This window comes from Peromyscus eremicus, chromosome 6 (assembly GCF_949786415.1).
Source record: "Peromyscus eremicus chromosome 6, PerEre_H2_v1, whole genome shotgun sequence".
NCBI lineage: Eukaryota > Metazoa > Chordata > Mammalia > Rodentia > Cricetidae > Peromyscus > Peromyscus eremicus.
The window spans coordinates 35,174,678-35,296,779 of NC_081421.1; the positions used below are offsets into that span (position 1 = coordinate 35,174,678).

The 122,102-nt window shown below is 38.7% G+C and overlaps 1 protein-coding gene across 3 annotated transcripts; it reads left to right on the forward strand.

The window, feature by feature from the left end:
- Nucleotides 1-18,989: 18,989 nt before the first annotated feature.
- Nucleotides 18,990-66,058, forward strand: Tsc22d2 (TSC22 domain family member 2). Of its 3 annotated transcripts, none has more exons than XR_009379797.1 (4): nt 18,990-21,570; nt 42,554-42,712; nt 63,647-63,698; nt 64,328-64,389. XR_009379797.1 is itself a non-coding variant. In XM_059265380.1 (4 exons), exons 1-4 carry the CDS (start codon nt 19,625-19,627, stop codon nt 64,586-64,588), a joined length of 2,331 nt encoding a protein of 776 aa, XP_059121363.1. In that variant the 5' UTR covers nt 19,258-19,624; the 3' UTR covers nt 64,589-66,058. The 3 variants fall into 3 exon arrangements, 2 of the variants coding, with proteins under 2 accessions (XP_059121363.1, XP_059121362.1); XM_059265380.1 differs by lacking the exon at nt 42,554-42,712 and adding an exon at nt 33,508-33,579 and having other exon boundaries at nt 19,258-21,570; nt 64,328-66,058; XM_059265379.1 differs by lacking the exon at nt 42,554-42,712 and having other exon boundaries at nt 19,260-21,570; nt 64,328-66,058.
- The last annotated feature ends 56,044 nt before the right edge of the window (nt 66,059-122,102 follow it).

Consider the following 122,102-nt stretch of genomic DNA (forward strand, 5'->3'; position numbering starts at 1 on the left):
ATTTTTTGAAACAGTTTCTCTATGCAGCCACAGCTGTCCTGGAACTCACTATGTAGCTCAGGCTGGCCTTGAACTCACAGAGATCCTCCTGCCTCTGCCTCCCAAGCGCTGGGATTAAAGGCGTGTGCCGCCACTGCCCTGCCATAATTTTGCTCTGTTTGTTTGTTTGATGTATGGGCTGGTTCTTTGGACATTTGCTCCCGTGGCACCACTATGCTATCATTTGCTTATGATGCTGATGGTGATTTTTCTGGTGTAGTTAATTTGTGTAACTTCTCACTGCAGAATAAAAGGGACAGTTCACTTTCACTATGCTCTTCTGTTACATATGTCACCCCTGCCCATCTCATTTCTTCATCTCTGAATCTTATTGTACCATAATTTGGGTTACTACTTAGTGCTTATGTTGTTGTGGGGATGTAAATGTTTCATAGCTAAGCTCTGTAACATGTATATTATGACTCCTTTTGCTTGTGGCTCTAATTTGTGTTTCCCTGGACTCATTTTTTTGCTGAGCATTCTATGTACTACCACCAATTTAACTGCCAGTTCTACATCAGCTGTTTCAATTTTTTTCTTAAATATTCCAACACATCAGGAAATCCTTTTTCATCTTTAAAAAAATTTTTTTCGGGCGGTGGTGGCGCACGCCTTTAATCCCAGCGCTCGGGAGGCAGAGGCAGGCGGATCTCTGTGAGTTCAAGGCCAGCCTGGTCTACAGAGTGAGTTCCAGAAAAGGCACAAAGCTACACAGAGAAACCCTGTCTCGAAAAAAAAAAAAAATCTCTGAATTCATTTTGGGGTTGGGGATTTAGCTCAGTGGTAGCAGCGCTTGCCTAGCAAGCACAAGGCCCTGGGTTCGGTCCTCAGCTCCAACAATAAATAAATAAATAAATAAATAAATAAATAAATAAATAAATAAATAAATAAATTTTTCTGTGTGCCTAGACAGATGTCGAGTGGCCAGGTGGCCACGGCCATCCTCATCTGCAGAGCACCGTGTCCTTCACATGCCCTTGTCTGCACATCTGTGCCCTCTTCCTCTTTGCTGCTGCACTCCCTCATTTTGGGGGAGCATCCCTCAAGTAGCTTCCAGGATGAAAGGTAAAATGTTTCGACACCTCACACTTAGAAATCCAGCTTATTCTCTAGGTTCTCACATCCTTAAATTTTCTTTTCTTTTTCTTTTTCTGTGTATAACCTGAGTCATTTAGTTTCTTACAAATATCTAAAACTGGTAGGCTCGAGACTGGCCAGAGTATTTTAGTATAGTCTGAGGAGGGTAAGGCAAGAATTAGCTTGCCATTCCTGAACTGGTCATGTGTACTAAACATTCTTTGTACCATGGTTGCATACTACAGTCACCACATTTGTCTCTTATGCCTACATGTGTTTCTATTTAGAACTCACAACTTAAGTTTTCCAAGACCATTTTAGATTCCATTCTTACATTCTTAAGTGCTAATAGTCTTTCTAACAGCATTAGCCATATGATGTGTGCGTCACAAATACAACCCACAATTCTGACAAACCATAAAATACACTTCTAGACTTTCAGACTTGCTGCCATCACTTCTGGTGGCCAACCCAAAACCATGCCAAACATTAAAATCAAAGCTTGGTATATGTGACATGACTGTTTGTTCATGAAGAAAACAATGCTTTTTAGGATACGTTTCAGGGTATCTGAGTTCTGTGAGATGTTCTGATGTTTTAGCAAAGGTTTAAGCTTTTCTTTTCAAAGGCACTCCTTTATCTTGTTCTAAATATTGGGCAGTGCATAATTTTTTTCCATATCTCAAGTATCCTTCCAATTAACACCAAACAGATATAACAAAAGAGGCAGAAGAGCCTAATATAAGAGAACCAATGCTACAAATGTATATATGCAATCCAATATTTCTTGGATTACTAAGAACCCAATATCAGGAAGCTATAACATATGTACTGAGTGCCTGTCATGTTGCAGGTACTACAGTGTGAAAAAGGCAAGGTCCCAGTCTCACTTAATGACACCACTTTATAGTTTAGTAAATCATGCAATAGTCTTTACAAGCTCTCTTTTGTTTTCAGATGGGATGTAATAAGCATCTTCTATTAGTTTTGAGTTTCCAGGACCACAGAGTATACATTACTCATCTTGGCAACCTTACCAAGTGCAGGATTTGTCATATTAGCAGGAACTCAGTATGTACCAGATGAGAAGGCTATAACACCAAAAGGAGATAAATCTGTATATTTATATAAATGAAAACACTTGACCTTTCTTATCATGATTACGCAACCATTTACAAATTTACTTTACTCTTAGAAAAGCTTAAATACAGTACAGTAGTAAAATAGTTCCAGTTGGCATGCATTTACCACTATAAGTATTACATAGTTGAGTAATTAAACTATTATAACTTTAACTCTTTATCTGGGGGCAGTGTGGTGGAGCGTTTGCTTCCCGAACACTGGGTTTCATCCCAGCATCCCAAAACAAACCACAAAATTTTATCTGTTCCATTTCATATAGCATTTGACTCTAAATAACTTTCAAGAGTGGAGTTTAACTTTTTTGAGTGTTAGACAAAGTTATTTGTGATTTAGAAAGCACCTAGACAGAATGGCTAAAATTTCAAAATGAAGTGAAAACAACAACGACAAAACTTCTAGTAAAGTCTCACCCTAAATAAAAATCTTAACAATTCTAAACCAGTCACACGAGTGAATGGAAATATTAACAGGTCACTTCTGGAAAAGTCTACAGGACTTAGGAACTTTCAAATCTTTGGAACTCTTAATATTTGGACCACTGAAGGTAATTTTCTCCCCACCACACACATTTTCTTTTCTCAAGTACCTGTGATCTCCACCTCCTCCTCTCAGAACTATAAAGAGGAAAGTGGCCTAGGGCTTTTCTGGTCCAACATTTTTACTTTCAGAGGAAGAAAAACAGGAGCCCAGAGAGATGAGGTATCCAACCATTTCACAACTGAGGCTAGAAGCAAAGTGTCCTGTTCTTCCAGACAGGAAGCAGCAGCAGTCCACAGAAACACTGCCTGGTATCCCGGGAATTTGCTTGTCTGCTGTGTGGAAATAATCTGACCCTGGAGAATCTAATTCCAAGACAGTTACACACGCATTCCAGATAAAGATGCGTCTTCATCTGAATTGAAATAGAATGACAGACCTACATCATGTCCGCTGTTCTTAAGAACAGAAAAATAAAATTCCTTATCTAGTATTATAAAGTCTCCAGTCCTTTGTATAAGGGAACAGAAAGCTCTTTGAGGAACCTTATCTAACCCCAGCACCCATTCCCAACACAATTGCCTAGTTTAGGTGGTGTTCCCCAAAGCCTGCATTGGTCCATTGCTTTTTCTCATGCGAGTAACTGCCTCCTGCCCATTTCATTTCTGATCAAGGTCAGAAGCCAGCAACCCTTTTTACATCCATCCATACTGGGTTGAGTCCCTTCAGGGTACCCCAGCAGGAGGTTTCAAAGAATCAAAACCAGGAAAGAAATATGTTCCTCTTCACAGGACATGTGGTTTAGACTTTGCCCACCGTGAACTGGAGTCATGGAGAGGACATAGACCTGGGTATTGTTCAGATCCATTTCAAAAGGGCTGTGATTGTAAATACTGTGGAAGACTTCAACTGCTAACTTTGCTCAATTTCTTTATCTCTAAACCAGTGCCTCTCAACCTTCCTAATGCTGCAACCCTTTGCCCGTGTTGTGGTGACCCCCAACTACAAAATTGTTTTCATTGCCACTTCATAACTGTAATTTTGCTAGTATTATGAATCGTACATTCTTTAGGAGATAGACATTGTCAAAGGGTCCGGAACCTGTAAGTTGAGAACCACAGCTCTAAACTGTATGTAGGTAATAACATTTCTCCATATTGACATAGCAAACGTCAAATAAAAACATGCTTATACCTCATGCTGCACACTAATTTCATTTCCATCATACTCCTTTTGTTTCTATCTCCCCCACTGCTAAAAGCAAACAAACAAACAAACAAATACCACAGTTATGGGGTTGGTCAGATGGCTTAGTGGATGAAGGTGCTTCCTGCCAAAGCTCATCATATGAGTTAAATTCCTGAGACCCACGTGGAGAAAGGGGTGAGCTGACTCCAGCAAGTTCTCATCTGACCCTCACACACGTACCATGGCATGTCTGTGTATACACACACATCCCTGCACATAAATAAATAAATGCAATAGACTATGCTGAGTGTGAGGACTCCTCAGAAGCTGAGGTAGGAGGATTGTGAATTCAAAGCCAACCTTCAAAAACCCAAAAGCTTGACTAAGCACACAAGTATTATAATTCACTATGCAACAGTCTCTAGTTTTATATATATTTAAAGCATTTTGTTAAGAATGTAAAATGAGCAGTTTTTCTTTTTTTTTTTTTCCGTTCTTTCGAGACAGGGTTTCTCTGTGTAGCTTTGTGCCTTTCCTGGATCTCGCTCTGTAGACCAGGCTGGCCTCGAACTCACAAAGATCCGCCTGCCTCTGCCTCCCGAGTGCTGGGACTAAAGGCGTGTGCCACCACCGCCCGGCTAAATGAGCAGTTTTTCAAACCATGTTTAGATATAGCTTGGTAGTGCAGGCCTATAAGCTTAATTACTTAGGAAACTGGGGCAGAAGAACGCTGAGTTCAAGGCCATCCTGCTATAGAGTGAGTTCAAAACCTGCCTGGGCAACTGAGTGAGACTCCGTCTCAAAATGAATAAAAACTTAAAAGGTGCTTGAGACCCAGGTTGGTGGTAGAGTACATGCACAGCAGTGGTGAGACCTGGGTCCAGTATCAGTACAGTCAAACAAACAAACAAACAAACAAACCAGCCAAGGTTTAATAAATACAAATAAACTTATAAATAAAATCATGTCCATTCAGATAAAAATTTCAAGTCACAGCAATTCCAAAGCTAGGGAATATTATTTTATTCAAATTGAGGTATTTTATGAAATATCCAACATCTTCAGGAAGTTTTCTCCTAATATGGAAGCTACCTGAAATAATATTAATACCTTAACTTTTACTTATGCCACATTCTGAATGCAGGATACTTAGAAAAGATAATTTTTACCAAACTATTACCTACTTTCTTTTTCCGGTTTATGTAACTAATAATAACTCTGGATTTAGTCACATCCAAAGTGGATTTTAAACAAACTTCTTGTCATCAATTGTCATATGTATCCTGATATGTTCAACAACTGGTAAATGTAGTTTGTTTCATGAAATAAAATTTAGTGAGTCCATGGTTCAAAATAAATATTTGCTCATATTCTTTAGAAAGTATTATATTGGGGTGGAGAGGCAGGAATAATATAGATGCAGTGGTCATATATGAAGTTCTCAAAAAAAAAATAAAATTTAAAATAAGAAACTACTATCTTGCACTAATGAGGCAACATTTTGCCCTTTGTATAGATTCTCACATATCTTAGTAAAACTATATGTTAACCTTGTAATACAGTTGTGTGTTTCTTGAGATCAATGTTATTACTTACAAAACTTTGTAATTATAATATCTCTTTTAAAGAATTCATCATTCATGGAACTCCTCTTTTATTAATTTTTACTATTAATTACTATCAAAGCAGCCTACATAAGATACTTCTTCACTGCCATTTCAAAGAATAAATAAGTTAGTTCATAAATCAATAGTTTATAGTTCTGATCAAACCCTAACTTGATGGTTGAGTCAATGCTTCTGAACCTCTCCTGCTGCATCTACTCAGTTTTCTATTTGGCTGGAGAACAACAGAGGAATTCTGTGGTGCATTTTAAATAGTGCTACATGCTGCTCTGTAGAGCTACAGATCAGTGGAACTCATGGATCATCCTCCCTAACTCTCACGACAACTCCAAAACATAATGAGCAGCTTCAAAGGGGTCTGTATCTAATGAAAAGTGTTTAGGCCATGCCAAATTTCATGGTTGCTATGAAAATTATCAACCAACTAGAAACATTAGGTATTTTATGCCAAAAAAATGTGTTTTAACAATGATTCATCTTTGGTCATTAGCTGATGATTCTGAGTCCTCATTATACTGAAACTGCACTAGCACCAAGGAAAAATGTTTCAAATTTGGCTTCATTTATGTGATGATCCTACTTCTCATGTAGCAACCATAAATTCTTCGCCTTTGGGACTGCACATGTTTCAGGATATAATGTAAAGTTAGTATCACATGGCAAGACATTTGCTCCTGCTGCAGATCAAGGCCAGCACTAAATTCAAACCCTAATGAGAACAAGCATGTAAATGGGAACAGCCAAACCAAACAGATGAAGAAAAGAAAGCCTTAGGAGTCTACAAAAAGATTATAAAACCTAGATTCTCAATAATCTGTGAATTCAAAATAAAACCTTTTACCAATGTTATTCTAGCATGATAACTAAGAACTTTTTACCCTTACAGTAATTCCATTTGTTTGATTTTCTTATGTAAAGGAAATATTATTTAAACTTGCTATTATAACAAATATTTTAAATAGTTCAGTGTTCTTTGAACCAAATACAATTAAAAATGACTATCAAAATAATGTTAGCTCTTAGGTCTTCAATAAGTAGGCTACAATCTGTATAACCACGGAGGTTAGGTACAGAGTAAGGGATAGGTGGGAGGGGAGAATCTCCCTAGGAAGGGGAAATTGAATAGATAGTCATGGACGGATGGGGGCAGGGGTTGGGGTGGAACAGGAAGATCAGATGGGGAGGAAGAAGAAAGAGGGCAGCAAGGGAAGGAATTTAGGGAGGGACAGCTACAGCTAAAGACCATTGGAGGGGTCATATGGAAACTAATACAGTAAAAGCTTCTTAAAATATAGACATATATGAAAGAAATCTAAAAATAGCAGGGTAGACAAAGCCCCAACTAAACATCTCTTTCTACCAAATGAAACCTCCAGTGTTGGGGATGGGTTATACCTAGTTGAGTTGTTGGCCAAAGGGGCCCATAGAAACTCCCAAACAATCCAGGCTATTGTCAAGACTATTGATTGCTCCCTGCAAATTGATATTAAGGCCCTATTACTGAAGACAATGCCTACATTAACTCACTGAACACGGAGGAGTTGAGCTGGTCCCTACCTAGAGCCTTCACTCCCTACTGACTAGTGTTCATGGTACTGGAAGGTACTCCTTACACTACCAGAGGAGAAAGGTAAACATCAACCCAGGGTGATCTGCCTGCAAGATACACGAGTACAATAATGGCACAATAGTGGTAGGAGTAACCAAGCACTATCTGATTGGAAGTAAGGCTCACTCCATGGGATGGAACCCATGCTCAGCAATGCCCAGGTGGCCAAGAACCTAAGACTAAATAGGCCATGGACCTCAGGGAAAACCGAATACTACTGTTCTGTAAAAGGAATCTAGCAATAAAATAACTCCTAATGACATTCTGCTATACTTATAGATCAGTGTCTTGCTTAGCCATTGTCACAGAAGCTTCCTCCTGCAGCAGATGGGAACAAATGCTGAGACTCATAGCCAAACATTATGCAGAAAGTGAGAGACCTTAGAACACTCAGTCCTAAATGAGATATCTCCATCTCCATTAAATCCTTCCCCTCAGGGTTCAGGAAACTCTGCAGAAGAGGAGGCAGAAAGATTGTAAGAGCCAGAGGGGAAGGAAGACACAAGGAGATGATGCTTTCTAGACATAATAGAACCACATATGAACTCACAAAGACTGTGGCAGCATGCAGAGCTTGCACTGTGCTAAGCCAAAGGGAGTCCAGAGGGGAAGTAGACACAGACCCAATCCCTAAGCCAGAAGCTATCTCCAACCGATAACCACTCACAAAGAAAAATTTAGTTTTCTCCAACAAATTCTTACTGGGCATACAGACCATATTTAAGGGCAGGTCCCCTGCCCAACTGCAGATGGCCAACACAAAACAAGCTAAAGGGTATTTTGGAAGGGTTTTTGTTTCACAATGCTTTGTCTGGGCTTTCTTCTTATTTCTCCTCCTCCTCCTCCTCCTCCTCCACCACCATCTCTTTCCAATCTTCTGCTTATGTATTTTATATATTATAGTTCCTGATTTTTGTTTTTATGGGTTTTCTGTGTGTTTGTTTTGTCCTATTCTGTTTTTTAAAAAAACTTATTTCTATTATTATTAGTAGTAGTAGCCGTAGTAGTAGTATTTTGTGTCTGTGTTCCAATGAGAGAAAGAAAGCATGTGATTTTGGGTGGGTGAGGAAGTGGAGAGGATGTGGGAGGAGCTGGGGGAAGGAAAATCATAATCAGAATATATTGTATGAAAAAACATCTACTCAGTAAAAAATAAAATAAATGGCTGTCAAAGTATTTTCCTTATCAAAATTTCTTCTTGTGTTTTCTGTAAAATACTAAAGATGCTATTATAGTCTCAGCTTTTCACATACACTCCAAAATATAACTGAATATTTTCTAAAAATTTTCAAAGGAATGAAATGCCTCAATAAAAAGATAAAGAAACTACTCTTATCTAATAAATAAAATGGCTTCTTTTTTTTCCCAAAACCATGTTTAAACAAATGCCCATCTTTGCAGACCATTTCCCAGGGTATCAATGTTCCATGATTTTGGCTATCCTTATTTCTTTACTTTCGTAATGTTGAAATATTAGGGTGTTGTAAAAATGGCAGGCCAGTTTATTTATAAAAATACTTAGAGTCTAATGTGTCAGATGTAATGATGGACACTAGTGACACTGGATAAATAAGACAAATGATAAGCCTTGTCCTCCTGGAGTAATCCATTTTAGTGTGGGAATACAGACAACAAACAAATGTGTAAATAAAGTAGTATATTAGGAGTGGAAACAGAATGGTGGATAGGCAGTAAGTGGGAGTGAGGAACTTACTATTTGTAACAGAGAAGTTAGAGTAGTTTGCACTGGAAAGTGGTTTAATAGAGGGGAGGGAATCTGCCATACAAGTATCTCAGGGATTAGTGGAAAGTACAGTAATTCAATGATCCTGAGGCAGATGGTTATCTTGGTAAGGTACAGGGTTAGGAACAAGACCAATGTGGCCAGAGCAGAATGAACAGGGCACAAGTCATAGTTTCAGGACTTTGGCTCTTACTCTAAGTGGAATAGGGAAACATTGGCTTTGAACAAAATTGTGGGAATTCAAAAAATGTTAATCACTCAGATGCATTATTCGTTCAATGCTAATAGGATGTTGAACACACTGTTCAGAGAGGATTTTGATTGTAAACTAAGGAAATTAATATTTATAGAAACATGGACAGAGTTAGGGGCTGGAAGAGAGACTACCAGTTCACTTAGGAGCCAGGACATAGCTGTGACACCTGGAGATGATAGTGTTCAGTGAGAGCTGGAACTATGGAAGGAATCTGATAGAAGCTGTATTTGTAGAAGGATGCCCTCTGTACTACTAGAATTTCAGCTTATCTGAAAGGGAGGAGTGAAAAAATACCCATAAGCTCTCTCTGCTGCTAACCTCTGACCTGCCAGCACCTTTCATTGCCTAAACCCACCTAGAAGCCAGAGAACAAGAGCTCCTTAATAATGAAGACCATAGTGTCTCATTCCTAGAATGCAGAGAAGTGCATTGAGGAGCATGAAAAAGATGAGGAGGGAACACTGTGTTAGCTATGAGGCTTGCATCAGTCATTTTGTGGATCCATTTTAGATGGTGGCTGCTGTATGTAAAACCAGGAATCCACACTTGTCTTTGAGAGTCTAGGTTTAAAACAAAACAAAAACTTCTTAGTACTAAAAATAGTCATCTTTAGTGAACCTCCTTACTTTACAGTTTGGGAAACTGAGACTAGAGAGGTTATGAATTGTTCAGAGACAGCTCATGAGGATTCTGCAGAGCCCACACAGGACAAATTTTTAAACATTTAATTTTCTTCTAATTCTACTTCCCTTATTTTAGTTATTTTTTTTCCTCCTAATCCCTTTCTAACCTATTTTATTTAATGTATCAACTCCTAAAGTTCCCTTTGCATTAGCTAGATTTGACTGAAAATGCACTAATCATTCCTAGTATTTGGTAATATTCACATTTATAAAGCGTCTTCTATCATATTTCGATAGCTAAGATAGTACTGTCATCTATTGTTCTACCTTTACAAAGTTATTTTGATTTAGGCTTCTATAGTTTGTGCTTCTAAAATATGTAAAAATAATAAACAGATAAAACAGTAGAAAATTGGAAATTTTAAAAAATGAAGTAAAACACCTTATAATCCCACCTCAGAGATAGCCATCACTAAAATTCTGACATATTTCTCCCCAAATTCTTTTCCTATGCATACACATAACTTTCTTTCAAAGATGATGATGTGGTTTGAATAAGATTGCCCCCATAGCCTCGTATGTTTGAATGCTTAGTCATCAGAAAGTGGCTATTTCACTATTTGAAAGGATTAGAAGGATTAGGAGGTGTGGCCTTGTTGAAGATAGTGTATCACTGGAGGCGGGCTTTAAAGTTTCTAGAGCCAATGCCAAGCTCAGTGTCTTCCTCTCTGTCTATAAATAAGGAAGTAACTCCCAACTATTTCTCCAGCACTATGCCTGCCATGCCTGCAGCTGTAATTCCCTCCAGGGTGACAATAGACTAAGCCTCTGAACTTACTCTGTAGACCAGGAACTCACTCTGTAGACCAGGCTGGCCACAAACTCAGAGATCTGCCTGCATCTGCTTCCTGAGTGCTGGGATAAAAGGTGTGCGCCACCACCTCCCGGCCAAATGTTTTCTTTTTTTTATGAGTTGCTGTGGTCATGGTTTCTCTTCATAGCATTAGAACACTTACTAAGACAGATAAGATACAATTTTGTTTAATTTTTTGCTTGGTAGTCATTTAACTTTAAATTTCACTCATCAAATTAAAAAAGTATTCTTATAATGGTTTTGATTTTGATCTTTAAAAACAGAGTTCAACTACCAGCAAAGTTCATTAGTAAGGTGGATTATAAAGTTTGGGCAATGACTCTCTACACCACCCCCCAAAAAACGTCCTATTATACTATAATGTGATCAGTCTTTGTAAGTTTCACAATTAGGCTGTAAAATAAAATAAGAGTTTAAAATGGTATTTAATAAAAATGCAATGCTAGAGTATGCATATCCCTTAAGACTTGTGTGATAATCTTGGCATGCTACTGATTTTCTTTCTTTCATTTTTCTTTCTTTCTTTTTTTTTTTTTTCAGTTTTTCAAGACAGTGTTTCTCAGTGTATCCCTGGCTATCCTGGAACTCATTCTGTAGACCAAGCCGGTCTTGAACTCAGAGATATGCCTCCTTAGTGCTAGTAGAATTAAAGGTGTTCCCCACCACATCTGGCTTGCCTTTTCCACTTTTCAATCTCAATACTTTATAATAGTATCTTAACTATGTGTTCCAGAGAAAGTATCCATGGTCTCTGCATCATCTCTACTGAAACACTCGAATATGGCTGCTCTCCTTTGACTTTTTACCTCAGTAAGAACAATTATAAAGAGCCTAAAGTAGGAATTTTACAAGTTCAGGGCCAGACTAGACACACATGGTGTGTGTGTCGGGGTGGGGGGTGGGGTTGAGGACAGAGGGAAGGAAGGAAGGAAGGAAGGAGAGAAATTTAACCTTCATTCACACAGGACTGAAATTGAGAGAAGATAAAAGGTGAAGGAAACACCCAGGCCAGTTGTCTCCATCAAAGCTTGAATGTAACATTAGTGTTTGAATTATTACATTTCTTTATATCTTTGGTGGCACAAGACTTTAATCTCAGCATTCAGGTAGCAGAGGCAGACAGACATCTGTGAGTTCAAAGCCAGCCAGGGCTACAAAACAAGACAAGAAGATAAATACTAATACTTAAAATTATCTTGGACATAGTAGTTATCTAAGATTTTAAAATGCGGTGGTAAATACTTTAATAATATAAATAAATAATTACCACATAATTTATCTTCTTTGAAAATATACATTTTCTGGGAGGGGTTGATATATTTTTTTCTTATAGAGGGTGTATCGTTTGATTTTTCTTAATGCTGTGAGAAAAATGTCTGACAAAAAAGGGACTTGAGGGAAGGCTTCATTTGGCTCAGAGTTTGAAGGTCTAGTCCATAAGCATGGGGATGGATATTGCATCTGCGGTCAGGAACCAGAGTGAGGTTAACGATGATGCTCAGCTTCCATCTCTTTGCATTCAGTCTGGAACCCTAGCCCATGGAACAGGTGCCGCTCACGTTCTGTGCAGGACTTCCTGCCTCAACCAGCCCAATCTAGACATGTGCAGGAGTTTGTCTTCTAGGGCATTCTGAATCTTAACAATCATAGAGGGTAGAACCATTGTATTGATGAAGTTCCAATGAAAAACATTTATAAGTTAAAATCTAGAATTAGATCTGTTGTTGAGTAATGCAAGATCCAAAAGAGAAAGATTAGTAGTGAAATCTAGAGGAAAATAAGGTGACAGGTAAAAAAATTCTAATCATGTGAAGAAGAAAATATATATTAAAATTTTTTTATATTCAGGTTTTTAATGGCCCAAATTGGACTGATCTTCTAGTTAACGTTCACCTTGATTTTGTATTTGCCTTTAATATCTTCTATTTTGTAACTACCTTCTCTTCTAAAGATCCCAAGTTAGAAGCAGGTAAGGGAGGGAATATTAATTTACCAACAAGAAGCTTATTGTATGGCCATTTTAGTAACAATAAAATTTTTATGTGATCATGGATCATGAGTTTTAATAAATAGGAATATTTTCAAAATGGGATTTTAAGCACTGTAATGTCAAATGCTAAAAATGCTTTGTTTCCAGTGGCTAAAGATCTAATTCTTTTTTTTTCCAGAGCTGAGGACTGAACCCAGGGCCTTGCACTTGCTAGGCAAGTGCTCAACCACTGAGCTAAATCCCCAACCCCAAGATCTAATTCTTTTGTAATTAAAATATAACTGGGAATACAAGGAACTCACAGTCTGATTTATGCTTCTCAGCCTCTGGCTCCTAGCTACTAAAAGTGGTACAATCGGTCAAGTTAAAATGACCTTCAGAATATCACTCAAGAATAGCATCTGGGACTAGAGGCTTGTCTCGGGGTAGAGTGCTTGTGTAGCATGTGCAAGGCTTGGGCTCCATCTCAGCACTGCATGAAACACTTTTTTAAAATATAAGAGCAACAGCTGGACCATCTTTTATATTAAAATCCAGTTTATACAAGATTCTACACTCAAACATATTTTTAAAAAACATTGTAAGATGACAATAGTAACACAGGAGATAAGTGAAAAGCCTAGAAACCAGAAATATCTTCCAATGTTTTATTAGTGTTGAAATTACAACTTAAAATGATTATTTTAAGCAATAATCATACATATACCTAATTCATGTATATACAAAATACAATAAATGATGATACAATTACAAAAGAATAGCTATTAAATGTCAACAAATAAGCTAGCTCATCTATGACAGAATGTAACTTCTTCAAAAAATATCTAGTAACCACTTTCTTCTTTCTTTTATTAGTGTGTATGAATATATGTAAGTCTGTGCATCCTGTGCATGCAGTGCTCATAGCAGCCAGAAGGGGGTGTCCAATGCCCTGGGACTGGAGTTACAAAAGGTTGTGGGTCACCATGTGGGTGCTGGGAATGGAACCTGGGTCATCTGGAAGAGCAGAAAGTGCTCTTAACCACTGAGCTACCTCCCTAGCCCCACTGCTTTCTTCTTCTTAATTACTATTATTATTATTATTATTAATTATTATTGTTGTTGTTGATATTGAAAATGCTACTGCCAATAGCAGCCCCCTGAGGTGGTGCTGTCATTTCTTCCAATGTGTCCAAGCATTGCCTTGTCGTCTTATTCTATACATTCTTTTATTGTTTTCTGTAGTGTATGTAACTCTTTGCTCCCAGGCTATTTCTCCTCAGAATAGGGAAACTAAGTAATTAAGAGGTTTATCAGCAATTATAAAGTAATTTCATTGCAAAACTGAACTTATTCCTGGTCTCTCCAATCAGGTAATGTGGCTGTTACTCATGTTATTGCCAGTGGCCACATGTATCATAAAAGAATAAAGTAATCTAGTCATTAATAACTATTTCTCCTAATGCTGCGTCTCTGGAGTATTTAAGGCAAATGGTAGAACCATAGAACTAACATTTTAATTCACTAAGATCACACATAAAATTCAGTAATGAACTAAAGCATGCTAGGACTAGAACATTAAATTTATTACTTCAAAATACAAACTGCTACATTTTACCTTAACTTCGAAGATATTTGGAGTTTTTCAAGGAGCTTTTTAACCATTACAAAATGAATAGAGATCATTATTTCACAGTGTATCACATCTCAGGCAAGTCTAAGAGTAACTTTAAGTAAGAATTTGTATACTTCAAAAAGACTGAGTTTTCCTTTACAATAGGAGCCAGGGATTTCCATTAGCCTTAGCCCTCTCTCGCTGTATTTTTTCCTCCTTTTGGGATATTTTCACACAATGGACTCACTCTGCGGATATATTAATGTGATACTGCTTCAGAAATGCAGCACCAGGAAAACCAAAGTAATGAACCAATGACTGCTTGTTTAGACAACTGTTTATTTTTTGATGGATTGCTTTTAAAAAGCCGAAAAACACTCCTTTGTTTTGTATTTTTTAATAATTTGGTGATTAAAAGCATAGAAGACAAATATGAGCATCTTCTTTTCTTTTTTCTTTTTTTTTTTTTTTTTTTTTTTTGGTTTTTCGAGACAGGGTTTCTCTGTGTAGCTTTGCGCCTTTCCTGGAACTCACTTGGTAGCCCAGGCTGGCCTCGAACTCACAGAGATCCGCCTGGCTCTGCCTCCTGAGTGCTGGGATTAAAGGCGTGCGCCACCACCGCCCGGCTATGAGCATCTTCTTAATCCCAGAATAACTTTGATGGCTGGAATATAGGCTATCCAATGTACAATAGATGTCACTAGTTTAGGCATCATTACTAATCAGTTATTTTCCTTAGCTACAGTTGCTTAATCTCTACTGACAGTATTATATTTTTTTCTGAATCTCTAATGTGTCATTATTCACTGGGGGATGGAGATGTCAAGTTTTCTTGAGAACCTGTTCCTCATATTCTATTGCCTGATGATTATGAAATTATTCATCATTGCACTGATATATAAGACAATGGCCTAACAGAAGTGTGCTGTTTGCAAATAAGCTCATGTTGAAAAGCTCATGTTGAAGCAGTTTTTTTCATCAGTGAAAGGGGGCCTTAGTTTTTAGGGTTGCTATTCCCTTACATTGTTCTTTCTAAATGTACTTCCCATACACAGCTGAAAATTGAAGTCTTTGGGGGAAGTACCAGATGTAAGGCAAATGGTCAAGTTGGGGGCTAAGAAAGCAGTAATCAAGGACTCCTACAACCTCCACTACATGGTTTGTGGGTACGGGCATGAAGCCAGGATAACTGCATTAAAGCCTTTAAGTCTGGCTCTCCAGGGACCTCTCCAATTCCAAAGAACTAGGGCTGCCATGTTATTTATTAACAACTTTCTACACACTAGCGAAGGTACTGGCATGCATACACTGCATTCTGTCTTTTGTTTGTTTGTTACTTGTAGACTTTTTTGTTTGTTTTGTTTTTTGAGACAGGGTTTCTCTGTGTAGCTTTGGAGGCTATCATGGATCTTGCTCTGTAGACCAGGCTGGCCTTGAACTCACAGAGATCCGCCTGGCTCTGCCTCCCGAACGCTGGGATTAAAGGCGTGCACCACCACCACCACCACCACCACCACCACCACCACCACCACCACCACCACCACCGGGCATACTTATAGATTTGTAATTCTTTGTGGATCAACTATGAATTACATACTTTTTTGTAGTTTGGGGATAGTTTATTTTTTCCTGTATTGAGTGGTTTAAAAATTCCTTAAAACAACTAGAATTCTTTTCATTTGTTTCTAATATCTCTCTCTCTCTCTCTCTCTCTCTCTCTTCTCTCTCTCTCTCTCTCTCTCTTTCTCTCTCAACCTAGGGATTGCTTGTTTGTTAAAAGACAGGATCTTGATGAGGTAGTGAGGAGACTGGCCTGAAACTCCCGAGCTCAAGTGATCCACCTGTCTCAGTTTCATGAGTTCTACATTTTTTTTCTTTCTTTCTTTTTTTTTTGGGGGGGGGGGGGTTTTCGAGACAGGGTTTCTCTGTGTAGCTTTGCGCCTTTTCCTGGAACTCACTTGGTAGCCCAGGCTGGCCTTGAACTCACAGAGATCCGCCTGGCTCTGCCTCCCGAGTGCTGGGATTAAAGGCGTGCGCCACCACCGCCCGGCTTTTTTCTTTTTTTTTTTTTTTTTCTTTTTTCGAGACAGGGTTTCTCTGTGTAGCTTTGCGCCTTTCCTGGATCTCGCTCTGTAGACCAGGCTGGCCTTGAATTCACAAAGATCCTCCTGCCTCTGCCTCCCAGTGCTGGGATTAAAGGCGTGTGCCACCACCGCCCAGCTGAATTCTACATTTTTTAAAGAAAAATACACCAAAAAAAAAAAAATGAGGTCTTTAAATTTTTGAAAAATGCTATTCTCACAAAACTATTAAACATACACGCACTTTGTGAAACATATAAATAAAATATTTTAACTTTATAATCCTGAAATGCAGCCGGGTGTGATGGCACATGCTTTTAATCCCAGCACTCCAGAGGCAGAGGCAGGAGGATCTCTGTGAGTTCGAGGCCAGCCTGGTCTACAGAGTGAGTTCCAGACAGCCAGGACTACACAAAGTAACTCTGTCTCAGAAAAAAGAAAAGAAAGAATCCTAATTTTTTTTTAACATCTTCTACTCTCTTTGTACCAGAAATATGATCATTTCTTCAAATTAATTTTATCTTTACTTTCATTTTATAGTAAATAGGAAGGAATGCTTACAGATGACTTTTTCCTCTTTAAATATGTGCCTGAAGAATATCATAACTAATAATTAAGAAGTTTATACAATAAGATAATGTAATTGCATGATCAGGCATATGCTTTTATTTTTCCAAAAGTCATATGGTTAACAATACCCACTGATAACTAATTTTAATATCAAAATTAAAATAAGCTATTATAAATTCACATTGGATTTAATAATTCAATTCTTTCTACCTTATCGATAGAAACTGTCTTGAGAAATTACTGAAATTAGATTTAGAAATGAAGCATTCCATCAGCTATGTTTGCCACAATACCAACATAACATAACACTTTCTTTACTCTCCTGCCCCGTCAAGTAACAGGGATATTATGAGATATTGGGTTCATATACTGAACCTCCGTCAATTGGGTTTGAAGGACAGTTTCTACTGAGTTTAAAAGAGCTATCTCCATGAACTACAGCTAAGTACCCTAAAAAGTTCTGTAGCAAATTTTAATTCTCAACCCATTTTTGGATAAAAGAGTACTTATGTTCTTTGAAGTTTTAGAGAACTGAGTAAACTAATTTAAATATGCCACCCTGATATGATCTCTAAAAGCTGCAATAAATCTGGTCTCTTCATTTCCAGCAAAACTTCTCAGATTTTAGCTAACTGAGGGTTGTTTTCGTTATGTCAGAGCTCAAGAGTGGCCAGTGTTTAAAAATAACATCCTTGTCCTCCCAAAGAGGCAGCACATGCCCAGCACTTGGGAGGCAGAGGCAGGAAGCTCTGCCTCAAGGCCTCTTTGGTTCAAGAGAACAAGTTCAAGGCCACTTTGGTTTAAGCAGGGAGCTGGGGCTACAACGGTCTTAAAGAAAAAAAAAAAAAAAAAAAAAAGAATGGTCTTATGATTTTTGGTTGTAAAGTAGCTACAAGATGGTAAATTCAATGGCACTGACCTACTACAGGAAGAGGTATTTACTCACTCATTGTACATGGTCCAAAGCAAACCAAGTAACAGCACGGCTCTAATAAGAGCCTTAGAACACTCAAAAGAACTACACGTATTTAACACAGTAGGCTCTACATCTTCGGAACCCATAAGCTGATTTCACGTTCCATGTCTCAAAAGTTTAAATGAACTCTTCCAGCCTTGAACCACAGCAAATTCAGGACAACTTGGAGTATGTTATTAATTCCCAACCGCTTCTAAAAACCGACTTTACTCTGGACAAGTAACCATCCCTGATGCTGCTGTTGAAGACAGAATTTCCGTCTAAAAGATCATCTTTCTAATTCAATCTGGCTTGCCGTCCTGTGTTAGTCGTCACTCTCGTTTCTCTTAAATTTCACTTTTGTGACTATAGTGGCCAACATGTATTTTCAAGGCTTTTAACGTGATTCGTTTTCTCCAGTCATACACCTCTTCTGACGCTGGATCGCCCTACTTTTTCTCCCCTATCGCCCTGGTTCCATTAAGACTCTGCTAAACGTTAGACACGGCACATGACCTCCAGTCATCCAGGATTGCCACACACCGGTCCTGAACCGTGCGAATTCTCCAGGCTTGCGACTTAAAACCGTCCTTTGGCTTCTCAACTCCTAATGAACCTGCAGCGTGAAATTTAAATTTGAAAAAATTTTTGAAATCCAGAACCCGCTCCCCTTTCTCTCACCCGTAGCCCCGCCCACGAACCTCAAGCCTCCACGCGAAACTGCAGGAAACCGGAGGGGGCGGGGCGGGGCGGGGCGGGCGGTGACGTCACGACGCCGGCGCGTCACGGAACGGCGGCGGCTGCGGCGCTGGCGGTGGCTGCGGCAGCGGCGGCATTTTAGTCTGCGGCGGCGGCGGCTGCGGGGCTGCTGCTCCTCCCAGCATCCCTGGCGCGGCCATTTCAGCCCCATCTTGGCCGAGGGGAGGGAGCTGCAGCCGCTGCTTCAGCAGTTTGAATTTCAGTTTCTCCGGGCTTGACGAGCCGGCCGCGCCGAGGAGGAGAAGCGGAAGGCGCCGCCACCGGTCCCCGAGCGCCGCCGAGCGCCTCCGCCCGCCCGCCCGCCGTTCCTTCACGCCGCCGCCGCCGCCGCCCCTCACACGCCTGAGCTGCGAGGAGGCCGGGCCCGCCGCCGCCGCCGCGGGTGGCTCCCTGAGGGAGGCCAGACTGCCGGCCCTCCCCGCCCCCGAGCGGGCTTCCGCTGCCACCGCCGGCATGGCCCCCGGGCTGCGCTCTGGCTAGAGCCGGGGACGGAGGGTTGCCTCCCACCGCGGACCTCCTCCAGCCCCCGTCGGGGAGCGCCGCTCCCGGCCTCGCCGCTCCGCCTTCTTCCTCCGCGTCGCCGCGCGGGAGCAGCCGCGGGCCCCGGCCGGAGGAGCCCGAGCGGGGCCGGCAGAACCGCCCCTCACGCCGCCGCCGCCGCCGCCGCCGCCTCCTGCGCCCTGCGCTCCACCCCCAGCCGGGCCTGCTGACCGCGCCGAGCGCCGGGCTGGACTGACCGCGGCGGCTGAGCCTGGCGAGCAGCCGGCCCGCCCCTGAACCACGCTCGAGCAGCCCCCTGACGGCTTGAACTGAGGCGCCGCGGCCGCGGGAGGGGAGAGGAAGGAGGAGGAGGAGGATGTCGCGCCGAGAGGCCGGCGCCCAGAGCAGCCCGTGACTTGCGGCGCGGGCCGGAGTAGACCCAGGCGCGAACTCGGACTTTGTCTTTGGGGGCCCGTGCTCGGCCCTTCTCGGTTTCCGGTGGGAGCCCAGGGGAGCCTCTGCCCTGCAGCCGCCTCCACCATGTCCAAGATGCCGGCCAAGAAGAAGAGCTGCTTCCAGATCACCAGTGTCACCACGGCTCAGGTGGCCACGAGCATCACCGAGGACACAGAGAGCTTGGACGACCCGGACGAGTCGCGCACGGAGGACGTGTCCTCCGAGATCTTCGACGTCTCCCGGGCCACGGATTACGGCCCCGAGGAGGTGTGCGAGCGCAGCTCCTCGGAAGAGACGCTCAACAATGTCGGGGATGCGGAAACTCCCGGGACCGTGTCCCCGAACCTCATCCTAGATGGGCAGCTGGCAGCCGCCTCAGCTGCGCCCGCCAACGGAGGCGGCGGCGGCGGCGTGTCGGCCCGGAGCGTGGCGGGGGCACTCGCCCAGACCTTGGCGGCGGCGGCGGCGGCGGCCGCCACTTCGGTGCCCACTCCGGGGCCGAGTAGTGCAACTCCGCCTCAGCCCCCCGCCACTTGCAGTTCCCGTTTCCGCGTGATCAAGCTCGACCACGGGAGCGGAGAGCCGTACCGGCGCGGCCGATGGACGTGTATGGAGTACTACGAGAGGGATTCAGATAGTAGCGTCCTCACCAGGTCCGGGGACTGCATTCGACACAGCAATACTTTGGAGCAGACTGCGGAGCGGGACAGCGGCCTGGGCGCCACCGGAGGGTCTGTGGTGGTGGTGGTGGCCTCCATGCAGGGGGCGCACGGGCTGGACTCGGGAACTGACAGCTCCTTGACTGCTGTGTCACAGCTACCCCCGTCGGAGAAAATGAGCCAGCCCACTCTCGCCCAGCCGCAGAGTTTCAGCGTTGGGCAGCCGCAGCCTCCGCCGCCCGTAGGTGGGGCTGTGGCTCCGAGTTCGGCGTCGCTACCGCCGTTCCCGGGAGCCGCGACCGGGCCGCAGCCAATGACGGCAGCCGCTCAGCCAACCCAGCTCCAGGGAGCCGTGGCCGGCGGCGCCCTCCCGGGGCCTGTTGGCCAGGGTCTGCCACCGACGAATGTCAGCCTGGCGCAGCCTGTGGCCCTGGGGACTCAGCCGGGCCCGGCGGTCGGCTCTTCGCTGCCGCAGCATCCCCAGCAGTTCGCGTATCCCCAGCCTCAGATACCACCCGGGCATCTGTTGCCCGTTCAGCCCTCCGGCCAGAGTGAGTACCTGCAGCCGCACGTGGCCCTGCAGCCGCCGAGCCCTGCGCAGCCCTTGGCCACAAGCGCTGGCGCGACCTCTGCTTCTGCGGCCAGCTTTCCTTTGGGCTCTGGCCAGAGCGTCTCCTCCTTGGGTGCGCAGATGATGGGCCCCTCTTCCCAGCCCAGTGAAGCTGTGGCTCCGGGTCCCGTTCCTGGCGTCCAGGCCGCTCCTTGTCAGCCGGCGGGAGTGGCCCCAGCTGCTATAGGAGGCGTGGTGCAGCCAGGCTCGGGGCTTACCGGAGCTGGGCAGCCCCAGACCGTGCAGCCTCCGCCGCAGATGGGTGGCAGTGGTCAGCTGTCAGCCGTGCCTGGTGGTCCTCACACCGTGGTGCCCGGAGTTCCAAACGTGCCTGCAGCGGTACCCGCTCCAAGCGTGCCTAGTGTGCCCACCACTTCTGTTACTATGCCAAATGTACCCGCGTCTCTGGGCCAGTCTCAGCAGCTGAGCAGCCATACGCCAGTCAGCAGGAGCAGCAGCGTCATCCAACAAGTTGGGCCGCCCTTAGCGCAAGGCACACACAGTGCACCAACAAGTCTACCACAGTCTGACCTAAGCCAGTTTCAGACTCAGACCCAGCCTTTAGTCGGGCAAGTTGACGATACTAGAAGAAAATCAGAACCCCTACCTCAGCCACCACTTTCTCTCATTGCTGAAAATAAGCCTGTTGTGAAGCCTCCAGTTGCAGATGCCCTGGCAAACCCCCTTCAGTTAACACCTATGAACAGTTTGGCCACCTCTGTATTCAGCATAGCTATTCCTGTTGATGGTGATGAAGACAGGTATGGAAATTTTTATTTTAAATATCTGCTAGGATTGCTTGGCCCAAATAGCTTAGGATACAGTTTTGGAAAGTTTTTTTCACTTGAGGCCTTTATTTTTCTTTTCAGTCTAGTAAAGTCAATACAGAGTTTTGAAGTAGAGGTGTAAGGAGACATGGTCAAGGCTTTTTTTGGGGGGAGGGGGGTTGTTTGTTTTTAAGCATTTAAATGAATAGTGATTCGTTGATGTATTTCAGCTTAACAGTTTAAAGATGAGAGCTTTTATGCCCCCCATCAGTACTGTTGTCTCTTTCTAAGGTACTAATTACTTTTGAGTGCTTATGGCAGAGTTTGCCAGAGTTAGTTTTGAAACTGAGACTGAAAAACCAGAGTTCTAGGTGGGGCAGGGGAATAGGGAATAGAAGCAGTCTCCATCAGTAGATTTGGGAAGACTGAAGAGAGAATGGTAAAATAAAATGAAATCTAGCTTTGACTATCGTAAGTCAGACTTTTAACAAAAGGGAGTCTTGAGAGTTCCCAATAATACTGGAAAGATAGTTATCTTCACTATAGGGAAGGGAAGTGTGAAGTGCTTACCCAGTAGTAAAAACTATGGTTTTTGCAATGTGTAAATGTCAGTAACCAATGCCCTCTACCTAGAGTGTAAGGAGTGCTTCTTTAATAGTTTAGATAAAAGTCAGTGTATTGCTATACTGTTCTATAGCCATTTATGTTTGGCTATGGCCTAATTAGGAATTTTAGTCTTTTTTAGGCGCTGTCATGTAGACCTTTGACATTATATAATTCCAACCTTATTAAAAACCTTAATTGCAACATTTTAACACTACATTAAAAATTACAGAAAAAGAGTGGGGTATCGTCTTACACTTGAAGATATTTGAGAGAGGTTAATTTTAGTTGCTAAAAGGATCAAAACGTGGTATGAGTTTGTAGAATCATTGGTATATAAAAGACTACCATGAAATATTAATGCTTTTCTATACATTAATCCCTCACAGTCTTAGCTTTTTACTTCTAATTATCCCTGTTTTATTTTATATATTATTCTACTAGTTTAAAACTGTTTATTGGAATTCATTCATCTGTTTTTCTAATTCAAAGTTCATGATTTTTATAGCCAGGGTGTGGGAAGTCTTTGTTGCATTTGAGAACTCAGTGTCCATAAGTGAGGTAGTCAGCTAGCTAGTCATTGACAAATTTAATTTGGGTTGGATTAATAAGTTTAAAAACAAAATTAAAAAAAAAAAAGATTTCTGAAGATTTCTGTAAAAGCAAAAATCCTCTGTTTTTTTAGTTGCTCCTGTTTTCACTGGTAAGGCTACATTTGAGAAGCAGATGGAGTTTCCCTAAGTTGGATGTTGACTAGTGCCTTATCTTTTCTAGCAACCAGGAACCTCTATTTTCTAAGTTGGTAAATTACCTTTTACTTACCCTCTCTGATCTATGCATTGCCCTATATCTCCTCGATAAATGACTTTTTCCCAACCTATTTCACACATAAAACCTATGAATGAAGAGTACATCTTCTTTCCTCTTCACACACTTTGCAGTTTATAACATATGCCTCAGAAGTTAAAAGGATAATAATATAGTATTGAAGCAGAAATCTTTTGACAGATGGAAACTCTGAAACATACTCCTTTTGAATCATGCTACAGATGCATATATTTTACCTTACTGTAGTAAAAGTAATCTCAGAAATCGTGTTTCCTAATATAATGAGTGTTTTAACTATGGATGGTGCTATATCATTGTTCTTAGCTGCATCAGTCATTCCTTTTCAGGGTTTGATTGTGTGTAGCCCCACTTTAAAGGTGCCACTTCTTTCCTTTACAAACCCAGTCTTCAATTCTGCATTGCAGACAATCAGTTTTACCATTGATTTTTAACATGCTGGTTTCCAAGATGTAATCTTACACATTTGATATTTTGTCACTGGACCAACACACCTGGTGAAGGAATGAATCCATTAATTAGAAATAGGGTTTTGTTTTATTTTTTATTTTTTGTTTTTTTAAAAGGAAAGTCTTTATAAAAGAGGGCATTCTAAAGTTTTGCACTTGAGAATAACTGTTGTCCAGGCACACATTTAAATTAACCAGATGAATATCTTTTAAGGAATAGTACTTACTAGAAATATTACTTTCAGTATGATTTGAGGTTACTTTCTCAAAATCTGCAGTATTATTTATGATCCATTAAATATGATATAAATTGGAGAGGTCTTGAGGAATTATGTCTTAAACTTCGTGAATAGGTTAATACATTTATATCTTAAGGAAATACTTGTAAATATTCTTTTGTTTAAATTCCAAATTTAGTAAACAGTTTTTGTTCTTTTGTTTTTAAACAAAAGAAGGGAAATGGGAGGTTAACAAAATGTGGGTTTTAGGTTCATATATTTGAAGCCCTGTCACGGTTTTGGTTCCATACAAGGTCCTATACTGAATCAATTTTGAGATCATTTATATTACACAACTACTATGACACCTTTAAAAGGGCTGATGCAAAGTGTTCTCAGTTACCTGCCTGCTGACCTTACATTATTAAGTATCAAGTTGTGAGATTCTTCCAGCCATTTTGAGTAGAAAAAATTATGATTACACATTGACTTGTCAGATTGAATTAATATAAAGTGGTGGTTATAATGATGATAAAGAATTGTATAGCCACTTTTACAGGGAACATTACAAAATTTGCTTAAACTGCCTGTACATTTAACAGACTCCTTTACTGTAAATGGGAGGAGATATAAACTATTACTGGCCCTAAATGGAGCACAGTACAGATTGTTTTCCCTAAATAACTGACCAGTGTGAACTCTGAAGGTAGCATTTCAGGAACTCATGAATGGCTATAATTGTGAACTGTCAACTATCTGACAGTTGAAAACCTGATTATTTTTAAGGATCCCTTAGTGGTGTATACCTCTGTGTCTTGTTTAATTTGAATAGTTTGCTAATGACTAGTAATGCTAACTGGCATGTTTTGGTATGTGCTATAAATACAAATTTGTTCATATATATATTTAATGGATTTTACATATATTTAATGTATATATATATATGTGTATGTATTTTTTTAAATGGACTTCTCCCTTTTTTAACTTGAAGTTTAAGTGAGAGGATTTATTTAAATACATACCAGGAATAACATTATCCTCCTCTCTTGGTGTAAAACCTACAGACCCCTTTTTAAGAGTTATGTTACAGAAAGGCCTCATTCGGCTCCCTGCACATGATTTTAAAAATATGAAAGCTCCTTACTTGAATCTTTTTCTTTGTACTTTTCTTTTCAATCTATTGCATCATGGAGGAAATTTTGATCTTCCAACTTTACAATTAATGAGTAAATCACGAGCAAGATACTGTCTTATTCCTAAGACTTGGGGAATGCATTCCTACCAAGGAGTAGGTAGTCAAAGTGTAAAATCAGTGAGGGTGGCGCACACCTTTAATCCCAGCAGTTGGGAGGCAGAGGCAGGCCGATCTCTGAGTTATGAGGACAGACAGGGCTATACAGAGAAACCTTGTCTCAAAAACAAACAAACAAACAAAAAAAGTATAAAATCAGATGTATACATGACATTATTTAGTATAAAACCTGATGATGATATATTCATTAGAAATATCTAACTACTAAAATATACATTAGTTGTAAACATGGGTCTAAATAAAAGAAATTCTGAATTAACAGAAAGGCTGATTTTCCAAAGAAGCTGAAATTCCGACAGCTCTATCAATAAGAGTTTGACCTTTTATATTCACAGGGACACCTTTTTTTTTTTTTTTTTAAATCGAGAACTAATTAATTTGGGCCAAATGTTTATTATTTTAAAGAAAATAAACGTGTATAGGGATGAAACATATTCCAAGTAACTATTTTATTACAGATTTTTTTCATGTAGGTGAAAGAAGCCTATGGGATCATAAATCTATGAAATCATCTTTGTGATAAGTCATTTTACATAATTATTTAATAAGTACCCCTGAGAATAAATGCAGTATCAATACATTTGTTCTTTAAGGCTCTGACAGAATTTACTTGGAAATGGTATGATACTAGGATTATGCATCTGATACTTGAGACACTGGAGTAGGGTATCGTTTTTTTGCACTAGGAGAGAAGTTAGATGCAGTGCCCTTCGATGACAAGTAGCAATCAGATGCTCCCACCTCCCAGTATTCTTCTTAATAGAGAGAATGAATGTTAGCAGAGTAGAAAAGAGATTTTGATTTTTTTTATTTTTCATGATGGCCTGAGTTAAGGGGTAGGGAAGTGTTGTATTGAGTGATGGCAGATAACAAAGATGAAAGAAAATATAGTAGAATAACATCTGTTTTGTCTTAGAAGAAATAAACTTGACAATAATGAGGACTAGTTGTCTGTTTTTTTGTAACTTTTTACTTTTGGATAATTGTTTTAGACCATTTTGTATTTACTTTTCAGAAGAGATACTGTTTACTAATTTAATTGTATTACTCTTTAATAAATATAAAGAGAAGGGGCTTTATAAAAGCCAGTCTGTCTAGTTAAGTGTACCCTAAATGTTGACCCCTTACTAGATCCTTATGAAAAAAGGGCCAGATTTTTTTAAAAATAAATCTTAATTGTCAGTATTGTTTGTGGTGTATTATGCAGCAAAGATCATATATTGGAATAAACTTTTAAGCTTATGGGTTTTTTTCTTTATACTCAACTAGTGGTTTAAGCTATTATTTTAGATAGCACAATACTGATGGGTAAATCTACAAAGAATGTGCATACATGAATCATTGATCTTTCCCATAGCAAATTAAGAACATACTAATTATTCGATATTTGTTATGTTCTTAGCCTGGCATTGTTTAAAGCGAAAGTTAGTTGCCTTTTTGGAAGGCAGGGGCAGATTGGTCTCTGTGAGTTCAAGGCCAACATGATTTGCATAATGAATTCCAGGCTAGCCAGGGCTACATAATGAGACACTGTCTCAAAAAACAAAATTATATGCCTCCCATAAAGATTTACCAGCTTGCCTTATCATTCCTTGGCACTAATATATACACTTCAGTGTGTATACGTCAAACTTGAATGGTAATATTGAAGATATATAAATTGAAGGTACATATAAAAATATTTATCCCTATAAATATTTGCATAATGAGTCAGTTGGATGAAATTTCATGTATGTTGCTCTGAATTTTTCAAATTAAACAAATTTAGATTATCTTTATATGTATGAATGTCTTGCCTACATGTATGTATGTATGTATGTGCACCATGTATGTGCTTGCTGGGTGCCATTGGAGACCAGAAGAGGGCATTGAATCCCTTGGAACTGGAGTAACAGATAGTATGAACTGCTAAGTGGGTTCTAGGAGTCAAACCCACTCTTCTGCTAAATTAATACTAAACCACTGGGTCATCTCTCCAGCCCCCTTCTCTTTCAAATTAAAACTCCAAATCAGACTTAAATAACCTTATTTCTGTAAGTTGTGCTAATTGTTTTTAAAGAGATATAGCTATATTCTTATACTCTAAGAAAACGTTTTACATATATATATATATAGTTTATATGTGTATGTGTGTATGAAGTGAAATTTCTGCAGATAATTAAGTTACTAATTTTATTGCTATCTACCTAGGATAGTTACTATTTGTCAGACTAGGCAGAGTAAACAAGTGAAATCTAAATGTTGGTTTAAATTACCTCAATCTCTTTTTCTGTAAGTATTCACTAAAATTTGGCTGGAGTTTCACACTATAGAAGATAAATTTTCTGGCGAATATGTCAGTTATTATAAAGAACATTGGAATATTTTATTTTAAGGTTTTTTTTTTTTTTTTTTTTTTTTTTTTTTGGAGCTAAGGATCGAACCCAGGGCCTTGCGCTTGCTGGGCAAGCGCTCTACCACTGAGCTAAATCCCCAACCCGAACATTGGAATATTTTAAATCTATTTTGAATCTTTTAGGCTGTTGCTTTTTATTAACGGCCTATATAACAGGTAAATTGCATAATATGTGAATAAAGGATTTCAAAAGCAAAGTTTAAAGCCCATTAGTTTCTAAAATAGAACTGTAGGTTTACCAGTTGGGAACTTATGTGTGTTAAACCAAACAAAATCTTTATATACTTTATATAACTTTGCCATGGAAACAAACAAAAATGAAAAAGGGTGTTCTTTTGATTAAATAAAATCAACAGTATATTTGTGTATTAACATATAAATGACCACTACAGATAGTTAAGTCAGATATACCTGAATTAAAAATCTACTGTTTGCTGTGTATTTGGTGTAATGGACCTATTTATTTATTTATTTATTTATTTATTTATTTTGGAGCTGAGGATCGAACCCAGGGCCTTGCACTTGTTAGGCAAGCGCTCTACCACTGAGCTAAATCCCCAACCCTGTAATGGACTTTAAACCAGTCACTTAGCTCTGTAAATTTTTTGTTTCTTTATGTGAAAAATGAGGATACCTACCTTTGATACTTTTCAACCTTTCCAGTGTTGCAACCTTTTAGTACAGTTCCTCCTGTTGTGGCAACCCCCAGCCATAAAAATTATTTTCTTTGCTGCTTCATAGCTATAATTTTGCTACTGTTATGAATCATCTGATATATCTGTAATATATCAGACATACAACCCCCAAAGGGGTCTTGACCCACATGTTGAGAAGTACTGGTTAAAAGTATTAAATTTTATGTGAGTGATTTATAACATAAGATAGTATAGTGGCAAGTATACATTACAGAAATTAGAGCAAATATTTCCAGCTCCAAACTCTGCAGATAATCCCTTGAAATGGTACAAATTTTCCTAGTCCGACTCTCCTCAGTTTTGATGTGCAAGCATACGACTGATACGGATGGGTGTTTTGCCTGTGTTTGTGTGCCTGCTGGTGCCCATGGAAAAGGAGAATAATACTACTTTAGTCCTGATATAGTAAAGATTATAGCAAATTGTGTTCTAATCTTGATTCTTCCAACTACGCTGCTGATTTAATTGATCAAGTCATTTAATTCCTCTTAGTTCCCCCCACCTCCACCCCCATTGGTAAAGTTAGCATTTTGGACTTGGTCTTATTTTAAGGTTGTGTCTGGTCCTATTGAACCCATACTTTTAGATGAGGTTGGGACGAACCTTTCTTTGATCACAATCCCCCTTTTTTTGCCACTACCATTGTATGACTGGTTGATTGATTGGAAGGAAGAAAATGAAGCTTGCTTCTTTACTTAAATACTCGAGAAGTAAATTGAATGCAAAGTAAACAGCTAAAGGAACAACACACCAGACATTCAATTGTTGTAGTGTTCTCCAAGTAGTTTAGGGTAGAGAAATGAGATTCTCTTTCTTCCAAGGTGGTAGTCTACATGATTAGGTTATATTTGTTATATGTGTTAAGTCTTTGGAGTAGATAGTAAGTGCTCGTGGGAAATAGTCTTTAAGAAATTTGGTTTCATAATGTAGACTGACTTCTTCTGTTCAGACACTGTCTTTGCATATGCATGGATGTATATAGTTCAGAACTCAGAATGTCCAACCTGGACAAATTGAAGACTTCTTACCTCTGTTTTCCAGCCACCCAGTTCCTGTCTTCAGATTAATCCATTATTTGTGCATTCCTCTGAGGCTGACTTTTGAACTGGGTTTTAATTAAAAGGGCCATTCACATTAGATCACTGATAGGAGAAATACCTTGCTAAGTTCAGAGAAGTGGCAGCTTGTATAATGAAACTGAAGAGGGAGACTCTGTCATTCTTGGGAAATTATTTGATTAACTTGACAGGAAGCAGAGTGAAGGGCTTAATACCACAGTAAATTTAAATTCTTACATTAACTTTATAGTTGCTACTTAAAAGCTTTTCTTGAAGCTTTTATTGCTAAAGTAGTGTGTGTCTCACAACTTACTTCAGTACTCATTTCGGTGATTATTGTATTATACATTAAAATGTGATAAAGTGTGTTTTGAGTTGGGGTTGCACTGAGGCCCAAAAGTCAGAATTGTTACTTGGTAGAATGTACTAAAAGATTTGGTACACCTAGCTCTAAATTTAAGTATTCCCTTTGCTTCAACAGTACCGTGGTGGCGATGAGATATTTGATACATGTTAAGATTCTCTACCAAAAGTTGGATTTTGTACAACATAAAATTAAGCTTAATTATGTCAAACCCTATGTAAACATAATCCCATTTGTGTACTGTACACAAGTATTTTATTCTCTTTTATGGATTGAGGAATCATGACAAAACATAGACACTTAGGTCTGCCACTCCAAAGTACTCCTTTGCTTTATTACTTAGCAAACATTGAATGATGTGGAAAGAAAGGAAAATTACTGTAAGCACTGATAGGTTATGTTGTGACCTTTTGCCTGAAGGATACTCACAAATACTTAAAATCCACACATAAATTTGGAATGGCCCTTGTTGAGTTTTTGTCTGATTTCTATTTAAATCTTAAAAGTTGATTTTTGACAATATAGGAAAGAGAAGGTTTTTGTTGAGTTAAGAGTCACATACCTTTCCCTTTAAACTTCACCAGCATTTTAGCTTTATTTTGAGATGTAGAATATGCATATGTGTTTTGTCTTCCTACTATAGTTACCCTACAAATAGAATGTCTTGCTAAAGCAAGTGGATATGTGTTACATGTGTTGGTCACTTTCTGGTATACTGTTTTCATGTACTGGGAAATTAATGTGACAGACTAGTATATGAAGCCAGGGAGTAGAGAAGGAAAAAGCCATTTGTAAATACCAATGCACACAGTTAACAATTACTTTAGAATGACATAAAAATTGAGAGTACTAAGGTCTCAGGGAAACCTCTGTTAATAAGATCATTTCAATGCTAAATGAAACTTGATAGCACAAAATTGTAACTGACATAATATTAAACTTTTGTACATTTTGACCATATATTCTCTTCTGCAAGAAAGTACATTTGAAACCAGTTTTCATACAACTTATTTGAAGTGAATATAAACTACTACTCTAAGTAAAGCAATTCTTAGAAGAATAAAATGTAGTTTATTTTGAATTTATCGCAATCATCTAAATTAAAATGCTCTTTTCTTGTTTGTAGACATTTTTCAAAACCACTAAATAAAATATATCCTTTTCTCCCCTTATTGTACTTTATTTCATAGATCCTTTTCTTTTTTTCTTTTTTTTTTAAGATTTATTTATTTACTATGTATACAGTGTTCTGTCTGCACATATCCCTGCAGGCCAGAAGAGGGCACCAGATCTCATTACAGATGGTTGTAAGCCACCATGTGGTTGCTGGGAATTGAACTCAGGACCTTTGGAAGAGCAAGCAGTGCTCTTAACCTCTGAGCCATCATAGATCCTTTTCATACCCTGAGGTTTACTACTAACTGTAGATAATTTTTATTTTATATTTGATTTATAAGGAACATTATATCATTACATTGAAAAAAATGGTGGCATTTCATAACATAAGATTTTATTTGAAGCCAATTTGCTTAGCAGATGAATTTGCTTCAAATTAAATATAGATATTTCCAAATTCAAAATATCTGAAGTTCTTTTTATAATGTCATCCCTCTGAATATATTTAATTTTAAATGCTCTTTATAAAGAATTTGTAATTCCAAACTGGGGACTAACTTCAAAGTTTACTCTACTAGTCTCCTCCTCCTGTCTTCTTTGAGTCATTCCATTAAAGTTGAAGTTTCTAAACAATATAAGGAATAGCAATCCAGTTCTCATATGGTCCTGGGAAATCCTAGATTGGTGGGAGGAGCCAAATTAGGTTTTCAGTTCATTTGCCTTTTATCTTACTTGGCTGGCTTGATTTTGAAGTACAATGGAAAAAAGTTAGCCTAACAAAAGTTAGATGTTAGTATCCTCTTAAACTTTGTTGTTGGCAGATGCACTCTGTGCTTTTGATTGCCTTAGACCTAGTTAAGAAAAGGGCTCAGAGAATAGAAAGGAAATAGAATAAGGAAAGCAATAAAAACTACACATTGTTAAAAAGTCCCAATTAATCCAACAGCTACTTTGGTGATTCTCTGTTACGCAGTCTCTGTGCTTTTTCTGCTTTATCAAAAGTGAAATCTACTGGTTAAAATCTAAAGTGCTGTATAAAAAATGGTTGTGCATACAACATAGCTTGATTCAATTGAGGTTTTTGAAGTCAGGATTCTATTGTTTTTATTTGATGATTGTTGATATTTGGTTGCTGTTACAGTCAACTTTGTAAATAGTGTTAAGGTTTTGTTTTTTGCTTTTTCATTTACTTGTATACACATGTGTTTTATGTGAATCTTTGCTATGTGTCTGCCAGTGCTGATGGAGGCCCCAAGAGGGTGTTGGATCTCCTGGAGCTGGAGTTGCAGTGAGTTGTGAGCCTGACATCTGTGCTAGGAATTGAATTTGAGTGTTCTTCAGGAACAAGAAGTGTTCTTAACTGCTGAGCCAATCATCTCTCCAGCCCCAGGAACAGTTTTCTTACTTCACTGTAATTCAGAAACCTTTCTTAAAGCACTTACCTACTAAGGTTTCAGAAAGATTATTGTTTAATAACATAATAGCAATTGAGCATTGGCTGTACCCGGAAGATTTATTTAGATATGGTCACAGGTCTTCAACTATTGGACAAGGTTCAATAAAACAATTGTATTATTTAATCATAATGTTTAATTGTTTAATAACAATGTTATTTAAAAGAAGATAGAGCTAGAGAAGTCAGGTTTTAACTCTGATATGCTTAATATAGTGGTTAAAAGCATAAAATTAGGCCACCTACTCTGACATTTGGGAAGTTACCTTTTATCCCTTTTAGGTAGGGCTGTTGTAGAAATTGAGTCAATAAATGTAAAGTAGTTTGAATAGCACTGGGTATAAGTATGTTCTTTGCTGCTGTTCTTTTACTATAGCATGAATCAAAAGATTTTTTTTTCTTGTGGCCTCAGAGAAGAAAGATCGAGTATGATGATTGATTTGGCATCAGATTCCATGGAGTTGGAGTCCTAGGCAGTTATGAGTGAGTACTAGGAACTAAACTTGGGTCCTCAGCAAGAGTAGATGTGCTCTCAACTACTGAGCCGCCATCTTTAGTCCTGAGTCAAGGATTTTTAAAGTGATAAGACAGATACATGTTAGCTCCCCTAAAGTACAGGTGGATGGTGAGGAAGAAAGACATTAGAATTATGCTTAATGAGTGAAAACTGTTAGGAACCCAGGTTAGTCAAAAACTTTGTCCCTTAAGTAATTATTTCCTGACATACAGGGTCAGTTGTACATACTGGAGTTGGTCTACATGAGCTTATCAGCCGTTCTGTGGTGTTGGCCCTAGGGAATGTGTTCCTAGGGATAGTAGGAATGAGGGATACAATTGATAGGTTTTTTTCCCCTTTAAAGGGGGCATTATACTCATACAAGAAATTAGAATGCTTCCATACAATTGCATTGCTTTCCCCTTCACTAGCCCAGAGAAACTACACACAGATAAAGTGGAAATGTATCATGTCCAACCAAGGAAGGACTCTTCATTATTCATCATTAACCCTTCTCACTTTAAACAAATCCTAGAAAGCTATAGCTTAGTGTTGTATGTGGATATGCTACTGGAAAACAACAGCTAGAACCATAGATGGCCTCGTTAAGGTATCTGATACAACGTGGTCTTGATAGGCTCTGTACTGGTTACATTTATGTATATATGCACACAATTGAATGCTAGTATTTATCTGTTATTTATTCTTCTTTAGAACTTTGATCCTGAATTACTGTGGGTTCTGAATTTTGTGTGCTTTATAATTTCTTCCAAAGTACTGTTTTAATCAATCTCAACATTTTCTTTTTCCTTTTTCAAATTTAAGTGGTTACACTGTATGAGAATCTAAAATCTTCCATTTTTTATAAGTACTGAATATACTGTACATTCTCAACTTCATTTCCATTTGATTCTTGGATCTCACAGGAATCCTTCAACAGCTTTCTACCAAGCGTTCCATTTGAACACGTTTCAGGAATCAAAGAGCCTCTGGGATAGGTATGATTACTTGATATGGAATGCATACATGCAAAAGTGTATGCATGAATTGCTTTGCATAAAACTGATTTTTTTGTTAAAGGGGATTTTTGTTAAAGGTGGGGGAATCACATGATATATCTAGCATGGGACAAAGCAGCAAAATAAACCAAAAAGACTATTTTCTTATAATATAAATGTGCTTTTTATTTTACTACATTCTGTACCGTGTTATATCTATTTTTTTTAAGGATTTACATATTCCATTGTCTTGAGAGAGTCACTTCATATATTTTATTGCAAAACATTTTTTCTATTAAATCAGTCTTGATTTTTGTGCTGTTTTATAGGATTTATAATAAAACAAAATATTTCAAAAATTAAAAACTGGAAGAGGGACAAGACCTGGATAACAAAATTATCATTAATTTTGACACAAAATTATCACCCACGTTTGCTTGCTAGAATTTCATATATCTATATAACAATTTATAAGCCCCCAAAACATTGCTTTCACTGTTTAGGTCTTATTTTTCACTTTAAAAAAAAAAAAACCTCTTTGACTTCACTTTTGGCAAAAGATACTTTGGTTTATCTTTCTGCTTAACATACATTTTTAAATAGTATATGCTTTGTTCAGTTGTTTGGCTGAATATTTATTAGCAATCCATCATTCTGTGTTTAATTAATAGGAGTTGAGCACAGTGTTTTTTAAATTCCCACAAAGCTTGTTAGATTCTTTTAACTCTGCCTGGCAACGCATTTGTGTCTTCTGGCATATTTTTTGGATAACACTCATGGACTCAACTCCCTCTTTCATTAGCAAAGAGAGTTGCTAAGTGCATGTACATGTCATATTAAGACATGGTCTGCATTGCCATTAATAGTAAATAAGTAAAACTTTCTTTTAATTTTTAGGCTTGATTTGTTTGTGTGTATAACTATAAAGGTATTTTCTAATACTTTATACTTTATATCTTTTAGATGGCTTGTTCCTTACTTAACCAAAAATTATTTTAAAAGTTTTTGAACAGGAAGTTTTAAAATTTAAAATTAAAATATAATACACTGTATATAATCAAGTTTTAATTAGTTTTGCTCTAACAGTATAAAGTATTATAAGGAAATACATAAGTAGATTATAGTATGAAACAGATGAAGTTTTAATCTTTCAAATAGTACTTGAGGTATACCTTATACTTTTCTTGAATACAAAGGAAATGTACTCTATTTGAATACGATAAGTATTCAAATGCAGTTTAATTATTTGTAATATCTAGCTTTCACAAGCTGTCATGTCAGTATGAATGATGTATTTTCATTAATACATTGTGGAAAGGTTTGATCTTTATTTTCTATAATTTTGATCTAATATTAAAATGGTCCTTTAATTTTATTGTAAGACAACCACAGAAATTGCTTGCTTATAATTTGTTGTTACAGCTAAATACTTGTTCTTTTTAGTAGATACCAGATACTTTTAGCATTTAGAAATGAGGCAAGTTCTGTATCTTTATAGTTTTTTATAGGTTAAAATGTATTTCTGGGTAGGAAAAAGACAGTAGACCTGAACTTGGATCCTTATCACCCATGTACAAAAAGATCCAGATGTGGCAGTTCAGACACTAGAAGGTGGCAATAGGCCAATCCCAGGATCTCACTGGCCTGCTAGTCTTCCCAGTCTAGCCAATCAGCAGGGTCCAGCATCAGTGAGAGGCCTTGCCTTGATAAATGAGATGGGGAAAGTGATAGAGCAAGACACCTGACATTGACCTCTGGACTGTATACATGCTTGCACACACACACACACACACCACACATACACACATACTAAAGTGAGAAGTGACTGGCTTTATTAGTTCTAACAGAACAGTCTTTTTCTAACTTTATTTGGCAAATACCTACAATTTGTTAATTGACACTGAGAAAAGCATTGTGGTTCTATTATTCATAGCAGATGGGAGGAAGATTTTTGTAATACTAGGTTTAAAACATATAATTAACATTTTTGTAATGTAACTTTTGTAATGTGTTTTTGTTCATTTGTTTGATTGATTGTTTTTAATTAATTTGCCAAATAAGTATTTTACAAAGGTAATTCTGTTGTTAAATAGAACCATTCAAGAATTTAGGACAGTGGTTCTCAACTTTCCTAATGCTGTGACCCTTTAATACAGTTCCTCATGTTGTAGTGCCTCCCAACCATAAAATTATTTTGTTGCTACTTCATAACTTCATAACATAATTTTGCCACTGTTATTAATCTGACATGCAACCCCAACGAGGTTGTGACCCACAGGTTGAGAATTACTGGTTTTAGGGGGCCATAAGTCCTATATATGATCTATCTGTGTTATCTACATATTTTTTGAAGCATAAATTTGTGTTATCTACATATTTTTGAAGCATAAATTTGCCCATCAGTGGGGGTAGCCTTTTTAGGGGGGCAGGGCAGGTAATGCTGTTTAGTGTGTAGATACCTACGGAAGCCAGAAAAGGGCATCCAGTTACCTGGATGTTAGGAGCCAAACTTGGGTCCTCTAGAATAGCTGGAAGCACTCTTAACCATTGGGTCCTCTCTCCATGCTCAGTGATAGCTTTTAAGCCAGCTTTCATTAATCATGCCTGAGTATCTGAAGGTCCATGCTTGTACCCAACTTTAAGGACTGAAACCTTTTTCTCCTGCCACAATATTTTAAATTTATCAAGTGTCCTTACACTCAAACTATGAATAACTACTAATATGCTGTTCCTCTTTAGCTTACCAGTTCTCCTTTGTTTCTTCCTATATTTAAATTAAAATTAATAATTTGAGAGGTTTTTCAATAGCCAGATTGCCTCTGTCTATATTCAAATAACCTTGTGTTTTCCTCACTTATGTACTGAAATTGAAGCTACTCTCAAGCTTTTTAGGTACCATCATAGTTTTTGTGTTCCTCATTTGTCAGTTGCAGAGTCCTTGGGAAAACAATCAGTGGAAGTACTTAGAAATATGAGGAGAGTGAAACTGATAGCTCAGAGAAAACCCAGCCCATTCTTAAGTTCTTTTCATTAAAATAAATAGTATGAACTTTCTGAGAGGTTATATTATTGTGAAATCAATTTTTTGTGGTATCCTGACATACTAGCATTTTAGTGATGCTAAATTTTGACTATCTTTGAAAAATTGTGTTCATTCTTGATTTTCTTAAATCTAAAGAATTAGTTTAGAAACCTGTCTCAGTAATCACTGGGAATCAAACATCATTAAGAGTTTTTGTCTAGGAAAACTTAATATAAGAATTACAGCAGTTAGTTTTACCATGTCTTAAATGTCATGTCCGTAAGATAAGGAAGCATTAGAGAGAAGATCAAAGGGAGGAAACCAGACTGCTTATAAGTATTTGCTTTATGGATAAACACTTGGAGTGTTTTGTCTTCATGAAGATCGGTTAAATTTAGTCAATAAGTGGTAAGCAGTTACAAGGGATACATGATTTCCTTGAATTAGCTTGTCCTTATGGTAGCAGCAATATTTAAATGTAAATTAGTAGGGAAAGTGGTTAAATGCCATTGTTTGACACAAATTTATTGATTCCTATAATATCAGGAAAAGCAAGATTATAAAATTCAATACCTACTTATTTTTTTAAGATTTATTTATTTTATGTATATGGTGTTCTGTCTGCATGTACACCTGCATGCCAGAAGAGGGCATCAGATCCCATTATAGATGGCTGTAAGCTACCATGTGGTTGCTGGGAATTGAACTCAGGACTTCTGGAAGAGCTGCCAGTGTCTTAACTGCTGAGCCATCTCTTCAGCCGCTCAACACCTGTTTCTAATGAGCTTGGTCTTTGGGAAAAGATAGAATCGTTATTACATAATTGAAAATAATGGCCCTTTATAATATCCAAGCACTTTCTACTTCACAAGGAAAGTTGGAGTGATTGGTCAAAGCTGTTTCAGGAGATAGCTTTCTTAGTTGAAAGTGGGTAGAGTTTGGTATTTCAGAGCTAGAAAACTGAGGAAAAGAAGAAATCCAGTGAGAGGAATGGTACTGTGGCTCACTCCTGAAAGTATAGGACTTACATATATGTATGGGAAAAATAGTTGGATTTGATTTATGTATAATATAAAGTCAACAGAGAAGAAAAATGTGAATGAACAAAGAAAAAGTATCATTGTCAAAAAGTAGGAATTAGTAAGATTTTACAACTCATGGACCATAAGGAAGCACTCAAATGACTCCAGAGTGTTGAAAACCCAGTTGACTGAGAGATCACTCATTAGTAAAAGAATTCGTTTGAATAGATATATAAATGAGGTTTATGGTTTTAGCTGTTCTGTGAATTAGTTAACAGACTGGTAGAAATATCCAGGTATGCAACTGGGTAGAGAAGTAAGATACTGAAGAAATTTTTTTCTCTGTATTTAGAGTTCAAACTTTAGAACAGGCTAAGATTCTAAGGAAGATAGTAGGGTAAGAGAGGGTCAAGCCAAAACCATAAGCAATACCACCTAACACTGAGATCAGAAGAGGAGATAATACAAAAATTATGTTTTAGAAATGGGAACATTCTGGGAATATTGCTTCCTAACCAAAAGAAGAGAAAATGTTTGCATCTGCTCTTAGACGATTGTCTGCTGCCACAGTTTTAACCATAAATCTTAACCTTATTCTTTGCAGTACTGTTTCATTAATTCCTACACATTTCTTCTCTTAGTTTTTCTGTAGTTCAACTAGAACACCTGACATTGGTATCTGTATTCTGCACACTGATAGACTTTAGAATTGGCAATGAGAAATTGTTTAGCTGTTTACCAGTCTACATGATTTTGTTCCATTGTATACCGCCTTTCTTCATTGCTTGAATTGCTCAACCTAAGTCACCCATCCTACTTTCAGGGTCATGGTAATTATTTGCAGGGTGAAATTTATTATTTATTTATATCTCTCACCATATTTTAAGAAAACCAAATCTTTAAATAGTACAAAATTGTGTAAATCAATTCACTAAGCTATTTTACAAAATTTTGGACTTTATAGCAAAGATTTGTTAGGAAAAGCTTGTCATTGGACTTGCTCAGACTAAAAGAAAATTTAAATACACCCTAAAATTACTGAACTAGAAAAATACATCTTTCTTTTGTTATTGTTTCGTTTTTCCATTGTATTCCTAGACAGTTTAAAAACTTAGGTTCATACTTCTTCAGTGTATTTAAACTCATGTGTACATAAGTTTATAAGCCTTTTGGGAAGAAATATTACATGACATTTTATTTTATTTTTTTAAGATTTGGAGTAGTGGGAGAGAGATACATGGCTAATTTAAACTGTAGATGGCATTCTTTAGGTGCCTGCACACACATTCTCAAACTAATACTGCAAATAAGTCTTTGAATATTTTCGTTTTGGTAACTGATAAGAGAACTTTTAAATGCTGTGGATGGATTATCAAAAATTAGCTTCTGTGTTTGGACTGTAGTTGGCTGTTTCCAAAATATTTGTTATATTTGGAAGAAACAAATTTTAATAGATGAAAATAATTACAGTTTATTATCCTTTGCTAAATATCCTTTAAAAATAGCATTTTCCTGTTAAGACAGTTTACCTCTTCAGAATTTGAAGATTCATTATTATAAATAGAAGATTTAGAAGATGCTGCTATTTCTTTCAGCTTTTTAATTCTATAGTATTTGGACCAGAAATGGTGGTATCCTCCATTTCTGTACATTAAAGTATGTGTGCAGGCAGTATGGCTGTCACTGCCCGCTGTTACTTAATGTATACTGTATCAAGCATAGTAGTAGCACAGGCTTTTTTTAAATAACAGAACTCAGAAGGCAGAGACAGAGGCAGATGGTTCTGAATTTGAGGTCAACCTGGTCTACATAGCAACTTCCAGGGCAGGCAAAGCTACACAGAGGAACCCTGTCTCAAAGAAAGTCAACTCAGAGTAAAACATATAGTTTCCTGTTAAAGTATATAGATTTTTTTATTATATATACTTGAGAAGTATTTAACTGGCCTCCATTTACTTTGTTACTCCATTATATCTTCTCCTACCTCCATTTCATTTTTTTTTTATTTTTCTGTTATATCCTTTAGAAATTTATAAATTTACATAGGGCTGAGGGATGTGGCTTAGTGGTAATGCTAAGTTTTTGTCTAGTGTATGTGAGACCCTGGCCCCAAGCCTCAGCACTTAAAAAGAAGAAAAAAAGGAGGGTGAGCAAGGGAAATGACTCAGTGGGTAAAGTGCTTGCCGTACAAGCATGAGGCCTTAGATTGATTCCCAATGCACACATTTGGGGGAGTGGGGAGAGCTGGGAATAGCAGCACCTGTCTGTTAGTCCAGCACTGGAGAGGATCCCTGGGATTTAATGGTCAGCCAATGAGAAGGCCCTGTTTCAAAATCTAAGGTCGAGAAGTGAGTGAGGAAGACATTTGATTGTAGACTTCTGGTCTCCATATCCACTCCCACGTACATGAACACATACATACATGTGCACACAAAAATAAAAATTACATATCAGCATGTAGGAGCTTTTTGGTTATTGTCATAATATATTAGACCAATAATAGCATATTTATTGTAGTTTCTGTGTTAATTTCTGAGAACATGTGGTCTTCCCATGTTTTTATTCCATCAGGAATATTTGGACTAAATGCTTATCTTAGATATTTCTAAGTTCATTTTCCTAATACATAATATATGGAACAACTATGTGTAGTGAACTTTTTTGAATAGCAGTGAAATTATGTCTACCATATTCATGGGTAGTCTTACAGAATTTTTAGAATATTTTAAAAGAAATATGGTTTATACTTGAAAATGGAGTTGTATGACTCCAAAGATATGCATTCAAATAGCAAACAGCAGGCTGGGAATATAGCTCTTAGTGGTAGTGCATTCACCAACTTGAAATCCTGGGTTTAACCCCTAGTATTGCAAGGAATTTCCCCAAAAAGTTATTTGGGGAAATCCTATAGGCTTGTTATTCAGTGTCTATCACTTTTCAAATTAATACTTGGAAATTTTAAGTCATTCGTCCTTGCTCTCCTGCTCTTGTTTTGTTCTGGTTTTTTGTTTTGTTTTGTTTCTTTTTCTATAAAGGAAGGTGAAATAAGTGATGGTAAGCATAAACCTAGTTCTTAACTAAAAACCTTCAACAGCACATTGTCAGCTAGTGGTATTTTTCTTCCTAACAATAGAGATATTGTTAGATTATGATTAACAAACCTTTCTAGGTACTCATAAAAGGAATTTCTAATGTTAACATTTCAAAGGCTGATTAATCTTTATCTATAAGTACTTCAGCTACCTAGATTCATTTTAGAATTAGACTTTTCAAATATGACCCTGTCCTATGTAATAACTAATTTCTTAAAATGTGTGCTCAATTTTTAAAATTGAAATAGAAGTTTTGTATTTCTTAAACATAGTTTTTAAACTCTGAAATTATGTTTGCATAATATGCATATATTTTTTTCTATAAGCTTATCAGTAAAATAACAGAATTTGCTTTATATATGACTAGTTTAATTCTGTTTTCCAAAGGCTTCCTAGGCATTTACTGTAATGCTATGTGTAAGCAAGCCCTTTAACAAAGAGTCAAGCAGACTACTCTTCAAATGGCCAGTTCATTCAAGCCTTCCAGACAAGGAAATTACCAGTGTTATCAATACACATTTCAGGAAGCATTTAGTTCATTAAATAGGACTATATATGTTAGCTTTTTGTGGGATTTTTCCCATAACAGAGTAAATCATCAAAATTAGATATTTTGAAAATATTAAGTGAGTATTTTGACATAAAATTTTTCATGGACATTTGGTGATAATTAATGCAGTGATCACAGCTTTGGATAAATATGGATTTTTGCCTTCACCAGGTGATTTCATTCTAAGCTTACACTTTGGGGGAAAAAAAATCCAGTTCATATAATTTTAATGACATCAAATGTGTTGTGAGATTACATTTGGAAAGATTGTATTTGTAAATAACCATGTATGATAGAAAAGTTCCATTCAAAGGTAAAGTCTGTGGCAGCATAATGCACCGCATACATTTAAGTCAGATATCCTAAGATAGCTGCAGAGTTTCCTTTCCAAAACTGTCTGGAGTTTTAAACATACTGTTCTTCCTCAATAATATGGGTCTCTTTCTTTTTCCCTCCTCTTTGCCCTTCTACCTGTTAAGTCATTTTATTTAGAGTGTTAATTTAGGTAAAACTATATCCACAGTTGTTGCCTTTGCTGTGGATCACTGGCAACTAAAAATAAAAATAGGATTATCAGACAGGAGATGTTTTTAATGATGTCATTCTTTAGGGATTGAAATAGATGCCCAGTAGGAAACTTTCTGGCAAAAAATTAATAATTTAAGAAGATAACTTGTAACAAAATAGTTTGGGCCATTTTAAAATCTTTCCCCAGTTTTTTTCAACACCCTTACCAAGATGGTTTCCAGGACCACTGCTGAATAATTCAGGATATACTATTTCTGTACATAAAGCATGGGATAAAGTTTGTTCTTACCAACATGTCTACTTTAATAATTTGGGAGGAGTATAGACAGAGAGAGATGTCGGAATAATAATGGAATGCTTTCTTAAGCGTTGATGTGATCCATGCAGATTTTTATGATCCTGCCAGCTGCACTAGAGTTTAGAAACATACATGGATATGAACCAGAGAGTAGTGCTCCAGTGTCATTCTTTAGGGTTAAAACTGTCTATATCAGGTTGATGATGTTAAATCAGAATTTCTGGATCATGATCTTGAACTTTTAATTGGTTCCATTTCTGTTTGACTCTTCACTGATAAGTATCCTGGTGGCCTGAAAGTCCGTGTTGGAATTTTAAGTTTTAAGAATCCAAATCAAATATTTCAAATTATTTTACATCTAAAAATATCAGTTGTGTAATCATGGTAAAACATAAACCTTTGCTATAAACGATTTTAAAGGCTATTTGATTAAAGCACTTATTTACTTAAACTCTTTGCTAGAATTTTTTTTAGAATTCAGCATCGGAGGAGGAATGTGACATAATAATGATCGAAAGCCGAAAGTTTAAAAGTTGTGATGCCCTCACATGGTTGGAGGGTTATTCTAGCTTCTAAGGACTGAATGTTGTCCACAAGAGTGTCTCATCAGGTCATAAATTGGTAAGACTTAATGGATTAGATTTTATGTACTATACCTGATGTTATTGTATTGAGATGACTATATGAACAAAATGAGCACGTTGTATAATTAATAGTATAAAATATAAGTTGAAACTTGGAATTTTAAATACTTGGATTATGTAATCATTTCAGAGTCTCACAAAGCTCAAGACCCTATCTCTGTAGTAGTATTTAATAAATTAGTTTAAAAAAGAAAGTGAAATCCTGTATGATAGTAACATTAAATATTTCTGTTGCATCTGTTATAGATGTTTACAGTGTAGTGAAAAGCCCAAAATATTTTGCAGCTGTTTTTCCAGGAAATACTTGAGAAGTAATTGTTTTTTTTAAAAAAGGAATATATCCATTTTTTCATAAAATAATGTATAAATTAATTTTATTTCTTTGGAGGATTTTACTTTCTTCATAAAGGCCATCTTTAATTGTTTCTAAACACAGCCAAATTTTTTCCCAGTTTTTATGTTGAGAATACTTAAAATGCCAGTGTCATATAAAAACAGTATATTAGATGTCAGTATATATTTTTGAATATCCTGAAAATTAAATTCTTTCAGAATTCTCTGCCTAGAAAAACAACTTGTTTTATTTACTTTCTTTGGTTTGTTTTCTAGAGCTGTATTTTGATGAAGTGGGCTCTTAGTAAGATTTAACTCAGGATAAGTTCTTAAGATTTTTAATCTGAAATTCGTACTTTTAAAATGAAGAAAAAAAGTATGGACTAAGTTATATGTCCATAATTATATCATTATAGAATTAATACTCTTATTAAGGTATATTACACATACACTACAAAGCTATCAAGAACTATTTGGAGTTCTTTTAAGAAAGCTAAAAGCTAAAAGGTGTGGATTGATAGCAACTGAGCCAGCCACTGTAGCGTTTCAGCTTTGTCCTCAGGCAGACAGACATAGGTCTTTGTCCACTATCTCCTTATCCATACTCATGCCTACTCTGTCTTTTGAGTAATATCCTGTTGCTTCCAGTGCGGTTTTCTGTAACTTCTCTATAAACTTAAATTCCTTCAAATAATAATTGTGAGTCTGGAAAGAAAACAAACCAGTAAGTTCTTTTTTATTATTCTATATACTTCCTGTTCATTTTCTATAACAAATTTTCACAACTCAATCAAAAATGATTTCTAATTTCTCTAATGTATATTTAATAGTTAAAGACTTCAGAAAATTGCAAGTTTTAGGAATTTGAAGTACAAGTATGTGTGCAGTCTTATGTAAAAAGTTAAGAGCATTTATCAGATCTCAAGAATAGTTAATATCAATAGTGAAAGTCTTGGCTGGGCTTAGTGGCACATGCCTTTAATCCTAGCATTCTGGAGGCCCAGTTTGAGGCCATCCTGGTCTAACATAGCAAGTTCCAGGACAGCTGGGACTACATAGTGAGACCCTCTTTGAAAATAATAAGCAAACAAAGTGAATGTTTTGTGTTTTAAAAGGCAAGCCTGGTTTGTCACCCAAGTGTATGATTTACAAGAGGAGTTTTTAACAAATGCATTGATCCTATTGATTCACTAATAATAGACCCTGATAGATAGAACAAATCAGAGCATAGCTGCTTTAATTTAAAAAATCTCATACAGCTGGGTTTGGTGGCATGTGCCTTTAATCCCAGCACTTGGGAGGCAGAGGGAGGGGGAATCTCGAGTTTGAGGCAGCCTTGTCTACAAAGCCAGAATGACACAGAGAAACCTTGTCTCGGGGTGAGGAGTCGGGAATCCCATACTGTAAATCCTTGTTCAAGTGTTGATTGGATTTCTCTATAAATTAGTTGCGCTTTTGCTGCTACTGTACTCGGTGTTCTTGGTACATTACTCATTTAATTTTTCTAACTCATAATTATATAGATGCCATCTATTGATATCCCTGATGGGGACTTTTGCTGTTTTGTTTGGGCGTTTGGTTTGAGGAAGGGTCTCACTATGTAGCCCTGACTGGCCTGAAACTTGATATGTAGACAGGGTAGTCTTGAACTCACAAAGACTTTCCTTCTTTCTACCTCCAGGATGCTCTTATTAAAGGTATGCACGACCATGCCTATCAAATTTTGTTGTTTTGCAGAGAAGGAATTGAGGCATAGAGAGATGGAATACTCTGTCATATAACCATTAAATGATGGCACTAGGAGTCAAGTTTATCTCTCATTGGAATATGTATAGATTCTCATTCAATATCAGTATGCTTACATGGAGAGTAACCCTAGATAACTTGGTAGATAAGTTTATATTATACAAAGACATGAATACATAAATTTAATTCATTGAACTTGTGTGCAATGTGTCATTCTCTATTACAAAATCATCTTTTAAACCATAAAGTATTCCCAAAATACATGTTGTGAGTTGTATAGTGTTTAAAATTGTTTTTGCATTAGAAAACATTCTGTCCAAGTTTATGATTATAAGCAAATAAATGTGTATTGCTGGGCAGTGGTGGCGCACGCCTTTAATCCCAGCACTGGGAGACAGAGCCAGGCGGATCTCTGTGAGTTCAAGGCCAGCCTCATCTACTAAGCGAGATCCAGGAAAGGTGCAAAGCTACACAGAGAAACCCTGTCTTGAAAAACCAAAAAAAAAAAAAAAAAAAAATGTATTATAATTAAAAAAAAAAAAAAAATCTTGAGCCTGCAAGACAGTTTAGAGGCAAAGGTGCTTGACACCAAGCCCAGTGACCTGAGTTTGATCCCTATGATCGTAAAAGTGGAAGGAAAGAACCAACACTTAACAAATTGTCCTCTGACCTCCATGTTCACACCATGGTACCTTCATGTGTGTGCACATACACAAACACACCCTAAATTAAATAATGTGAAACATTAAAGTCTTAGTACCTATTAGAATAGTATTAAATGAAATTATTAAGAAATTCACCCTTGCCAGGCAGTAGTCACACACACCTTTAATCCCAGAACTTGGGAGATAGAGGCAAGCTGTGAGTTCAAGGCCAGCCTGGTCTACAGAGTAAGTCCTAGGACAGCCAGAGCTGTTAGACAGAAAAACCCTATCTCAAAAAAACAGAAGAAGAAACTCACCCTTTAATAATGAAGTCTTATAAATAGCAAACATTAAGGAGACTCTTCTAAAAGCTCTAATTGCAATTATTTCCTCAGATAGTAGGAAATATATGTAAAACTCTGCTACATGCTCCATAAGAATTTCTCACTTGGTGAATTTTTTCATTTTGTTGTAAATAATTCTATTGAAAAAACTTTTATTTATGCTTTTTAAACATTTATAAAGCAAAAATTTTTTTTAGGTACATAAACCTTTAATCCTTGTGTGTGCTTTAAACATACCTGTTTGGTTTTGATTTTATATCTCATTGAGCTCTAAACCTTATAACCTTTTCTCTATCTTTTAAATACAGAAAACTATTAAATATTTTAAAGTTCTGTGTGTCTGAATATTTTTTAAAGCCAGGCATGGTGGTACACACCACTAATCCTAGCACTTAGAGTGGAGGCAGGAGAATTGAAGAGTTTGAGGATAATCAAATTTGATAACGAGACCTTGTCTGAAAACATAAGAGCTGTTGCTACAGGTTCATGGTATATTGATTGCATAAAATGTGCAAAGCTTTGAGTTCAGTCTGTAGCACCACAATAAAAAATGGAAAGAGAGAGGGAAGGTCAAATTAATCCAAAATGATGGCTGCTTAAAACAAGTTCAAGTTAAAATCATAAGAATTTGCTTCCTCTTCAGATAAATTGACATTGTTTGCAGCTCAAAGACAAACTTTGTTCAAATGCCATGATTAAAAGTATACAGACAACTTGATATCTAATCAGAATTTGCAAATCTTATCTTTAAACTATTATTTTTTAGAATACATTTATGCCTCACCTTTTTTAGTAATAATACATTTGTGTTTTCAAAACATGACCTCTCTACTGAGCTGGCTCAGTTCATTGCCTGTGGCTTTCCTTGGCAAATACTTCATGTTTTTGTCATCTCTGACTTTCCAGAGTCTCCATGTCAGATTAAAGATGACTCTTATAGCTTCACATAATTGTCCTTTCAAGGACTTCCCACAGGGATTCTAATTTTGCCACACATTACCTGACTTTCAAGCCTTCCTTTGAATATCAGTGGAAGTTCCCATAGCCACTCAATGCTTAAATTTTACATGGTTGCAAAGCCAGCATCAGGTAATACCAAAAAGATGATTACTACCACATAATATATATAAGAGAATATTAGCTGCACTTCAAATTCTATGAAAATACTGAAGAAGATGCATTGTCTAGTTGCTGTTTTATAAATAGAGGCTTCAGTTCATGATCATTTAAGTTATAGTACTAATATAATCATAGTTCTGAAATGGTGAGGAGGTATGGCTTAATAGAAATCACAAGATGTCTTCTCTTTAATTATTGATTGTATTGTGGTGGTTCAGGGACTTCTTAGGGCTATTTGTGCCCAAATCCAATGTAAAAGGAATGAAGTGTTGGAATTTCACCAGGCGGTGGTGGCACACACCTTTAATCCCAGCACTCAGGAGGCAGAGGCAGGTGAATCTCTACGAATTGGAGGCCAGCCTTATCTATAGAGTGAGCTCCAGGACAGCCAAGGCAACACACGGAAACTCTGTCTTGAAAAAAAATGTTGAAATTTCTTCATGCTCCCAAATCTCATTTCCTAAGAAGTCCTACTTGTTTACAAGGCATCTTTGAAGGGCATTATGAACTATCTTTATCTTATCTAACTAAATCTTCAGATCTTTGTCCTGCTCTGCTCACTTGGTTTCTTTTACTTCCTCTTAGACTCATTTCTGATTGAATTGTCCAAGAGATTGAGTTGGAGGCCAGCCTTGTCTGTAGTTGAGAGAACTCATGGATAGTAGGCATTTATAAAATTATTATGCAACTCAGAATCTATGGTTGTAATGTGTAAAGTCTTTGTCAAAATTTTTATCTGAAAGATTAGGAGTTTTGAAAGTCAACCTTGTTTTCTGAGAAATGATGAATTTCACTGGCATGTACACCATTCAGTTGCCTGTAGCATATAGAAACTGCTGTCCATTCCTTTTCTCAATGAGTAAAACCAAATGCAAAGAACATTTTAAAAAGGGTATGCCATTAAAGGCCAGGCTCACAACCGAACAGAGTATGGAGAGCTGTAATTATTGACTTGACTTCCACTAACTTTAGTAGGGAGAGAAGCTTCTTGAGGGCTGCCTGTTTTTAACTGTGCCTAGGAGACTCTTCTAGTCCTTTCTAGTAGTTTAAATACCTGATTAGTTTCTTACATCTTTGTCCGACCAACCTCAGCGTGCCGCCAATTCAAACTGAACTTTACAATTGTAATTAGATAATATATTAAATATTACAAGTTGTGTTTCATAGTTTTCTTTGAGAAATATGTTGAATATTAGTCATAGGCAGCATATGTAATAACACCCCTGAGATGGATAGTTCCTGCTGTTGAGGTTTAATTTAAGAGGGAAAATTTGATAGAGACAACAAACAAAATTGTCTGTTGAAGAATCAGAAGTAAAGACTATTGACAAGACCAATGAAGGCCTGAAGGAAAGGCTCCATCTCAGATACTTATCTCTTTTATCTAAATTAATATAACAAATTTCAGATCATGATAGAAGTTTAGAATTCATCTTAAAGACTTTACAGGAAACTGGGGCCAGCAGGATGATTTCAGTGGATAAAGGCACCTGCCACATTTGATATCCTGAGTTCAGTTCTTGGGATCCACATGGTTAGAGACAACCAACCAAATCTAAATCTCACAGGTTGTCATCTGACTTCCGTACAGACATACCCCACACAAAAATAAATAATGTATAATAAAAAGTTTTTAAACATTTTACATAAGCTGATATGAACAGCTATTATGAAATTCTGCTATGTGATACATCTAAATTTTACTGTTATCTCCTTATCATTTCAGAAACTTGGATCCAGTTTTAACTGAGAAAAAGTTGTTTGTAATTAAAAGCTGACCATGTACTACTTTGAGTACAATTCTCCTTGAATGAAAAAAAAAAAAAAAAAAAAACTTGAAACCCTTTGTATTTTCCTAGTGCTGAGCCAGACTCTTAATATGCAAGTCTAAAGCAATAAATGACTAGGATCATAAATGGTTTAAGCAAAGCAGCACTGTATCCCAATGTTGCTGGGTATTTTTTGTCTTTTAGTAATTTATTGTTGAAATTTCACATAACACTAAAGGAAGATCATGACAATTTTTTAATTACACTTTTCGCACATTTTATGTTGAATTAAATGAATCTGATATATTTCAGTGGCCATTGGTGATTTCTTTCCCACAGAAATTATATTTTATACAGTGAAATTCTGACAGTCTAAGGATTAGAATTTTATTAATGTTTAGTCTACACAAATGCTGTTTCATAAGCCTTAATATAAATTTCAATCTCAAGTTAATCTTATTAGAATATATTTTGGAATTACATGAAGTCTTAACATTTGGCTACAAGAAATCAAAGTAAATCTAGTAGGCTATAATTAGTATTGTTTAAAATTCTTTCGGATAACAGTAAAACATGCTTTTTAATAACTTATCATAATTAATTTTATAATACTTTGTGGCCTCAGGAGCTTAGTTCTTACTTTGTAGTTTAAGACAAATTAAGAAAATTGACCTTACAGTGTCAGAAGAATAAAGTAACTGTTTCAAACAGTGGAAGAAACTAATTGAAGTTTGTGGAGTTTTTGTGTTGTTGTTGTTGTTTTTTAATCATAAGTCCCCTTGATAGGCTTCCTTTAAGATAGTGCAGCTGTGACCCCACTTTACAAATGTGGCTGGTCATAGTATGTTAAGTCCCTAGGATCCACACCCCCTCCCCCCAGTAAATGGGTAGAATTGAGATTTAAAAACACCTGGAGGCTGAGACAGGAGAATCCTGAATTTGAAGTTAACCTGGGTTATATAGCAAGATTCTGTCTTAAACAAAACAAAACAAAAGCAATTTTTTTCTAATTCAAAAGTCTGTGCTCTTGAAAATGAATATTCTTTTTGAATTCAATTTTTTACTTACACAACAGATGAGAGATAAGCTGTTTTACTTCCATTCCCATAATGGCTACCCCACCACGAACTAGAGAACAAAGAGGACTTTAGTAGTAGTGAAATGATGACTTGGATAGCATTATGCTTAATCTGTGCTGTCTTTTTATTAAGTCTATGTAATTTTTAAACATCTCAACTGTAAAACATTGGTTGGTTTATTAAAAGACAAATAAAGAGCACAGTGTGTTGATATATACCAAAATGACCACACTCTAGAGGCGCAAGGAGTAGGATTGCAAATTTGAGACCAGCCTGGGCTACATGAAGAAATCCTAAGCAAATAGAGATCAGATACTTTCCCCCAGTAAAGAATACTGTTCATTTCCTTAGGAAATAATGGCTTTGTTCGGTGGTGTCTTTTTAATCCAAAAGAAACAAGCAATTACATATTCAGAAATTTCAAGATATTCTCTTATTCTTCTGGGTTTAACTCAGTTGAAACAATCCCTTGACAGCCTTCATTTTATGTATTACTGCCCTGGACTTTGGGGATAGATTATCAATGAAGGGACATAATAGCAAGGAAAAATGAGTGATCTAAAAACAAATGTTTTAGTTGTGCAATCTTAATCTTAAAACTTTTATTTTTGTCATATGTATTGTCCATAGAATTAGAATTTTTCTAGAAGGTGGGTTTAAATATGTCTTTTGTGTCAAGAAGTTGGCATAAATGAAAATAACTATAAAATAGATAAAAATTATGTACTCTTCACTATTATTTGAATTTTACTTTAGTTTACAAAGGAATAGTCTCATTTTCATTTTGATCAAGCCTTGATCGAGAGGATCTATTCAAAAATGGCTGTTCAGCTGGAAGAAACAGTATGTTAGGTTCTTGACAAAGAGGAGATAGTTTGAGGCTATTGAATAAATAATATTCCTAAGAACTATATATGCTTTCCCACACCCATCTTATTCCATAACTTTTTCTGTCTTCTATAGTGTATTTGCTATTTTATCTTAACTTTAAGCATGCTCATTTTCTACCACAGTTGAGCTAGCTACCACATTCTTACAAGTCTCTCTAGAGCTCTCAGCCTGAGTCTCCTCTGGAGTTTATATACCTAATCCCTATAGTCTTCTTTCTGTATCTCTCTTCCAGGCTCTACATTTCAAACCTAAATTACCCCCTTCCCTGCCTTACCTACAAATCTAGTTGCCTTCATTATGATACTACCATTACCCTATTCCTGACAATTCTCCTGGGCTTTGTCCCCGTCATCCTTTGCATTTCTTCACAGTTGAGTCCCTTTCCCTCTTCATCTGTTTGATCTCTCATAGTCTCTATGCTTCAATTGTGAAAACTCTTCAGTACACAGCACTGTTTCATACCTGTGAATATCCTGCTATCTACATCTACTTCTCTCTTCTTTAACTTTTTCTACCATTCCATTACCAATTCCTACACAGAGAGAGAAAGAAAGAATATTTGTGTGGATATGCAATTTCATAAAACTATGAAACCAATTGATGAAGGACTATATATCTGATAAGAGTAATTTGCCAAAGGATTAATGACTTGATGGGAAGTCAAGCTACACTGTATTTACTAATACCATATTTAGTGATCCTGCCACTCTTGAATGCTGCCAAAATTTTCTTCTAGCCATTGTTCATTGGCTGGCATCCTTGATATAGAAAAGGCAGAGTATGTAAATGTTATCTAGAAAGATAAAAATGCTGATGCGAGGCTTTATAGAAAATAGGAAGTGAAGTTTGTTTAGGATTTATAACTTGTTATTCCAATGGATTTGGATTATCTAGATTTATGTATTAGATACTTGACTGTAAGAACATAAAATAGGGCTGCCTGATGGCTCAGTGGTTTGTAAAAGTACTTATTTGCCAAGCCTGACAAACCTGAGCTAGATCCCTGGACCTTTGTTATGGAAAGAGAAAACTGACTCCCAGAAGTTGTCTTTTCACCTTGACCATGAACCATTGTGCTCTCCACACAGGCACAAAATAAGCAAATCAAATGTAATTAAAGTGTGTGTGTGTGTGTGTGTGTGTGTGTGTGTGTGTGTGTGTTTATTATATGTATGGATGTTTTGATTTCATGTCTGTCTGTGCACCACATGCGTGCTTGATGACCATGGAGATCAGAAGACATCAAATCCCCTGGGACTAGAGTTACAGACAGTTGTGAGCTGCCATGTGGGTGCTGGGAATCAAACCTAGGTCCTCTACAAGAGCAGCAAATGCTTTTAACCACTGAAGCCATCTCTCCAGTCCCTGCCCCTAAGATTTACTTATTTTTATATTGTGTATATGAGTGTTTGTATGTGTGTTTATATGAAATCAATGCAACTTAAAAAAATGGCAATTATTTATCTTCAAACTAAAAATGAGGAATGAGATTAAGGACTATTTCTGCATTCATTTGTTTTGAGTGTAAAATGGTAGCATTGTCAATGTCCACTGTCTAGGAAGAATTACTATAAAGAAAGTTATACAGGAAACAGTTTGGGAAGTGATGTAAAATTTTGTAGAGAAAGAGGCCTTAGAAAATCAGTGCAGCAAGTGACACAGAATTCAAGTATACTAATTGTTAAGGTTAGAGACACCTTTACAGAAGAGAAAACTTGAGCTGAGAGCAATAAAAGAATGATAGAATTACCACAGAAGACAGCGTTAGCTCTAAACAGACAGACAGACAGATAGATAGATCGATAATGAGTAAAGAAACCTTGGAGGGTTTAATGAAGTTAGAGATTTCCAATGTAAAATTTGGGCAGGTATTTCAAATAGGGTAAGGAAAGAACATAAGGACTACATGTGGTAAAAATTCTAGCACTCTAGAAGTGGGAGCAGGGGAATCAAGAGAATTGAAGGCCTGGGGGCTGAAGAGAGAGCATACTGGTAAAGAACAGTGGTTGCTCTTCCAGAGGACTAGACTTCCAATACCAGCACCCACGTGGTGGCTTAAACCATCTCTAACTGGTTCCAAGGGATCTAGCACCCTCCCCTAACCTCCTTGGGCACTGCATGCATGTGATACACAGACATACATGTAGACAAAACACCCATACACATAAAATTAAAAATTTTAATTTGAAAGTTCAAGGCTGGGATAGTGAGAAGACTCTCTAGGTAAAGGCTAAGCGAAATGACCTGAGTCTATATCCCAGAATTACATAGTAGGAAAGAGTCAGTGCCCACAAGTTGTCCTTTTGACCTCAGCATGAACATAAAAGAGGTCAAAGCTAGCCTGTACTAGTGAGCCACTACCCCCAAAACAAAAGAAAACAAAACAAGAATATAAAAAATTACCAGTTGAAATAAATATAAAGGGCTTCCATCAGTAGGCTAATTCCTTTTGCAGGGAAAGGAGGCATCTTTTGTTATTGCTTTAAATTTCTAAGTTAATGTTAGGTGAATGTAGCTATTTCCAGAAGATTATTTTTATGCCCCACTACTGATTAAAAATGTATTCTGCCCATGGTTTCCAAAATGGAACACAAATCTTAATGAAGTTTTACATTTGTGTTTTTATTTCTACAGATACTCTTTTCTGCCATGGTTTTTCTTAGGTTGTAATCATTTTCACAGATTTATGCCATGAATACTGCCCATGAACCTTAAATAATGAAAAAACAATGCTACCATTTCCTCTTAGTTAAGGAAAAAAATGTTAACCTATTAAAGGAGGATTGATCTCTACTCTAAAATGCCTGGCTCTGAATGTTTTTTCCTTTCGTAACCCAGCTGAAATCTTTTTAACTCTTTAAATGTTTAAGTATTGAACTTTGTAGGTTTTGTTTGGTTTTTTTTATTTTAAGGTTTACTGACATTCTTAGAAGCCAGCTGATCACCAACTTCTATCCCAGTAAACTAAAGGATGGTTTTTTTAGAATGTGAATATATAGAACTGCTCTCCAATTGATTCCTTTTCAGCATAATTCAATTATTTCAAGTTTTATCTGATGTTATGGGCTGTTGGGAGATTTAAAACCCTTTTTAATCCTCTTTTTTCATTACTAGGAACCAGTAAGTGTAGACAACTGTCAGTCATTCGCTCTTTTCTCCTTCTCCAGGAAATAATTTTAAGTACTCAGTGCTATGGTATCAGTTTTTTATTTGGATCTAAGCCTCGTGGTGTGTATCATTCACTCCTCAGTAATATATCGTCAAATGACCTAATTGCTGCTGTGCAAACACTAAAATGAAATCTCTTTCAAGAAAGCCTTTTTAAATGTAAGAACTTCAGCATTAGTGAAAATGCCACTCTTCTCTACCTCCTTCTCACACCCTTCCCTGTTCTAATCTGACTCAGAAGGAAGAAATAAGTTTTAAGTCTTGTCAGATCTTAGCCTAATGTTAGTGGGATAAGAAGCAAGTAGAGGGCTGGGGAAGTGGTTCAGGAGGCAGGGTGCTTGCTGGAGGTCTGAGCTCAGTACCTGGCATGATAGAATCAGCTGACATGATGGTGCGTGCTGTGTAATCCCCGCACTTAGAAGGTGGGGGTAGGAGGATTGGGAATTCAAAGCCATCCTCAGCTATACATAAAAAGAAAGGAAATGGGGTTGGAGAGTAAGTTAGTGAATAACATCATTCCTCTTGAGTAGATATCCTAAGTTCTTATAACATTAAATTATTTAACTTCGAGTAATAGGATATTAATCCTTTTTCACTGATTTGGATACAGTACTACTCAAGTTTTACTTTGTATCCATCTTCAGTTTTTCCAGGCAAAATTTATATATACTCTATTTTCAACATTTTAATAGAAAAAAATGTAGTTCCACTAGCTTGTTTGTTTACATTTATTTAGTTTGTGTGTGGATGCACGTGTGCCATGGTACACTTGTGGAGGCCAGAGAACAATTTGTAGGAGTTGATTCTGCCTTTCACTCACTAGGCTAGAGCAGCTCCACAGAACTATTTCAGAACCTTACTGACAGATACTAGGATGACCCCCTCACACACACTCTCCAGTATCATATTTAGAAATGGAGAGGGATACAGAAAAAGAAGATACTGTTAATCCTGGTTTTATTGTCTTCACAATTCAGCTGTTGTCATGTTTTCATTAAGTTGGTAGACTGAACAGATAGTGCTAACAGTGATAAGCAGTGTTCTTAAATAGGATCAATTCTCCCTAAATTAAGGTCCTAAGTTTTGCAAATCACAGATGTCACAGTAAGTTCTGTTTCATATATTTAATAAAATGCCTTATTCTGGACCAGCGAGATGGCTGAGTGGGTACAAATGTTTGTCATGTAAGCCTGACAACTTCAGTTTCATCCCTATAATCCACCCAGTGGAAGGAGAGTCTCAGAAGTTGTCTTCTGCCTCCATGTGCATGCTGTAGCACACGTATGTCTGCACTCACGCAGAATAATAATAAAGACAATTTTAAATGCCTGATTTTCAGTCAGCAAGATAGCAGTGGCTCAGCAAATAAGGGTGCTGCTGCCAAACCTAAGAACCTAAGTTCAGTCCCTGGGAACCACATGGCAAAAAGAAGGAACCTACTTTCTCAAGTTGTCCTCTGACTGGCTTTCAGGCGTCATGGCATGTGTATGCGTGCGCACACACACATACACACACTTTTTTTTTTTAATTAAGTGGAAAAGTAGAAAAGAAGAGCCCTATTTTGCAGGATGAAATAATCCCTAGAGACAGTGGTGTCAGTACCTCCTCCTTTCCTTCCCCTTTTCCCGTTCCCTGTTAGTTTTCCTATAGCCATGGGCTCATGTCTTGAGTTTATGCTGCCCAAGGAAATAACTTCTTAAGTCACATTGGAATGTGTTTCTCCTATATTCTCCAACATATAGTGAAATTAGCCTTCTATCTCTGGTTTCCATTTGCCTACCTTTCCAAACAGCTACCGTGTGTGAGTATGTGAGAGAGAGAGTGAGTGTGTGTTTGGTTTCTTTGTACACATACACAAGCAGATACAATATATAGTACTCCTTTGTGTAAGTGATAATATATTGTGTACACAATGTGTCTTAGTTTTAAAGATGTACATTGTCCCCTCCTCAGTAAATAGAAAGGCCACCCCCACCCCAGAGATGTGTACTGTTCAGTTAAATGCATGGCTATGCCATGAAAAAAACTCTTCATGTTGGGATTTTTAGAGATGCATGTCATTCAGTTAAATAGATAGCCATGATTTAACCAGTTTTCCATTGATAGAAGCCTTGCTGTTAAAACAGTACTGTAGTGGCTGGAGAGGCGGCTCAGTGGTTAAGAGCATTTGCTGCTCTTCCAGAGAACGCTGATTTGATTCCCAGAACCCACATGGCAGCTCACACATGCAACATCTGTAACTCCAGTGCCTGGGGTCTGTCACCCTACTTGGGCCTGCATGGGCACTGTACTCAAATGGAGCACAAACATACATTCAGGAAAAATACCCATATAGATAAAATAGAAGTAAGTAAAATCTCAGAAAAATGTAAATAAAACAGTGCTATAATGAGTAGCCTTGTTAAAGTGGATTTCTGTGAGTGTGTGCATGAGAGATAAATTTTCAGATACAGGATTGCTAGTTCAAAGAATGAATAAATAAGGGAGAGGGAAAATTGGGTGGAGAGTCTGAATGAAAGATGTTATTATGTTATAGTTTTAATTTGTGATTTTATTATGATTAAAATAATATTTTTCATATCTTCTGTTTTGGGGGTATTGTTCTTTGTTTGGTTTTGTTTGGAGGACAAAGTCTCACTGTGTAGACCAGACTGGCCTTTTAAAATATTTTGTGAGCGGTCAGCATGAATTTTTCTGTTTTTCTATTGGACTCAGAGTCTTTCAGATTTCTAAAAGTACTTTATATAGAGAAAAATTAAAGAAGACATTTTTTGCTTTTCTTTATTTTTCAGACATAATTAGGCCTTTCTCATTCTTAAAGGTATTCTGAATGAGTGTTTTTGAACCCACTAATACAAATTACATGGTTGACTTTAGACAAAGGGAAGTTTAAGTTAGGACAGGAACATTGAATGATTGCATATTTTTATGTATATGCCTTGAATTTATTTTCTTATGTGAATATGTCTTTTAATTTTTTTTAAATATAAGAAATTTCACAAATATATATATATACATATAAAAAGAGAGGGGACACATGAACTCATCAACAGTGCCTCCCATGGATAATCTTCTGTGACTGTACCTAACAGTATCTAAATTATGTACCCTGACATGGGTACATAAAATCCACATGTATCCTTGCCTCCTTTTAAACATTTGTTGTCCTGGCCAGGAATTTGACCTAAAATTGGCTGACGAATTTTCCAAAAAAATTTGAGGGGTTGGTGAACAAGATTTTCTTAGAAAATGCTAACTATGAACATCAAGCTTTGATAAATATTTACCTCAGTTTTTAATAGTTCCTTGTGCACAGTTTTTACACCCTTGTTAACTCTAGTTACTTGAGAAAATAATAACACCTAAATCTTGTAATAGCTTTATGCCTGATTGCTCGAGATAAATAATAACTATAAAAATCACTTGTGATCCAGGCACAGGAGCACATGCTTGTACCCCCAGTATTTAATAGGACTGAGGGAAGAGGATCGTAAGTTCAAAGTCAGTCTGGGATGCATAGTGAGGTGGTTTCAGATCCCCTTACCCCTTTACTTATTTTAGGTTACTACTAATGAAAATCCTCCATTGATCATTTTTCTGGCAGTTCTTTTAATCATTAAATTGAGCACATTATTTGTTTTATATTAGTAGAATTTATGGTCAGTTTTCAAAGTATATAAAATTTTGAATGCTCAGTTTAATTTTACCTCTCCATATATGTATGTGTTTTCCTAGGAATAGAACCGAGGACTTCACATAGGCTGAGCAAGAATTATAATTATAATCACTTAGCCATATTTTCTTCTTAACCCAGAAATTTGGATTTGCATTTGTCTGGAGATTAGTTCTACATGAATTTTACTTTTTTGGACTCCTTTCAGGGGGGAATTAACTGTTAAACTGTGTATTTTAGGCCGCTGTGAGCTGGAGAAATAGTCTTCCCCAGGAAGAGCCCACCAGTTGATTATCCATCACCAAATAGCCTTGAAAACATAGATCCAAGTAAAAACATATAGACTGAGCAAGTTGTACTTAGAGTATCATGTGTATGTGTGTATGTGTGCATGTATGTAACACCCAGCACTTAGGCAGAGGCAGGCAGATCTCGAGGTAAGGCCATCCTGATCTACAGAGTGAATGTCAGGATAGCCAGAACTACACACAGAAACCCTGTCTTGAAAAACAACAACAGCCGGGCAGTGGTGGCACACGCCTTTAATCCCAGCACTCGGGAGGCAGAGCCAGGTGGATCTCTGTGAGTTCGAGGCCAGCCTGGGCTACCAAGTGAGTTCCAGGAGAGGCGCAAAGCTACACAGAGAAACCCTGTCTTGAAAAACCAAAAAAAAGAAAAACAACAACAAAAATAAAAAGAGGCCATGAATTTGAAAGAGAACAAGGAGGAGTGGGAATACAGGAGGCTTTGGAGGGATGAAACAGAAGGAGGAAATGGTATAAAATTATATTTAACCTTCAGTCTTGCTGAACTGTAGGTTAATTAGACTTACTCTTTTGCAATCAGCACCTTACAGTTGTGTTTTCTGTCTTAAAAAATAACTGTGCATTTCTTAAAAAACAGGCAAAATGCTTCCTGGGTTTGAATTAATGTTTTAGTGATACTATTGTATCTCTTCAATTAAGAAATGGTAGGAATAAAGTCGATATAAATAAAGTAGATGATTTACTTTCATCATATGACTTCTGAGTGGTATAGGACTTAGCTCCTAACAGGTAGCTTCCTTCTGTCATGATTGGTGAAGAGTCACTTTTACCTGATTTGCAGAAGAAAGCTTGGGCACAAAGAATCAGGATGGCTAACTCAAAGTAATTAATTCTAATTACAGAAGATTTGATTCTGTAATTTCAAGAATTCCTTTACTGTATTTGTCACTGTGAATGTGGCTCCACAGAAAATTAGAAGGATCTTTGAGTAAAAGCAAGGTAACTTTTCTACAATTTCCTTTTTACAGATACATAGAATTTTAACACATTAACTCCAACAGACCAGAACATTTTAGTTCTTATCAAGTAGGCAGGCTGTACTGCCTGTCCAAAGATCACTGAGCAAATGCCCTTTCTAAGAAGTTACCTCCCTTATTCTGAGAGCGGAACTACTTCTGGGAATGTGCTAGATAAGATAAATAACATGTTACAAACACCGTTTAATCTTTGGATCCATGCTCACAGTTTCACAGCTAACATTTGGTGTTTATTTAAAGCACTCTTTAACATACACAGCTCAGGATTTATGTAGGTCACTATAGATAGGTGCTTTCTTTCACATAGAAAAGTCATGTATTTTGACATTAGGTCTAGGTTTGAAATCTACCATTGTAAGTTACCTGGCCTTAGTTGCCTCATTTATAGAATGAGGGTGTTACCCAGGCTTATTGATAATTATAGGCCTGCTATAAAATAAATTGTCATAAACTATTCTTTCCTCTGCTTTATCATTTTCTTCACTGCACTTAAATAGAAAAAAGACCGGAGACTGAATAGTAAAACTACGTTCACTTGAAGAAATACTTTTGCACTGCTCTTTTATTGTTTCTGTTCTTAGTTTAGACAGGTAACTATACCGTGCCAGTCTTCTTTATTATAGATAAAGCAAAAGGTACTTCTCATGATGTTTGAAAAAGTGAAATCAAGTTAGATGACCTTGTCTTCACTGATTGCACTTGTAAAGTCCAGGTTCTTTCTGCCCTCTTATCTTCTCAATGAAGCTACACATTCTTAATCATGACCACTTGCTAAAGAGTAAGGACATCTGGGAAGAAAAGTAGCTCGTAGGAGTCAGCTGGCATGAATTAGAATGACATGAAAAGCCACACTACCTATTGTAGCATGGTTACATTCAAGTGACTCCTGCCTTTTCTGTTTCTAAAACTATAATTAGCTTTATTTGAACACTGAATTCAGGGCTAAGTATGTAGCTGGTAATTCTTATCTTTCCACAGCCCTATATTTTTGTTCATTGCCTCTGTGTCTAGAACTTTCAACTTGTTGATAAATGCTGATCAAGATTTTTTTTCCCTAAAAGACTTTGCCCATAATTGAAAATTATGGCTTTATTTTGGCTTTATTTTGCACTTCTAGTTTATAATAATAACTTAAGCAAGAAGATTCTGAGCGCTTCATTTCTTCAATATTTCTGGCAATGATTATGGCACTTGGTTTAAACAGACTTACTTCAGTTTGTGTGTGTGTGTGTGTGTGTGTGTGTGTGTGTGTGTGTGTATACATGTGCACCACCCCCAATCTAAAACACATGGTTTATTCTTACTTTCATTTATTCAGACACTACATTTAAGGGTACCTAATTGTGTAATGGGTAGACAAACTATATGAACAGATTGCAAAAAAGAAAGACAGAAGAGATTTCTTTGAGGAGCTTAAAATTTGAAACTGATTATGAAAATATATGGTGAATGTAATAATAAAAAAAAATCAAAGTACAAATCAACATTAAATGAAGAAAAGTTAAAGGGAGATATATCCTGCTTCATTGATCAGTCATAATTTTAAGGAAGGTGAATCTCTGGGCTGAACACCACAGAAAACATTACCTTCTTTGGAACTGTACTTAAGGCAACAGTATTAGTATCTTCATTAAAAATCTGACTACTTAAATGGTGGTTCCCAAAACCTAAGTTTCTATCAGAATCACCCAGAGGGGTTATTAAGATATATTAATTGTCCTCATTCCAAGAGTATCTAATTCAGTAGTTCTTAGGCAGATCCAGATATATCCATTTCTAACAAGTTCCCAAGTAGTGTTGCTGCATCTGGTTAAAAAGAACTTCACTTGGAAAACTAGTTTATCTAAATTCAAAGAATTTTAATGACTTCCTAATACAAGCCATTAGTTGTTTGAAATCAGATTACTGCCATTTCTAATTACTGTCAGAATGTATTTGAGCTCTTATATATCAGGCACTGTTTACTTCTCTAAAGATAATGGAACGTCCCTCAATAAGCTTAATCTAATAGAATCTAATAGTAGTATTAGGATAGTAAAAATAATCACTACCTTGCATTGATCATTCAGTGTGCCAGGAACTATGCCAAATAGTATGTAAACTCATTTAATCTTCAAAGGATTAGGACATAAAATGCTTATTTGAGGTGGGAAAAAACAAAAAGTCAAGAAACTAATTTCCCAGGATTCACAATGAGTAAGTATGTATATTGAGGAGCTAGAATTTGCTCTAGTGCTATAGTACCTTCTATACCATCTAAAATTAAAAGTGCATATATTGTAGGACCAGAGGGGGATAGAATAGAACTTTACTCTAGGAGGGCAAAGATACCACAAAATACATGGCCCTGAGTGCCATAAAGGACAAGGGAAAGCCACATGAATTGGAACTACAGATATCTCCATCTGGGGGAGCAGTGTCTGCAAAACTAAGGAAACCTGAAAAAACATGTAACAGATTACAAATATTACATAAGACTAAAATACATTTTTTTAAAAAAGGGTAAGAAACCATCTACAGCAAAACTCAAAAGTCATGAAGAATAACAACATTGGGGAGCCAGAGGCCAGCCCTGGTCCACGTAGTTTCAGGCCAGCTGGGGTTACATTTTGATACCCTGCATTTAAAAAAAAAAAATAGAATTAGAGTTTTGATTGGGGTCTTGTGTTGTTTATTCTTTCTCCTGTAATTTTCATTCACTCTAAGCCAGTGGTTCTCAAGACAGGGTCAGGCAGCAGAATCAGCATTTTCTGGGCACTTATTAGACGTTCCATTTAGAGCCCAGCAATCTGTTTTTACTAGACCTCCAGATGACTGGTCCATTCTGGTTTGAGAATACTGTACTTGGTATTGAATTGTTGAGTATTATTTAAATAGTTGTAATTGTGTCTATGACTGAAACAGAATTGAAATGTTAATACCTGACGGAATACTTTTCTTCAGCATGATCCTTCTGTAGCTTACAAATCAGTATCTTCTGTTGCTGCAAAGAGATCAGTCAAGACAAGGGTTTGTTAGGTCAGCATTCAAAATGTAGCATGCCCATTAGTCCTTAGCTGTAGTATGACTTGTAAACTTATTGACTGATTTTAATTAACAAGAAAAAGAAGTTAAAAAAAAACCTCCTTTCATAATTTTTAAACTGTTAATGTATAAAACTGGTATTAACACTTTAAAGTACTCTTCTTAAACCACATGTATCAAAGGAATAGGATGTATTCACACCATGAAATGACTTAAAGTAACTCTTTCTTGGTTGAAGTAATAATCCAGAAAGTATAAACTAGGATTCTCAAGCAAGTACTTGTCTTAATGCCTATCTCCATCTTTATTTGTGATTTTTTTTTATTATTTTAGACTAAATAAAGCCTTATATATTGTATAGTTGGTCAGTAATTTAGTTTCACATAATCTTACTTTACTTTGCACATGTCTCTCTAGGAACTGAAAACCCAGCTTATAGACAGTTTTGAGATCTTTGATCTTAGCATCAGCAAAAAGCTAAATTGTACGCTATGACCAATGTTGTTAGTGCTCAAATAGACAGCATTTTCTGTGCGTTGGCTGCAAGTACCAAAGAGTTAGAAAAGGCAAGTCCAATGAAGCTTAGACACTGACCCCATTCATTTTACAAATGGGGAATTAAGGTATAGGAACATTAAATGAATGAGTGAATGAGTAGTAGAACCTGGCATGATAGCCTGACCTACGTGGATTAGAATCTAAAAGGCGCAACTTCATGGAAAAGAGTGTTTCTGAGCCTCAACCTGGAATAATACCAACAGCCTGTACCATTCAAAGTAAAGTACTCTTCAGATACTGTAAATGCCAAATTCTTCTCGGGTGTAGTATGCTCTGTAAATAGTACTACTTAGTAATGTTTTATTCAAAAATTATTTTTAAAGACTTTTTTTGTGTTGATTCAAGGAAGCATCAGATTTTCTTTTACAAGACTAGTTTAAAAACAAAACATTTCTTCTGTCTTTTAAAAATCTAATAAAATATAAACGAGTATATAGATTCTTGATACTTTTACTACTTAAAAGATAGGTGAAGCCGGGCACGGTGGCGCACGCCTTTAATCCCAGCACTCGGAGGCAGAGGCAGGTGGATCTCTGTGAGTTCAAGGCCAGCCTGGTCTACAGAGTAAGTTCCAGGATAGGCTCCAAAGCTACACAGAGAAACCCTGTCTGGGGGAAGAAAAAAAAAAAAAAAATGAGTGAATATAAACCATTAATTATTTAATCTTCTGTGTCATTTTATAAATGCCCAGGTAGTATTTGAACTTGTGATGTATACTTAGTAGCTAGACAACTTTGAATTATTTTCAAGAAAAACATACACTTTCTTAGGTGAATTTTGCCAGCAAGTAACTTATAATCAAAGTACCTCCATGAGTCTACCAGAATGTTGAGTTCCATTTTAACCAGCCCTTCCAAAATTCTCTGAATTCTCTTTAGAAGCTCTTCCTACATACCAGATGTTTAAAATATAAAATTGATAGAAATAAAGTCATCATCTGAATTTTAATGTATTAAGGCCACCAAAAAGAAAACTCCTAATTGAAATTCCGAGTAAGTTTTAAAGTGGCATATGTATGTCATACACAAAATATGAATATTGGGATTATAAGGATTTTAGAAGTCAGCCATGTACCAAAATCCTCATGTAAAAAAGTTGAATCTCTGAGTACTGAATTGCAAAAATACACTTGATAAGTTATTTTTAAATGATCACATTTGATATTGGGTAAAACACAAATGTCTTTTACATTATTCTAAGATTTGGAAGGATGGTTAAATTTTTAAGGATAATTTAATGAAATATTCTAATTTTTTCCAGTGCATCTGGGGGCGGTGTTGTAGCCATTGACAACAAAATAGAACAAGCAATGGTAAGTAGGTTCACATTTGTCCTTTCACTTCACTGGTGGTCGAGTCCAGATCACAGAAACCTAATTTCTTTAAGCCAGAAATTACCTTCTTTGATATCAAGATTAAGAAGGTGCTAGAACATTGAAAATTTCTAGTCCACATGTACTAATTGCGTAAATCGTCCTTCCATCTGATCACGTCATACTTTGTGTGTCACTGTGGGACGGGAGCATACATAAGTCAGTACAGTATGTATTCATCTGAAAAGCATCAGCCTTTGGTCCATTTAAAGTGTTGGCTATGTGGCACTTCAGTCTCTAAAATAGCCCTGTGACTAGTTTATTAGCAAGCAGCTTTCCATTGGAATATTACTCCTCTGTTGTTTCTATCCAACATCTTAAATGCTCATTCTAAACTTTGGGATGAAAGAGTACTTGCTATATATACTAGTTGGGAAAGAGACTTTTTCCACCCCATCTCCTACAGGTCCAGTCAAGATATAGTGGAAACATTAAAAGCATGAGGAGAAATTTGCTTTTAAAAAACAAAAATAAAAAAACCACTAGTGTTTATAAGGTACCCAGTCTAGAACTAAGTAGCTCCTTGTTTCTCATAAGTCTTTTGACATTCCTAATTTTGTTTTTCACAGGATCTGGTGAAAAGCCATTTGATGTATGCAGTAAGAGAAGAAGTGGAAGTTCTAAAGGAGCAAATAAAAGAATTAGTGGAAAGAAACTCTTTACTTGAACGAGAAAATGCACTGTTAAAATCTCTTTCAAACAATGATCAGTTGTCCCAACTCCCAGCCCCACAGGCCAATCCTGGTAGCACTTCTCAACAACAAGCAATGATAGCACAGCCGCCTCAGCCAACGCAACCTCCACAGCAGCCGAATGTCTCCTCAGCATAAAGCTTTCCTAAGCCTCAGTAAGGAAAAACTGAAAGCAATCTTTCCTTGTGTGCCACTGGTGTTCTTTCCACTTTCTAGAAAGCAAGTAGCCATGCTTGCTTCGGCTGTGTGCTTGGCCTTTTCAGTATTAGACAATCGTTCTCCAGGAGCTTTCCCTCTCTAAGATGTCCTGCCGCACTGTTGATGTCCACTTGTATGCCATCCATACAGAGGAGAATACTAGACGGGGTTTATTAAAGAAAGCGAGCAGTCTTCACGCTACATGTACGCATGAGTGGGATCTTTAAAAGTTTGGGTGGCTCTCCCATGTCTCTTATCACCCGTGGATTTACCTTGAGCCTTCCTGTCACATTATAAATAACAGTTCATCTAAAGAGCCACTTTTCTTTCAATATCAGTAACATTTGCCTACGTAAGTTTTCATTTATTTTGTGTTTTATTTATTACAGGGCTGCTATTTTCATAATGTACATGAACAATGTCACAGAACTTTTTTAATTTTTTTGAATAATTATAAGTATCAGTAAAGGAATTGAAAGACAGGATTACATTTAATAAATAAAACGTTTAGGCAATAATTGAACAAAAGAATCCTGGCACATTTCTAACACTAATGGCAATTTACCGTTGGTATTTATTTTCACTAGTAAAGATCCAGCTTGAATGTAAATTTTGTATAGTGTAAGTATGAAAAACACAGTGCACCTGTACAGGTAGTCACCAGTTATTGTGATATAATAAATAATTGGGCTATTTTCATGAAGAAAACTTTGTTCATTTGTTTCTACTTTCTAATAGAAATTGCCACGATTCCTCTGCTTTTCAACATTTCGTATGACTTTTTTTTTTTTTTTTTTTTTTTTTTTTTGGGTGGGAATAAAAAAGCTGTGAAATTGTTCAACCTACTTTGTAACCAAAGAAGCAAAGCTGTGTAATGGAGTTTTGTTTTGTTTTATAATGCACATTCTTTATGTATTTTTATTTAGTGTTTTCTTGGTCACAATTTTCTTTGCTGTCTAGCATGATCTGCATGGCCTGTAATCTCTGAACCACTTTCGTACCTCATGTTTTTATCCAGCACTCTTATTGTACTGTGTACTAGTCTGTGAACAATGTCAAATAAAAAGAACGAACAGGTCGTATGGTGGAACTGAGCTAGTGTACAATGCACCAGTTGTACAAAAACAAAAATGAAGTGAGCCATCTTTTGTTCATTTAAAATGGTGTTTTGAATTTCATATGCAGAAAACGTTTTGTTACATTGCAGATTTTAATGTATTTAATAAATGCAACATGCAGATTAAGTGCAGTGTATACTGAGTATTTAAATTAAAATGTACATTTCATAAATACAGTTTCAAGAGAAAGCATCATTTTGTGTATACTAACACATTAAGTGTATGTCAGAAATTGATGTAAAAATATATATTTTAACACATTTTCTGAAATTAAACTACAGTTTTGTTCAAATATTTGGCTCTATATGTGTTCAGAATTTGACTAGATTTGTATTTTCACAGTTTAAAATAATTCCTTAAATGAAAACCCATGATGTTATTAATGACAATGGTAGTTCTTAAATTTTCAAAGTGAAGTAATTTAAAGAACACAAGAATGGTGAGCAATATTTGTACTCAATATTCATATTATGTTAACAATATAAATAGGAAATCCTCGTCTACCAAAACTTTTACTTGAATTCAGAAAGGTGCCTGTAGAAATTAACATGTCCTGTATCGGTAGCCCACTAGCTAATTCAGTCTTAATGAGAAACAGTAGTTAGCTCTCCATGTTAGAAGAGGTTAAATGTTCAAATGTTCTGTATCTATTTGAATCATTCTAGCTTCAAACGAAAGTCATAAAATTGAAACATACATGAGATTACCAAATATTTTATATTCTAGTTGTGCTACAGGAAATAATGCTCAGTAAGCAAAATTTTCATGTTAATTAGTAACATTAGAAATACTTAAAAGAACTACATAAGTGTAAACTTGAGTATGTATAACCCTAAAGATGCAAAGTGAGATTCTCATAGAGCCACCATGGGCAAGATAGGATGTGAAACTGCTGTTGGAATGTGAACCTGAAGATTCTCTTGGTGCCCTTCCAGTGCTAATAGTGTGGTACTTCATTCAAAGAAGAACTGGCACTAGAAAAAGGTTGCAGGAGGAGACAGTTAAATGGCAAACTGCTGCCCAGGAATGCACAAGATCTTCCTGGCACTGGGAAAAAAAAAAAAAATTAGTGTGATTTTTGTGATGATAAGAAATGAGTTTTTATTCTAGGGCTAGAAAAACACAAACAAAATGTAATAGTCACCAAGGAAATAATTGGTATTTTATGGTTTAAAATGGTAACAGCAATTGCCACTACTACTATTCTTTAAGGAGGGGGGTGGGGAGTCTTAGAAAATGGTTAACAAAAAATAAAATTGGTTCCAAAAGGATTAACCTCCAGTAAACTAAAAAATATAAATGACTTAATCAGTTATTACATCTTTTAAATAGCAGGAGTTAATGTAGAAAGTAAAGTGGGCTTTCCTGTGTTCTCCAGGATGAAATTTGGCAATGTATATTAAGAACTTTAAATAATAAACTAGCTCAGTGGTGTGATGCTTAACTCAAGGTGCAGTGTTCAAAAAATGCAAGCATGTGCCTGTCCTGTGTGTCCACTCCTTCCCTTGGAACTCAAAAGTTTTATTGATCACCTACCCTGTCCCCTACTTAAAGTTGTCCAATGAAGTTTACATATAAATCTGTTCCCATTTCCATGAGGCACATTGAACTCCGAGAGACAGGAACAAAGATGGGCCAAGTATTGTGCTTTTGTTTGGAAATAATTGAATTTGAATTATTTCTCCCTAATTGATTTGTTTAGGATCTTCATTTGGATTAGATCTCTGTTGGGGTTAAAGTCTCCAAATATGTAGAACATCAAATAGTTGAAATTCCAATATGGGGCAAGTCTTACAGGAATGTCATCCACCTTTAATTTTTTCAGTCTCAGCCTATAGACCAGGTGCTATTACATAAGCTTTATGTTGGCTTAATTTTCTGATATGGTAATGCATGTACAATTGGAACCTAACTTTGCCCAGAGAAAATTATTTTTAGGTAGTCCTAATGTAATCTTAAAATGTATCCAACAAAACAAAAATGTGTAGGGAGTTGGAGAATCAAGCATTCAGCTTTTTTAACTGTTAGATGAAGCTGTTTGGCCCTTGTGACAAGTCTGTCATGATGGATATGTTTAAATTCTCTTCAGTGATTCTGTTGAAAAGGGAAGCCCTATCAGAATTCACAAGTAAATTGAGGCTACACAAACCAACCAATACAGTGAGACAAATCCACTCAAGGGTGGATTGCTTAGGGGTTTCCTGAAATGAGTCTTGAAGGTCACAAGAGCCAAGAGGAAGAAGGGTGTTTCAAACAAAAGAAAAGCCTGCTCAAAGTTCTCAAAACATAAACAGGGCTCCTAAAGAGCACAGAACTTTGTGGGAGAGAAACAAGAAATAACTGCCCCATCAGTGTTGGTAGTTTGGCACTATTCACAAACAGGAATGACTCGTTGGATGATGGCTAGTGGGATGTGCTCAGTTCAGTTCAGTGGTAGAGTGGTGGGTGGAAACGAAGCAAATAATTTAGAAAAAAGTAATCCAGAAAAGTGAGAGCATTCCATGGGGAAATTGAGGTTTATTGAAGTTGAGTATTCCTTTACCCCTTTTCAGTGAATTATTCCACTCCATGTCAGCACTTTGCTTTGTTCTCTTGTTTCTTTGAGGAAACATCTCAGCCAATACTGGAAAGTTCAGTCAGTCTTATGTCCAGTAGCCATGCATCTCTGCAAATTTAATGTCTTTGTTTCCCATTGAAGGAATTGCAAGAATTTGACAAAAAAGTGGAGCAAACAGAGGAACTTGGTCACTCTGTGCCTCTGTAAATTCAGCCCAATGGTAAACAATCCTCTGGTGATGGGTGTCACCATAATTCCATAGCCTCTTGCTCTCTGAAGAGATAGTATGAATTCTGACTCCAGTGCAGGTACTGACATGTAAGGATAGGTTTTCCATTAGCTTTGCCTTTCATTCTCTAACATAGGTCAAACCTACAGCCTCCATACTCTGTTGATGCAATAACAGACTTTGTCTCCCACCCCCTGCTTTAAGCCCCTAATAATTCATGTTTCTGTTTTCTATGCTAATCACTTCTGGTGTTTATTTGCACCAGTTGGCAAACTGACATTCCAAGGTACATCCCTGTCTAATATTTCCATACCAGGTTATGAATTTTTCCATCTAAATCTCTAAATGCACGTCTTTTCTATATAAGTGAAGAGTTATACAAGTGTGCTCTTAGTGGACTATCATTGGTCTGCCATGTTCAAATGTAGAAATTGCTAAAAAAAAAAAAAAAAAAAAATACTATAGAAAGCAGTGTAAAGTTCACAGACCTGTACTTTGTCTTTCTTCTGTGTTTTAATGTATTTGTGAGAAAAATCAGCAGTCATTTAGGATTGGTGATTGGTGATGGCAAGATAAGCTGTTATTTCACACTGGCACAGTCCACTTGGACACTAAATTTGTTCAACAAGATTGGATAGTGAGTTAGCTTTGGTTTTCCTTTTCTTACCAGAGGAACTGATAAAGTAGGCAGTTTGGAGTGTTTTCTGACTGCCCAGTGTCATGGATCCAGAGTCCCTGTGTTTACAGACTAGAACCTGCCCACAGAAGCCATAGTGTTCCTCTGAAAGAAGGAAGGAAAGGAGATGTGCTAACTTTAGAAAAATGATTGAAGTTTCAGACAAGCCAAATGACACACTTCAGCTTCTTCATAATGAAAGTTGAGGTCACTTGTAGGTCCAACTCTTTGCATGCTTTCGTTATTTCCATAAAACAACTGTAAAGTGCTCTTGCCCACTGCAATCCAAAATGTCTTCCAGAGCACAGTTTCTACTGCTATTTCACAAGCCATCAGCTCATCTATAGCTAGATAAACCTGAAGACGGCAGATGGAGCATCTGCCACCCATGGCATGTGTGATGCTAGGCCAGCGTCTAGTTCTAGCTCACTGAGAAATAAAATTTGCAAATCTCTTGATAAGGCTGTAGTCTTTCTTACATAGACAAATATACATGCTGACGTTTTGGGAAATAATTTGGGCTTTATTTCTTAGAAACATTGGAAAGCAATTCAATTCTCTCAACTTAGGTGCTTACCCCTATACTGAATGTTTGAGAACAGAAAGCTGTGTAGGGCGTGATCTGTGCCCCCCAAGAGCTCATCATCCAATGAAAAGTAGAAGCTGCCGTACCATGTTGCTTCTCCAGAATAAATACTGTTTATAGACCTTGTGTCCTTTGTTAGATGAAAGTAGTCATTTGCTGTGTCATGTGAAACCCCTTGCCATTGCCAGGAAATAAATAAGTCAACAAAAAAGCTTTAGCAAAATTAATCCTGGAAGAGGAGACCAGGCAAAAGAAGACTTTCCACACCGATATTGAGTCTGGGAGTTGCCCCTAAAAAAGAACTAATCTGAGAGAAGTTTACACATTTTTAATACTCTCAGTTTGTAGATAATGGATCTAATTTAACTAATGACTAGAATTTACATGTCATGAATTATATTGTGTCTTGTCTCACGAATAAATGCATTTTTGGCTGTCTTAACCAGCTATCATTCAATGAATGAAGTTAATAACTCAGGTACCTGATGCCAAAAATAAATCTCTAATAGAACTGAGAATTCAGAGGTAAATACAAGGCTATGTGTTAAAAGTAAGTGATAAGCCTTACATTTCCCATCAGGGCGGGAAGAATGGCTTAGTCAACAGGTAGTATTGAGACGGTGTAACCTTTGACAAAAAAAAAAAAGAAAAAAGAAAAAGAAAGATAAGCTTAGCTCTCTCACAAAAATTAAAACTTCCAGCTACACTAGAAGTGAGTCTTCTGCTTTGTGAAATTCAAAGCCTTGATAATGCATGAAAGTGAGTAATTTTACAAATAAGTTATGAAGAGCTGCTCAGCCCTGGCAAAGCAAAGCGCACATGAAACACACTATCTCAGATCCAGTTGGTGAGCATTAGACACATAGAATTAAGAGCTGACAAGTCTGGGAAAACAGGAATCTGACATCATACAAGTTTGCACAGCCACTTTTCAAGGCAGCTGGGGAAATGAACTTTTAGATGCCCTGTGACCCAATGGTTCCAATTTCTAAATCTACCCTTAAAAACACACACGTGGTCACAAGGCAGCTTGTAAGAGTATACAGTTGGAAAAATCAAAATCCACCAAGATAATGGAATATGCTCGATGCTATAAAATATTAGGTATCAGAAAAAGAATGAAGAAGTAGAAATGTGTGCTGACAGTAGATCTCTAGGATGCAATGTTAAATTTGTTAAAAGTTGGGGGGGGGAATACATGTAATACACATGATACTGTTGATGTTTAAAAAAAATGCCATACACAATACTGTATAGTGTACTTCTGCAAATCCCTATCTGTGTACAATATAAATATAGAGAGAAGGTTTGGAAGGGTACTAACCAAGCTGTTTACAGTAGTTTGGTGGTGTGCGTTAGCTTAAACTGTAATATTTGATGTTTTTGAATCTGCATTCATGTACTGTTTGTGTAATGACAAATTAATAAATTAGAAATAAAATGAAATAGAAAGTGTTTTCCTCTTCTCTACTGCTAATAATATCTCCCCCAATGTCCTGGGTCTCATGTTCAGCCTCCCTCCTTGACTGCTGTCCCAGGAACGTTTTTCCACCCCTCACACCCCTCATATCCCACCCCCACACACTGCTTTCATATCACCCTCTCCTCTGGATTACTCATGTAAGTATATAATAAGTGATAAATAATAAGTAACACTCCTCCCCTAACCAAGTCTGTTCCTCCCCCCTCCCCCCACCCTACTTCTTCCTTTGCCTCCCCCGCTGTACTGAGCTGCCATGGCTATTCTGTCTGACCTCAGCTCCTCAGCACCACTGAAGCTGTTCTTGTCCAGAGGCCACCAATGCTTTGATGCTGTCAACCCGTGTTCTTACTGGAGTACTGTGCCTAATTCCTGATTATCACTTCATTGACATGGGATATCATTTCTATTTCTTTTACTTTTCCTCACTTATTATTAGGTCCTCTTTATTTTCAGGGGTGTCTCTTTTAAAGCATATAGCTGATTTTTTAAAAATGTTTTTAACCCAATTTGTCTTTTAACAAGTGAATTTAATCCATTCCCATGTATCATCATTGCTGGCATGTCTCGAGTATTTTTGCCATCTAATTTTTGTGTTTGTGTTTCTCTTTAAAAAACTTTGAGACCTTCCTCATTTTCCCCTCTCTTGGGCTTATTCAACTGATAGTTTTTATTAATTTCTTCTTCCTTTTATTGCTGGAAAGTTATACATCCCGTGTCCACTCACCCTAGTGGTTATTTTACCATTTTCTTTATCACTAAATTGTGGAGATGCTCAATCATATGCAGAAGTAGTTGAGTAAATGCCCATGTACCCACCACCCAGTTTAAACTGTATCTGCTCATGGCCAATAATATCTATTAGTGTTTCTATCTACTTCTTCTATGATGTTCTGGATTATTTTGAAGAGAGCCTAAGATACCCTAGGCTTCACATTTACTTCACACAAAGACTTGTAACCATATCATTGCACTACTCAAAATGAGCAATCCATTTGTCTCATAGGAAATCTAGCCAGTGTTCACATTTCCCTGCTTGTCACTTTTTTTTTATAGTTTATTTGTTTGAATCTGGATCAAAGGAAGGAATGACTGCACATGGTAAGTGGTGGTCTGGCCTCTAAATCTTTTCATCGGGAGGATCCATGCCTCAAATCCTCTAATAATCTGCGTTATTTTCCTGTGGCTGTTCCTGAAGCTTGAGTTTCCCTGGTAGCATTTTTGTTGAGTCCTCTGTCCCCTGTAATTCTCAATCAGATCTTAAAGCTTAAACAGATTCAAATTTATATTTTGTCAGAATTTATTCAAATATAATACTTGCTGTATGCTTATGCCTGGTTGCCTCTATTCTGTGATATAGGCATTGCTGGTAGTTGTTCCCTGTGCCTGTGAGTCCTGTTAGGCTTTCTCTCACACTAATGGGACACTCCTCAAAAGAGAAACTTGTCCTCTTTATATATGGTTTGGATGAGATGTCCCCCATAGTCTCGGGCATTTGAATGCTTGGTCCCCAGTTGATGGCACTATTTGGGGAGGCTTAGTCACCCTGTTATATAGTCATCTAAGAAAGGCAGGGCCTTTATTCCTTCCTTTTACCTCCAGTGTCAAAATTATATATCAGGTTGCTACAAATGAATAAAAATAATATGCCAAGAACTGATATCTTGCTCTGTGGGAGAATGAAGTGAGTTCATTTGGGTCGCCAAACCTCAGGTGCTTTATAGGAAGAAGCCAGGAAATAACTAAAGAAAAGAAAAGTTGGCAATAGAAAACAATTGGTCTATGCTCTGCTGAGTCAAGGACTGAGTAATTTCTGAGTCAGGAGTATTTTGAAAGAGAAGGGTTGCCGTGAGTTGAAGGCCAGCCCAGATTACAGAATGGGACCCTATCTCAAAAAGGCAAAAAAAAAAAAAAAATGAGGGGTAGGGATGTGTGGTGGTTTGACTGAGATGTCCCCCATAGTCTCAGGCATTTGAATGCTTGGTCCCCAGTTGATGGCACTATTTGAGGAGGCTTAGGAAATATGGCCTTGCTGAAGGAAGTGCATCACTAAGGGCAGGCTTTGAGGTTTCCAAAGTGTGGTTCTGAGACATGAGCTCTCAGCTGTTCCCCCACCATGTCTGCCTGCACGCCATCATGTTGTCATAGTGATGGGCTCTTATCCCTCTGGAACCCTAATCCCAAAGTAAAACAGCTTTTCCTTTTATGAGTTGCCTGGCTCGTGGTGTTTTGCCACAGCAATAGAAAAGTAACTAAGACACAATGGGAAGCTCACATCTGGGCACAACTGGCACTGCTTGAAGAGAAACAGCAGCAGCTAGAAGCAAAGCAGTGGAAGCTGTCCAAGACGCCAGGGAGTTGCTACACAGACAAGCAGTCCCTCTTTTACATGCTCACCCTCTGCCATGGCGACTGCACATACTTCCTTACCAGCTCACAAGCCAGAAAGCTCACTAAGACAGACCGCAAGGGGCTAATGACCTTCAGCGTGTGCAAACTATTTCTAATCAAGGCAACTCGTGCTCAGCAACATTGGTACCCTTGGGTTCTGTTGCCTTAGTTAAGCAGGCCTCCGCAAAGACCAACTTATCATCCTTTTGGACTTTCTCCAGACACAGGGAAAGGACTCAGTGTCGGAGCATTAGCTTAATAATCTATATTGTACAAGAACCTAGGTCTGTGTGGTCTTCCTCTCATCCACTTTTCTTAGCTGGCATTGGCTCCCTTTTTCTCAACTCTTCCATGCTGCTCCTAGTAGCCAACTACTCTTAAAACAGTCACTGAGAAAATGGGAAAAGGAGTCCATTTTCAAAATGAAAACGGGTGCCTTATAAACGGCCCTGTCTTATTCTCTAGAGAGAGTGAACAGCGGCGTTCCAAACCTGTGAGGCTTGGTTTGTTCGCTACTGACCTAACATCCGGAACCTACCCCAGTTCAGCATTCAGTAATCGCTATGATGCCAGCTGACTCATTTAGAAAGGAGGCTTCCTGGAGGCATTCTCCTCTCAGATAATCACACCCTCAAACAAGCTTCTACCACGTCATTCCTGACTGCCAGTTCGGGGTGGGGAGCCCAGGCCCAGGAGACTCGGCGTCATGCCTGAGACCTACAGATGCTTGAAGAGCTTCGGGACCTGTGGGCAGGAGAGCATCAATGGGAAGGCAGAAGCTTAGCAGTATGAGGTTAAACAGAAAGTGCCCTTTGCCCTTTGATAGCCCTCCATAGCACGTGGGCCTCAGAGCTGCATTCTCTGGGATCTACTTTCGTATTTACAGTCGTATATCCTGGCACCGAGTACTCATATTAATGAATGAGTGAAGATTCACATGAACCTTATACATTTTTTTTAATTCTTAAGCTTTCTGATCATTAAGTATAGGGGTAATAACTGACTCATGGGCTTGCTGTAGGGATTGAACAAGGTAAAACATATAAATCACTTAACTGGGACACTGGCCCCTCATGGCCACTCTTGCTTTTCATTTTACCACATTTCTGATTAAAGCCATGATCTTTTTCCTTTTTTTTTTTTTTTTTTTTTTTTTTAATGGGAGGCTCTGGAGAAAGACTGGGCAATTTACAATCCTTTTCACAAAATCTTTCCCTCTTACCCCTTAGAGCCTAACCACTACCCCAAGGCTTGGGACAGCAAGTATTTGCTCATTTGACAAGTGTGGAGACATGTTTAAAGAGTCTAGAGAGCTTGTCGTCTGCCCAAGACCTAGATTCCAAGGGACCCGGGATGCCATTCTTCTCCCCATTGTGCTTGAGTGGGTTCAGACTCAAGGAAAGAAAGCGTGTTTTCTAAAGCAAGCCTGCTGAAGCTGGACCTGGTTCCTGCTCTTGACATCAATGAATCTTGGGGTCCGTAGTTAAGAACTGGCCATTCAGGATGAGCAGAATACAGATAACACATGACAACACACCCTGCATCCAAGCAGACTGCAATCAGTTCTCTGAAATCAGTGCTGATTGCTTATTCGTCAGGAATGTGGGTTTTCAAGCCACGTGTGGTAACTCACACCTATGATCTCATCACTTGGGATGCCGAGACAGGATGTCAAGCTGAGGCCAGGCTGATCTATCCAGTGAGTCTATGCCAGCCTGAGCTACATGAAGAGACCCTGTCTTAAAAAGAAAAGATTTTTAAGATATTTATTTTTTAAACAGTAGGGTGTACTTTTTTTTTTTTTAACATGACAGTTTCTTTACTGTGTGTTTTTGGCTGTTTTTTACTCTTTTAGCTCTTTGGCTCTTTGGGAGCCCACCACCCACTCCCAAGTAAACACACATGGAGGTTTATTATTACTTACGAATGCCTGGCCTTAGCTTGGCTTGTTTCTAGCCAGCTTTTCTTAAATTAGCCTTTTGCCTCTGGGCTTTTTCCTTTTCTTACTTCTGTAATCTTACTTTCACTCTTACTCTGTGGCTGGCTGTGTGGCTGGGTAGCTGTCCCTTTCTTTTCTCCTCTCCTTGTTCTCTTGCTCTTTCTTCTTTTCTTCCCAGATTTCTCCTTCTATTTATTCTCTCTGCCTGCCAGCCCTGCCTATCCTTTCTCCTGCCGTTCAGCTCTTTAGACAGGCACAGTAACACAGCTTCACAGAGTTAACAAATGCAACATAAAAGAATGCAACACATCTTTGTATCATTAAACAAATGTTCCACAGCATAAACAAATGTAATACATCTTAAAATAATATTCTGCAATACTTATGAAGACTCATAAATACACCAAACAACAGAGAACAGGCTCTTGGGTTAGGATAAATGAAGTCGTCCACACATTACTTGTGAATTGGCAATTGCAAGGCTGGTAGCTACTTTGTACAAGTTAAAAATAACAATTTACACCTTTTTCATAGACAAAACACCTGACTTTTTTTTTTTTTTTTTTTTTTTTGGTTTTTCGAGACAGGGTTTCTCTGTGTAGCTTTGCGCCTTTCCTGGGACTCACTTGGTAGTCCAGGCTGGCCTCAAACTCACAGAGATCCGCCTGGCTCTGCCTCCCGAGTGCTGGGATTAAAGGCGTGCGCCACCACCGCCCGGCATAACACCTGACTTTTAAGAAAATATTAAGGGAAATTTTTACTTATTCTTTCTTCCTTCAAGGGATTGTGTGGAGTTTTATACTAAATCTAAAAAAGAAAATTGGTTCATGTTGCTAAGCTAAAAGACAGCAAGTAAACAAGATATACTCATTAAATGGCTAAGAAATCTGAGACAGAAAGATGAAATCTTTGGATAAGACCAAGTCTGTGTAAAAAAAAAAAAAGTAGATTTGCTACTCAACAAAAGTGAAGGGACCCACTGTAACATACAGAAATAATCCCCAGGTCTTTCATAAGGACACATAAAGACAGGCCTGGTGGCATAGGTCTGTAACCCAGTTACTGAAGAGGCTTGGACAGGAGAGCCACAGCTTCAAGGCCTGCTTGGGCTACAGAAAAAATTCAAAGCCAGCCTGGACATCTTAGCCAGACCTTATGTCAAGATAAAAAAGTAAAAAGAGTGCTTGGGATGTACCTCAGTGGTAAGCCCCTGGGTTCTATCCCAGGTAACACACACACACACACACACACACACACACACACACACACACATTCTGCTTAAGCTCCATGGTGGCATCTATAGTACTAATCCACCAAACGACCCTCTTCTATTTATGCTGTGGACCGCTGCCCAGACGTCACATATAAAAATGAGGTCATCCAGCACTTCCTCCCTATTCTGCAGAGGCATGTCTGCAGGGCAACCACCTTCTCCTGGGTCCCCTTTCCACTTCAGAGCTACTGCCAAGGAGTCTCAGAGTCACAGCTCCACCTCTCCCTCCCCCCATCCCCTGCCCTCCCTTGCCCCTCCCCCAGCCCCTTGCACTCTCCCTCCCTCTGCAGGTGTTTCTCTTCCACCTCAGCCCCAGACTGGCTTGCCTCCTCCTCAGGTGCTTCTGCTTGTGGGCCTGCACATTGCTGCTCCTTAACAGCCTGCTGCTTGACCTGAAGCAGCCGCTGGACACCCACACACACTGAATGGTGAGCGCTGGAGCCTGTGCCCTTTCGTTATTGTGGTGGCTCATGTGTGTCTAATATGGGGAAAGGTGTTCCCCATGGGGTTTCTACATTCAGAAACTAGGAGGAATACATCAACTGTCAATGAGCTTCCTTTCGTATCTAGATGTATTTAACTAACTCATTATCACTATCTCCTCTGTCACACCGCTGAGAACCTTAGCAGAATGTTGACTGAAAGAGAAAGTGCACCTCATTGTCTTGTTTAGTCTCTCGGCATTAAGCACATTGTTAGTTGTGGGCTTCTACTAAGGAACCCTCTATCACAGGGGGTAAGTAAACTCCTTTCTATTTCTGGTCACGAGCTATGGGACACCTACCTGGACGCTAAAAGAAGCAGGGAACAAATTTTGCCTCCAGTGAGGAGATACAATTCTCCTAATACCTTGGTTTGGGCTCTTAGAACTGAGACAGGATAATCCGTAGAAACTAATAGGCATTTTCATTTTACTCTACTTATTTGCTGAATTATTTTCAAGAAGAACCCCAGCTTCCCAACTCAAATGCTGCTCTTCCCTAGCTCTCTTTCTCTCCCTCCATGTTTTATTTGTTTGGTTTTTGAGCTGAAGTCTTGCTATGTAACCCAGACTGATTTCCAATTCTGCCACCATCCTGCCTCCACCTCCCACGTGCTAGGATTACAGGTGTGACCACAGTGCTCCACTCTATCTAAGCTTTTCTTCTCCCGTTCATGCCCTTTTACCTATAAGTAGGGGTTATTTCTGGAGACTGCCTTAAATTCTCACTCTACCTTTTTAGCCCGAAGCCTGGCTCTACTTCACAGCAGTAGACACACAATATCGAGTTGTTTAACCATGTCTGATAAGGCCTGCCTTACAAATAAATGACTTAATCCCTTCTTAAGAGCAATTTTTTTTTTTTTTTTACATTTTATTTATTTTGTGTGAACATGGGGTGGGGCTTGCTGAGCGCTGCTGCAGTGTGCTTGTGGAGGTCAGAGGTCCTTCCTGCCTGGGAAAAGGATTTGTTACCCACACAGTGAACCAAAGCTGGTGTTTTAAACCATCCCTATGCTTGAGCCTCGGGGTAGGTTTGCACAGTAAGATCAGGATGGGGAGAGGGGGAGAAAAGAAGGCTGCCTTCTGGTGGAGGATCCTTGCTTGGCTCCCTTTGTGAAGCCCCTGCATTTGAATACCATAAATATAAAATTACCTCTTAAAATGTATTCATGTAAAACACAAAAACCAAAGATGAGTCTATTTTGAAAAGGTATCTTGACTCCTGCCAACGAAGCAGGTGTGCTGACTCCAGATAGTCACCTCTCCTGCTCCTAAAGATCCAATCCCCCAGTCTCATCCCCAGCTCTGCAGCAGAACACCTGCTGTGCTCTTCTCTTCCTCTCTGCCCCCATCCCCAATGGATCACAAAGATCTTCTCCAACTTCCTTCTCCCAGCTCCCCCCATTACCCAGCCTCCAACATTAGCAGGCATTCTCTGGGAACACTCCAGCTCAGTAGATCAGGGGAAAAAGCAAGCTAATTGAAGACCTTCACCACTCCCTCCTCCCCTCCAAATCCAATCCCAAGCCTCATCCCTAGCACTGCAACAGAACACCTGATGCAGTCTTCCTCTCCCTGCCCCCCAGGCTACATCTCCTGTGGATCCCACAGACCTTCTCCTAACCTCCCTCTCCCCACTCATTATCCCAGCCCCCAACTCCAGCAGGCACTCCCTGCTAACCCACAGGCCACTCCTGCCAGGGAAGTAGGTAGGCTGACTGCAGATCTTCCCCTCTGTTCCTCCAGATTCGATCCCCCAGGCTCATCCCCAGGTCTATGACAGACCTTTTGGAGTGAACTCTCTTCACTCTTCCTGACTGCAAGACTGCAGATCCTGGTGAAATGCTCTGCTTTCCTCCCTCCTGTGAACTCCATCAGACCAACAGCCTATCCGTATTCCTAAGTGTCAGCTCCCAATAATCAGAAACATGTTCTACCTGGAACCCCAAGAGCCATTCCTATCTGGTCCACAGAAGAATTTCCTACCAGGCAACACACAGCCACCACACCCTCTTAAGAACCAGAGAGGAAACAGAAACCAAGGAACAAAATACCCACCCAAAAAAAACAAGGCCAGATAGCAACAGCTAGAATTGCAATCTTCTCAATCCAAGATGCCTAGACACCAGCATATAAACACCATCATTAACAGTCAGGACAACATGTCTCCACGAGAAGCCAGGAACCTTACCAGAGCAGGCCCTGAATATACCAAAACAGTGGAGGCACAAGAGAAAGACCTTAAAACAGGCTTTCTGAATATGATGGAGGTCCTTAAAAAGGAATAAGGAAAAATGAGTAAATACCATAAAGAAATCTATGAACACACAAACAGTGGAAGGAGATGAATAAAACTGTTCAAGACCTGAAAATGGAAATATAATCAATAAAGAAAACTCAAACTGAGAGAATTCTGGAAATGAAAAATTTAGGAATTCAAACAGGAACTACAGAGGCAAACTTCACCAACAGAATACAAGAGATGGAAGAGAGAATCCCAGGCATTGAAGACACAACAGAAGACATGGACATATCAGTAAAATTTTAAAAATGGAGCCAAAAATCTCCTGGTACAAAAACATCCAGAAAATCTGGGAACCTATGAAAGGATCAAATCTAAGAATAATAGGACTAGAGGAAGAACAAACCCAGGTCAAAGGCACAGAAAATATTTTCAGCAAAATCATAGAAGAAAATTACCCTAACCTAAAGAAGAAGATACCTATAAAGATACAAAAAGCATACAGAACACCAAATAGACTGGACCAGAAAAGAAAATCCCTTCAGCACACAATATTCAAATGTACTAAACAAAGAAAGAACACTAAAAGCTTCAAGAAAAAAGACACCAAGTAACATCTAAAGGTAGACCTATTAGAATTACAGTTGGCTTCTCAATGGAGACTCCACAACCCAGAAGGGCCTGGACAGATGTGCTAGAGACTCTGAGACCACAAATGCCAGCCCAGACTAGTATACCCAGAAAAACTTTCAATCACCATAAATGGAGGATAGAAAACATTCCATTATAAAACCAAATTAAATCAATAGCTACAAATCCAACCCTACGAAAGGTACTAGAAGGAAAACTAAAACATTAAAAGTTAACTACAACCGTGAAAACAGAGGTAATAAATAATCTCAGACAAGCAAAGTCAAAAGAAGGGAAATACACGCACATGCACACCACCAACAAAAACAACAACAACAAAATAACAGGAATCAATTATCGTTGGTCATTAATAACCCTCAATATCAGTGATCTCAATTCCACAGTAAAAAAAAAAAAAAAAAGACACAGACTAATAGAATGGATGCAAAAATATCATCCATCCTTCTGCTGCATCTAAGAAACACACCTCCACATCGAGTATGGATATTACCTCAGAGGTAAGGATTGGAAAAAAATATTACAAGAAAATGGATAGAGAAAACAACCTGGTAAAAAAAAATAAAATAAAATAAAAATAAAATGGAGTATAAAAAAAAACAACTTGGTGTAATCATTTTAATATCTAACAAAATAGACTTCGAACTCACACTAATCAGAAGACACAGGCAAGGACACTACATACTCATCAAACGAAAAATACACCAAGATGACATTTCTATTCTTAATGCCTATTCCCTAAGCACAAGGGCAACCAAACTTGTCAATGAAATGCTACTACAGCTGAAATCACATCCTGACCTTCACCCACTGCTAGTGGAGACTTCAATACCTCACTCTCACCAACACACAGATCATCCAGACAAAAATCAAACAGAGATATGCAGGTGCAAACACAGTATAAACCAAAAGGACCTAACAGATATTTACAGAACATTTCCCCAAAACACAAAGAGATAATCCTCCTTCTCTATACCTCATGGTACTTTCTCCAAAATTGACCACATACTCAGTCACAAAGCAAATCTCAACAGGTTCAAGCAAATTAAAATATACCTTGCATCCTATCAGACCATGACGATTTAAAGCTACATATCAACAACAACAGAAACAACAGAAAGCTTACAGACTCATAGAAACTGAGCATGAATGAAAAATGGGTCAAGACAGAAATTAAGAAAAAAATGGACTTTCTAGAATTGAATGAAAATAAATACACAACATACACAATCTTATAGGACACAAAGAGAGCAGTTCTAAAAGGCACGTTCATAGCACTGAGTGCCAAAAAACAAAACAAAAACAAAACAACAACAACAAAAAAAGAGAAATCTCATACTAGCAATGTAACCGCACACCTGAAAGCTCTAGAACAAAAAGAAATCACACCCAAAGGGAGTAATTGGCAAGAAATAATCAAATTCAGGGATGAAATCAATAAAATAGAAACAAAAACAATACAAAGGCTCAATGAAACAAAGAGTTGGTTCTTGGAGAAAATCAGTAAGATTGACAAAACCTTATCCAAATTAACTAAAAGGCAGAGAAAGAATATCCAAATTAACAATATTAGAAATGAAAAAGAGACATAACATCAGGCATTGAGGAAATCCAGAGAATCATAAGGACATACTTTAAAAACCTGTACTCCACCAAACTGGAAAATCTAAAAGAAATGGATCATTTTCTAAATAGGTACCACTTACCAAACCCAAATCAAGATCAGACAAGCATTTTAAGGAGACTCATAATGCCTAGTGAAATAGAACAGTCATTAAAAGTCTCTCAAGGCCGGGCGGTGGTGGCACACGCCTTTAATCCCAGCACTCGGGAGGCAGAGGCAGGTGGATCTCTGTGAGTTCGAGGCCAGCTTGGTCTCCAAAGCGAGTTCCAGGAAAGGCACAAAGCTACACAGAGAAACCCTGTCTCAAAAAACCAAAAAAAAAACCAAACAAACAAACAAAAAAACAAAAACAAACAAACAAACAAACAAAACAAAAAAAACAAAGATAGCCCAGGACAGGAGCTGGAGAGGTGGCTCAGCAGTAAGAGCACTGACAACTCTTCCAGGGGTCTGGGGTTCAATTCCCAGCATCTATATGGTGGCTCACAACCATCTGTAACTCCAGTTCCAGGGGATCTGACATGTTCTTCTGGCCTCCTCAGGCACCAAGCCAGGCACACAAACACTCATACACAGAAAATAAGTAATAAACAGTTACAAAAAAGAAAAAGAAAAAGGGCCAGGGCCACATGGTTTTAGCACAGAATTTTATCAGACTTTCAAAGAAGAATTAATGCCAATACTCCTCAAATTATTCCACAAAATAGAAACAGAAGAAACATGCCCAATTCATTTTATGAAGCCACACTTACCCTGATACCAAAAACCTCAAAAAGACTCAACAAATAAAGAGAATTACAGACCAGTTTCCCTTATGAACATCGATGTAAAAAATACTCAATAAAATACTTGCAAACCAAATTCAAGAACACATCAAAATGATCATCTACCATGATCAAGTAGGCTTCATCCAAGAGATGAAGAGATGGTTAAATACATGAAAATTCACCATATAAACAAATTTAAAGACAAAAATGGCATCATCATCTCATTAGATGCAGAAAAGGCCTTTGACAAAATCCAACACCTCTTCATGATAAAAATTCTGGAAAGATTAGATATACAAGGCACATACCTCAATATAATAAAGACAGCTTAAAACAAGCTCATAGCTTATATCAACATAAATGAGAGAGACTCAAAGAAATTCCACTAAAATCAGGAACAAGACAAGGTTGCTCACTCTTTCCATACCTTCAATATAGTACTTAAAGTTCTAGCTAGAGCAATAAGACAACTGAAGGAGATCAAGGGGGAAGTTAAAACATCTTTATTTGCAGATGATATGATAGTATACATAAGTGACCCTAAAAATTCCACCAGAGAACTCCTACACCTGATAAACACTTTCAGCAAAGTAGCTGGATACAAAATTAACTCACAAAAATCAGTAGCCCTCCTATATACAAATGAAAAACAGACTGAGAAAGAAATCAGGGAAACAACACCTTTCACAATAGCACCAAATAATATAAAATATCTCAGGGAAATTCTAACCAAAAAAGTAAAAAACTTTTATGATAAAAACGTCAAGCCTTTGAAGAAAGAAACTGGAGAAGATATCAGAAGATAGAAAGATCTCCCATGCTCACGGATCAGTAGGATTAATACAGTAGAAATGGCCATTTTATGAAAAACAATCTACAGAGTCAATGCAATCCCCATCAAAATGCCAACACAAATTTTCACAGATTTTGAAAGGACAATTCTCAGCTTCACATGGAAACACACACACACACACACACACACACACAAATCAAAACAAAACAAAACCAAAAAACAAACAAACAAAAAGAACAGAAAAAACCCATATGATAGCTAAAATAATCCAGAACAATAAAAGAACTGCTGGAGGTATCACTATTCCCAAATTCAAGTTGTAATAAAAAAGCCTATATAGGAATAAAAAACAACATGGTATTGGCATAAAAACAGACATGCTGATCAATGGAATTACATTGAAGACCCTGATATAGACATAAATTTTCACACCTATGAATACCTGATTTTTTGATAAAAAAGCCAAAAATACACACTGAAAAAAAGCATGCAATAATAATAATAATAATAATGGTGCTGGCCAAACTGGAGGTCTGCATGTAGAAGATGCAAATAGACCCACACTTATCACCCTGCACAAAACTCAACTCCAGATGGTTCAAAGACCTCACCATAAAACCAGATACACTGAACCTGATAGAAGAGAAAGTGGAGAATATCCTTTAACTCATTGGCACAGGAAAAGAATTTCTGATCAGAACACCATTAGTATGGGCACTAAGATTAACAATTAATAAATGGGACCTCAGAAAATTGAGAAGCTTTTATATGGCAAAGGATATTGTCATTCAGAAAAAGTGGCAGCCTACAGAATGGGAAAAGATTTTTTATAAATTCCGTATCCGATAGAGGAATAATATCCAAAATATATAAAGAAATCAAGAAACTAGATATCAAAAAGCCAAATAATCCAATTAAAATATGGGGTACAGATCTAAAGAGAGAATTCACAATAGAGGAAACTCAAATAGCTGAGAAACACTTAAAGAAATGTTCAACATCCTTAGCCATCAGGAAACTGCAAATCAAAACTACTTTGAGATTTTATCTTACACCTGTCAGAATGGCTAAGATCAACAACACAAATGACAACTCATGCTGGTGAGGATGTGGAACAAGGGAACATTCATCCATTGCTCATGGAAGTGGAAATCAGTGTGATGGTTCCTCAGAAAGATGGAAATCATATACCCCAAGATCTAGCTATACCAGTCTTGGGCATATATCCCAAAGATGCTTCATCCAGCCACAAGGACAGCTGCTCAACCATGTCCACTGCTGCTCTATTTATACTAGTCAGGAATTGGAAACAACCTAGACATCCCTCAACAGAAGAATGTATAAAGAAAATGTGGTACATTTACACAGTGGAGTATTATTCAGCTGTTAAAAAAAAATGACATCATGAACTTTGCAGGCACATGTATGGAACTAGAAAAAAAGATCATCCTGAGTGGGGTAACCCAGACCCAGAAAGATAAACATGGTATGTATTCGTTCATATGTGGATATTAGTCATTAAGTAAGTGATAAGGAAGCTACAATCCATAGAGCCAGAGAGGTTAGATACAGAAGAAGGGACTAGGGTGGACACATGGATCTCCCTGGGAGGGGAAAATAGAATAGATTTTTATGGGTGGACTGGGGGCAAGAGGTGGGGGTCTGGAATGAAAGGATCAGGTGGGGAAAGGAGAGGGAGTTGAGGGAGGGAATTTGGGGAGACAGCTAGAATTGAAGGGCATTTGAGGGGTAGTATGGAAATTCAGTGCAGTGAAAACTTCATAACATACATGAAGAAGGTCTCAACGAATTCTCCAAATAATGGAGGAGATGGAGTCCCAAATCTCTTGTCATCAAAGGAAGCTTCCAGTATGGGTCTGAGTTATATCCCACTGAGTTGCTGGGCAAAGTGGTCTCGTGAAAATCCCCAAACAACCCAGGCTGTTGCCAAGACAATAAGGTCCTCTCTGCAAACTGACAGCAACATCCCATTGCTGAAGATGATACCCACACAACTCATTGAACATGGAGAAATTGAGGCAATGCCCACATAGAACCTTCATCTCTGTGGCCTTTGGAACAGGAAGGTCCTCTGCAGGCTGCCAAAAGAGAAACATAAACACCAACCCAGCCTTTGATCTACAATGCTGTCCTGCCTGCAAAATATGTCAAAGCAATGGTGGCGTAAAGCTTGTGGGGGTAATCAACCAATGTCTGATTTGACGTAAGGAGCGCTCTCCAGAGATGAACCCCATACCTGACACTGATGAAGTGTGCAGGGAAGGTGATAATTCAGAAGCCAGAAAGGAAACAGGTCCCCAATGCAAGTCTAGTCCAAGGGCATCCCCAAACAGGAAACAAACAAACAAACAAACAAACAAAAATGACCCTGTTTCTTCAAACTGTGAACCAGCACAGCAGCAGAAATAGCCACGACCTGATTTACATTCACAAGGTATGAATTGCATGCCAGAAATCTGTGCACAAAGCAGTTCACGCTAATCAAACAAGCTTCCTCTAAAACTCAGACCTCCTGCAGCCCATCACCATACACAAGTGGGTCTCTCGTTATTTTCATGCATGCAAGGCTTCTTGCAGCATACTAAATAAATTATCTTCTTTGTTCTCTGGCCTAACGGGTGAATTCTTTCACTGACCTTAACACCCAGTCCCCAAGCTCCAACCCATCCTTCAAATGGTCTTGGCTTCTTGCTATTTCACTCATACCTCCCCTTCCTCCTTTAAAAAATGACTAACTGCTTAAAAACAAAACAAAACAACAACCCTATCAACCTAGATACTGTCACTGCCTTAGCTCCTAAGGTCCTCTCTTTCTATGTTCTTTCTATGTCCTCCCATTGTCTTCCAGCTAATTAAACCAACACTTATGCCATTGCCTGTTGTGCTCCCAGTATTCAAGTTGCCCCTGACAGTCAACCCCTCCACCATACTGCTCCTCGTGGAACTAGACATGATGATGGACATGGGCACCGAATAAGGGGACTGAGATTTGCTACCTCTGCTTACTGTAATGCAACTGTCCTGGTATAGCAATAATCAGCTTTCATGGGGCTCATCTCCTGGCCAGTGACTGATAAGTCCAACTCCCTTACCTCTTAAGGGAGGCGATAATAGTCTGTAATGTCCTAGCCTTTGGAACAGATAAGAGTCAGAGGTAAAATCCAGGTTCCTGGAACTTGCTTTGTAGACCAGGCTGGACTCGAACTCACAGAGATCTGCCTGCCTCTGCCCCCTGAGTGCTGGGATTAAAGGTTTTGTGCACCACCACTGCGTGGCTCAGGTGCATTTCTTCACATGCAATATGCCAAGTATTTCTCAAACTTATCAGGATATATACATTATCTAGAATCTTGTTAAAAATGCAATTTTTGAGTAGAAGAGTGACAGGCAATCCTTTATATGTGTCTCTGTAACAAACTTTCTACTCTACCCCCTTGTCTTTCTTTATTAGGTTTTTTTTTCTTTTAATTAAGAAAACTTTTTCATTCATTTTACACACCAATCAATGATCCCCCTCTTCCTTGCTCCTGCCCCCCTAGCTTCCCTCTTCCAATCCACCAACCCCACTCCTCCCCCACAAGAAGGCAAGGCCTCCCATGGGGAGTCACATCCAGTAGAGGCAAGTCCAAGCCCTTCCCCCTGCCTCAAGGCTGCACCAGGCTTTCCATCCTAAGTAGTGGGCTCCAAAAAGCCTGCTCATGCACCAAGGATGGATTCTGATCCTACCGCCAGGGGGCCCCCCAAGCAGATAAAGAGACACAGTTGTCTCACCATGCAGAGGACCTAGTCCAGTCCCATGTAGGTTCCACAGCCATTGATCCAACTTTCATGAGTTCCCACTAGTTTGGTTTGGTCATCTCTGCAGGTTTCCCCATCATGATCCTGATGCACTTGCTCATAGAATCCCTCCTCTCTCTTTGACTGGACTCCTGGAGCTCTCTCTGATGTTTGGCTGTGGATCTCTGCATCTGCCTCCATCAGTCATTGGAGAAAAGTTCTGTGATGACAGTTAGGGTATTCACCTATCTGATTGCTGGGGCAAGCCAGTTCAGTTCAGGCACCCTCTCCACTATTTCTAGTAGTCCAAGCTGGGGTCATCCTCGGGGATTCCCGGCAACTTCCCTAGCACTGGGTTTCTCTCTCCCCCCATGATATCTCCCTCCATCATGGTATCTCTCTCATTGCTTTCCCACTCCATTCCTGTTCCAGCTCGACCATCCCATTCCCTTATATTCCCATCCCCTGTCTTTATTAGGTTTTTAAAGTACTTGTTGCTTCACAAAAAGAGCAAGATTGGATGAATTTATAAACACCCAACTTACATGCCACCTTTGTTCTTAGCCCTTTTCATTATGCAGTGTTGGTTGTATTAGTGCTGAATCACAAAGTAATGAAAACTGAAGACATTTGGAAGGGAATTAGGCTTAGCAGACCCAATGGAAAGAACACATATAACTCAGCAGAAGTAGGGAGAAAACAGACAGTCATTACCAAGTTCATGAACACACTGTCAGTGAGAGCCAGCTCACAGCTGCTGAATAGCCAGTGGTAAACATGGGATGCCATCAACTTGTCATTCATTCTGATTTCCTTGCAATGCTAAAATATGAAAAAAAAAATAGAATCGTGAAACATAGTATACCCAAAAGGTCAAGAACAATGGAAGGGATGATAGGGAAGTTGCTGGAAACAAAGCTTCACCAAATACTCTCCATGTCTTAAATCATGAACTGTTTGTTGAGTAACGATTATAGATAAAACATTGTGCTCTGAGAAGGCAGCAGACAAGCCATTTCCCGGCTCCTGCCTTCATGTAGCTTACAGGTCAGCCAGGAGACTGACACGGAGGAGGTGTCATCAGCCCTGTTATCTGTGAGGTGTGGTCTTGTTTGTAGGTTTTCGAAGTGTTAGTGTGCACTGGCTGCCATAACAAACTATGGTTTGACATCAGCAGAACATGCACTCATAGTTCCAGACAGGGACAGGAAATCTTGCTTCTTGTCAGGCTTTTTCTTAGCTCACAAATGGCTGCCTCCTGGTCATGCCATACTGACAGGGGAGGAAAAGGATAGGGAAAGGGTGCTTTCTGGTGTGCCCTATGGTCTTATTTACTTCTTGGAGATAAGCACAGACATTTTTAATTCCAGAACTCAGAAGGCAGAGGCAGACGAACCTGTGGGTTTGTGACTAGCCTGGTCTACATAGCAACTTCTATTCCAGCCAGGAATATGTAGTGAGACCCTGGAGGGAGAGGGGCTGGGAGAGAGAGGGAGGAGAGAAAAGAGAGGGAAGACATCTGGGGGAGAAATTAGTGTTGAATTTTATTGTGCAGTGTAAGGCCAAGTATGGTGGCCTTCCATGTGGCTCTGGGGCACTAGTTTGTCACTCATATGCATTTTAAATAGCAGTAGGACTTTCAATACTGTATGTTTTTCTGCTTCAAATTCTGATTGTATATTAAAAGCTATGAGCATTTCTGGAAAGACTTTCTGATGTGCTGAGTGAAGACAATAGGGTTGGAGAGTTTCACACCTTAGCAGACAGTAATCTCAGATCTAAATGTGAGAGTGAAGATGCCTCCTGTGGTAGAATATTATTTTAAGGTGTGTTACTTTTATGTTGCATTTGTTTAATACTATGAAGCTGTGTTACTGTGCCTGTCTAAAACACCTGATGGTCTAATAAAGAGCTGAACGACCAATAGCAAGGCAGGAAAAAAGAAAGGCAGGGCTGGCGGGCAGAGAGGATATATAGAAGGAGAAATTCGGGAGGAGAAGGAAAGAGATGAAGGAGTGATGAAAAAAAAGGAATAGCCAGAGAGGGAGGAAGACTCCAGGGGTCAGCCACCAGCTACACAGCAAGCCCTGGAGTAAGAGTAAGATTTACAGAAGTAAGAGAATGGGAAAAGCCCAGAGGCAAAAGGTAGAAGGGATATAGTAAAATTTTAAAAAGCTGGCTAGAATCTAAGCCATGCTAAGGCCCAGCATTCATAATTAAGAATAAGCCTCCATCCATGTCCGTGAGTGATTTATTTGGAAGTTGGGAGGTGGGCCCCCCAAAAGAGCAAAACCAAACAACAACAGCCTCCCTTATTAGTTTCTATACAAAGGCAAAAAGAGAAAAGGAAGGTCTAGGGCACCCTTTCCCCATTCATAAGAGTTATGTTTTTCTAGTTTGGAAACACTGACTTAGGAGTTTACTGGGCATTACAGCACACGCCTGTAATCCAGGCACTTAGGCTCAGGATTGCTTGAAGGCCAGCCTGGATCACAGGATCACAGGAGTGAGTATCAGGCCAGCAAGCAGACAGACCAAGACCTGTTCGCAACCCCAGCCCTCCCCAACAAAAGGTCTCATCTCCGAGGGCTGTGTTTTGATTTCTAACCACCAGGTGGAGACCACACAAAACAAAAGCATTTCCTGTGTTCGTGTGTTGTGCTGAACTTGAACATGTTAGTCTACATATGGACTTCTAATGTAGCAGTGGCCTAATAGTACAAAGACTTCAGAATTTCAGGCCACCTGCAAAATCAAGGCAGACGCAACTTTTTTAAAAAGAGAATCATAATATGTTCAAGTCAATGACCTTTAAAACTAAAATTGAGCTGGCCATGGTAACACACACACACCTGTAATCCCAGTGCTTGGAAAGCTGAGGCAGGAGTACGGATGGGGGTTGATAAAAAGCAAGTACAGAGCCATGCAGGATAACACAGCAAGATTCTGTTTTTAAAAACCAACAAACACACAAAACCCAACCAAACCAAAAGTGTAAAATTAACATTGAGATCCATGTCTACTTTGAATGAGTCTATCAGAGTAAGAATGTTTCCATGTTACATTCCAGTCCCTTAGAGTATGTATAAAACCAAGTAGGCAAGGCCAGCAACAGTGGGAAGAAGAGAAAGGAAGAGATGGTGGAGGAGGAAGAGGAGGGGAAGAAAGGGAAGGAAAAAAGGACAGGACAGAGAGAGCTTCTCTTTCCACGAAAATTGAAAGATTTTCCATCCTGTGTACTTTTTTGTAACTTTTTTTTTTGGTAACTCTTGCCTGGCTGTCTTTGGAGGTGAGATACTCGATATTCACAGTCAAGTTACCTTACTTGATAATTTTTTTTCAGGTAGAGGTTTCTCCTTACACAATATGTGGAGGTTATAATAATCGAATGGCCATATAATCACTCTGAACATTATTATCAGTTAAGTTAATTGTCCATATGAGTATTCTGGGAGTCTTGAGCCTGAGTGTCTAAAGAGGCTTGTGAAGATGTTCTACAGACCATTTCTCTCCACAGAACAAAAAATTTCCCCTGTGGGGGTCACCCAGTAACATCAGACTCTGTTCTTTGCATCTTAAGGGGTCTCAAACTTGCAGTCCTGTTGGTTCATCAGAAGGGGGAAGCGGCTGCGTCTGAAGCTCACTTCTCCTTATCTACCAGGAACTGGATACAACGAAATTAGCAGCTGGATCTCCATAACGAGACAAACTTCTCCCTGAATCTCTCGTTGTTTAGATGAACCCTTCATATCATTGTAAGCAAGAGTAACTGAGGCATTTGGGACAACCTGGAGGAAAACCTGTCTTAGAGGGATTGTGAATGTCTGCCATTTACTGTAGTTGAGATGAACTTGTGTCACGTGAAAATTGGGAGCCTTTTGACAAAACCAGCAGGTTTAAAAAGTGGAAAATAACAGAAAAGAGCTACATACCTACCTACTTACCTTTTTTTTCCCCCTCCGAGACAGGATTTCTTTGTGTAACAGTCCTGGCTGTCCTGGAACTAGCTCTGTAGACCAGGCTGGCCTCAAGATCCACCAGCCTCTGTCTCCCAAGTACCTACTTACTTTTTAAGAGCATTAAAATAAACTGTCCTAGCAGGAACCATCCATGCAACCAGGGGCCACTTACTCAATCTAACTGTCTGAGTCTCAAAGATACAGCACACATCCTCAAGTGTACGTGTACAGAGATTCTTCAGGGGGCTAGAAGAAATACCAGAAACCTTATTTACATTTTCCATCTAAAATGCTGGGAACTGAACCCAGATCCTCTGGAAATGCAGCAAATGCTCTTAGCTCTCCAGCTACCTTTCCAGCTCCCAAAACAGATTTTTTTTCCCAAGGGTGAGGAAAAGTACTGACTTTTTTTGTTTGTTTGTTTTTCAAGATAGGGTTTCTCTGTGTATCCTTGGCTGTCCTGGAACTCACTGTGTGGATCAGGCTGGCCTTGAACTCAGAGAGATCTACCTGCCTCTGCCTCTGGAGTGCTGAGATTAAAGGCATGCACTACCTTGCCCAGCTAATACTTAACTCTTATAGCATAATATGGCTGACATGTGCAGTACAATGCTGTGAACCACAGGTCTAACTCTGATCAACAGATTTCTAGAACTCACCTGTGTTTCTTTCTTTCCTCCTTTTGTGGTAGTGAGTACCAAATGGGGCTTCACATATGCTAGCCAGATAAGCCCTCCCACAGAACTACATCCTTAGCTGAAGAACTGAAAATTGGCAACACTGAACTGCAATTGAATTGTTTCCTTGTTGCCCTAGCTACCAACAATTGTCATCCTGCTTTCTTCTGCCTTGGGCTTGACCTCCCCTAGATGCTTCAATTAAATGGAACCATGAGGCATTTTTTCTCCTGTGACTGGATTCTTTCTCAGTATGATTTCCTCTAGGTGTCACATACGGCAGGAGATACTTTTTTGTTTAAGGTTGAATTAAGTTCTGCTGTATGTATATACCACATTTACCTCACTCATTCGCTGATTGACGATGAATATTTTGGTTGTTTCCATGTTGTAAAATATGGAAATAATATTGCAGTGAAGAGGGGAATCCTGACGTTTCTATGAGATCTTGACTTAAATTCTTTTGCATCTATAATGATAGTAAGGTTTAGGGTTATATAGTTGTTCTATTTTTAATTGTTAAGTAATTGCCTTTTTGTTTCTTCACAAAAGTTACATCAGTTTATAGTCTCAAAAGTTAGTGTATAAGGGCCCTAATTTCTCAAACATTTGCCATTATTTATTATCTTAAAAGTATTAATTTTATTTTGAATTATGTGTACATCTATGTGTGGCTATGTGCAAATGATCACAGTTCCCCTCAGAGGCCAGAAGGGGCTGGATCCCTTGAAGCTGAAGTTACAGGCAGTTAGTTATGAGCCTTCAGCATGGAAACCAAACTCTGGTCCTCTGCAAGAGCACTACATAACCTTAACTGCTAAGCCATCTCTCCAGTCCCTTCTTAAGTGAATGACACCTCATTTCGACTTGACTTCGTATTCCTCTAATGCAGTGGTTCTCAACCTGTGGCTTTTGACCCCTTTGAGGACCCTGCATATCAGATATTTACATTATAATTCATAACAGTAGCAAAACTACCATTGTGAAGTAGCAATGAAATAATTTTTATGGTTGGGAGTCATTACAACGTGAGGAACTGTATTAAAAGGTTGCAGCATAGGAAGGTTGAGAATCACTGCTTAATTAATTTAGTAAAGTTGGGCATCTTTTCACATACCCATCAGCCGCCTGTATATCTTCTTTGGAGAAATGCATTTGCAAGGCCTTTGCCTGCTTATGAAAGTATCATTGGTATTATTCCAGTATTCTTCAATAAAATTGAGCATCAATACATTTCTGTGTTTCTATATATCTAGGCAATTCTTCTGAATACTATCATATTTTAAATATTTAACTTAATTTTTCCAAAATATATTTAAACACTTCTAAAATTAGGATGTGTTTTGATTGACTATCTATCCATAAAGTAGGTAATATACACTTGATTAAAGGAGACAACTAAGAAATAGTGACAGAATTACTACTATAAGAAGATGTCAAGATTTAACTTTTACTTTAAGTCTTTATTTTTGTTAAGATGTATGCTTTTTTGAAAAAAAATTTATTGTGTACACAGTGTTCTGCCTGCATGTTTGCCTGCATGCCAGAAGAGGGCACCAGATCTCATTACAGATGGTTGTGAGCTAACATGTAGTTGCTGGGACTTAAACTCAGGATCTCTAGAAGAGCAGCCTGGGCTCTTAACCTCTGAGCCATCTCTCCAGCCCAAGATGTGTGCTTTTTATTTTCTTTGGAGTGCTGATTTCAGTTTGTTTTCAGCATGATCAGTCTGCAGAGTATTTGAGTTAGAAGACAGATCCCTGCCACTTATTAATATTTATACTGTGTCCTTCCATCTTCATCCATCTTAGAGTCCATTCCATAACTGCTCAGAAATTGTACCAGTCTTCTCGGTTTTTCATTTCTTTACATTTTTTTTTTTTTTTAAGATTTATTTATTTTGTTCACAGTGTTCTGCCTGCATGCCAGAAGAGGGCGCCAGTTCTCATCACAGATGGTTGGGAGCCACCACGTGGTTGCTGGGAATTGAACTCAGGACCTCCATTAAGAACAGCCAGTGTTCTTAACCGCTGAGCCATCTCTCCAGGCCTCATATCTTTACATTCTGATAAAGGTATTATTTCATGGAACCAAATGACGTCACACCACTTCTCTTTCAAGTCCCCCAGCCATTGCTTTCTGCCAACAGAATCCGTTTTGAGCTCTTTGGCTTGGTTAAATTTAATTCCTGGATGCCAGGAATGGTCAGAATGAGAACGATCAAATCACCGCTGTCTGACTTAGCACAGAGTATATTTGATTTACATAAAATATCAATGTGATATAAAAGCAAACTCACAAAGACAATGTTCTGCGGTCATGTTATCACCTCACCTCGTGGCCGCTGTCTTGTTTTGGGGGAAAAAAGTTCTAAATGTTAGAGCATCAGACTCGTTATAAACTGTCTTTTATATGTATAACAGCACTCTAGACAAAACTCCCATATTTATATGAACATAAGAACCTGGTAACAAAGGACAAAAGAGCATGAATGAGTACACATACTTTAAGGTTTTCATACAGTCTTGATTTACGAGTTCTAAAGAATCAATAACTGTGTTTACTTTTATAGTTCTTTGTTGATTTTTCCCCTTAGAAAACGAAGGTACAACCATTTATTTTTATATAAATGTGTGTAATCACGTTGATTTTTAAATTCTGTTTTTACAAGCTTGTTTTCCTGTAACACACTACTTACAGCTTTAGAGCCACAGAGGGGGAAGCTGTGCGAGCGTTCAGTAGTACCACAAATATCAAGTGGTCACCTCTGTTGTGTGGTAATTTTGAGAGAGGATACCTGGAAAGGAAGTGGACGTGTTTCCCACATGTGAGCACTTTCCTGCACAATCCTACACTTTCCCAGGAGGAATTTCTCTCCTTTAGCTTCCTGGTATTCTTTGACAGGCTTCCTGTCCTCGGAAGCTTTATAGTTTGATACACATCTGTCACACAGAACAAGATAATAAACACTAATAAAGTGATACAGATTTAACCCTTGAGCTATGTGTTTTGACATCAAACTCAAAATTCTTAGGTATTTATTTATTCATGAAGGTTTTGTCCCAGAGGTCAGGCACTCATGTGTAAGCAGCATGCACATGTGGAGGTCAGAGGACAGCCCTCAGTGTCGGCTCTCTCCTGCCACCTTGTGGGCTCTGAGGACCTAATTTGTGTCTGCATGCAAATGCCTTTCCATTCAAGCTCCTGCATCTAGGTTAGTCCTCCCAGAATTTTTGCCTGGGGGAAGATGCTTTGTCCCTGAGAAGTCTGCTGTTAATTGAATGAATCCTTTCAACAATGCTTTCTGTGTTCATAGTCTACAGAACCACTTTTCTATATATTGTTTACTGAGCCCTTAAAAATACCTTGTGAGTCCGGTGAATATTCAAGGACAGAGTGGGAAGAGGTCCACAGGCCTCACCCCTAACTGAGACACTGAGGAGAGTTGATGGCTTTTGTAGGAGGCTGGTCAATTTTCTTTAAGGATGTGGCTTCTTGTAGGTTGATAGTCCTATAGGGATAGAAGTCTGGTCTCTAATGCACATGCATGTCAGTCTGTGTGGGGGCATGTGCATAAGAGTACACTGACCAGCAAGGACAGAAGAGGGCATCTGATCCCCTCAATCTGGAGTTAGAGGCCCTTGTGAGCCACCCAACATGGGAGCTAGAGATAGAAGTCTGGTCCTTTATGAGAGGTTCTTAACCCCTGAGCCATCTCTCTAAGCCTGCAGTGGGCCTTCAGTGAATGAACTCTAAGGCTCCACCCCTTGTTTTCCTGCTGACACTGGAGAGAGAGGCTTGACATTGACAAATGCCCTTTCTTAGAACTGAAGACACTGTGGAGAAGACGGAGCTATCAGGACTTTGTTGCGGTTCATTGAGGGAAAGCTGCATTTTAAGGGCTCAGTAAATAAGGTCATAAGAATGGAACCTGGATTTTACCTCTGACTCTTATCTGTTCCAAAGGCTAGGACATTACAGACTATTATCTCCTCCCTTAAGAGGTAAGGGAGTTGAACCTATCAGTCACTGGCCAGGAGATGAGCCCCATGAAAGCTGATTATTGCTATACCAGGACAGTTGCATTACAGTAAGCAGAGGTAGCCAATCTCAGTCCCCTTATTTGGTGCCCATGTCCATCATCATGTCTAGTTCCACGAGGAGCAGCATGGTGGAGGGGTTGACTGTCAGGGGCAACTTGAATATGGGGAGCACAACAGGCAATGGCATAAGTCTTGGTTTAATTAGCTGGAAGACAGTGGGAGGCATTGGTTGAACATAGAAAGAGAGGACCTTAGGAGCTAAGGCAGTGACAGTATCTAGGTTGATAAGGTTGTTGTTTTGTTTTGTTTTTAAGCAGTTAGTCATTTTTTAAAGGAGGAAGGGGAGGCATGAGTGAAATAGCAAGAAGCCAAGACCATTTGAAGGATGGGTTGGAGCTTGGGGACTGGGTGTTAAGGTCAGTGAAAGAATTCACCCGTTAGGCCAGAGAACAAAGAAGATAATTTATTTAGTATGCTGCAAGAAGCCTTGCATGCATAAAAATAATGAGAGACCCACTTGTGTATGGTGATGGGCTGCAGGAGGTCTGCGTTTTAGAGGAAGCCTGTTTGGTTAGCGTGAACTGCTTTGTGCACAGATTTCTGGCGTGCAATGCACACCACGTGAACGTAGGCAACCCTGTTTGATATCAGGCTGTGACTATTTCTGCTGTTGTGCTAGTTCACAGTTTGGAGAAACAGGGTCATTTTTGTTTGTTTGTTTCCTGTTTGAGGATGCCCCTGGACTAGACTTGCGTTTGGGGCCTGTTTCCTTTCTGGCCTCTGAATCACAACCTTCCCTGCACACTTCCTCTGGAGAGAGTAGGAACCTGATCTTGGAAGAGAGGCTGGAGGTCTCTTCTCTGAGCTGGGCAGGAGTGACATGCTGGCTTCGCCTGTTACCTGGAACGGGTTCCACAGATTTCCGTGAAAAGACAGCCACACTTAAGGGTAGTTTGTGGAAGTGGTCTGTTGTTGCCTGGTCCATGGAAATTGAGAAGTCAGGCTTCTGATAGTGGTGGAGTTAAAAGTCTTGTTGAAACATCAAATGGAGATGGAACTGTTGAGCCATAAGAGAAAAAAATTGACAACTGGGTTAAAAGTGTAGCTAACGAATGCAAGACATAAACAGATGGTTCTGGGTAGCTCCAGAGATGGAGACAGCCTTCACAGGGCAACCTTTATGAGACATTTGTTTTAGAATTCTGCCTGTCACCCCACCATTTGGGAGGTGGAAATAAGAGAATCAGGAGTTTTTAGCTTCCTTTGATCAAATAACAAGTTTAAGACCAGCCAAGTATGCATGAGGCCCACCTCAAAAATCCAAAAGTGAAAATGACCTAAAAATAAATAGCACACCCAAGGCCTTCAGTTTTGAAGCAGAAACTACTGTAAATGAATTCAACTGTTTTTATGATTCCAAAAGTTCTTGGGCTGTTTGGTTTTTGAGTTTCAGACTTTGAGCTGTAAGGGACAAGTAGCAGGCCTGACATGAAGAAAGGTTTTCCCCTTTGGAGAAGGTAGCAGGATGGCAAAGAGCCTATTTCAGAAACTTCCACAAGGCAGGAAAGAGTCAGGATAGGAAGCCTACGAATGTGTACCTGTTGCCCAAGGAGTCCCTGGCATTCCTTTCTAAGTTATCTAAAACAGGTTACTTGAATAATAGCTTTGGTGGGTCACTAGGTACACAGCTCCCTTGGATGAACCGGGTCAGGATGGAAAGCCTGGTTAGGGATTGTGTGAGTTACAGTTGACTGTCAACTTGACAGGGTCTGGAATCACCTAGAGACCAGTTTCTAGGCATGTCTATAAGAGAGATTCTAGATTGGGTAGATCAAGGTAGAAAGATCCACCCTAACTATGGGTAGCACTATTCCTTGGGCGAGGGGTCTCACACTGAATAAAAAGAAGAGAGTATTGCTCAGCAGTAAGAGCACTTGCAGTTCTTGCAGAACACCTAAAGTCCCTAAACCTACATGGAGGCTCACAACCATCTGTAACTCCAGTTCTGGGGGATCCAATGCCACCTTACAGATACTAGGTGTTCACACATACACATGTAATACAAATATATATATAAAATTTTGATTATTTGAAACAGGGTTTCTCTGTGTAGCTTTTTCGAAGCCTATCCTGGAACTTGCTCTGTAGACCAGGCTGGCCTTGAACTCACAGAGATCTGCCTGCCTCTGCCTCCCGAATGCTGGGATTAAAGGAATGCACCTGGCCTAAATATATTTTTTATTTTTAAGATTTCAATTAGATTTTATTGCTGTTAAAAAATCTTAGCTGGGCGGTAGTGGCGCACGCCTTTAATCCCAGCACTCGGGAGGCAGAGCCAGGTGGATCTCTGTGAGTTCGAGGCCAGCCTGGGCTACCAAGTGAGTTCCAGGAAAAGGCGCAAAGCTGCACAGAGAAACCCGGTCTCGAAAAAAAAAAAAAAAAAATCTGTGCACTGCCCCCCTTTGTTGAAAATAGATTCTTTTCTGATACAATATATCCTGATATCCTGAACACAGTTTCCTCTCCCTCTACCCCTTCCAGTTCCTCCTCACCTCCCCTTCCATCCACTCTCTGTCCACTCATCTTCTGTTTCTCATTAGAAAACAAACAGGGTTCTACGGGACAATAATATAATATAGCAAAATATAACACATCAATATTGGACAAAAGAAACAAACAGAAGGAAAAGAGCCTAAAAGAAGGCACAAGAATCAAAAACCCACTTGTTCACACACACAGGAGTCCCATAAAAACACTAAACTGAAAATCATGATATATAAGCAGAGGACCTGGTGCAGACCCATGGAGGTCCCATGCATGCTGCTTCAGTCTCTGTGAGTTCATATGAGCTTTGCTCAGTTGCTTGTTCTCCTGGTGTCCTTCATCCCCTTGAGCTTCTACACTCTTTCTGCCTCCCCTTCCATGGGGTTCCCTGAACTCTGAGGGAAGTGATTGGATAGAACATCCCATTTAGAGCTGAGTGTTCCAAGGGTCACTGTGTGTGTGTGTGTGTGTGTGTGTGTGTGTGTGTGTGTGTGTGTGTGATGTCTGGCTATGAGTCTCTGCATCTGTTCCCATCTGCTGCAGGAGAAAGTTTCTCTGATGATGGCTGAACAAGACACTCATCTATGAGTATGACAGAATATAATTAAGAGTAATTTTTATCACAACTTTTTTTAAAGGCCCATAGTATTTGATGTTACCTCAAGTCACTGCACTATCTCGTCTTTGGTTTTTGGTCACCCAGCAAGTGTCAGGTATGGGTTCCATCTGTGGAGAGCACCCCTTACGTCAAATCAGACATTGGTTGATTACCCCCACAAACTTTACGCCACCATTGCTTTGACATATTTTGCAGGCAGGACAGCATTGTAGATCAAAGGCTGGGTTGGTGTCTGTTTCTCTTTTGACAGCCTGCAGAGGACCTTCCTGTTCCAAAGGCCACAGAGATGAAGGTTCTATGTGGGCACTGCCTCGACTTCTCTATGTTCAATGAGTTGTGTGGGTGTCATCTTCAGCAATGGGATGTTGCTGTCAGTTTGCAGAGAGGACCTTATTGTCTTGGCAACAGCCTGGGTTGTTTGGGGATTTTCACGAGACCACTTTGCCCAGCAACTCAGTGGGATATAACTCAGACCCATACTGGAAGCTTCCTTTGATGACAAGAGATTTGGGACTCCATCTCCCCTATTATTTGGAGAATTCATTGGGACCTTCTTCATGTATGTTATGAAGTTTTCACTGCACTGAATTTCCATACTACTTCTCAAATGCCCTTCAATTCTAGCTGTCTCCCCACATTCCCTCCCTCAACCCCCTCTCCTTTCCCCACCTGATCCTTTCATTCCAGACCCCCACCTCTTGCCCCCAGTCCACCCATAAAAATCTATTCTATTTTCCCCTCCCAGGAAGATCCATGTGTCCATCCTAGTCCCTTTCTCTGTATCTAACCTCTGTGGCTCTATGGATTGTAGCTTCCTTATCACTTACTTAATGACTAATATCCACATATGGACGAATACATACCATGTTTATCTTTCTGGGTCTGGGTTACCCCACTTAGGATAATCTTTTTTTCTAGTTCCATCCATGTGCCTGCAAAGTTCATGATGTCATTTTCTTTTAACAGCTGAATAATACTCTATTGTGTAAATATACCACATTTTCTTTATACATTCTTCTGTTGAGGGATGTCTAGGTTGTTTCCAATTCCTGACTAGTATGAATAGAGCAACAATGGATATGGTTAAGCAGCTGTCCTTGTGGTTGGATGAAGCATCCTTTGGGTATATACCCAAGAGTAATCTAGACTCCAAGATAGCAGGATCTTGGGGTATATGATTCTCATCTTTCTGAGGAACCATCACACTGATTTCCACTTCCATGAGCAATGGATGAATGTTCCCTTGTTCCACATTCTCACCAGCATGAGCTGTCATTTGTGTTGTTGATCTTAGCCATTCTGACAGGTGTAAGATGAAATCTCAAAGTAGTTTTGATTTACAGTTTCCTGATGGCTAAGGATGTTGAACATTTCTTTAAGTGTTTCTCAGCCATTTGAGTTTCTTCTATTGTGAATTCTCTCTTTAGATCTGAACCCCATATTTTAATTGGATTATTTGCTTTTTGATATCTGGTTTCTTGATTTCTTTATATATTTTGGATAATACTCCTCTATTGGATACAGAATTTATAAAAATATTTTCTTATTCTGTAGACTGCCACTTTTTCTGACTAATAATGTTCTTTACCATGTAGAAGTGTCTCAGTTTCATGAGGTCCCATTTATTAATTGTTGATCCTAGTGCCTGTGCTAATGGTGTTCTGTTAAGAAAGTCTTTTCCTGTGTCAATGAGTTCAAGACTATTCCCCACTTTCTCTTCTATCAGGTTCAGTGTATCTGTTTTTTTTTTTTCTTTTTTTCTTTTTTTCGAGACAGGGTTTCTCCGTGTAGCTTTGCGCCTTTCCTGGAACTCACTTGGTAGCCCAGGCTGGCCTCGAACTCACAGAGATCCACCTGGCTCTGCCTCCTGAGTGCTGGGATTAAAGGCGTGTGCCACCACCGCCCGGCCAGTGTATCTGGTTTTATGTCGAGGTCTTTGAACCATCTGGAGTTGAGTTTTGTGCAGGGTGATAAATATGCGTCTATTTGCATCTTCTATGTGCAGACCTCCAGTTTGACCAACACCATTTTTTTTTACATGCTATCTTTTTTTTCCCAGTGTGCATTTCTGGCTTCTTTATAAAAAATCAAGTGTTCATTAGTTTGGGTCTTCAATTTGATTCCATTAATCTGTTTTTATGACAATACCATGCCATTGTTTATTATTATCATTACTATCATCATCATCATCATTATTATTACTAAAGCTTTGTAGTACAACTTGAAATCTGGAATGGTGATACCTCCAGCAATTCTTTTATTATTCAAGATTGTTTTAGCTATCCTGGGTGGTTTTTCTGTTTCTGTTTTTTGTTTTCTGTTTTTTGTTTTGTTTTGTTCTTGTGTGTGTGTGTGTGTGTTCCCATGTGAAACTTAAGAATTGTCCTTTCAAGATCTGTGAAGAATTATGTTGGCATTTTGATGGGGATCACTTTGACTCTATAGATTGTTTTTGGTAAGATGGCCATGCTGTGGAACAGTCTCTGTTCTCTGTAAATATGTATTAGTCTCATTGGTTAGTAAAGAGCTGATTGACCTATAGCTGGGCAGGAAGAGATTGGGTGGGAAAGCCAGACTCTGAGGACACTGGGAAGAAGAAGGATGGAGTCTTGGAGGTTGCCAGCCAGAAACAGAGGAAGCAGGATATATACAAAATGAGCCACGTGGTAGAACTTAGATAAGAAATATGAGTTAAGCCGGGCGGTGGTGGCGCACGCCTTTAATCCCAGCACTCAGGAGGCAGAGCCAGGCGGATCTCCGTGAGTTCAAGGCCAGCTGGTCTACAGAGTGAGATCCAGGAAAGGTGCAAAGCTACACAGAGAAACCCTGTCTCGAAAAACCAAAAAAAAAAAAAAAAGAAAGAAATATGAGTTAAATTGTAAGAGCCAGTTAGTAATAAGCCCAAGCTATAGACCAAGCATTTATAATTAATATTAAGCCTCCAAATGGTTATTTAGGAAGCAGCTGCCGAGACACAGAGAAACTACACCTACATAGCCATTTTTTTACTATTTTAATCCTACTGATCCATAAGAATGGGAGATCTTTTCATCTGATATCTTCTTCAATTTCTTTCTTCAAAGGCTTGAAGTTTTTATCATAAAAGTTTTTCACTTTCTTGGTTAGAGTTACCCTGATATATTTTATATTATTTGATACTATTGTGAAAGGTGTTGTTTCCCTGATTTCTTTCTCAGTCTGTATGTCATTTGTATACAGGAGGGCTAATGTTTTTTTTAGTTAATTTTGTATCCAGTTACTTTGCTAAAAGTGTTTTTCAGCTGTAGGAGTTCCCTGGTGGAATTTTTAGGGTGACTTATGTATACTGTCATATCATCTGCAAATAAAGATGTTTTAACTTCCTTCTTTTTTATTTGTATCCCCTTGATCTCCTTCAGTTGTCTTATTGCTCTAGCTAGAACTTTAAATACTATATTGAAGGTACTGAGTGAACATCCTTGTCTTGTTCCTTATTTTAGTAGAATTTCTTTGAGTCTCTCTCCATTTACGTTGATATAAGCTATGAGCTTGCTGTAAACTGCCTTTATTATGTTGAGGTATGTGCCTTGTATATCTAATCTCTCCAGAACTTTTATCATTGAAAGGATGTTGGATTTTGTCAAAGGCCTTTCCTGCATCTGATGAAATGATGATGTCATTTTTGTCTTTAAGTTTGTTTAAATGGTGAATTTTCATGTATTGAACTATCCCTGCATCTCTTGAATGAAGCCTACTTGATCATGGTAGATGATTATTTTTATGTGTTCTTGGATTTGGTTTGCATATATTTTATTGAGTATTTTTGCATCTTTGTTCATAAGAGAAACTGGTCTGCAGTTCTCTTTATTTGTTGGGTCTTTTTGAGGTTTTGGTATCAGGATAAGTGTGGCCTCATAAAATGAATTGGGCAATGTTTCTTCTGTTTCTATCTTGTGGAATAATTTGAGGAGTATTGGCATTAATTCTTCTTTGAAAGTCTGGTAGAATTCTGTGCTAAAATTGTGTGGCCCTAAGCTTTTTTTTAAAAAAAATTATTGTTGCTGGGCGGTGGTGGCACACACCTTTAATCCCAGCACTCGGGAGGCAGAGGCAGGTGGATCTCTGTGAGTCTGAGGCCAGCCTGGTCTCCAAAACGAGTTCTAGGAAAGGCGCAAAGCTACACAGAGAAATCCTGTCTTAAAAAACCAAACAAAAAAAAGTTACTGTTTATTATTTATTTTCTGTGTGCAAGTGTCTGTGAATGAAATGTGTGCCTGGCTTAGCACCTGAGCAGGTCAGAAGAACATATCAGATCTCCTGGAACTGGAATTACAGATGGTTGTGAACTACCATGTGGGTGCTGGGAATTGAACCCCAGACCTCTGGAAGAGGAGCCAGTCTTTTACTGTTGAGCTACCTCTCCAGCTCCTGGCCTGGGCTTTTTGTTTTGTTTTGTTTCCTTGTTTGTTTTTTAAGACAGGGTTTCTCTGTGTAGTTTTAGTGCCTGTCCTGGATCTCTCTCTGTAGACCAAGCTGGCCTCGAACTGACAGAGATTCACCTGGCTCTGCCTCTCAAGTGCTAGGGTTAAAGGTGTGTGCCACCATCGCCTGGCTAACCTGGGCTTTTTCTTTGTTTGGGAGACTTTTAGTGACTGTTCTATTTCACTAGGCATTATGAGTCTCCTTAAAATGCTTGTCTGATCTTGATTTGGGTTTGGTAAGTGGTACCTATCTAGAAAATGATCCATTTCTTTTAGATTTTCCAGTTTGGTGGAGTATAGATTTGTAAAGTATGTCCTTATGATTCTCTGGATTTCCTCTGATGTTATGTCCCCTTTTCATTTCTAATTTTGTTAATTTGGATATTCTTTCTCTGCCTTTTAGTTAATTTGGATAAGGGTTTGTCAATCTTACTGATTTTCTCCAAGAGCTGGCTCTTTATTGATTCTTCTTATTTTTGTTTGTGTATTTGCTTCTATTTTCTTGATTTCATCGCTGAATTTGATTATTTCTTGCTGTCTACTTCTTTTGGGTGTGATTTCTTCTCTTGGTTCTAGAGCTTTCAGGTGTGCGATTACGTTGCTAGTATGAGACTTGTCAAGTTTTTTTTTTTTGTAGTCACTTAATGCTATGGACTTGCCTCTTAGCGCTGCTTTCACTATGTCTTACAAGTTTGGGTATGCTGTGTATTCATTTTCATTCAGTTCTAGAAAGTCCATTGTTTTTCTTAACTTCTGTCTTGACCTATTTTTTATTTAGTAGAGAGTTGCCCTGTTTTCATGTGTCTGTAAGCTTTCTGTTGTTTCGGCTGTTGTTGTTAATATCCAGCTTTAAACTGAGGTGGTCTGATAGGATGTGCAGTGTTATTTCAACTTTCTTGTATCTGTTGAGATTTGTTTTGTGTAGTAGTATGTGGTCAATTTTGGAGAGTTTCATGAGGTACAAAAAAATAGGTATATCCTTTTGTGTTTGGATGAAATGTTCTGTAACTTTCTGTTAGGTCCTTTTGGTCTATACTGTCAATTAGCACCATCATTTCTCTGTTTAGTGTTTGTCTGAATGATCTGTCTATTGATGAGAGTGGGGTGCTGTGGAATAATGCTTTTGTAAACTGGTTTAACAAAACACTGATTGGCCAGTAGTCAGGCAGGAAGTATAGGAAGGATACGCAGACAAGGAGAATTCTGGGAAGAGGAAGGCTGAGTTAGGAGACACCAGCCAACTGTCCAGGGAGCAGCATGTAACGGCAACAGGTAAAGCCTCGGAACACGTGGCAACATATAGATTAACAGAAATGGGCTAAGTTTAAGTGTAAGAGCTAGTCAGTAGTAAACCTGAGCTAATGGCCGAGCAGTTTTAATTAATATAAGCCTGTGTGTTTACTTGGGTTTGAGTGGCTGCAGACCGAGCAGGACACAAAAAAATCTTCCAACTATAGTGGGGTATTGAAGTCTCCCACTATCAGTGTGTCAGGTTCAATCACTATCCCAGGTGATCTTAATTTTGGGAAATAGAAAACCAGAAGTGACAATATTTTGACTTATTCAAAACAAATAGGAAATGGATTTAGCTTAAGACTTGACATGACTAGTAAATAGCACTCATATAATTTTGCACCATATTATATTGCTCATAAAGCTATTTCCTGCTGAAGGTCAATACCAAACATCTGGACAGTCAAAGCCAGGTTGTATTTGTTCCTGAAGATGATTCCAAAGCCCAGAACCGATTGGGTTAGAGATGACTGAGGAAGTCAATACTGAACTTAGCCATTTTCATTCTTCTTTTCAGAGGATTGTTGTACAATTTGGATCTACAATCCCTGAGGCCACTACAAAATCATCAGAATGAGTGATATATGTTAAAGAGATTGGTTTAAGACAACTGTTTCAAATTATTGTGTCTTTTAAAAGTTTTGATGATGAATTATTAAGCTAAATGTTAAGCCAAACTTGGTTCTTTTGTTGTCATGGAGTTTACTGGATTAAGCACACATTGATATGCCTGTGCACACTCTCTTGAGTGTGCATGCACACACACACACACACACACACACACACACACACACACCTGGTCATTTTAGAGAGAATGGAAAAGGATATATTGCAACGTTCTTGAAGAGATCATGTTGTTTCCAGTGAATGTATGTTTTAACTAAATTCCATGCTCTGTAATTAGGAGTTCGACTTATCTGGACACTGATGACAGTTTTTTTCCTCTATGCTCCAGCTACTTCCACATGCCCATGAAATTGAAGGAAGGCAGAAATGCATTTCTTACTGCAGCATGTGGGTCTGCTTTCAGCATTTAGTGGTTTGTGGTTATTTTTAACTAATTTTGACATCGAATGCCTTCTTTTGTTAATCTCATACTGTCACCCCCCCCCAAAAAAAAAATCAACACAAAAAGATTTCTGAGGCAGCATGGAGAGACAGGAAAACTTAAGGGGGACACGGGAAGCGAAAGACAGCCCTCCCTCTGGATCTAGTCTGCATTTCCTGTTTGCTGAGAGATATGAAATAACAAAACTAATTTGAGAAAAGATTGCTTAAGAGATAATCTTTGCTTTCCTTAATAAAGCTCCAACAACAAATAAACTCTGCTTTCCTAGGATCAGATTTTTGTGGCCTTGAGTTGAAGTACAGTGCTTCCCCTTTATCCTTAAATCAAAACAATGCGTTTCATAAAATTTGCAGCTTGAAACAAAGAGCAGAAACAGTAGATTCATGAAAAAGCTGACTAGAGATTACCCTTCAGAAGGATCTTCCTTCTCAGAGTTTCCAGACCTCAGGGGCCTTGAAGGTAGAGATAGGTTAGAGAGACGGAAAAGATAGTCCCGTTACTGAAGGCAGTGTGATGGGTGTTGAAAGGACAGCGCCTTCTCTTTAAACCCAAGGAAGGAAGTGCACTTCTGACTCTTCTAAAGAAGTTTTCAGTGGGGAGGAGACGCTTCAAACCACATGAGCTAGCCTGGCCTGGCTGCAAGGCCATTGAGCTGCAAGCTTTCTTATCTTATCAATTCTGAGGGTAGGGAGGCAGGGAGGGGGAGAGTGTGGAGGGGGAGATGAAGAGGGCAGAGAGAGAAGAAAGGAAAGAGGGAGGGAGAGGGGGAGAGGGGGAAGGGAGAGAGCTGTAGGGGTGTGGTTTGATTTGTGGGATTGAGAGAAAGACAGTTAAGGGCCCTGTGATTTAACCAAAACCCCAATCGCCTTACAAGTTCATTTACAAAAAAAAAAAAAAAAAAAAAAAAAAAAAAAAAAAAAAAAAAAAAAAAAAAAAAAAAAAAAAATTCTTCAGGAGAAATAAGTAAATGAGCTCCTATAGTTTTACTTAATTTCAAATTTTACTTGTACTTTGTTTAATCTTTAAACATTATTGGAAATTACCACCTTTAAAGAATGTAGCTTAGAGAATCATAGAATCACCACACTGCGATGTAACAACATCTAAAGGGTGATTTTCTTGAGAAGTCTGCACCTGCCTTGGTGTGACCGTCCTTTTCCTAAGTCAGTCAGTCCCCTCTGTGTATGCATAGGTGTGTGTTTCCATACTTGAATGTGGAACTTGCACTGTCCCTGATCTTGACTCAACAAACTCCTTGGCTTTGCTTCACTCTAGCCCATCCTAAAATTCTTTTCTGTGGCTGTCCCTGAGAGCAGGTCTAAAGGGTGGGTGCTCTCAGGGCGCTCTTTGCTGTGTCTCCTTTCTGCTGCTGACATCTCCAGATGCAGTTAATAAGTGGCTCTGTAAGATTAAGAGCTGCAGAAATTGAACACAGGGGTGACATCATATCATTATGAGAAATATTAATGTAGTTATTCTTTTCAAAAACAACATGAATGGAAATTTAAACAAGTGAGAGGTTATTTTTTTATTTTGCTTGAGACAAGGTCTCACTGTATAGCCCTGGTAGGACAGGAACATGCTATGTAGACCAGGCGGTCTAGCATTTGTAATCCAGACTCTGCCTCCCATGTGCTGGGATTGCAGCTGCGTGCCGCAGTGCCCAGCTAAGAGATTATCTTTATTTTTTGTTTGTTTGTTTGTTTTTGTTGTTGCTGTTGTTTTTGTTTGTTTGGTATGGTTTCTCAAGACAGGGGTTTTTCTTGTGTAGCCTTGGCTGTTCTGGAACTTGTGCTGTAGACCAGGCTGGCATCAGACTCATAGAGATCCACCTGCCTCTGCTTCTCAAATGCTAGGATTAAAGGCATTTGCCACCACCACCCAGTGAGATTATCTTTTAAATCCAGCGATACAAATGGATTTTTAGAGATTTGTATTTGGAAACAGTTTCAAACTTATAAAAATAATACAAAAAAATAATACCAAGAGGAGCTGTATGCCTTGACTTTTCGTCCTTCATTTTCCTGAACCATTTTCAAGTAAAGTCACACATATTCTAACCATTTTCAAGTAAAGTCACACATATTCTCATACAAGAGTCTTTGATGGGGATGATGTATATATATAAAGGGGGTTTATTAGAATGACTTACAGGCTGTGGTCCATCTAACCCAATAATGGCTGCCTATGAATGGAAGCTTCAAGAATCCAGTAGTTGCTCAGTCCACAAGGCTGGATGTCTCAGCTGGTCTGCAGTATACGCTGGAATCCTGAAGAAGTAGGCTCTAATACCAGTGAAGGAATGAACATGCTAGCAAGGTGAGAGAAAGCAGGCAAACAAAAGTTTCCTTCTTCCAAGTCCTTATATAGGCTTCCAGCAGAGGTGGCCCTGATTAGAGGTGGGTTTTCCTAGCTTGAAGGATCTGAATTAAAGGTGTGTCTTCCTACCTCAAAGGTCTGGATTAGAAGTAGATCTTCTCACTTCAAATTAAGCAAAAATCTCTCACAGGTGTGCCCCTCCATTTTTGAGGGTTTTAATTAGTTTCAGATGTAGTCGGGTTGACAACAAAGAACAGCATCCCACTGGGGAAATAGAATTTCCTTTGGATCTGACAGAAAGATAGCCCAGAACTTGGATATACCCAACAGAGCCTGAAAACATTTATACAGAGACATGATGGTGCACACTTTTAATCCCAGCACTCTGGAGGCAGAGACAAGAAGATCTCTGTGAATTCACAGCCAACCTGGTCTACATATCAAGTTCCAGGTCATTCAGGGCTACATAGTGAGATGCTGTCTCAAAAAAATATATATGAAACTATAATATACAGATGACTTTTTCAGTTCTACTAGTAATACATGTGACTGTAGAAACCACTGAAATACCCATGAACAGATGGCTAGTTGAGGAAATCATGGAACATCCTGATCACGTAGCTACAAAACCACCAGAGGATGATCTGTCGTCATCTGTTGGTGTGGTCAATGTGGGCTGCTGCCAGGGTACGCATGCTTTGCTTTTGTTTCCTTATCTGGATGTACTTTAGGTGGAAAAGTGAATAATAAAAATGTATCTGTATAATGCTACCATTTGTCTTTAAAATGAGTATTTAAGTATCCACATCCACAGCTACCTGTCTGCCTATCTATGTCATATCAAGAGAATAAAAGAAAAGTCTTGTTGACATTTTTCTAAAACCCATTAGTTCCTCTGCAAGGTGCACACCCAGGAGAAGGAAACACATACACTTAACACATAGACTTGTACTTGAATCCTCTTAGCAACATTATTCATGACAGCCTGAAGTAGAAACAATCCTAATGTCCATCAACTGATGGTAGAAAAACAACAAGAAATGTTGTTGAGTCTTGTTGTAAAATAAATGAACCTTGAAATAATTCTTCTAAGTAAAAGAGGTCAGGCACAAAAGAATACACATTGTATCATTTTGTTCCTATGAGAAGTGCAAAGTGGGCAAAAGAAAAAGTAGAGAAATGGTTGGTAGGGACTTAGGGGGAGGGGTGGTGGATATTGGTAGTGTGGCTGGAGAGGCAGATAACAGACATCTTATCTTATGTAGAAGACCAGGAACTGGGCACAGATGTCCAGTGTTGCCGCTTGTATCGGACAGTGCGCAGGTCAGAGTGAGTACATAGGGAAATGAAATAAAAACTACTCAAATTGGAAGAGAAAGAAGTCAAGTTATGGCTGTTTGCAGATAACATAATCGTATATGTGAAAAAGAACCTACCAAAACCAACAAATAAAATCAGTGAGGCTGTAGGATTGACACACAGCACATTTATCTACACACTAGTACCCAGCATACAGGTAGATGCAGGACACATTGTATTTATCTATACGTTAGTAATGAGCAGACAAAAACAAGATCAAGAAAACTCTTTACAAAGAAGTTCAAGAGAATAAAGTGCTTAGGAACAAATGTCATCAAAGTATAAAACACATGCTCTCAAAACGGCATTGTTGAAAGAATACCCCAATAAACGAAAAGAAATGCCTTGTTTGTGGTTTGGGAAACAATGTTGTAAAGATTGCAACACAGCCCAGATTGATGTACAGAAGTCAGAGTGTCAATGCTCACTGGCTTCCTGGTAGAAGCTGGCAGACTGTTCTGAAAATTCATAGGGAAACTCAAGAGACCCAAAATAGCTATAAACAACCTTGAAAAAGAAGAACAAAGTTGGATGACTTACACTTCCTGATTTCAAAACCTACCACAAAGCAAAGCAACCAGGACATCATGGACTAAAATATTCCCAGACTTATAAATCAATGGTTAGAAACGCAAGTCCTGAAACAAGCCGGTGTATACATGATCAATTGGTTTTCAGCAAGACTGTAGGACAGTTTATCGTGGGAAAATATCATCAACAAATTGCACTGGGTAAATTAGAGTCTGACACACAGAAGAATAAAAGTAAACTTTTACCTCGTACCAGACACCAAAGTACTCAAGATATATCCATATTTAAATATGAGAACCCAAATTATAAAACCTACAGAAGAAAAAGTAGAAGTCTATCATCATGTTCTAGAGTTTGGCAGTGGATTTTTCATATGATACCAAAAGCACAGGCAAGGCTGAGCTGCTGTGGCACATGCTGGCAATCCCAGGCTGTATGTCCCTCCTCAGTACCAAAATGTAATGATGAGTATAAAGTTGCATATGAAAATAGACATTGTATAGCAGCTACTTGAACTTTGAAAATGTGCAAGAGTATGTATTGTGTTATACGTGTTTATTGTTTATGTTATACATGTGGTGAGAGTACAAAATGAATGAGTATCCCATGCTGACTTCAGAAGACAGAGAAGGGGTGTTTGCATCCTCATTTGTCTATCATATATATATTTGTCTGTCTGTCTGTCTATCTATCATGTATCTATATGGTAGTCATGTATTTATCCAGCTATTTTGATGATGTCAAAAGCTGAACCCAGAGCCTGGTGAATGCTAAATACAAGCTGGAGCACTGAACTGTCTCCCTACGCTTATTTCCACCTGTAAAAGGAAACATTTAAAGCAAACATGGCAACATTTTAACAACTGCAGCATCCTGACATCTCATTAGTTTACACATATTGAAATATTTTTAGATTTTTTTTTATGTCTATGAATGTTTCGCTTGTGTGTGTATGTGTACCATGTGCATGCCTGGTGACTACAGAAGGCGTCGGATCCCCTGGAATTGGAATTACAGATGGTTACAAACCATCATGGGGGTCCTGGGAACCAAAGGTGGATCCTCTGCAAGAGCAGCAAGTACTTCTAACTACTGAGCCGTCTCTCCAGCCCCTGAAGATACTTTTAACCGGTTGTTACAACAATGTTACAAATAAGATGAAAGAGAAAACCAACAAGTTCATGGAAAGGAGCTGGCTCGAGATTACCCAGCTCTGGGGCCATGATCCTGCTTTGAGGAGGGAGAGCACTCACACAGCCCACAGGCAGCTGAGCCTTGAAGGGAGCACCTTCCCTTCAGACCCTGGGGTTCCTCCAAAGCCCTGGGAGGATCTACCATCAGAAGGCATAACTACCACACATAGCATGATAGGAGTCCTAAAGGAAAGAGCCTTCAATCCCCAGAACCAAGGGGTTTCAGATTCTTACAGGTTTCCAAAGGAGGACAGTGGGCAGGTTCTGTAACCTAGTCTATGTGCCTGGAGGTAGGTACTAGGTGGGACCACAGTTCAAAGCTGCCCTGCTTCTGGGCAACAGGATGGGGAGGTTGGGCTTGCTTTGGCCATCAAGGCTGTCTCAGCTGGTTTCTCCTGCTGTGGTAAACTCGGGGAGCTAAGGGTGTCTCCTGTCTCACAACTCTCAGATCACTCTCTGTCATGGAGAGGGGTCTGGGCAGGAAGTCAAGGAAGGAACATGGAGGTGGAGACTGAAGGGGAAACCATGGAGGAGTGCTGCTTACAGGCCTCCTTAGCCTGCTTCCTTTCCCTCCCTGCCGTCCTCCCTCCCGTCCTCCCTCCCTCCCTTCTGGTTTTTGAGACAGGGTTTCTCTGTGTAGACCTGACTGTCCTGGAACTCACTCTGTAAAAACAAACCAGCCTCGAACTCAGGGATCGGCCTGTCTCTGCTGGGATTAAAGGTGTTGCCCCACCACACTGGCTAGCCTTCTTTCTTGGGCATCCCAGAGCCACTTGCCCAGGGGTAGCACTACCCACTGTGACAATACCCCAAAGATTTGCCTTACAGGCCAATCTTATGGAGGCATTTTCTCAACTAAGTTTTCTTCTTCTCAGATAACTCTAGCTAGTTTTGAGTTAACAAAAATCAACCAGGACAAGGCCGGAGTCACATTACATGAAGTATCTGTCAGTTCTTTGTCCTAAGGGACAGACTACAGGAGGGTGTGGTCTGACACTTAGGTGGGAGACAAAGCAGTTGAGGATCTGCAATTTAACATCCAGCCTTTTTGTTTATATAGAAGACAGAGAGGAAGGATTTTATAAACGGAAGGTGGTAGAGGAGAAGACCCATGGGGCTACAGGCATGGAATTTGAGTCTCTGGATTTTTTTTTTTTTTTTGATTATCAGGGAATAGGATTGGGGTGTGGTCTTCTCGTCTTGTTGTTGATAGTCAGATGTTGGTCTCGAGTAAGAGGCTGGTATCCAGATTTCTGTATCAGGAGGACATGGTCCATAAGAATCTGTGTAGCATGTTGAATTTGTCTGGATGTATTGAATCACAAGGCAAATTAGAGCAGTATTACAGATACTAGAATCAAAACAGCTATTGGAGGAGTGTGTGTGTGTGTGTGTGTGTGTGTGCCAAAGTAGTCAGGACAGCACACCTTCAGTACAGAGGTGATTGCCAAAACCACTAAGGCAGACATTCCTGGTGGCATCATAGAAATATTATCTCTCAAATTAAAATAATCAACCTATAGAAGCAGAAGTAGCAGATGGAGGAAGCAGGTGCTTTGACTTGGGTTGGAAGAGATGGCTTCAAACAGTGTAACTATAATGTCTCAAGAGAAATAGTTTTAGAAACATTTGTTTAGGTTTGTCTAATATATATATATATATATATATATATATATATATATATACATACATACATATCAGTGTTTCGCTAGCATGTATGTCTGTACACCATGTGCAGCCTCAGTTCCCATAGAGTTCAGAAGAGGGCGTCAGATTCCTGGGAACGGCTATCTAGCAGGTGGAGTCTTTGTCCAATGGAAAATCAGTAGCATCAATTTTATCTCGATTGAGCATCACATTTAAGACAGTGTTGTAGAGCAAATCAATCTTGTAAGAAAACTGTACTGGCCAGGCAGTGGTGGCACAAGCCTTTAATCCCAGCACTCAGGAGGCAATGGCAGAAGGATCTCTGAGTTCAAGGCCAGCCTGGTCTACTAGGTGAGTTCCAGGACAGCCAGGGCTACACAGTGAAGCCCTGTTTCAGAAGGAAAAAGAAATACATAAATAAAGGAAGGAAGGAAGGAAGGAAGGAAGGAAGGAAGGAAGGAAGGAAGGAAGACAGACAGCATTGATTTAAATAGAGGTTTGATATCATTGTATTGAATTTTTACCTTAAAAATGTTAATAACCGTTAACCACCATATAAACCATCCTTAAGTTTTATCATGTAAAACTAATCTCTAAGATGTTTTCTCTTAACCTTCTCCCTGTTATTGAGAATAGATTTTTTTTTCTCACGTGAATATATCCTGATTACAGTTTCCTCTTCCTCCACCACTCCTAGTTCCTCCGCACCCTTCCCCATCTGGACCCACCCCCTTTTTGTCTTTCATTAGAAAACGAGCAGGCTTCCAAGGGATAATAATATAATATAATATGATATAATATAATACGATAAAACAAAATCTAACACATTGGAATAGAACAAAACAAACCAACAGAAGGAAAAGAACCTGAGAAAAGGCACAAGAAACAGATATAGACACAAAAACCCCCTTGTTTGCATTCAGGAATCCCATAAAAACACTAAACTAGAAGCCATAATATATATACACAAAGAACCTGTAGGGTAAAAAGAGAGGGAAATATATATATAAATTAAAAGCCCTGACAGGACATCATGAGACAGCAAACCTCCAAAGACGCCATTGAGTTTGTTCCTGTTGGCCATCTACTCTGGGCATGCAGCCTACCTTTAAGCGTAATTTGTTTCCCTGGTGAAACTCCCTTGAGGAAAACTAAATTTTCATTTGCAAGGGTTTATCTATCCATTGGAGATGCTTCTGGGTTGGGGTGAGGGCATGTGTCTACTTCTTTCAGCTCTAGGACCCCATCTGGTGCAGAGCCTATGGACAGATACTGTCTCAGTCTCTGTGAGTTCACATGTGTGTCTGTCATGTTGATTTAGAGGTCCCAGCTTCCTTGGTGTTCTCTGTCATCTCTGGCTCTTACATGCTTTCTGCCTCCCCTTTTTTGGGGTTTTCTGAACCCTGAAGGGAGGGATTTGATGGAGACATCCTGTTTAGGACTGAGTATTCTGAGGTCTTTCACTCTCTGTATATTATTTGGTTATGGATCTCTGTTTTGTTCCCTTCTGCTGCAGGAGGAAGCTTCTTTGATAATGTCTGAACAAGGCACTAACTAAGTCTTGACTAGAATATCTTAAGCACTTTTTAATCAACCTTACTATCATGAGAAATAGTAACATTAGCAATAAAATTTCCCAACCCATTAAAAGAGGGTTGAGTTCCAAACACACACACGTAGTATGATACATCAGGTCAGGATCACCTATAGCCACACATTGTTAAATTATAAGGCTTTTGTCTACCTTAAGTTATCAGATAAATCTCTCTACCCTTGGGAATTTTAAAAAGGATTCAAATGGTTGTTTTTTGAAGGACCAAGAAGAGAGAGAGAGGTCATAAGAAATACAAAGCCCAACTGGAGGGGTATTTTTTGTAAGGTTTTTTTTTTTTTTTGGTTTTTTTTTGTTTGTTTGTTTTTTGTTTTTGTTTTTTTTTTTTTTTTTGAGACAGGGTTTCTCTGTGTAGCTTTGCGCCTTTCCTGGAACTCAGTCTGTAGCCCAAGCTGGCCTCGAACTCACAGAGATCTGCCTGCTTCTGCCTCACGAATGCTAGGATTAAAGGCGTGTGGCACCACCACCCGGTTCAAGAAATTTTTAAAAACTAAGTATTTTTAAGTGAGTGTGTGTGTGTGTTTGAATTTGAATGCCATAGATGTATAGGTGTACATGGTGGCCAGAAGAGGGCATTGGATCTGTTGGAGCTGGAGTTACAAGTGATTATGAGCCGAATGACGTGGGTGCTAGGAACTGAACTCTGGTCCCATGGAAGTGCTCTGTAATGAGTCTTTCTCTGTCCTGCCAGCCAGCTCCCAAATAATGACACAGAGACTTATTATTAATTATGAAATATCAGCCCTAGCTTAGGCTTGTCCCACTAGCTCTTATAACTTAAATTTTTAAATTTAATTCATATTTTTATTAATCTACAGTCTACCATGAAGCCTTTACCTCTCTCCCATTCTGTGTGTCTGACTTGTTCCATATCCCCATGGCTTCTCTGCCTCCCCTCTTCCCAAAGTCCTCTCTGTGCTCAAAGTCCCACCTATATTTCCTGCCTAGCTATTGGCCATTCACCTCTTTATTAAACCAATCAGAAGGCACCTTGGCAAAGACACATCTTCACAGTGTACAGATTCTCCTACAACAGTGCTCTTCCCTCATCTTTCCAGCTCTGTAGTCATTTTTAATTAGCAAAATCATGTGATTGTCTGTGTTTCCCAGGAATCCTTAATTGTAAGTTCCCCATATAAAATCCTGTGCCATTCAAAATCATTCCCTTTAACCTATTTTATGAAAAGTATGTTTTATATTTATATAATTATACCACTTTTTAATCCAATTTTTGTTTTATTTTTAAATTCCTAAAACACCTCTTCTTTTGGATAAAATAATTCCATTTTACATGAAAACTAAGGAAATTGGCTTTGAAACACAGAGAATGTAGTCATCACTGAAATAATTAAAATGTATAGTCATAGAGAAATTGTATTTATAACTTAAAGAGAAAACCACATACACACATACTCATGCATGCACATTTGCACATATCTATACTTTTTTTTTTCAGGGATTGGGGGCAAGATAGGGTGTCATTATGTAGCCTTTGCTGACCTGGAACTCTACGTAGACCAGGCTGGCTTCAAATGCACAGATATCTGCTTGCCTCTACCTCCCAAGTAATGGGATTAAAGATGTGTGCCACCATGCCCAGCCTCATCTACACATGTTAAAATTAGGCATAAACCTTTTGTGAGTTTAGAAGTAACCACAAGTCTTATTGCTTAGATCAACTTTTTAAAGACAAAACATCAGGCAGAACACATAAAATAGATCACATAACAAGCTGGTCACCAGACAAATGATACAGCAGTATTAGGAGCAAGTTGTTTTCTTTGGAAAAAAAAAAAAAAAAAAAAAAAAAAAAACGAGAGAAGGCTAAATTGCAATTTGGTAACACTGGGTTCTGAAGCAAAGAAAGGAACATCAGCACCTGTAAAATCCAAATGGAGTTAAAGCATTGCTTCTGAGCTAACTTGTTTTGTTTTGTTTGAGATGGGAGTGTTAACTCTGCGCTCAGGCTGGCTTCAGACTTGATCTTCCTGCTTCAGCCTTCCCGGAACAATGCTGGGATTACAGACATTTGCTGCCGTGCCCTACGATTGTTAGTTTCTTGATTTGACAAAGTACCATAGTATTTATAAGATGTCAATCTTAAAGGAAGCTGAATAAGATACACAAGAATTTTCTATTCTATCTGCACCTTTTCTGTGAATCTACGGTTATTTTTAAGATGATTACATTATCAAATCCATTGTTTCAAAACAGTTTTGCTTTCTTTTAATGAGAATTTAAGCATTTCCAAGGACAGGTATTTGAGTCTGTATATTTGCATACTGTCTTTTTCATATGCAGAGGGCAAGTCTGTTGTACAGTAATAGTGGTGTCATAAGGGCCTTTGAATGAACAAACGTTGAAACTGATATTCCCCTTTGCCAGTTTCTTTCTTTCTTTTCCTTCCTTCCTTCCTTCCTTCCTTTCTTCTTTCTTTTCTTCCTCCCTCCCTCCCCCCTCCCTTTCTCCCTTCCTTCTTTCTTTCCCTCCCCCTCTTTCTTTTCTTTTTCTTTCTTTCTTTCTTTCTTTCTTTCTTTCTTTCTTTCTTTCTTCCTTTCTTTCTTTCTTCTCTGTCTCTCTGTCTCTGTCTCTGTCTCTCTCTCTCTCTCTTTTCCCAGTGCACCAAGTACAAGCAAAACGCATTTCATGTTGTGGGCTAAGTAGCCAAATACGAATCACAATCCTGCAAGTTTTCAGTAGTTATTCTAAAGGCAAATTCTCAAAAGGTAAAACTACACTGGGAAATCCATGAATAGCAAGCGATTGAAGGATGAGTGAGTTCTTGCCAAGCCGATGTGAAGGCTGCTGTTTCTTCTGTCTTCAGTGAGGAAAGTCCCTCACCCTATCAGATGTCCCTGTTTTTGAAGTTCACATAGTCAGTGGTGTCTTATTTGCACTGAATATTTTTAACTATGCAAAGTGCTTTTACCATGTGATTTCATAACAGCTGTTTGAGGCAGAGGGATTTCCTTTTCCTCAGCCAGGCAAAGAAAGGGGGTTGTGAGATTTCAGACCATGAGGCCATTTGGTGTCACAGCTAGAATTAGAAATCTAGTCTTCTGGGAAGCTGGAGAAATGGCTCAGCAGTTAAAAACTCTGGCTGCTCTTACAGAGGATCTGGGTTCAGTTCCTAGCACCCACATGGCAGCCGGCAGCTCACAGCTGTCTATAACTCCAGTTTTAGGGGATCCGACACCCTTTTCTTACCTCCATGGACACTGCACACACGGTGAACATATATACAAGTAGACAAAAACACCCATACATTGAAATAATTTTTAAAAATACTTAGAAAAAAAGACAAAAGGAAAAAGGAAGTCTAGTCTTTTTTTTTTTCCTTTGACATTTTCCAATGTCAGTTTGCAGACAGAACACATGGGAGATCCTGGGCAAACTTAAGCTCAGATTCAGAGGGCCTTGACCAGGGTGGGACATTATTTTCAACGGGCTTCTAAGTTACCAATGGTTGCATTACCCTGTTCTGAGTGGCAGGCAGGCAATCAGACAAGGTTGGGCCTGGCTTTCCCTGTGAGCACTCGGCAACGAGGGTGGAGTTTCATGTCATGCTTAGCAGAAGAAAAGGTTGTTGCATCAGAAAACATCTTAATCCTGTTCCCAAGCAAGAATGAGTGACTTCAAGCTTTGGAAATGGGTTTCATCCTCTGTGGTAGCTTCTTTCTCCATATAATCCTCTGGAAGTAACTAAAAAATTGTGCTCTTGTGGCCAGGGCTGGAGCTAGTACGCTTTGATGCTCTGGATAGCTATTTACCCTTATGATTAACTTTTATCAGAAATTACCAACTCAGTTCCTGATGCATTTGTGCTCTGGAACTCGAAGTTGTATTCTTTTTTTTTTTTTTTTTTTTTGGTTTTTCGAGACAGGGTTTCTCTGTGTAGCTTTGCGCCTTTCCTGGGACTCACTTGGTAGCCCAGGCTGGCCTCGAACTCACAGAGATCTGCCTGGCTCTGCCTCCCGAGTGCTGGGATTAAAGGCGTGCGCCACCACCGCCCGGCGAAGTTGTATTCTTATTGACAGAAAAACAAACTTGCCTACCTGGAATCTCCAGCATTTCAGGATGCCTGGGGCTAAGTACTCGGTCAGGGACTCTGTACACAAGGCAGTTTCCAAAAGGACCCAGAGAGTCTTTTGCTCAGTGTATGAGATCTACTTTGGTAAGCACACTACATCCTAAATGCTAATCACTATGCTGTGGCTGTGAAGAATGCTTCCTGAGGATGCAATAACTGTTCCCAAGGACAAGAACTGGTGTGGGGTACACCCATGGGGTTTGCAGGGGTCTTGCATGGAGGACATATGGGCATACTTGCCCCTCTCTGAGCCGAAGATGGAAGTGGAGCAGAGAACAATTTAAAGCCCCCAGGCACAGGCTCGAAATGGCAAACATGGCATCTCACTCTTCTAACCAGACTGACTGGTATGGTAAGGTATTACCTTTCTTTGATAAAATGCTCTTTGGTTTTCTAAACACTTAATGTGACCTTTATAAATATGACTAAAGAACAAATATCACACCGTTGATGTACTTCCAAATGTCAATCCTATAAGGTTATCCTGGGTGAGTTTGTTCCAAGAAACTGCATTTTGGTGCTGAGCGCAGCTCTTAACTAGGTCACCAGGGTTTAAGTGATGGGTGACTTAAACCAGTCACTTAAAGTGTCACAGGATTTTTACAGGAACACACAAGTTTTGTTATTTTATTTTATTTTTTTTCAGTTTTCCTTTGATGGTACTGGAGGTTAAGCCCGAGGCTTCATGCATGCTGGATGCTGGGCAAGTCATCTAACACTGAGGTATGCTTTTTTCCCCCCCACTTAAAATTTAAAAATACAGTTATTTCTCAATGGCCCAGACTAGACTTGAACTCTTGTTGTAGCACAGTGGCTGAGATTGTGGGACTACATTTTATTTGGGGTGGGAGTATAGGGTCCAAATAGCGTAGGTTGATTTCTAACCTTCTATCTTCCTGCCTCTGCCTTGTGAGTGCTGGGATCACAAGCATGCTCCACCATGCCCAGCAGGAAGGCAAGGTTCCTGCTGATGAAGCTGTTACCAACACCAGGCATTCACTGCTTTTGTACAGTCTCACTCGGCTAACCTGCTGAGTCCCACTATGCAGAGCTTTGGGACTGGTGGGAGTAGGAGAAAAGAAATAGAGCTCTTGTCCTTCAGGAGCCCACACTTGATCTAAGAAAGTAAGGCTTGAAACTAAGAACAATGTGTTAAATTCTAACAGGTTCGGCACAGACCTGCAATGAAAACCGATCTGGGAAGACAGGCAGTGATGCAGTGTGTGTGTGTGTGTGTGTGTGTGTGTGTGTGTGTGTGTGTGTGTGGTGTGGTGAAAAGTACAGGAAATCTGGAAAATGAGGACTAGAAGTATGGAGGGAAGCTGTGAAGGACAAGGCTGAAAAGCCCAATTGAGCCATGTGAAGTGCCCTTGAAAACAAAGGCTACAGTTATTCCATCCCAATGGAAATGAAAAGCCCTAACTTCAAATTTTACCTCTGGAAAAATCATGGGGCTTCATATCTTTAAAGACAAAAGGAGATCTTCCTTCTTCTGAGTCTCACTTTGCAGGCCTGGAACTTTGCAGGCAATTTTCCTACATCAGCCTCCCAAGAGCTGGGGTTACAGACATACATCACCAACTCTTAAGAAGTATTTTAAAAATAATTTTATTTTGGAATTATTTCTCAACATCACAGATGAAAAACATTTTAATAAAATACAGTGAAATTATAGCATGTTTTTAGAGAGGTACCCGTAAGTATGTTGTGCTGATAACACTATTGATTTTCCATTTTTCTATTATAGGAAAAACCAATAGTAAATGTCCATTGAACTTTCAAAAGAAACTGCATTTATGAAAGGACAATCTTTTCTTCTTTCAATTAGGAACCTAAAAAAGAAAAGGCTTTTCTAAAAGCATATATGAAATGCACATAAATTTTGTGATCAGGTCTGTGGTTTCTAGAGGGAGTACAGTGAGTCAGAATATCTTGGCTTTGTTTCTGTTCTTCAGCAAAACCATGATATCATACATCAATATCATACATCATTTACATGTTTCCTTTGGACTACTGCAGCAGTTATGGCCATGCCTTTGGTTATTGCATGTAGGCCCTGATCTATTCACAGCTCTATCTGTGTGTTACTTAGTAATCACTGGATAAATGCATATTTTGTTTGTAAACTTCCCACAGTTCTATCTTGTTTCTGTAACATGCATGGATTTGAATCATAAAAGACTAGTTTTTTTTTTCTCTTTAGTTTCTAGTATTTCATTGCTCATTAATACTTTATTCTAAATAAGGTCATGGTATCTTAATCCAATTCGGAGCATAGTGGGTACAATGGAGCTGGGTTTGGCTAGGACAAGCTAAAGGAGTGTGAAGATTAGTGTTGTCAAGTTGACAAAACAGGACTCCTGGGAGATGGGCCTCTGAGCATGTCTGGAGGGATCTCTTGATTGAGATGGAATTCACTGAGTGGTACCGTTTCCTAGGCAGGAGATCCTGGACTTTATAGGAGCGGAGGCAGCAAACTGAATACTGGCAATATACGTCTTCATTGCTCTGTTCCTTATTACAGATGTGATAGGAACAACTTCCTCAAGTCCCTGCTGCTGTGACTTCCCTCCTATGATGGACTACAACATGGAACTAGGAGGCAAAAGGAACTCTCTAGCACTTCCTCCCCTATATTGCTTTGGTCTGAGTATTTTATCACATTAATCTGAAAGAAACTCAGGCACAGACGGATGAAGAGTTGCTGCTGTAGTCAACTCCTACCTCCTCCATGGGAGGTGGAGAGCAAATCAAACTTCAGTATACTTTCTAAACAGAGAATTTCATGATGTATGTTTTACAGATGTCAAGCATTATGGCTTTATTGATAGTCCTAGTACTAAGTCCTAAAATAAAACAGTTCTGTATGGCAGTCCTGTGTGCCCTAAAACCACCAGTAGCCTCACAGAGAACCTAAGTTGACCTTGCAATGAAATATATAGGTATACACATCTAAGTCAATGACAATGTGATCCTGCTACAATGAAAACCTTGTGTAATTTTAGAAGCCTACTTATTTCCAGCAACATTATATACAACCTAGCATATACAATGAAATGGTAACTCCTTGTTCTGTTAGAGCTAAATCATTATGAGTATTTGGGTAAATTTATTTCCACGTTGTACTAAACATTACAAGATAATGTAAAATCTGAGTAGAAAAGTGGGATCAAAAAAATGTGCTTTTTCCTTGAACCAACCTTGGGTAGTAACAACTATATGCTAAGTAGGAAGTGTTTCTTGCTTTTTACACATTTTCCTTGCTATCACATTCAATTACAGACCTTATGTGTGTGTCTCAGTACTATTTCTTTTGATTTAATGTGCTTACTAGTCTTATGTCAACTTGACATACAAACTACAGCTACTTAAAAGGAGAGAAACTCAATTGAGAAAAGGCCTCCATAAGATCCAGCTGTAAGGCATTTTCTTAA

What these genes read in the sequence shown, in the direction of transcription:
- Tsc22d2 (XM_059265380.1), top strand. Translation starts at nt 19,625, where the DNA reads ATGTCCAAGATGCCGGCCAAGAAGAAGAGCTGCTTCCAGATCACCAGT. An exon ending in GTTGATGGTGATGAAGACAG is followed by an intron (nt 21,571 to 33,507) that starts GTATGGAAATTT and finishes TGGATCTCACAG; the next exon opens with GAATCCTTCAACAGCTTTCT. An exon ending in ACAAAATAGAACAAGCAATG is followed by an intron (nt 63,699 to 64,327) that starts GTAAGTAGGTTC and finishes TGTTTTTCACAG; the next exon opens with GATCTGGTGAAAAGCCATTT.